The sequence below is a fragment of the Taurulus bubalis genome (assembly GCF_910589615.1).
Source record: "Taurulus bubalis genome assembly, chromosome: 9".
Taxonomy (NCBI): Eukaryota; Metazoa; Chordata; class Actinopteri; order Perciformes; family Cottidae; genus Taurulus; species Taurulus bubalis.
This window is the reverse complement of record NC_136597.1, coordinates 18,777,469-18,921,647: the sequence shown is the minus strand read 5'-3', so window position 1 is coordinate 18,921,647 and position 144,179 is coordinate 18,777,469. Positions and strand designations below refer to the sequence as shown.

The window sequence follows — 144,179 nt, the reverse complement described above, 5'->3', positions numbered from 1 at the left end:
GAACATTCTTGTCCTGTTTGTTTGAGTTAAAATGTTGTATGTTTTTACATTTTTTGGCTCCTTTCCTCTTTAAATGCGGTGCCTTTAAACGTGAGCATGTGATGAGAACCCCATTTCTCCCATACCTTCAGGATTAGGCCAAGAGTCCCTGGAAGTGGCCCCACTGACACCTTGACAAATGAAACTGTCCTGTTGAGACCAAGTGGAGTATCATCCTTTGAAAAACAGTAGGATCAACATTCCCCACATACTGTGGTCCTCTTCTCTCACATAAACCACTGACCACCAGACCCAAACCTGTTGTTTGGACAAGGCGATAAAAACTGTCTGAGTGTTAAGTTGATGGGTTGCAAGGTGTCGAAGTGAAATTGTGTCTTCTGCTAAACTTGGCAGACAGATTTAGATAATGATTCACAGTGTAGTATATGTGTCTGAGAATTTAGTCAAACAGAATGAATCTAGACGAGTGAGTCGGTTGTGTTTACCTTTCAGTTTGAGGCTACTGCCGACCACCTTTGGAAAGCTGAAGGTCTTATCTACATGTAAACTGTAAAAAAGTGAAGCCTCTTAAAGATAACCAAAATAGTTACGTTGTTTCATTCTTCAATCTCGAGACAATGTTGTCCATCGAAAGATTAATATATTTTGAAGTTGAAAGGAAGGCATTTATCAGGATATGCAAACTACTTTGTGTTGTTTGAAGAATTGTGTCTGTAGTTTTCTGTTCTGCGCTTCCCCCAAAACTAATGAAGGTCTTCTATAAATATTCCTAAAACTGGTCATGAGTACTATTTTGCTATTACTAGGAGGAAAACTGAAGAATTTACTTGAGTTGTTGTCTTTGCAATTGGCCTGTAGGTGAGTTATACCCTTGAGCTAGCTGTTTGGCGTGGATCATTAATTTTTGCTTTGTTGAGGAAACCCACAGGTATTGTTTTGAAGTAGAGGAAAAAGGTGATAGTGATACATTTGTGGTCTAGACAGGGGGGGGGGTTGTGAGTTGCCTTCATTCAATCAAACATTACAGTAGTGGTTGTTGCATTGCAGACACACCTGATGGAGATCTACAGTTAGATGCACCTTTCCAGTTCCTTATGTGTTATGCCATGATAAGTGTAAGGTAAAGAATTGGGACAGTGCTACAGTATGTTATGAATGTGTAGTACCCAACTAAGAATAGTTCATATTCAAACATCCCTCCCCTGCTGTCTTTTTTCCAGCATTCACTGCGAGGGCCCCAGTTCCACTGAACACACACAGAAATAAGTACAGGTCAAACCAGTACAGGTGCACATTGTTGTCCTGATGGGCTGACCCTAAATTACAAATGGGATTCAAACAGACATCATTGTCTGCAGTGGCTACAGCAGACGTGCGTCTGTATACAGTATTTCTGTGTTGAAATGGTGGAGGCACTTCACGGCCTGGAACAATTTAAGTGTAATGCATTTTTCAATAGCTGTGAGTCATAGTTCTTTCTTAGTTCAGACCTTACCAAAGTGTGTTGCTCAGAGCTGCCTGCGTCCACAGACTGCTGGCCTCATACTTCTTGCATTCAACATTAAATCTGTTCTCCAAACTCCACGTTTTCAGTTCGGCTCCCAGTTCACTGTTATGACAGCAACTCCCCTCCCATCCTGCAGTCATGGTAACGGAGATGTGAAAGAACAAGCTTAGGAATATGAGACATGGGCGATGACAGACACATGGCCACATTGTGACAGAGACAGACGGAGTGAACGCTGAGGGGTTTGACACCACAGACAGCCATTTCCCCATTCTAACATCCAGCATGCAGGCAATTAGAAAAGGACAGGAGGCCGAAGTTATGTGGGACGCAGCAGAGTCAAGACAAACAGGAACGGTAGTGTCTGAGTGGCATTCAGGAGCAGAGTGAGTGGAAGACATTTTATTGTTAAGAGGCACATACATGTATTTTTGGTCTCACGGTTTCATTTCCTCAGCTGATCTCAGTTTCCTGCACAAAATGAATCATGGACTGACCTTCTGACGTGAAATTTTTAGTATTCTTGCTCCAAATCCCCCATGTTACTCTTTCTGCATTCAAGAGAATATAAGCTATCAGCATGGCTGAAAATCAATGAGATAAATGATAGAGAAATGTCCGAACATTTGAAATCCTACACGCACACTCACAAAAAAAAAGATATTCTGCGTTCACGGAAAACTCTTATAGCCTAATAGATACAATATTGATTTTCGTGTGGTTGGTGCAAATGTCCATGAACTTGTAAAAAAAAACACAAAAAAACAAAGACAAGAAGCTCTTGTTCTCACTCTGCTGTGTCCTGCATAATCTGAGCTGTTTTCAGGCATTGTGCTCAGCAACAGCCCGGGAGAGGTTGCTTTTCTTGTGTGTGCAATAGATGCCCAGCATGTCTGGCACACACATAATAAAACAAATCTATCCCAAAAGATACCATTCATCCCTAGACACCAGCTCAGGCTCTCACTTCATACAAGATAGAGGGTGCTTAAACACACATGCAGTGATAAAATGCTCATACGCGCTCATAGACACTTACACACACTTGGAAAAAACACCGACAGTAGCAGTAAAGGTGTAAATGTGCATGCACACACACAAATATTTGCACTTGCAGATAGACAGAGGGAGGAGGGGGAAGGGGGCACTGAGGCCGTGGAACATACAACAAAAAGCAAGCAGACAGCCTTGAGCTATGAGCTCAGCTAAATAAATAAATAAATAAGTGAAAATCTCATTTTAAACCAGTAGCTTCACACCCGTCTTGGAGCCTACTCCTCCTCCCTGCTCTCCTCCTTTTCCTCCCTCCTCTTCATATCCCTGATCACGGTTTCATTTTGGAGAAGCACAAAGACTGGCTACCCAGCATTCATCTCCTCAACTCCATCCATCCCACCTATCTCGGGGCCTCCAGAGACGTGTACCAGCAGCTCTACACCGACGGTGTTTTCTGCTTCCTTTTATTCCCAACATGAATTCGGGCAGTACCAGACAGGAGCAGGGTCTGACATCTGACAGTCAAACTGCAGTGGGAGAGAGGTCCACATTGTATGCATTTGTGTAAATCTACTGTCACAAATTCAATTGGCTCCATTTCATATTGCACAGTTTATTATGTTGCACTTTGGGGTCGGTAGGACGGTGCCAATTAAAGGGGAGACATGGATGTCATGGGAGCTTATGAATTCTACACCGGAGGCCGCAGTCAGCACACAACCTTCTTATTTATCATCTAGGTTTAGCCTGCTGTAACTCCACAGGCTAAACGCTGCAACCCACCACCTCATTTAAGCCGAGTTGTAGCCGAATCCATATTGTACTACACTGTGTAAACAAGCAGAAATAAGTAGTGGCTGTGGGCATGCGGATTCTGTGGGTGTGGATGCTGGAGAGACACAACGGATCACGGCTGTTTTGGCATGTAAACCCCACACAGATGGATGAACATCCTGCCCTGGGCCGGGTAAACCATATGGATTTGGTCAGACATTACACAACATCTTTTAAACACAAGATCGTACTCTCGAAAACCACCAATAGAGGAAGAAAAGGTACGGCCGAGGAGAGGGCTTTTAGTGAAGACCAAGTGAGACAGATGATACAGATGATAATGTGCCCTTCATCTTTGTGGCTACGAACAGAAGGAGGGAGGCCTTTGCCCTTAATCACATGGGTCAGTGGACCAGGAGCTGGTGGTCCCCACATGGTGGGGTATCAACAAGTCAAACAAAAGCACAGACACACACAGATATCTAGTTGATTTAAAAAGGGAGTCAATTAAAGATGAGGCAGTGCTTAATAAAGTGGCATCTACCAAAATGCAAATAAAGTTGTATTCAGTGATATTTGTTGGCATTTTTCAGTCAAGAGAAAACCAAACGCGAAAAGGTAATGTGATAAGAGTAAAAGAGTAGAATTTGTTCCCTAACTTTAAATTCAGTCAGTCAGTGAATTAAAAGGAAGCTGTGCATTTGCATGTTCAATCATAAAAGCCAAGGACAATAGCTGTTCCACTACAGTGTGTTAATGACAAAGAGAACGGAGCCCTATGCACACCTGCTCCGCCATCATCATGATTAGAGACTGTAATTAACAGCTAGGTGCAGACGCACATTACCAGAAACACTTGCATGCAAACACACAGCCACACCTTGACACTTAATAAAATGGCCTGCTGAAACCTTCACTGTAGGTCCTTCAGCACAGTGAACACACTCATTTATTCAATTACGGGTCAAAGGTCACAAGACAGTCCTATTCCACCACAATATACAATAGGACCTCCCCCACTCACTTCTCCCCATCCTCCCAGCATTTCCCTCATTCATTTATCCTCCTCTCTTCACACCCTTCTGCTCAGCTGTCATCTCTCACTTCGTCTCCTCTAAATGGCTATTGACTGTGCTCACAGAGCTTTCCGTCTTTGTCTGTCTCCATCACAAATGTGTCTGCCAATCACAGGCTTATGTGCTTTGTATATTCACTTCCCTGCTCCGACCCATCATATATCTTCGAGAAACAGCAAAGTAGTGCGTTATCTTTCAAAAATATCTAAAACCTCTTTCCATTAATTTCCTCTCCTCTTCTGGTATTCCATACCGTTCCAAGTGTTGCTGCAGTTGCTCGACTAATCTATTTTCTCTGTGGTTGCCCTTTTCTCAATCATTGCCCTCTCTCCAAGCTTTCTCTCCTACGCTTATCCACCGTTACTCACTCAGTCTCTCCTACTCTCTCCTTTATTCTTTCCTTATTCCCTCTGCCCTTCACACCGACGTCTCTAGCTCTCGCCCTGAGGGAAGCTCTCCCTTTCAACTCGCTGGACCTGGAGAGAAGACAAATCTATTCCTCTCCCTCTGTGTCACTGCACTGTTTGTCTCTGGTTACTAGCCAGGGAAGTGGATCCTGCGTGTGGCAGTCACTGTGTAACTGTGTCACTGTGTCAACATATGGCTGGTGATGCAGGGGGCAGGAAAATTACTCATCTTCACTCAAGTATGTGTTGGTCATTCTTTAGTGCTGTTTGTAAAGGTGGTGAGCAAAGTGTACACAAAATATGTCACACTAAATGCAAACTGTAAAACCTAAAATTATCAGGAAAGTTTTTATGAACGATACATACATATACAGTATATGTGTATATGTGTGTGTGTGTGTGTGTGTGTGTGCATGTATTCATGTGTGTGTGTATTTATGTGTGTGTATATGTATATGCACACACACATATATATATATATATATATATATATATATATATATATACATACACATATATATATATATATATATATATATATATATATATATATATATATATACACATATACATATATATATATATATATATATATATATATATATATATATATATATATATATATATATATATATATATATATGCACATACACACACACACACATACCACACACCCCACACAGACAAGGCCATGGCTCATTAATCTATCACTCCAACAAGCACCTCCTTATACCCTTCTCCTCTCCCCCACTATACATTTGGAGCTTGTCCTGCAGTCAGATTTACTACCTCTCTGTTCACCGGCAGAGGTTAGATTGATATACAGTGAGCAGTTAAAGATTAAAAAAGGGAAGAAAGAGGAAAAGATGGGAACTGAGATTTTAGCACTCCATGCCCTCAGCACCTCTGCTGATGAGTTTTGTTCTGCCGGCATTAGTCTTGTAAGAGAACGGGAGCTCATCACCTCTCTGGGCAACAGCAAAGGTAATTATGACTAATGAAGTGTAGACTTTTACGGCCAAACATGGGCCTCGCTGCATTTTGTGCTCATAATAGCAAACAAAGAGACACACTCTGCTGCACTGCATAAACATTACCCAGACGCAGAATCAAGGTCACCTCAGCAGATTAGCACAGCCAGTAAATGAGTTCAATTAAACAAGTTGCTAATGACTGTCAGCTAATGACTAAATCCTACACTAGCAGTTTACACAAAGCAAAGCCTCTGTATAACCTACACTATGTGACAATCAGCCCATTTACAGGTACGGATAATTAGTGTTGCTAAAAATATATTATATATGCCTATCTGCTCGGAGATTTTATCCATTAAAATATTTCGAATGAACCATTTATTTGGCATGCTTTGTAGTGCTCAAATAATCCTCTGGGATTAATGAGAAGAGATTTTGTAAAAGGAAATCATATTCAGCTAAAATGAAATCAATCATATAAGTGGTAAATCACACAATGGAGTAATTTCACTCTCCACAGTGAAGAGAAGAGGACACGTTTTGATCAGCTAAAAATCTAGTTGCAATAATTAAACATGCGTAATGAGCTCCCGCATAATTAACCTGCTCCCCAAGCTATGTTCTTCTCTATTAGGGAGAAGATCAAGAGAGCACCAGAGACAGAGAGATAAGAGTGAGATAGGAAATGTTCACACAACAGTGACTGAGATCAAACCCATTTGCTTGGACCAGGGTGGAAACTTTCCGTGCAATTAAATGGCAATTCCAATCATGAATTGGGAGAGGGGATCTCATCAGTAGCAGAAGCTAATGGATTATGGTTATGAGGGCCAGGCCATGCTCACTCACCCCCAGCACCCCTCATGCTCGTGTTTTGTTTTAGGAGGGATAAGAAAGAGAAATGTCTTCAGATATTGATCAGCAAGGCCCTTCACAACAAGAAGTAAAACCTCACATGCACAACCATATAATGCGAAGTTAAAGGTCGATCCAGACCTGAGAAAAAAGGAGGGAATTGTGGCTCTTTAATCTAGTCCTGTGCCAGGATTATTTAAATGTTATATTTTCTCATCTTCTATTTCCCTTATTGGGCCACATTAGAGAGAAAAAAAGAATTGCCGTGTTTTGGTTGCCTTAGATTTACCGGTTTACATGTACAGACAGAGCAGATCCATTTCACGTAGTCCGCCATTTTGCACTGACAGGTTTCTACAGTAGCCCAGAACAGATAAACCAAGCACTGGTTCGAGATAGGGCCATTCGTGTTATCAAGTTTTAGCATCAGCCACTGAAAACCTTGGTCTGGAGGAGAAGTTCATGTTGGCTGCAATCTGCAACCTCATCACTAAATGCCGCCAAATCCAATAAATTGAACAGTCAGAGACGTGGAGTGGAGCTATAATGAGAAGAATTTAAACACTAAACAAACATTTCTATAACCCTAGATATTACATTTCTAAAAATATTTTCAAAGCATCAATAGAAATGAAATGATTCAAAACATACAAGCCTGCTTCTTGACTATACCTGTGTTTACACAATGAACGGTGGTTAAAAAAAACAGGCTGATGAACCTTGTCCTAGAAATCCATGACATGTTTGGCATCTCTTCCTCCTAATCAATTACTTGTATAGCAGGCAATCTTATCCAGACAGTTTCAGTTTCATGGCTGTGGTGGTGCCAGGTTTCAATAATAATGTCCTTCAGGGAGATAAAAAGTAGTCCAGTGGCTCAGAGAGGAGGCTCTTTATGTGGAGCTTTGGTTCTCAGCCAACACCATACCCCTACCAGAGGTCTAACTCTATAAACAGCTGGCCTCCTTCCCTCAACCGACAAATCGCCATGGTCTCAAAGTCCCTCGCAGGGGGGAAATGTTTAGTGTGACTATGAATGAAAACCACAATCCTAACTCATTGTATCTGCACAAGACGTGTAAATACTGTATAAGTTACTGGGCACATAAAATAGACAATTATAAAGTTGCATGATAGAGATTTTTCAGTGAACTTTCAATGACTGAAGCAAAGATGCATCGTATTTAGAGGAGCAGGGAGAGTCACCCTGTGCTCTTGTCCTCTACGATTTCTTTCTTGGTTGCTGATTGAGGCCAAGGCCGGGTTTCTGTACACTGGCTAAGCAGCGAGCCTCTCTGAAGGAGCAGTAAAACTAACCACCAGTGGGAGGTTAAGCTACTCCAGTGTCACTCTGACAACCCACAGTGATGCCGACACACTTCCTCTGCCAAGTTCTGCGGCAGGATCCTGACAAGGACAAAAATGTTTCCCCAACTCGTCCATTGGGGTCCGAGTCTCACGCCATGGATGAACAAGCTGAATAAATCATACAAGTATGACGGAGAATGTAGAGCGAGAAAGCCTGAAGGAACAACAGAGTGGATTCTGAGCTTCTTTCATATTAGCAGACTGCCGGCCGCATGGCTGGGGGAGCTGAGCCCTTCGAAGCGCAGGCTGTTGTGAGAGAAACACTGAATTATGCATCTGAGAAGGGAGGGGAGATTGGCTGCTGGCTCCAATACCACCCCCTCCTTCTTTACCTCCTTTCCCATTCACTGACAGATAGATGAGGGCATCTAGATGAAGTTTCACAGGAGGTCAGCGCTGCAGACTCAGGATTGATAGACACTGTGGGGTGTGTCCCTCTTTCTCCTGTTTTCTGCACCATTTCACAGAATTGGGGGAAATGCCACTCTCCGCCCTCTCATCCGGCAAGGGGGGAGCGGGTGGGGAAGGTCCTGTCGCCTCTGGCGAAGACGTATGCTCGATGACACTTTGATGACACATTTGGGCCCCTGAAATCGTCAGAGGAGGGCTACGAGGCCCGCTGCATTGATTCTCAGGGATGAAGACCATTCCTTGCCACACCGACAATGAGCAATGGGGGTCAGAAGGTCACAATTTTAACTGCCTTCCCTCTCCCTAAAAAAAAATCAATTTCTTATTAGAACTTCATCACCATCAGAGAGGGAATGGAACAGGGTTAAAATGAAGACAGAATACATTCACCTTTGTCACATATGATTATAGATGCTCTCCGGTTTCCCTCCTGTTGTTAGAGGATTTTCTGTGGTACAGTCCTTCTTTCATTAGCTGGGCCTGTACTGTTCCTCCTCCTCATTTGAACCTTTTTGCTCCTTGTCTCTTGACAGTTTATTGCCAGGCTGTTGGTTCTATTTCTGTCCATGGCCGTAGGCTATACATTCTGCATATTGTGCATGTACAGATGAAACCCGCATATGAAACACCTGCTTTTAACGCACACTATAAAATATTGCATTCAGCATCAGGGTTTTTTTCACAGCAGTTTACTATGTGGTTTCTTGGCAATGGAGAGAAGAAATCCATTCTAAAGCCTGGTGAATTATTGAGAAGCTAAAGTTACCTGCTGGTCTAGCTCAAAGACACCTGTGATTGCTTTCCTGTCTTAATTGATCTCTGTTTGTCCAACCAGCAGATGCCTTGTAAAAACGGTGTAAATCACATTCCTGATGTCCTTCAATGCTGCTGCTTGTGAAAAAAGTACCTCTGGCTAAATGGGGTTCACAGAGATGCTGTGTTATAGATGAGGGCAGGTACCTTAATGTATCCTCCAGACAGTCATAACCACCCAAGGCCTGTGGCAGAAACATCCTCCTGCTGTCAATTTGACTCCTGAAACTGGAGCAGTGGGCCCCTCCTTGTCCCTGTCCTCCAGACTACCTCGCTCCCCCTGACAAATGGCTGTCAGTCAGTGATAAACTGGCCAAGGCTACTAGAGACAGCAGACACGCAATAAAAGCAACCAACATGAGAGAGCCAAATAAGAGTACGATACCCTCCATTGCAGCCAACGCACAGCTCAATATACGACGATACAAACTTTTCGAGACAATCTTACACGATTAACAAGACAATTCCCGAAAAGGCCTCCCATTGCATTAATAAGCCACATATAATTATGGAAATGATGACTCATTACACATTAATTCATCCCTATTTTGATCCATCATCTCATTCAATTGTATATGTGTATGTAGGCATAAACCTCTCATTTGAGATTATGCAAGGTCATAAAGGAGGGGCATAGGGGTACGATATATTACATCAATTTTGCAGATTATTTATGAGCTACAACAAGCTGTGGCCAATCTGCAGACACAAACAACTAAATGAGTGCATAAATATAGATGACATGCTCCAGGCTTATGGCAGGAATATACGACCCCCTCAGGCTATAGGTCCGTTTCTGTTTCTTCCCCCACCTTGAGCTCTGAGATGCATTTATGTATGGAACAGGGATGGAGGGGGAAGACAGTGAAGCTTTTTTCAGAGTTAGATTTATGATCTGGATAACTAGACGAGGGCAGATCAGCCTGTCGCATCCACAGTGGTATATTTCTTAGAAAGCTTCCAGAACCATAGATGTCAAATCCATTACCTGAATTATACTTTCATTGCTTCATGTAGCTCTCTTGTCTGAAATACAAAAGCGTCAGCTATTTACTTGCTAGGGCATAAATCACCTTCTATAGTTTGTGGTATGAAAAATGTAAGAAAAGGTGCAAAATAAAGAGAAAGAATAATGTAATGTGTATTCATATAACATGCGTACACAGACTACACAGAAAACATATTTTTTTGTACAACTCATGCCTCCCATTTCTCCCGTCACAATATGTCTTGATGGTTGCTGGAGCCCTGATAAATCCCATCAGATGCAGGGATATGTGGTCCAGACTTGATTTGTGGCAGTAAGTCTTTTTTTTGACAAAGGATGTTACCATTTCACAACACTGACCTTGACCTGGCTGCTGTTTGAAGAGCTGTGGAGCATGCTCTGTGGCTCGGGAGAGGGGAGACTTGCTGGTGGGTTGTTAGATGACTGGAGGGGGTTCTAACAAAGACTACAAAGTACCGTCCACCTTTGGGATTCAAATCATTCCAGGTATTCACTGAATATGATTATCTCCTTGTTCTTGAGATGAGACTTCTCCACTTAACATTTGTATCCACCTGACTTAATCATTCTGACCACCTTCTTCTTCTGTGCTCCTTTTATTCCTTTTTTGGGGGGGTTGTCCAATGTCTGAATGTGTGTATTCTTGAGATGGTTGTGATCGACGATGCGTTGAATGGGCACCTCAGCTTGTCACTTTCCTATCACATTTCACTCCATATTTATCCGACTCATTTGGTCCTCCACCCATGCCCTTCCCTCCATCTCCATATCAGAGGCCAAGGGGCTTTTCTCCCCTATTCTTTCCTTCTGTAGCATCATCTCGTGACTTGGTGTGTTGTGTCCTGCTAAAAGTTTACCAGTTCATTTCGTTGAGAAATGACTGATGCTACATTTTTCATGTGGGGCATTAAAAATTCAAAAGATCCGTTCCCGTTCTTCATTCTGAGACTCAAGGAAAAAAAACAAGTCTCAATAATGTATGAGAGAAAGGTTTGCTAAGAAAAGGGAGCCGGTGTGGTGCGATTGAGCTGAGGGGAGAGAAAGTGAGCGAGAGGAGGTGGATGGAGGCGGGGATGATGTACGGATGGACACAGCGAGAAAGATGGAGACAGACTGAGGGAGAAATAAGTTTTTGACCAGTGTTCTTGATAGACCGGGAGAGGAAGAAGGCGTGTTTAAGTTTGGTGATCTGACCTGGTGTGGTGAAATATTTCTCTCCCTCGTGCAGCCTTTGTCCATGGGTGTACACAGCTGGCTGCTCCTGGTGCTCTTCTCTTAGTCAGTCACGCACAGCAAACGCAGCCTGTTCCGTCTCACAATGCCAAACCTTCAATATACACACTTATGTACAAACACACAAACACAGAAACACACAAGAGCTCTCATCAATTCATTGCCACAGGGCATACATTTGTTACTATAAAAGAACATTTATTGCTCAAGAGTCTGTTTGTCACAGAAAAATGTTAAACTAGCTGAAATTCCTCATTTTTAACATTCCTGAAGGCTCAACGCAGCTATTGTGAGAGCCTTGGATACACTAAACTACACACAATGTAGAGGACTGACACACATTATAAGTTGTTTGACAGGAATTTGTGTACGTGGAAGCACAAATTATCACTGGTAAAGAAATATCACTAATCTCAAAACTAAAAAAACATTAAAATGAAGGTTTGAAGTGCTATCGCCAATTCCTTTTACTGTCAAAAAGGAAATGCACATGTAGGATTAATGAGCAGGCATTCAATGCAAAAGACTTCCCTCCACATTATCATGGTTGCAACAATAGCAAAAGAACAACTCCCGATCATGTTGCGCATTAAAGGACAAAAGAATAAATGGTGCACAGGCGCAGAAACAGAGAATTAATAGGCGCAGAATCAATATTAGACTCCATACATTAAACTGTTACAAAAACAGCTTAAAGTGCATCAAATACATTAGGACTGTTTAAGGCACATTGGCACACATAAAATGAATGCCAATGGAGATAAGCATTATTTTATAATGTTCCTCTTGTATTCCGTCAACCAAAAGGAGCCGCTGGGGTGACAAGGCCTCGCTCAGGATGCCATCTAGTGGTGCGTCATAAGACATACAGGGCACAGAGGTGGATGTGTGCACACTCGGTCCCCCCAGCATAAGACATAGGCCGAAACACATTGTACATAGTTATAAAAGGGAGAAATGGGGAGCTATCAAACAAGTTTCACTGAGAGGATATTTCATAGATTTAGGCAAAACAGTAAAATATTTCAATTCTGGCGACAATATGCCCTCATAGAGGTTGAACACTGTCACATTAGCGTCATGATGCTGATTATCTGTGCCACTTGAAAGCTCTCAGCCTGTGTGTGATGAATCACATCAAACTCCTCGGGGTCGGTCAATTAAAAACCAGGTCAATGTGAATATTTTTGTGCAATATAAAGGCATGTATTTGTACAAGAGTGGATTTATAATCATCAGGACCAGTAAAGAATCAATTACCTCACCAATGTACCCTTATCTTTTTTCAAGACGCATACAAATACATGCTTCATATTCAAAGCTGCAAATATATTAACGCGCTCACACGTTATAACTGAACGACACAGTCAGAGACGTGCACATAGTCACAAAGCTCATTAGTGTGGTGCAAGGCGTTATCAGTCTAATTAGTGCAGTGTAAACATTTAGTTCAGGGGGAGACAGATCTGGGAAGGCAGAGACTGAGCAGACTTCCCATCCTGCCAAAAAAAATCCCAGAAGCGAGTATAGAAGATTGCAGACCCATCAACACATTGTACACGAGTACATGTCCTGTTTGGAACAAAGTCAGTCTTTCAAAGGACAAGGCTGACAATATTCCAGAGGTTTCTTTTTGTCAACACATCCGAAGTGAAGAACAAAAGCAACAATGTTTTAGTCTCTCGATACTTTCCGACCTCCTTTTTCTGTCTGTTTTAACAGAAAATCCTTAAAAGATCCTTAAAAATGGGTGAAAAAAAATATATTTGTTATGTATAAGGCTATAACATTTCCCAAAACAGATTGGCACTGCACTTTAGTTAATCAGGAGTAAATTGTGCATTTGTTGGATCAACTACAAATAAGCTACAGCGCCTCTGTTCATCGTAATGAAGGCCAAGTCAATTGTGTTTTCTAGATAATAATGGAGCTCTATAGCTCAAACACGCAAGTTACAGAAGGTTTTGAGTTTGTTTTGGTCTTTTCATGGAATGTCTTGGCAATACAAAAAATATAGAATAACACCAGACTTATAGTGGTAAAACGATAATAAGTCAAATTCACTGAGTTTCTATTTTTACCAATAAATGCCCGGACTTTTCCAGGAACATTTTCTTCTAAAATAGATGCTAACTAGACTATTTGTTTAAGCTCTCAAAACATTGCAGATAATTCTACTAAATAGTAGACCCAAAAACACATTGAGAGATACTGGCGCGCGCACACACACACATAGACACACACACACACTTTCCAATATGTAATCAACAAATTCCGACACCAGCCAACACACACACACACACACACACACACTCCCGCCACTATTCAACAACCCCTCTCATTGTGTGGATTTTGCTTCCTCTCCAGCTTTCATTTGGGTGTTTTATCTTTTGTTTACTGGTGGATTTTATTCTCAGCGGCTCGGGAAGCAAAGTGTTGGCAGAAGCTCAGTTTGATCTGCGGTCGTGGTTGAAAAGCGCCACTGGGGAAAAACGAGGGCATTTTGGAAATATAAAAACACTGCCATGTAATTACAATGAAAATACATAAATATGAGTCCTCCTGACAGCGAGGGAAAGTGCCAGTGTCAGCATTGTGATGGTAAACAGTCTGCGAGGGAGTGTTTGTGTGACTCAGTGGGGGTCACCTCTACAATAGACAAGCCTGAGTTTCAACTGGGAAATCAGAAGTCCGGAAACTTCCTGACAATCCAACCAGCCCTTTCAGGCTGTGAGTCTGCACACAGCAGGCTGGTTTTGATTTAGCATTAACAACAACACCAGACAGTTTTGATGTTTAGGGGAAAATAAATACAAAGTACAGACAACAAGAATTTGCCAAAAAATATATAAATTAACGGTTGTTAATTAACTTGTAGAGCCAATAAAATCTGATTTGATTTCTCTGAAATAACAGAGAAGATGACCATGGGCACTTTGTATATTTGCCAGATTTCACCATTTATTTTTTTGGAAGTCAGAAAACACAACACAAATGAATAACGCATTTAAATTAGGACTGGGATGAAAATGCTACACAATGATGAATATTCTCAAGTATCTCAATAATAATAAATCTAGAGATAATCTAGATGAATACATAATGACATTGTTAAATATTCCGAACTGGAAGAAAGGACTGTGGGCTGAATGGTTGGATGAAAGCTGTAACAAGTAGTCGAATACGTGATTAGTTGACAGAAACTCATTTTTGATTATCTATTGTTTCAGTAATTTAATCAAGCAAAAATGTTAGATATTTGGTGGTCATTGCCTCTCAAAGATGGGGGTATTTGCAGCTTTTCCTAATTAACTACACAGAAAAACTATATGTATTTATAATGAAAATAATGTGTAGTAGAGCCCTAGTTGGATCAGAAATATGTATATTCAACGATAAAGCAACAATATATGCAGTACAAAAACATGTTTTCCTTCATATTCCTTTTTTTTATACATCTGTTGAATGAACTTCTGGTTAAATGTCACTGGTTGTTTTGGTTGTTCTCATTTAATTATATGGGATTTCAACCATTCACTCAACATTGTGGAACTTTACTTTTCCAATTCAAAAGATTTAATTTACTGTCCAGATTGTAAATTTGAGTTCAGCATAGTAAAATAGATGTTATGTCCTCATCGTGAATGAAATACAAATCAACAGATGGTCAAACCCACATAGTTCTGCCATCCACCATCACAGAAAAACACATTGAGTCTTAGCACAGGGTGTATGTGGTGGAGTGAGTTGTGACTGCATAGCAGCAAGACATCAGAAACAGGCGCCATTCCCAGCATGAAGAAGAAGATAAGAGCCACTTTAGCCCACATTAAAAAAGTAAAAAGTCCACAACAGTGGAGAAACTTTGAAACACATAATCTCTCCATTCTGATGGAGGAAACGACAAGCGGTTAAAAAGAGAAAGAGCAGCAAACCGAGGGAGAGAAAGAGAGAGGAAGGGAGACGCTTATCGAGAGTGGCATCATTTAGGGTCGACATTTCTAAAAAATAAAACTGTGTGCAGTCCCAAATATCTACTCAACTACTAGTCATAACCGTTATGTGCACAGATAAAAACAATAATTTACACAAGCGCGCACACACACACACACACACACACACACACACACACACACACACACACACACACACACACACACACACACACACACACACACACACACACACACACACACACACACACAGTGTGCCCGGAAAACAACAACCCATCTTATCTCAACACACCCAGGCTTTCTCTCTTTGGCATTCACTCAGTCTTTCGTTCTCAAACATATACACACTGACACACACTACGCACACAAGCCAATCTTTCATCCCAAAATGTATGAAGAACGATCTCTCTCATCCACTACCAACCATTATTTCTCGACAACTCTCGCGAGCACTGTTCCCTCGTCTGTCCCAGCATTGCCTCTAAAATCTCCCTGTTTTTCTAGAAGGCATCGACCAATTCACTGCCACAGCACAGACTGGGACTGCATCCTTTTTTTCCTCTGGCCTCGTCTCAGTCCAGTGGCTTATTTCTCCTGGAATAATCTAGTTCAACTGAGGAAGCCCCAAGCAAGTGTGTCAATACTTGTCTCATGAGCCAAAACCAGGCAAAGCTAACTTAAACATATGTCTTGAATGATGTTAAATTGTGGTACATAGTGACTTAGTAATAACTTCAATTGGTTATACCATCTCCATCCACTCTGGGTCACTGGTCATCACCATGCAATAAAACAGAAAAACTAAAGCTGATTCCCAAATACTTTCTTTTCTTCTTTATTCTGATATCATACGGCACAGCAGCAGGCTTATTGAGGCTGCGGTCCAGAGGGCACAGAGCATGAGAGGCATGGCCTTTAAAACTGGGCCTCAACTCTCACAGGGATCAGACAATAGATTACAAGAGATTAGTGACATCATAAATTATCTTTCAGAGCATCTTGCCGACTCTTTTGTACAACAGCAAGCTAAAGTTAAAAACATTGTAACACAATATGACACAACTGGGCATTTCTGGTACATTATATTTATAGCGCAAGAAATATCATATAATAGCTTTGGTGCAGCACTTAGTCATCTTTAGATCCTATCCTCTGGCCAGCCTGTACTACAGTCTGCCGCTAGGCTACACTGACCCGTGGTGGTCAGATGAAGTACTACAATCACTGTGAATCAAGCAGGGATTTTGAGTTTATGTAGTGTTCTAAGAAACGCTTGTTGAAACATTAAACATATGTGTAATCAATTCTAAAATCTTAAATTAAAAAATTAAAAAATTCTAAAAATTAAAAGCTGCCATATGCACGCTATTATATCTCTTCTGAAATGTGGATATGTGATGTAAGTTTATCAAAAAATAATGAGATAGCACCATCTCAAAGTAAATCATTTCTACAAAAAATAATTCTTTAACTCATTTTGCAGTGACATACATATTAAATCAGCATTTCATGCAAGTACAACTAAGCCTATGACCCAGACAGGCCTGCAGTCAAAGACTAGACATCTAACTATTTGTTAGAATGATGTAAAAAGCACAGATGAGAAGGAGAAAATGATGAGGACGTAAAAGATTGGGGTCATGAAATAGAGATAGCAAGAACGAGTTTTAAAACAATTTAACAACACATGTGATACTGGGGAGTGCAGCTTCCAACAGGAGCCGTCAGGAGAGATTCTTAAAGGAGGAGAGCTGCGGGAAACTGAGCTGGTCGAGAATAAATGAGCTGGAGGAGAGGTGGCTTGAAACCCAGTATTAATGGGAGAGTAAGGCAAATAACAGAAACCCTGAAATGGTCAAAGCATTCAAGCTTCAGATGAGTTCCTTCAGTGGATCATGTTTCTTTGGAGGAATGGTTCACTGGACTGTTTCTGAATTAGCCTTTTAAAGTAATGTTCTTTCCTTTTAAGACAGGTAAAGAACATGTATTTACAGGAACACTTATACAATTCAGAATAACTCTCTAAAACCTGCTAATACTTTGTATTCAATTCTGTTTGTTTGAGGCTCTGGTGTGTGAAGAAGGTACGAGTCATTTGCATTGTAGCTGTTACTCCAAAACGAAGTACAAAATAATAGACACACCTGTTTTCGTTTTGTGTTGATGATAATAACGTTACATAACTCAAATTATCTTAATCTGGAACAATATTAACTTTACATCAGATTACACATAGCCTAACTTTCATTTGACATGTTAGGTACATGTTACTTAAAAAAAATGTTACCTCTGTATACCAAAGTTACACCTGTTTTTTTTCTATAAAAAAATGTAGGTTAGCCAAGGTCAACTGTTAGCCCTCATTCAGGACTATCTGCTTTAAAAAATACAAATAAAAAAACATGTATAACGCTATATCATTTTAAATACAAATGAAAAGGTGGCTATTAAAATTGAAATGTCAAGGTTTATTTATTTCGATACCTGACATTATCATATAAATATATATATATATATATATATATACATATATATATATATATATATATATATATATATATATATATATATATATATATATATATATATATATGCTAGTTACTATTCACTTAACAAGCTAACCTCTTAGCTAACATTAGCTAACTAGTGCATTTGAGGTAAAACGTTGTAGGTTAAACATATCAACACAGACCAAAGGCCAACTGCTAGCTTAAGCTCTCTTTTTCTAAGACTTACTTTTCGCTCCAAGCCAAACTTTACAACGTGAAAGTTCAACACTTACCTCTATTTTGAAGCCAGTTTTGGATTCCTAAAGACTCCTGTGTTAATTATAAATTAAATTAGTTTCACGTTGTTAATGCTACAAACAACTCTACAGAAGTTTTCTTCCCAAGATGCTACAAAGTTGTATCCAGAGCTGTGTAAAGAGAGAGTCGCGTCAACGCAATTAAAAAACTCGATTTCCACGTGAGTCACGTAGATTTTCTGATATTTTCAGGAAGTACTTGGCAGGCAATGTGCATGCGTAGATAATAGTAATGGGTACAAACCTAAGACTGTATATGTTCCTCCTGGAACGAATGAGCCAGTGCCAGCTATATATGTATATATCTTATTTAAATGTTATTACGATTATTTTATTTTTTATTTTTACAATTTAAAACCAAATCATTACTTACCTGCTTACACAACAAAGACAATTGTTGTGACATGTCATACTACCTATTGCAAAGGAACATTGTGACAATGACAAAATAAAAAGTATATCAATATTATATTTCACCTTTTGGTTGGTATGAATAGGAAATTGACTTGGGACTGCATCATAGGGACAATTTGGGGATTTTTCATTTTAAATGTTTTGATCATTTGGGCCGTGCTAATGCTTATAACTTACATTTCAGTATACATTCTGGACAATAATATAGCATCAACAAAGTAGTTGCTAAGTAAAGACATGGCATATTGTCTACCTTAGCAATGAATAAAGTCGCTCTCCTTCTGTGTGTGTTGTTATTCAAGCTTCTTCTTGCTTTGATGATATAGCCGGGCTGGCCGTGTATGCTTTCAGTGAATGTTAGTGTAAGCGTGCCCCGCTGACTGCTGACCCCACTGCTCTCTCATACGGCCGTTACATCTGATAACTTTGTCTCGACTGACGTCGCAATGAAAGCATTACACCCACCCTCCCTCAGGTAAACACCGTACCGTTAGCTATGGGCCACCGGCTCGCCGTCGACATGTTGAGAACTGTTGAGAGACAATCGAAATGCTCCCAATCTCGGATCCTGCACCTTTAAGGACAAACATGTCCCCATTGAAACTATTACACCACATTCCTCAGCCATTACAGCTTAAAATATTGCATTATATTACATCAGGCTTTGAATCTAGAGCCCTGGCTTCAAATGTTACTATTTTCCACCAAACGGACCCATTTTCTCATGCTTTCCCTGTAGACCATGCTATTTCCTGGTGTCCACGATGGGTTATTGCTGCTGTGTTATGGGAAATGCGTACTGTGAAAAAGAACATTAAGAAAATCATTGTTTTTTCTTTATAAAAACAACAGAGGCATTATGTATGAATTAATTAATATTTGGTAATGATGATCAGGACTAAAACATTCAACTAAATATTATTACTGACTTTGTGGCAGTCTTTGTATTCAGATATATTTTTCCTATAAGAATATCAGAGCAGCTTTCTTAAAGGGCTCATCCATAATAACACATAATAATGTATTAGTTGGTTTATATTTCGTAATAATCTGAATCTGCAAAGTAATTAATGTTGTTGAATAATTGTAATGAATAAAAATAACGACATTGGTTTCTACAATATAGTTGAGAAGTATAGAGTGTACAATGACCCACACCATCATATGGCCTTCAAGTAACGGAGTGGAATCAACACCTCTGACCAAAAAAGATTGTAAAAAAAAAAAAAAGTTTCACAAATAACAATTACAAAGCAGTTGTATTGGATTGTATGAGATAGTAATAATTTAAACACTCATAGTGTCAGCATTTCATATTTATCTCTTCAAATATGGGAATATTGACATTTCGTTATTGACAGCATCATCATGATGTCTGTTATCTCAAACACTGATATAGGTGTAGGCTAATATTTACTTTACCTTTTAAATCAGATATTTACCAAAACATCCATCTAATTAATTAAAATTATTAAATTGTTATCAAATGTATCTTGCATCCATTCAAATATCTGGATTACGCTCATAAATCTGTGTGGTATGATATATAGAGCACTGCCTCTTCTCATGATGAATAGACTCCAATCTGCTTTCCAAAAATCTGTGTTGAACTCTCACAGTAAATCCTCCAAACAAATTCATGAGCAACTGGATCATGCAGCGAATAGCGAGCTGATGGATGGAGCAATGACACAGACATTAATTTGAAGTTCTACAGAGCAGTATCATAGCTGGGAATATCATGATTCCTGCAATGTGGTGAGAAATAATGAGGACGTAACACACATTTAATCCATGAAAAGTCATCAAAGCCATAACCAGTTGACACTTACAAAAGTGGGAAACGTCATTTAATTTGTTTTACAAGCAACCAAAAGTAAAACGTTATGTGCACAGTTCCATTTGTTATATAAATTGGTTTAATGGACTTTACGTTTTGCTTTGTTTCTAATGGGATTGATTTAGACAGACAGAACATTATAATGTGTATTGTTTATATGATGAGTTCAGGGTGATAGTTTAACTAAAATACCTCTGTTGACCTCTTCTGTTTGCATGATGTGTTTTGTGGCAGAATGTAGTGTTGAGTTTGGGTAAGGAGACAAAGAGTGTGCATATAATGTTTTCTTCAAGATGCTATATATTCTTTATTGTCCACTATTACAACAATAATGGGTGTTTTATGTCCAGGCTGAGCCCGCATGACAACAATAAAAGACAACAACTATTATTAGAACTGGAAATGGTGGCAGAATGATGACTGGTTTCCACCTCCTTCTCTTGAGAAAAGAAGAGTAAGACTTTGAGACCAAAGCCTTTGCACAGCACAGACAGCACTCATTTATTTACGTCAAAAGAAAAAAGAAAAAGTACCCACTACCCAGTGAATTCAGCCTGTGTTTTTCAGGTCAGCATGAGCAGTTTCATTAAGTGTTACATAACCTCGTGGCAGTAAAGCATGCTCGCTATAACACGGCAGGTGCACTGACAGATAGCCTGCTGCACGCCCCATGATTTGACAGAATCTCACCTCTTTGGTTTCTCTTCAGCATATTTAAGATGTGTTGTCAGTTCGTTGTTGTTGACGCAGCGTTACCCAGAGGGTGTGCGCCTCTGTTTGCACGGATTGACAGGCGCGCGTCTGCGTCTGTGCCGTCAGTGCCCCTCCCTCTCCGACATGCCAGCATCACAATAAGCAGCCCGGAGGTGCTGTCATAATAAACCCGAGAATGAATTCTCGTATTTTGTGTTAATGGTTATTATTGTTGGGCTGCAGTAAGTGCATACATATTGTGTCCTTTGAGGCGACCCCATTCAGAGAAGTAGCACAAAACGCTCGTCAGTCTGTTGTGCTTGTCTTACATTCGAGGGGTGAAAAATACATCTCTGTTTTCGATCTTTTTCTTCTTCTTCTTCGTTTTCCAAGGGCATCCGTGAGCGAATCAGTGCGGCAGCGATGCGCACGTCTGACGGCTAGACGGAGCCAGAGGGAAGGAGCTCGTTTTTGTTTCCGTCAGTCGTTGAGTTTTCAGACTTATCGGTCGCCTCGAGGGTTCAAGCGCTCTGCTTTAGCTCCATCTCGGTTCACCGCCTGGCTCTAGGATGCGACGTCACGAGCTGCTCGCGCCTGACAGATGTTGCTGTGCTGCAGTTGCATGGGCATAGGTTTCTTCGCTTGCTCTCGCTGTGTGTGTGTGTTTTTTCTAGGTGGGGGGGAGATGATTCTGCAAAACGGTTCGTGCGATAGATGCTAAGCCCTCGCTCTGTGCTCGGACAGATCGCAACTCTCATTTAGTCTTCGGGATTACATAAAATGATACCTGGATCTGCCGCATCAATGCTACCGTCTGCAGAAGCTGCGAAATTGTACCAGACCAATTACGTCCGCAACTCCCGCGTCATCGGACTTCTATGGGCCATCTTCACTATCCTGTTCGGTATTGTTAACGTGACCATCTTCTCTCAGCCTTACTGGATAGGGGATGGCGTGGATACGCCGCAGGCCGGCTACTTCGGCCTTTTCCACTATTGCGTCGGAGACGGCATCGCCAGAGAACTGGCCTGCCAGGGAACCTTCACTGAGTTCGCCGCTATCCCCTCCACCGCGTTCAAGGCCGCCTCCTTCCTCATCGGAATGTCCATGATGCTGGTTTGCTCCTGCATCGGCTGCTTCAGTCTCTTCTTCCTCCTCAGCACCTCCACCGTGTACAAGATCTGCGGCTGGATGCAAGCGGCGTCAGGTATAGTGCCGCTCAGTAGCACCGATAGTGGGATGCAGGGGGCTGGAAGGGAACCGTGGAAAGAAGATTTATATATTGTCACTGTATTCACAACATGTAGGGAAGGCATAGGTATGACAGCATTGCACCGTTATCTTCCCAGCAACAGCAAACAGTTACAAGCTAATATTATCTCAAATTAAATGTTGGGCCCAAGAGACAATATTTGAAGTGACTAGGGCATCATTTCTTTCTGATAAGGTCCCTGACATGATACGTTTTGGGAAGCCTTAAACTGGTTGATTGATCAGTTGATTAGATACATGAACTGTCAGTGGGTGCAGCCAAAGAGAGAAGATAAGCAGACAGTGTCCAGGATCTCTTCTGGAGCTGTCAGCCAACACTGCTGAACAGACAGTGCTGTCCATGGTGCTGAAGTGCTGCTGAGGACATTGCTTGTGTATTTACAGCTACATGTGAAGTGTATCACCTTATTTGATAACATCCTGTTATACTAGCATTTACAAATATTGCTGATATAAATCATCCATCTGCAACTGGAAACATTGATAATTTTTCATTTTTAGTCCTGACTGATTTTTCACTTTTTTGATAGCCATTTAGGCCAATTAGACCGGATACTGACTATAATAACCAGACCAGGTATCGGCCATGAAGTGACCAATCCACATTAACTACAGTGTATTTGTCAATGTCACGAGTGTTTTGCAGTTTTCACTGACCTCATAATCCTTTTGTTACTATATTAGATATACTTCACTAACCAACCACACAGATATTGGATTGATACTCGGTAATGGTAGATACACTGAGTTAAGGACTCGGTATCAGGAGAAAAAAAGTTGGATGGGTGCGTTTCTTGTTCCGGTCCTGTTTTGAATTTTGGTGGGCAGTGGTCCATTTGTTTCACATTAGGAAGCTGTATTGTGCCTTTAACCAGTCTGTGCTTTATATACTGTATCAATACAGAAACATTGTTATCTTGACATTTATTTATCCATCATAATGCTTTCTCCTAATACAGCACCACAACATAAGTGCACAGATAATACCTCGGAAAAATGCATATCTCTTTTCATTCTTGGTCAAAATGTATGCTCCAGGATATCTGGATAATATAATGCAGAATTTAGAAATGTAACGTTTTTTATGAGATTGCGTGACCACATCAGATATGCACTTAATGCATGATTAGGGTGGTTGTATAGCACCTAAGATGAATAGCTGCAGCCAAATATAAACTATGAACTGTTTTTTTTTGTATGACCTGCAGTCTATCTGCTGCCAGCAGGTGTGTGTGGGTGTGTTTGTGTGGTAGAGTTAGGGGTGTTAAGGGTGTTGAAATGCTGTCGAGGTCAGGGGTTCAGCTGCCAGTGTAACTGTGAGCTGATGTCATCCAGTGTGAGTGGAGACCTGCAACATCTGAAAGAAGTCCAAACGTTGCCAAACATCGTGTCTGCTCAGCTGAACCCAGTGGGCTTCCTGTTTGCAACGAACACAAATGAGGGGGGATAAGTTGGACCAGCTCCAGCTCAGTGTGTTATGTTGGGCTGAATTAATGCAATAAGCCTGTTTAATGAGGAGACCGCCAGGCTTTGTGCTTCTGTAGCTAAGAGATGAAAGAGAAAGCCAAGAGAAGAGACCCTGTCCACAGCAGACTGGCGCAGGGATGCCTAATGAGGGAGCCTGGGTGCTTAGCACTGTCAAACTTCATCCCGCTTATCTGAAGGTTAAACTCACGCTGCCTTCACTGTTGAGGACAGGTGGCCCACTGGCATTTGTAATGGATCCCTTACTGTCACCTGATGTTTTGATAGAGAGGTACAAATCATCAATATTATAGTGATAAATGACAGGCCCAAATTGTTCGTAATTGTAAGTAAGTAAGTAAGTAAAATTTATTTGTACAGCGCCTTTCGCAGACCAGGGTCACAAGGCGCTTCATAATTACAATAAAACAATACACAGATTAAGAAGTACAAACACATATAACTTAAAAAAAGGCCAAGACAACTCAATGACGATCATAACAGCCCCAAGGCAATTAAACAAAAGCCTTGACAAATAAAAGGGTCTTGAGTTTCTTTTTGAAGGAGTCAACAGACTCCATTGAACGCAGGGAGAGCGGACGATCGTTCCAAAGCCTGGGAGCAACAGCCTGGAAAGATCGGTCTCCTCTAGTCCGGAAACGGGTGCGTGGAGCCATCAGCAGATTCTGACCCACAGACCTCAGAGCCCGAGCTGGGGTGTAAGGCTGGATCAGATCATTGATGTACGGTGGAGCCTGACCATGTAAAGCTCTAAAAGTTGAAACCAGAATTTTAAAATTGATCCTAAAGGAAACTGGCAGCCAATGAAGTGCTTTGAGAATAGGGGAGATGTGTGTCCTCCTATTAGAGTGGGTCAGGATTCTCGCTGCAGAGTTTTGCACTAACTGCAGACGAGACAGCTCCTTCTTGTTTAGACATGAAAATAAACTATTACAGTAGTCTAAACGTGAAGACACAAATGCATGAATGATCAGCTCCAAATCATTTTGTGACACCATTTTCCTAAGTTTGGAGATGTTCCTCAGCTGGAAAAAAACAATTTTTGATCAGCTGTTTGCAGTGTTGCACTAATGACATGTCTTTGTCCAATACAACACCCAGGTTTCTTAGGCTCGGTTTAACAGACTGGCCCAAGTCACCTAGGTACTGGAATTAAGTCATCAGGGGCAATAACCAGTGTTTCTGTTTTGTCCACATTTAGCTGCAAGGTATTATCACTTAGCCATTGTTTTATCTCCATCAAGCAATGAACTAAGGAATTTAGCCTCTGAAGCTCAGTCGGCTTGAAAGAGCAGTAAAGCTGAATATCATCAGCAAACATGTGGTAAGAAACATCAGAAAATCTCTGGATGATTTTCCCAAGGGGATCAAATATAACAAGAATAATACAGGCCCCAAAACAGAACCTTGAGGGACTCTACACAACAGATCTGCTGACTCAGACCTTATTTGATTAGCTGTGACACTAAAGCTACGCCCAGATAGGTATGACGAGAACCAATGTAAAACTGACCCTGACAGCCCTACTTCATCCCTCAGTCTACTCAGCAGGATCTGGTGGTCAATGGTGTCAAAAGCTGAGGACAGATCTAAGAGAACTAGAACAGTGCACTTTCCCGAATCAGCAGACATCATAATGTCACTGGACACTTTCAGTAAGGCTGTCTCTGTAGAGTGATGTTTGCGGAAACCAGACTGAAACGTCTCATGGATGTTACTTTGATCCAGGAATAATGACAGCTGTTCAGCGACCACCTTCTCTAGGATCTTGGACAAGAGTGGAAGCTTTGAAATAGGCCTGAAATTACTGAGGTCAGTCGGGTCTAATCCTGTCTTTTTAAGTATCGGCTCCACTATGGCATGCTTAAATGTATTGGGAAACACACCTGTAGAAAGAGAGAGGTTAACCATTTTGGTAACCCAGGGGCCAATTACATCAAACACTTTCACAAAGAGCCTACACGGAAGGACGTCGGATGAGCAAGAGGAGGGTTTCATCTTGGACACCAGTGCCGAGATATCAGCATGAGTCACAGACTTAAATGAGGACCACAAGCTGGAGACAGGCTCAATGACAGCAGGGGTTCCACACAAAAGAGGAGGGATTTTCTCCTTGATCATCCTAATTTTGTCAGTGAAAAATCTCAACAATGCATTGCTGTCAGCTTCACAAAACACAGGGGTAATTGGAGCAGCAGGACATACAAGCAAATTGATCGTGTCAAACAACACTTTAGGGTTTTTCTTATTTACTGCTACCAGCTGACGAATATAATCAGATCTGGCATTTTCCACCATCTCATAGTATGAGGACACAAGATCCCTGAGATAAAGTCTGTGCACCTCAAGGTTAGTGGATTTCCACAGACGTTCAGTCTTTCGGCATTCTCTTCAGACTCAGGGTATCTTCATTTGCCCAAGAGCACCCTTTTTTCTGTATTGACAAGTTCGATTTAACAGGTGCCACCTGATCCAGAATATTAACACAGTGATTGGTGAAACAGTGAATGAAATTGTCCACTTTGAGGCAATCCATGAACAGAAGAGGGATTGTGTGTGTGTGTGTGTGTGTGTGTGTGTGTGTGTGTGTGTGTGTGTGTGTGTGTGTGTGTGTGTGTGTGTGTGTGTGTGTTTGCAAGAGAAACAGAGAATGAGAAACCCTTGTCTATATTTCTGTATTGCTCCTTTTACATAGCAATGGGGATACGCCACATCTCATCTCGTGCCAATAAACACCAATGTTGTTTTTTCATAGAAAGGCTAGATTTATTTCCATATATGGTTATTTCCTTGTCTTCATTGCAACCTGATATTGTATGAAAAAGCAGAAGCAACACCATGCCTCACTGTAAAGTGCTTTTCAGATACACTAGCTCAATATCAAGGTCATATCTGTTGGCCACATATAAGGATACACCGATCGGACGTTTTCAGTATCAGCCGATACCGAGTACCGATTTGATACTGGTGTTTAATTAATAAGATGTATCTCACACGATGTGAGACTGAGATGATTCTTTTATGTGTAAGGCAAACAGGCTTGACTTTAATATAGCTTTACAAACATTGTAAAACATTTTTTAACAAATACATACATAGATATAAATTAACTAAATTATTATGATTGATTTTCGTTATTAAATAATAAATCGTACACAAGCAACTTGGTAAAGAATATAAAGTGTAAACCGTTTTAATGTTGCAACAAAATAGTAAAAACTTAAGCAGGAAATGCAAATTCCAATATGTATTATATAAACATAGAATTTTATTGAATAGATCCCCCCTTTGTCTCTGATACCCAATCTAGCTATTTAAAGTATCGTATTTACCCAATATCCGATATTGGTATTTGTGCATGCCTTGCCAAATATACGTCATTTAAGTGATGCCACACTTGAAGCATCTGTCACAAATCTCCGTGGGCTGAGGGCAGAAGGCTGTGCATAAACACTTAACAACATATAACAAATTCAGCCATCTCCAGGAAAACGTTTTCTATGAAGCTCAGGTAAAAAGAAATGCTGAATGTTTAATGACAAAGCTAACCACCAGAAAACATTTGAACTCTTGAAATGTCTACCTCAGCCAAAGAAAGCTGAGTGCAAAAATGCTCCATCCTGCCCGGGATGTACTTGTAGCCTTCTGTTACCTTACAAGAGCTATTTCCATCTGTGCATCTGCTCAAGTCCATGGCATGCAGATGTAAGCATGTTTTTTTCCCCGCTAAGCCGAGCTCACGAGATGCATGACGCACAAGCTCCTTTACTTATCCCTTTCTGGTACTTCAACACAATTTCACCCTTCTGTGCATCTCATCTGCTCATTTTGACCTCGCCGTATTTCCAATTCCACTCTCTTTTCATACCTTTTCTTTCCCTCAACTCTCATCCTTCTTTTCTTTTATGATGTTCCAGTGAGAGTATGTGCTGTTCATTTGTCTCTCCATCCTTTCAGTCATGTAACTGCAGTTTTTCAGGGGTCTGCCAGCCAATTAACTAATAAGACTGTGAGGTTAATGATAATTACTTTTCAGTTGTATATTCTGTTTCTTCTAAGAAGATTCTGTTTCTTCTCAAAATTATGAGTCATACCTGTGAATAAGCTATGTAGGCTTGTAAAGTCAGCAGAACAACTGTGCAGACTGAGGGAAAGATATAAGCTGATTTTTAACTGCCTGGATTTACTTTCGTGTCAGGTGCCTTTTTTCAATCTTTTTGTTGTGGTCCGTTCTGTCAGTGTAGGCTTTGGATGTTTTCTCTTCTTTCTCTCTGAGTTTCGTTATCTGGGTTTCTGTAGCTATCACTCCCATGGTCCATTCGCTCTATTGAGAGGCTTGTTCTGAGAGGAGCATTAAAGCCTAGTTGAATGCAGAGGTGGAAAGTGGTGGCGTTTAGCACGAGAGCCGCTGTCATAGAGCTGCACTCTTCACTGCAGCAGGTTAAACAGAAAAGTGTGTTCCAGCTCTCCAGAGTTAATGCTGCAAGTGATCACTTTTGTCTTGAAACATATCTGGCCTTTCAAGGCCGATTAGTGCTTAACTGAGGAAAAGGGCGATTCTGTTACTTCTGCGTGTTGCTTTGCTTCCTGTGTATGTGTGCAAGCTTCACAACGTTCTGTTTTTTCAGGAGACTAGGAGATGCACATCCTTTGTCTGCATGCTAATACATGACCATCAATGCACATGGGCTTTATTCACTTTTTCTTGCAACATGCATCTTTGTTGAATTACAACTTCCTCAATTTGCCTATCACAAACAACATTATGCTACAGCAGGAAAAAAGCAGATAAATGAAACACATTTCTAATAAAAATGGTCTATAATTGCTCCAATCCCAAAATTGTAAACAAAGAAAATGTTTTTCCAAAGATATATATTAACTTGGAGCACAATAGGGCATTTACTGTGGCCTTTTAAATGAACATCTTAAGTGTTCCCTGTACAGTCTGTGTAGTGTGAATTTGCCCAATTGTATCAATGGACGATATCCTCCTATTAATGTGAGTGACACAGCAAACAAGACCTGAGAAGGGATTGCGGTCTTAAAATGAAGGGGTGTCGGGTAAGCGACGAGGGGATGAGGGTTGAGGGATGTGAATGGAAGGATGTGGTGGAAGGGGGAGGGATGTGGAAACTGAGGCAACAAGGAAGCGAGCAGGTCAGTTGTGCTGTATTAGGGGAGCGGTCTTTGTCACCGAACTTAGTTATAAAACTTAAGTAGGCTTCAGAAATCTTTGGCTGAAATCCACACTGGTCGTCTGGTGTACACGGAAGTGGAAGTCAGGTGGTAAAGAGAAGTGAAGACAACTTGTTCGGGTAGATTGCAGAGCCAATCTATATTCTCACTGGCTCTTTTCAGAGCAGCCCTGCAACTAAATGTGCTGACCCACAACCTTTTTTCAATCAAATCAACTGGATGCACAACACTGCCTTGTGCACTAATCCACACACACGTGGCACCTTCGCCGCAGGTGAGATAGTGATGATCCATCGAGTACGTGTGAATCTCCGTTGCTCTTTTTCTGTCTGAGCGGTTGTCTGTCTTTTATCCCGTCTCACCTATTTAATTTACATGCATGTACTGTCCATATGCCTTTCCAGTAATTACATGGCTTTTCAACACAGCAAGAGATTCTGCTGGATGCAATGTGCTGCTGTTTTAACGCAGAACAAGCCTGAGATCGTGTTTTTGGACATCAAACCGTACAAATCAATGATGTTTAACGAGCCCGCACTTTGTGAGTTTGGGTGTAGCGCTGTGGAATACAGACTCCAGCCCACCCATCACCATGACTCCCCTGTGTTTTGTGTCCCGTAGCCCTGCAGGGTGTGCACTATAGATTTGAGTTAATCCCTGAGATCAGAAGTGGCCTGGCTCGGGCCAGAGCTCTGGCTGGGGAGACTGTTGATTTATTCCACAGGGAGGAAAGGCAAGGACACCGTGACCTACGGAAAGAAACGTTTGTCGGGGGTATTACTAATTTTGCTTGAATAATGTGAATACTTCTTCTACCACTGCATATGCAAAACATATAAAAGTAATACATTATTTCTGTCAGCGACAGTAGTTCGTAGTCAATCCAGCCTTTTGCATTGTTTGCATTCCTCCTGATGCAATTCAAAAAAATTAAAAATCTGTCGCAAATTAGTCACAACTGCATTTCGTGAAGCAACCATGTGTTGCATAATGACAACAAATGATGTCATGTCGTTCAAACGTGGTGTCTGGAGGGAGGATTTATGAAATCTCTTATTTTAATATTTTTTTCTCTCGTATTTTTATACATTTTCCCTGAAAATGTCGCTACATCATTGGTGCTCTGCCGCAGCCTTGCAGTCTGTCCTGAGAGCAGCCCAAGCCGCGGCTGTTTGCCCATAAACCGGTGGCCAAGCCAGTATTTTCATAGATCATTTAAAGGTCTCTTTTGATCGCCATTGCCCTTGCCAATCTTTATCCTCTGTGAAGGTACAGGCTGCATCTGGACCTGTTACATAAGCCCTCCACCCCAGCCTGCTCACTGCGGTTTACGCTCCACTCCTCCCTCAAATCCTCTCTCTCCCCCTTCCTCCACTACCGCTACCTTCGCATCCCCACCTCTGCTTGAAACCTGAAGTGCTACATTTATTGAAGAGGCACATGTCTCACTCTTATGTCAGCCTTATATCACTTGGGTGTAGTCACTCGATAATTTCAGAGTGCACCATGTCTCTCCTACTCCATGTCCTGCTTCTCTTGGAGGCGATTGCAGATTTTTCTCCTCTCTAACGGCAACTTCAATCAATGTGTAACAGTGAGGCGCCGTCTCACCGGATGGTCTGTGTGGACATTAAGAGTCAGAGCACGCACGCTGTCTGAACATACACCATTTGGCCAAAGTAGGCATGATTTAAAAAAGAAAGAAACTAAACTTCTACTGTAAAGATGACAAGTCACAAAAGATGAGACCGATAGATGAGACGGACAGATGGCGTTAGAGATATCCTAGCAACCACTTTTCACATTACTAGCTGAGACTTGTTTTAAACCTGCATGTTTTCATGAATCACCCTCTCCTGTTGGGTATTCTCTTTTTTTGGATAAAGCCAATTGTTCTATGAAAATTGTATTTCTAAAGATGTCCTTCTTGCTGTGTTTCATTCCTTATTGTGAAAGTCAGAGTGCTTGACGCAGCCTGTAGGTACGCTAAGATATGCTAAATGTGCATGCAGGAATATTATCTGCAGCATTGCAAGATGGTTGCAAAGTTTTTCCAAGACTTGTCATGGTAAAGGATACTGATGATTTGATGAAATACGCCTTGTACTGCTCCTCCTAATCCTTTAAACTGAATTGATAGGTTAGCTGTGGGCATTATGTGCTCGTTGTGCAGAACATTGATGAAGCTGTTGACAGCGAGGGATGCAGAAGATGCCTGGAAGCTTCTTGCTTCCCTCCAGCTAACACTGAGTTTTGCCAGCAACTGAAGCATAAATAGAAATAGATTTGGAATGTGGACAGCTCATCTCAAGAAGCATGATCCTCATCTTCCAGGAGAGATAGTTGGAGCCAGTTTTAAAAGTTTATCTCGCTCCACTTTCCACCATATCGCTGACACTTATAGAAAATAGAACCGTCTTAAGTTTGTCTTCTGCCAGCTGTCTAAACAAATGTGTATCTCCTGTCAATGCTGTGTGAAACTATGAAACTAACTTCTATATATTTCTCATTATTTTCATTTTCACATAAATTGACATATGTTACATCACTAACAAAGTAACACAGGAGACAGTTTCTATTGCACTATTCTCACATTTATAACCCTCTTTCTTTTGTTCTCTTACAACCCCATCAATTTGGGAGAAGCTGACCTCAGTGGTGACACATTTTCACAATCCATTTAGTTCCACTATACAGATCATACACTCTTAATTGCCCCATTTATCAGGATGCAATTATGGCATATCACTGTCATTGTCTTTGGCCGTCTTCCTTTGGTACTCATCGACTCGACTTTGGAGCCTGTGTGAAGAAAGGAGGTTAATACCGCCCACACATCATTAGAGTCCGGACTGGCCATGGGAAAGATTTGATGAATCAGTCTCATTCCATTCTCTTTTGACTACCTCACTTAAGTAGCTCTATGAGGTGAAGCAGGAACCTTATTTTCTGTATTGAGTTATGGTAATTATATGATGAAGGGAAATCACAGACATGATTATGGAAGCCTATAGCCTGCCAAATGCAAACAGAAGAATAGCAGAAACACTAAATTGAGGCTCCCTTGGTAAAAAAAGAATGCAGTCGAAAAGTGTGTTTTTTTTATAAAAACCTATAAATTTGATATGAAAAGGTGATACAATTTCCAACTAGCTCAGGTCCTTTGGTTGTGTGGGACTAATATGTGTTAAAGCTGTTCAAGACTTCAAAAAAATAAAACTGGTGATTTTCAATTAAGATAATTCAGGAACAACAACAATAAGCAAGATTTTACTTCTATGTAGACAGTTTTATGCCTGAACATGGTGAAAAAAAAACAAGAATAGAGAGAATACAGTTTCAAATATTAACACACATCCTGCAGCTCTGTAGGAGATCATCTCCAACAGACGCTGTTTACAGATAAATAAAAGGATGCACTGTTCTTCTTCCTCGATATACATGCTTGTCTCCTCCAGCGACAAAACTGTTTCTTCAACTTGAAAAAAACCCATACTTTTTGGTGCAATCAAGTGCTTGCAGGAAACTCAAACATCCTTTGAAAAAAAAGAGAGACCAGTATTGTAAAATACATGCGGAACCAACCTATTGGTCATTAAAACTTGAAGCTTCTTCTCCCCCTCCCACCTCCAGTGTGGTGTTCGGGCTGCTTGTCTCCAGTCTCAGCAACGTGAGTCATCCAAACACCCAGACAGGCTGTCACACTGTGCCTCAGCACTGGCAGGAGTCTCTCTCTGCCTGGAGCTCAATGCTGGTATGAGCAACGCAGACAACAGGCATCGGGGATGAACCATGTCCTTAGGGGTCGCAGATTACATTACTAACCAATGAAGAACTATCACAGGCTGATATTTTGTTCAGTTTGAATATGAGTTACAATAATGTATTTTTTTTGAGTCTCATAAAGGATACATAAAAGACTGCACAAAGAACCCTTTGAACTGTACTAAGACTTTGGCCACATTCAGGTCACTATTTCACCTGTGGGAGTGTAACATTAGCTATTTCCTGAAAGCAAACATATGCATATTCATGGATAACCCCCAATGGGATAAACACACGAAAATGTGTCCTGTGTCGATTTTATTTTCTGAGCCCACTTCCCAGTTCAGTCAACAGTCTTTTGTTCACCAGCACTGATATTTGTCACTATGCGAGGTGACAAATGATGCTTGAGCCACTGTGTGTATTTCACTCAGAGGGGTGTATTTACCAGTATATCTGCGCATGTGTGCGCATGTAAGACCTTAATCTTTATGCATTGTGAGATAGAGCAGTTTGGGATGTGTGTATGCATAATTCAGTTTGCCACAGCAAGAGAGGAGAAAATGCAATCCACAAAGGACTGTGGGAGTTAAAAAACGTAAATCCCCTTTCATGGTTGCTTAGATGCACTGCAGATGTGTAAGTGATGGAAAGAACTGTGTATTTCCATCTACCACTCAGTGCAATCAATGCCATGCTGAAACGTTGACAACACACTCAGCAGAATTGCAACTGTATTGACAGTGTTTTTGTAAAACATGAGCCAGATGCTATGGAGTAGATTAAACCCTTGTCTTTCAAATGCAGTGTAGAGTATATGTGATTCATTTCTCTTTGTCTGCAAAGAAGATATGCAAATCCAATCAAGCTGCTGCTCTGGAGGTGACATTAGACCTCCAGTCACCTACACTCGCAAATGCCACACAGAGATTATAGGAGGCAATGGGATTCAGTTGGCATCTATGGGATTTAGTTGCCTCTTTGGGGAAAAAGAGCAAACAAGGCTTCTGACGGAACTGCTGCCATCGTCCCGTCCTGTTCCATCTGCCGGTCTGCCCTCGGACTCTCCTGTAGAGCTGTTCGCGCCTAATCTGCCCTACAGTCTCCTGCAAAAGAGACTGTTAGCCAACAAGCTTTTCTCAGTCCAGGTTTCCTCTGACGTGGTGCCAGTGTTCCCAACAAGAGAAAGAGACGAACGCAGAGAGGTGTGTGGCAAAGAGAAACGCTCACTAAATGCTGAGAATAGCTCGGCTGAGGGGCTCCAGCATATGGTAGCCAGTGCCCATGACGTTAGCTTGGTGCTTGCTGGCGGCCACACACGGGACTGGAGCATGGCACCCTACATGGGCTGTGTCTTTCACCACCTCTCTCTCTCTCTCTCTCTCTCTCTCTACCTGTATCTCTGCCTCTCCTTGGCTCGTCATAATCTGTCTCCCCTCTCTCGCCCGTCTGCTGCTCTCCAGAAAGAGCAGGAAAGAGACGGAGAGAAGGGCAAAGCTGAAAGGGTAGTATGATGCCGTCAATTAACATCTCGTCTCGTCGCCGACTGACAGCTGTATTGTGTCAGGTGTGCTGCTATTTCTGTTGGCAGGATTTGGAGCACACCCTTTATTACTGCAGCATGAAGTTCTGCTGCTCTGCAGTATAAGTGGGCAAAGCCACTCAGATGCCAACAGATAATGAGAAAATGTTTTCTTGGGAATAGTTAACTTTCCAAAATCTAATATTTGTTTTTAGCACAAGCTGTGTGTAGCTGTAAGCACCTATATGGCCATTTTAAGTGTTTATTAATGTAGTATTTGTTAGCCATTATAACGTATTATGCTGCTTATAATATATACACAATGGTATGTATAATTTGCTGGATTTGTTCTCTAATTTATTTATTTTGTATTTATTGACATTTTGCATCTCTGTTGATTTGTCTACTTTCACTCTACAGTAGTATATCCCTACTGGTATTTGAATTAATGCACCAGAGGAAATTTAATTTAATATCTCCATGCTATGCATGTATTCAGAATTCCCATATGCAGAAGAGAATTTTAAATATTTAGCAACGCCATGCTGCTTTGCCTACGATATGATGTTACATTAAAGGTTGTTTGATTCCATCTATAAGTGTGAAAACGTCATGTCAACATTTCTTCCTTCCTTTGGTATTATTAACATGCGTGTACGCTGTAAGATGCTCTAGTTTTGAATTTCGATTATCTTCCTCATTATGTAAGTGGATACTGCTGGGATCCTGCTTGTGGATTAGTTGACTCCGGGCTTACTGTAACAATGTTTACAGGGGACATGTGCTCTTCCTATACCCACAAGCTGTTTCTGGGAACAGAAGCGGCATATGTGGCATAATCCTGGCCTGTGCATCCCTCAGAGATGTTTGTCTGCAGAAACAGGCGTCGATGATTTACAGCATTCATGACTGTGACAGATTTGTTTTCGACTCTTGTATCTCTTGCTCTCCTTTGGTCTTCGTCCCCTGATGCTATCAGCATTTGTCAGTGCACAACTCTCTTTCTCTTTCACCTGCCCCAGAGCACTGTGCGCTCTCTCCTCCTGAGTTTCAATGTAATATTCATGATGGCGTTGAGCCGAGCCAAATGCGTGCAGGAGATACCCAGAAGGATCTGGAAAAGCTCGTGTTACCTTTGTTGTAAATGCAGCATGAAGGAGAGAGAAAATAAATGTGTATTCACTCACAAAATATTAAATGGCATTTGGTCTGCCATGGCACTCTCTCTGTTAAGTGAAATATGTTACATAACACCCCATGATGTGCTTAGCATTTATGCTGTTGGGAGAAGCACTGTTGGGAGGATCTCATTTGTCCAAGTTGAAATAGTTATTATCTATATCAACGCACCATTATTCATGATTGTCCATTTCTCAAATCGCCTCTGGAGGACAGCTGCCCCCTTAGGTAACCTGATGACATGACAGCTGACTAATGAGTTCAGCTTTTCAGAACCATATCAGGATGGACAGCTCCCTCTCAAAGCACTATACTTGTTATCTTTGTTAAAAACGTTGTATTGTTTTACTTTATTTCCTATTCATTGTAGTGTTTTTTGCTTTCTCCAGCCGAGGAATGAAGCCCTTTCCACCCAGCCAAGACTCAACATGTTACGGTCCTCACTGCTGTGAATGCAAGTCTTTGCTCTTGATTAGATGTATGATTGACATATGGATCTACAAAAATCCCACCAATCCAATGGAGAACATGTTAAAATGAGAACACATATTTTCAACATGGCAAGATATTTAAAATGACTGCAATCAAGTATTATAACAGCAATGCATCAAATGAAGATTTGAAAACAGTGTGAAAACAATGTGAAAAACATTTCTCAAAAGGATGTAAAAAAAAAGTAAAAAAAAAAACACTGTACACAGTATGTGCTAAATTAGCGAGTAACTGGTGCAAAAGAGACACATATTTCCCTCAGCAGCTGGTTGAGAACAAAAACAGTTGAAACAGAGTTAATACTTAGATTCAGCAAGAGGACAAAAACACGACTCCAAATAATTGTTGCTCAGCAACTGCTGAATGTATAAATAAGTAGGCGTAGTTTGAAGCCTCATTCATACTTTGAAATTCTAAATTAACCTTAAAATTCTGTGCCGATTTATATTTTTGCAGCTCTATCAATTTTGTTTAAACCTGGCATTTCGGCACAGTTGCAGATAAAGATTAGGTTACATCAGTGTTTCCCTTATATTCATTCTGCGCACCGCTGCTGCAGAATTATGAGCGCTGCTGTTAAAGTTTAACATGATCATTGATATTCTCTGCCCTCGTGTTTCACCAAGTGCAGGACTTAGCCACTCCACACACAAAACAAAGCAAATGAGAGACAGGTGAAGTGAAGATAAAGTGATCAGTACTTGTTACAAACAGGCTTGGTAGTGAATAGTATTATACTATTTGTAGATTTAGATTCCAGCAGTGGCTGCGTAGCGTTGTTTCTGACTCATGTGATCCAAACATTTACAATAATTATATATTAACTAAGCGTTTTATTCGCGCAAAAGTCAAAATTTGAAAATAGATAGATTTAATCATTTTGATCTTTTGCGTGCTGCACATAACAGGAGGAACGCACAATACATCAACGTTGTATTCACAACTATTTTCTGCCGCCTCCAAGTGGCCAAAACAAAAGAAAGACCACATTTAACATGACATTAAACAATATAATCCTAAAACCAAAACTTGAGCATGTAGTAGAATATTTCACTGCAGTACTCTTCCATCTGTCCATCTGAGCCTGAATAAGTCCTTGTTTCTGAAACTGTGTGCATATGAATTTGTTATCACAGTACGAGCCATGGGGAGAAGGTAGAGGAGGAGTCGAGGGGATACCCGGTCTGTTAGGTATGCAGTTTGTCTGCAGCGTGTACTGCGCTGTAATTTCCCTCTTACTTACTTTCTCTCACTGAAATGTCTCTCAACACCCCCGGATGTCTTTTGGCACTATTAAAGACTGCAGTTTTACTGTATTGTAACAAACCGCAGTGTGTGGGCTGTGAAGAGAGTATATTGTTCTGTTCCTTTGGGTGTAAGACTGTGCAGAACGAATATACAAACGAGGTCAATAACAAGCAAGTTAAATACACACACAAAGTACGCCAATGTGAGCAACATGCATGCCCTTAAAAATGCAGATTACATGATTAGCAGACTAGAATAAAGTGCAAAAGCCAACATCCAGTATACAAACAAGCAGCATTAAGGGAGGAAACATTGCAAGCAAGTGTTTGGGGGGGGATAAAGAAGTGGGTTTTGCTCTATTAATAATGTGCAATGCACTGGGGATAATTGTGCAGTCAGCTTATTTTTCCAGGTCATCTGCTGTTCTGCTGCAACATCACCTCAAAGGAGAACCTAATCCAAATTGAAGATGAGAGAGATTTTACCCCTTGGGCAAAAACTGAGAATGATGAAGGCTTAGTTGAAAATCTAAAGAGTAAGAGAAAAGGCTGCAAGAGCTTTCGTGGGCTTTCATTTTTTCTTTTTCTTGCGCTATTCTGCCGCAGCATCACCTCATAGAAGAACCTCTTTTAAACTAAAGATGAAAGAGATTCAAATTGCAGATGAGAGGGATTTTGCCCTTTGGGAAAATACTGAGAATAAGGAGCAGCGAGTTAAATCTAATATTGCACCTATTTATTATCCAAGAAGTGAAGAGACATCCGTGAGATTTTGTAACAAAACAAGTAAACTATGTGAATGTAAGTAAATCCCAGGCAGTTTTACAGGACATTTCATATGATCAGAACAGCTATACGCTCTAATACTCTCTTGTTGCTTTTGTGTCCGGTTTTGACTGGTGCTGTGGCTGTTTACTGCAATTTTTACGGCTCTTCCACTTGCACTCATTGTGTCTAGACACTTCCCACCTTAGGGAGGGAATGAAAATCAATGTGATAAATGCAATAGAGACACAGCAAAATCACCAGAGAGGAGAATACTCAGGCATATTCTTCTTCTTTATTTCTCATTCCCCCACAAAATCTCTTTATCCTTGATTATCCATTTATCACACTGCACTTTCCTGCCCAAACTCATTTTCATTCTGCTCATACCTTTTGTTCCTCCTCCCTCTCTTTCATCCACTCTTCCTCCTAATGTTGCCAGCTCTCTTTAACCCTTTCTTCCCCTCTCTGCCTCACACTAGGTGTCTTTCTGGTGCTGGGTTGCATGATCTATCCTGATGGCTGGGACAGTGACGAGGTACGGCGGATGTGCGGAGAGCAGACAGACAAGTACAGCCTGGGGGCCTGCTCTGTGCGTTGGGCCTACATCTTGGCTATTATGGGCATCCTGGACGCTCTCATCCTCTCCTTCCTGGCCTTTGTTCTGGGGAACCGGCAGGACGGACTCATGACAGAAGAGCTGCTGGCTGAGAGCAAGGGTGAGAATGTCCTGTCTAATCTGATCAAATGTGATATTTTATTGATCTCCTTTGGGAAATTCACTCTTTGCATATGCACTGTGCTGGAAGTCAGAGCTAAGTTTAGAGTAGCACTCCAGGAGCATGTTGGGATTCACTTGAAATTATTTATTTTGGGTGTCAGACAGCTTCTTCAATCAATACGCTACCTTTCTCATCAAATCTATATTTCTATTCTTGGAGTGAAATCATAAATATTTCTCCACAATTATCACACACAGTAAATGTATCTAGAACTGGAAACAGATTCTCCTGCATTTTCAATTGATTTACTCTTAGATACGAGAGTCACTGATTTTTTTTTTGTCTTTGTGGTTCCAGACAAATCCCTCTAAATGTTCAGTCTCATGGTAATTTGTGCAATAATGAGCTGGTAAAGTCATACACTTGAAATAAATGAGAATACTTTAAAGCTTGATTTAAGAATAGACTGCATTTATCACAAAATGCAACTTTCCACCAGACTGAAAATAGAAAGTGTTCACTCATAGATAGTGAAACAACATATACTCATCTGGCAAACTCTGCGCTCTTTTGTTTACAAGATCTGAAAGTAAAGTTTGGATGTAATGAACTTCAGATAGAGCCTATAAAGAAACAAACTAAATTCAGGAGGCTATAAATGAATTTCAACATAACCAAGAGGACTGCATGAGCCATCTTTTGAATAATGGGTTTATTTTATTTTTTTAAAGAAGAGATCAGATCAGCAGACATTAATAAGAAACCATGTGCACTCCTAAGCCCCTAACAAGCAGCTATATTTTGTCCACAGACCTACGAATGGCATAAATAAAATAAAATAACCCATTTGGCTACAGACATGAGCATGCACTGAAAAAGAAGAGCGTTGCAACGTTTTCAACTTATTTTACTATTCCATTTTGGAACGGTCTGCAAAATGTGCAAGTGTTGTTGCGGAAAAATTGGTCTATGAAATGGTTTATTCAGATAAGAGATCAGTGTCACGGGGCATTTTTGCTTTCAAGCGATGTATATTAAGTCAAGGTTGAGTGAGGATTCAACCAGATGCCATCACAAATAAGGTAATAAGCTGCTTTTTACCTGTGAAGGGGTTTAACACCCTTAAAATTACATTTTGAATATTTTCACTAACCATAACTATCTTTCAAGTCACATATTTTCTCCCTACTGTCATGACTGCACAATGACCCAAAGACTGTGTCAGACTCCAGTGAACCATCACGCCTCACTTTCCCACCAAAGGTCTCCCATACACTCAGGGGATGTGATGATTTAATCATGGTAATGGCCTGACCTATACGCTGGTGACCATGCATGTGTAATGAAATCTGCATTACTATCACATGCATGAAGTACTGGGAAGAGGTCCAGGTATGTCTCCCAGTGGGAAATGGGAGTAGTTTGTCTGTGCACTAGATAGTAAAGGAACCAGACAGGCATGGCCAACCTATTAAACAAAAGTATGGAGAAAGAATGAAAAGGAAGGAGGGAAAAGGAAGAAAAAAACTTTGAATGCCACCCTCTTATTATGATAGAAGTAAATGTTACATCATCATGGTGTCATGGTTGATCATCTGTGCATACAGCTGGCAAATTCAGTCACAGAGTCATATAAGCAGCAGATGCGATATGTGCAATTTCTATTTTCTCATCTCAAATTACCTTTAAATGCCAAATATGAGACAAGATGAACGATCGAAAGACCAATGAATGGGATTATCAATAAACAGCTTCACTTTGTACTGATGTACCATTCCTTATTTGATGGCTCTGGATAATCTACTATTTATGAATTTTTCATTTCATTTAGCTGACACTTTTATCCAAAGCGACTTACATTGTTTTGCTCTATACACCATAGACACAGCAACAGGGAGCAATTAGGGGTTAAGTGTCTTGCTCAAGGACACATCGACATGGGCTAGCGGAGCCGGAGCTCGAACCACCGATCCTCTGATTGAAAGACGGGCATGCTAACCACCGACCACAGCTAACCACTGAGCCAGAGTCGCTGTTGTGAATAATTCACAACAGCTCAATAGTCTTATACCAATCAGCTCATCCCTGATGCCATCTACTGGTGTTTGTGTGTAACATAACCAGTCATAGTGAGGGATGCATGCCTTTGACAATGTGTGAACATGGGAGTCTAATAATAGCATGACCTTGAGAACCTGTTGTGGTAGTTTAATATTTTACCCAGTGTTTTTGTTTTTGCAGGGGGAGGCAACGCCTAACCAAATATTTAGGTAAGTAGGGACGAAGCATAATCAACATCTTGAAATATGTACATGTCAATTATGTAAGCCATCATGCACACTGTGATTTCTTCTTAATATTTAATAGTCAGTGTAATGTAAATCAATTTTACAATCTACACTAGTCCTCATTCTTTGCCTCCTGTAGCCCCCATTAGCCAGCAGTGGTGGAAGTGCTCAGATACTTTATTTAAGAAAAAGCAGCAATAAAACAATGTAAAACAACTCTGTTACAAATAAAGGTCCTGAATTCCAAATCGTAGTGAAGTAAAAGTATAGTATGAGATAAGTGCAATGTCTTTTGGTACTTAAAGTACCAAAAGTAAAAGCAGAATGGCCCCTGTCTGTGTCATATTTTTCGATTACATTTAGTATATGATATCATAATTTATGAGTATAACTGTCAAGTAAATGTAATATCATGTAAAATTGAAATACTTAAGTATGGTATAACTACCGCAATATAAGTACTCATATCCTTTACTTAAGTAAAAGTACCAACACAAGGATGTAAAAGTGCATTTAAGTAGAAGTGCTCAAATGTACTATATCTGCAGAAAAATTAGCCTTTGTGGCGGCTATATGATTACATTATTAGATTGTTAATAGTAGAAGTTTAAAGTAGCATGACACGAAGTACAAGGACCTCAAAATGCTGTATACTTGCATACAGTTACTTCCCACCACTGCCTTCAGGACTTACAAACACACTTTCTCTCTCTCTCTCTCTGTCTCTCTCTCTCTCTCTCTCTCTCTCTCTCTCTCTCTCTCTCTCTCTCTCTCTCTCTCTCTCTCTCTCTTTATCTTTAAGGTTCCTGCATTTCTGTTTTCATGAAGTACCAGTCAACCCTCAACATCAGCTTGGAGGAGGGAGGCCATCTAGGTCCGTGAAGGAGAGGAATACTATGGAAACAGCCAGCCTGCCTTTCACATCTTCCTGCCAAAACCCCAGTGTAGCCTACCATCAAAGCCCATCCATTTTGCTTGCAGTCCCCAAATCATCCATCCCAGCATTTAGATGGAGCCCAATACACTTTTATCCCAATGTGTCGACCGACCTAACCCTTGCACAACATTGAATAGACCAAGGCAGGGGCAGAGACTGTTATTCTGTTGCGAAATGTATGGACTACCCACTACCTACCAGAGAAGGCACAGGGTTGACATCGTACACCTACAGTACAGTATACGAGCACAGACACAAACACACACACACACACACACACACGCGCCAACTCACTCATATGCACAAACACGACTCAACACACATACAGTACATTCAAACAACACATTTACAAACTCTGTAATTACAAGTATTAAACTATGTTAACACTTAGCTGTGTGTACCACCGTCAGAATGTGTGTCATGTTTTATTTGTGAAAAGAAGAAACTTCTCACTTTTAGATAATATCGGGTTGACGTAAATCTGTTGTGTTTCATATGTAAAGTTTGACAATGAAATGGAAGTTTTAGTTTATTTATTTGCTCACCCCCCACTCCCACCCCTTTTCCTCTTCATTTACTAGAAGAAAAAAGATATTTAAGATATTTTATAAGAATATTATCAACCAAAAGAGAAACAACTTCTATTCAAAAGTATGTACAGTGAATATTAAAGATGTTTTAGGAATTTGAACTACTTCCATTTAATGCCCTGCTAGCTAACTTTGCACAGCGCTTTAGTTTGAGAAGAAATCTAATATTTTATAGTCTGTGGTATCTACACTGTGATGGAGGCTATTTGGACTGTGTGCTGCAGGACTCGTAGCTGCTGTGTGCGTGTGCTTCTGTATGTGTGTGTATGTGTGTGTGTGTGTGTGTTTGTTTGTGTGTGTGTAGGGATGTATGTGGGCATGTCTGAGTGAGTGCATGCACATCTGTGAGTGTTGTGAATGTGTTGTGTGTAATAGTTGGCCTAAAGAACCAATACGCCAGCCTGACACGCAACGGTCCTGCTGTTTAGCTAAATCTGTCTGTCTCTGTCATTGTCTCCGGCTCTCTCTTTCTGTTTTTCTCTCTTTAACTCCTTTTTCTCGCTTTGTTTTGTTGGGACATACAGGGTAACATGATGGAGATGGAGTAAGATGTATAGTGACGGGTGTGCCTGGGGAGTGAACAAGTGGTAATGGATTAGTAAAGCCTGTCCCAGCGTCACCTGTGGATATGTTCCTGTGTAAATAGATATTCTATAGATACCAAACAATTATCAAATATTGAGGAGGTTTACTCGTTAGCAATTAACGAGATTCCTTTAAGAATATATTAACACTTAATAAAGGTTTTCACTGTAAAACGTTGTTGTGTTTTTTTGTTCGTTTTGACAAAAGTAAATTTTTGTTAAAAGGGGCACTAGAAGATTAGATTACTGGTTATGGTTAGCACCACTCAGTCAAAACTGTTGTATAATGTCTTATCCACTATCTACTTCTATTGAGTTGCATTATGGGATATGTGGGTTTTTGGAGTTTGACCTATCTCAGCCTCTGCCTCTTGCAAGTCCCCCATCTTTATCTGATGCGTTGTAAAATTGCTGGTGAACCCCTTTAAAAGTTATTTTTAATAAAATTATAACTTTGTTCTGTTGTAATATTGTAAAGAAGGCAGTTGCAAAGGGACACAATTGATAACCACGTGTTTATCAATTGATTTCAATGTTACATGTTTCTTTTTAAATGTACTGCTTTTTTAATTTTAATTTCCTTGATGACATTCATAAGTGAGAGCACACAATTTAGCTGTCAGGCGATAGGCCCAAACTCTCACCTAAACACTATTAAGAAAACACAGTCTCTTTGTGAGATAAAACGTATTTGAGATTATGAAAGATTAACCTCTCACTCACAAGACACAATAGCCTTTTTTATCCAAGTCACATGTGTAGACCACCATAAAGACAAGAATGTTACGATGTTACGGGTGGGGGGACATGAGGAAAATAAGAAAATACCACATTTGGCCGTTATTAATTGCAGCTGATGCTTTAAGGCGTAACAGCAACACCCCACTTCTTGCAGCTTATAAGGCTTTTCTCATTGTGAATAGAAAATAATTGTGAGAGGCTTAATACTCTGATTCTTAGCACTAAATAGGTTTCTGTCGAGACTGCTTTATATGGCTGACTGGTTGTGCGTGGTTCATCGTCCTCATGGGAGTGGTTTGGGATATCCAGGGGGTGAGATGAGGAATAACTTACATTTTATGTTATTGCATTTCTTGGCAGTACAATGAGTGAGTGCAGTAAATGTTTTGACTTAAGATTCCATTGGCTGAATGTTTGCTATCAGACATTTTTATGGTAAAACAATTATGCAATTCTGTTTTAAACCTCAATTACTGAATGTAAAATAGAGTTTATCAGGGCAAACTCAAAGCTCTGGTAAAGTATTGTGAAGACACCAATGGAGTTCATCACAGTGTCCTCATGCAACGCTGAAAGTAAAACCTTTGATGGAGAAAAAAAGTGACTGCCGGGATGTGTATTGAAGTGATATCAGATATAGTTATCTCTGTACTGAACTGTAATTAAGGACAATTTGAAGTACTTTACTTGAGTTACTTCCACTTTGTGTGACTTTTCACTGCTTTTTAAAAAGGTACACATTGTACATTTTATTCAGCGACATTTAACAACTATACTTATAATATGAAGGAACATATGAAGCATTATTATGGAAAAAGGCTTAGTACATTCACTCAGGACAGGTGTGTTCAGCTATCGCTGCTGATTAGACACTAAAGAGGTCAACGCCTGGCAAAGCTATGCCTGGATTTATTCAAGGTCACCAACATCTCTGCACTCATTGATAAGGCATGACTTGTCCAGCTCTAACACATGCAATAAATAGATATAAATAGATAATACATATACAAATACAACAGAGTGAGTCTGTAATTATCGCAAAATTGATTTGTGGATTCGCAAAAAGTGTGAGTGTTTTTAAATTGTGGTTGTGCTACTTTTACTTCATTATGTGTTAATATTACAAACAGAAACCAATAGGCTACGTATAACCAAGTATTGTACTTTTAATATACTATGTACAGCTGGCAAATGTATTTCCATTTTAATGCTACTTCAACTTGATTACATTTCAAATGAATGTGCTCCTACCTTACAGTATAAGGCTCCTCCATTATCCTCTATTACAATGAAATGCATGTAGAATACTATGAATGTGAGATCCGTGACTCAATGACCCTCCCTTCTTTTATCTATTCCTTGTCTATAAGTCCACGTACTGTACCTTTAAAACATCCACTAACGGGGGGAGGGGCGGAGCGGGATTCAAACATGTAGCCCCGCCCCTGCTGTTTGACACCGCGGAAAACAGCAGCTAAACATCAGCCAAAACAAAATGGGAGCGACGTTGGACACCCCGGCGAGGTGTCCTCTGTGCAACGAGCTGACCCGGGAACCCGTCACCCTGAAATGTAACCACCGGTTCTGCCAACGGTGTCTCGGGGACTTGTGGAGCGTTTCCCCGACCGGCCCGTACCACTGTCCAGAGTGGAAGTGTACAACAGTGTACCAGACGCTGCCGTTTGATAATACACGTCGCTGGGCTCAGCCTCGCGGCACTGCAGGTAACGTGACAGTTGACGCTACAACCACGTTGGGGGCGGGGGAGTGGAGGGTGAAGTGAAGGTGTTACACTTTAGTTAACTTAGCTAACGTGACAGTAGTGGTCTCTCGCCTCCAGCTATGTTACTTTAACTTGAGCCATCGTTAGATATTGAAACTTGCCAGGAACCGGAAATTGTTCATGCTAAATATATCGTTTTTTAATTTAAGTTAGTTACTAATACTGACGTTTCCTAAAGTTATCACCTAGTCTTAGCTAGTGTTAGCTAGCTAACTACTGCCATATTTATATACGTCTTGACTTCCTCACCGGAAAATGCCATTCGAGCCACATCCGTGACGTTTTACGCAATAAGAGGAAGTTAAACCCACATCTTTACAATACGCACGCTCTTGTGTGATTTAGTTATGGTTGTAATGTTCTGATTAATTAGCAACTGATTCAGAGGTCAAAGGCTCAATCTAATCTCTCAAAATGTGAATTTTCTCAAGCAAATTTCTGACGAAATTAACTTTTCTTTTTTTTGCATACATTGTCATGGTTCTTTCTGCAATGTGTTCTTCACAATCACAAATGTACTGACAGTAAATTTAAATTGAATACCAATTGTAAGGTAGCACAAATTCAATATCCAGTTTTCACTTCAGTGTTGATGCTGATCTTATAAAGTGTATCAGCCATGACATGAACAAACCACAGTAACCATATATTCTTAGACACATATCACATATCATAGTAATGGCAGGCTGCAGTCTCAGTGACAGCTTTCCTAAGTGAGCTTACAAGGCAACATAATAGCTCACAGACAAACACACTAGATCACGGCTTGAATTGATCAAAGTGGAACTAAGTGGAAGCCAGTTGCAACTTTCAGGTGTTTTTTTATTTATTTTTAAGTATTGCTTTAAAAGTGCTAAGTCAACCCTCCATCAAACCAGGTTTGCTTTGTTTGTATTCTATTTTAAAGGCACATCGGGTAATGATGAACAAAATACATCTGATTCCATGTTGCGGAGGCCCTCCCTCAGCCGACTTCTCGGGAAGAGAAAAGCCAGCGCACCTGTATCAGAGCAATCTGCCACAAAACGATCAACTGGTGAGTCTCCCCGTGAGCAGCCCAATGATACCGAGACTCCTACCACTTCTTCCTCGAATGAATCCTGGCAGTCTACGAGTGTTGAGACATCCAAGAAAACAGGGCCAACAGGATCCTCAATGTCTGAGCGTGGTGGTGGCGGCCTGTCCTCCAGGGACAACTCTGACAGCAAGGCAGTGCCTGCAAGTGATGTGCCACCAGACATCTCCATCCAGCAGAACCAGCCTAAATCAGTAGAAATGATCTCAATAGATGACTCTGACACCTCTAATGAAGTAGATATCTGCGATGCACCTGCTCTTGCAACTCCAAAGAAAGACACACAAGTGTCAGGAATTCATGCATCACCGATGAAATCTGCCAACTCTGATTCCTTTCCTGGAGTTTCAACTCCAGGTAAAGGTCAGTCTCCTGTACAGCATGGCAGGAAGACTCCCCTGATCTCCACCAAACATCCTGCCGATGCCCCAGGATTCCAAAGTCGTGCTGGCATCTTCCTGGGCTCAGAGAAGAAAAATGCCAGCCCAGTGCCCTGCCATTATTGCCCTAAAACTAGGTATCAGTCCGCTGTCAAGACCTGTCTGGTGTGCGGCGCTTCCATGTGTACAGAGCACCTGCGTCCCCACCTGGAATCCCCTGTCTTCCAGAATCATACCTTGGTTCCTCCCATGGAGGATTTCTCTCCATGGAGGTGTCAGGAGCACCAGGAGATAAACCGTATCTACTGTCGGCAGTGTGGAGAGTGTGTGTGCACAGTGTGTACTGTCATTGGCTCACACCGCGACCACATCTGCATCAGCATCAGGGAGGCAGAGAGAGAGCTCAGGGTAAGTGGTGACCTTACAGCACCTCATATACTGTAAATACACAGTTATTGTGGTCAAAGTTGAGATTAATGTAAATATATAACAATAATAAGTGATCCCCCTCCTCAGGTGACCTTAAAAGAAGAAATCAAGCAACTGCAGGAGACTGAACAGGAAGTGAAGAGCAGGGTGACTGAATTCACACAGAAGAAACAGACCTTCAGTGTAAGATATTTGGCTCTATAGTTCTCACTAAATCATGCAGGTGCTTAGAATGACAGATGTTAGATTCTGAGACTTATCTGCATGCTTTGAAGGGGTTGAATTTACAATATTCAAGCATTGTATTGAGATTATAGTTTTGTGGGTAAACATATTATTAACATACTCAAATGAAGCAATTTTAAATTGGTAGTCTTGTCCCTGTCATATAATGAATCTTTATTTATAAGTTTACACATGGTGATATCCATAGTACATCTTAAATTGTGTTATGAGTTGAGGAAAGGGTTATACATGTAGTTAACTACACATTCCAGATTCATACAATTCATTAGCGATGTTTAAATGTTTGACTATTTCAAGTTTGTTTGATGCTCATACTGCTTGAGAAAACATCTTGAAAATTCAGTTTTTCATATTTCTTTTCCATGGGTTGAGTCAAGAGTTCTCTAAGTGCAATGAGAAGAGCCTTAGTGGAATTGAGAGTATTGCATTACATGACGTTGATTCACATTGTGTCTGTCCAGGTGTCTTTAAGCGAGGCGCGAGCAGGAGTGCAGCAGCAGTACAGAGCCATCAGAGAGGCCCTGGAGCAGGAGGAGCAATCAGCTCTTCAGTGTGTGACGAAGGAGGAAAACAGAGTTCTGGGGGGACTAGAGGAGAAACTCGGCCACCTCCAGAGCTCCCTGCTATCCATCCAGCAGGGTCTCCACACCCTGGAGGGGTTGGCTGATGCCAAAGGGGACAAACGCATTCAGGACCAGCTCTTCATTATGGTGCGTTGGATAATAGAGACATATAAGTCAAATATACAATCCACTTTGCTTTAATAACGCATGAACACTAACACAAGGTGTCTTCTTTTTCTTCTTCTTTCTGACCTGACAGGAATACAACAAGGTAGCCCAACTGTAAGTGATTTCCTCTCAACTTTTACCTGGCTGCATGTAAAGAGTTTATTTGTTGAACATGCCAATAGCTAAGTGTTCTACCAACAAAGTATAGTGCCACAGTCTGTATTAAAGAAAATAATCATTAATGTCCTGAAAAATCGGTTCCACCATATTCTCTCATTTTCCCTTAGCCATGCAGAAGTAAGTGTTAAGGTTTTAAGATCGGTCTCAGCCTCCAATCTCAATATTTGTTGGATTTTGAATTTAATTTGTTTATTTGGTGCTGACAGCATTGAAGAACCAATTCTTACATTTAATATATCAACAGCAGTGTACCTACAAAAAAATCAGTGCGCCTGTAAAGCTGGATATCCACAGACCTTGCTGTAAACAGTTTTACAGGGTTCACATGCCTCCTGGAAAACCTGGAATACAGTTGACTCATTTTTAAGTAATTGATATCACACAAATGTCCTGGAAAATATTTCAACATTATCCTATTTCCTTCAGCTGAGAATGAACTACGAGTCTATCTATCAGAGCTCCCTAAAAACAGATAACATTGCTATAGCGATGGATATCTTAAAACATGGGCAAAATAAACCAAACTTTCTGCATAGCTGGGTACAACAAGAGGATAGTGAGGAAAAACCTTTTGTTTTTATTTTGTTGAACCGTATCATGGTTTCAACTCTGTATGAAACTACTCAAATACAAGTATGAGAATAAGTTAATACATTTTTTATTAACAAGCTATATTTTCTGCTCCACTTATATTATAAACAAAATAAATAAAGGGAAAGGTGATGTTGCCAGTCATATTACAAATAACAACTGCAGTCTGTTGGGGTCGATGTACAATGTTTTACTGTGCTTCTTTCACAGAAGCTTTAACCAATCAATCTTGCTAGGATTGCTAACATGTTAATGGTAATGCTTTTTTTAAATGTTTTATGTGCAACTGTTCTTGTGCCTCCTTTAGAGGTCATTGAGGAATAATTAAGTTTTATAGTCTTAAATCTTTATGCTCGCCTCTGCTTTACTTCACCAGGACTAGTAATATGGGGAGCTGTGTGGATCACTTCAAGGCTCCAGAGGAAGTGGATCGAGCCCGGCTGAAATATCTGCAAAGTTGGACTGAGAAACGTCTGGACACAGTTGTCATCACTGTGCCAGGCAAACACAGGGACCTCTACAGACTGCTCTGTGAGACATGTTTTTGTTTAGTTTTTTTGATACCAACACCTGTTTACTTGCCCTTTACGGATGAATCACAGCTAATTCAACCAATGGATTAATTTATTCAGTAGGCCCAATTGTGGTATATTTAATTAGTCTTAATCTCATCATCAGAATTGTTCTTTAACATCCTTTCCTGTGTACAGATGGTACAGCCCCCTGCTTGGATGAAGACACTGCCCATCCCAAGCTGCAGCTGTCTGATAACAACAGGAGGGTGACCTACAGCGAAGCTCAGCAGGCTTACACGGATCACGACGCTCGATTCAGCTCCTTTCCACAGGTCCTGGCCTCCCGTTCCCTGGAGGAGGGTCGCTGGTACTGGGAGGTGAATGTGCCTGTGGATGAGGGCCGTTGGAAGGTGGGGCTGTGTGAGGGTCAGATAGAGAGGAAAGGCCAAAAGGACAACTCTCGTCTGGGCTTCAACTCGTATTCCTGGTGCCTGGCCTGTGACAAAAAGAAGGTGGAAGCTCTGCATAACAAGATGGCGGTTCCTCTGGATGGCGATGGGGTGCAGAGGGTAGGAGTGTTCCTCGACTTTGAGGAGGGCATTTTATCATTCTATAATGTGACACCAGGGGGCAGTCTAGCTTTAATGCATTCCTACAAGCACAGATTTACTGACCCTCTGTACCCAGCCTTGTCTGTGTCTAAAACACACCTGGCCATCTGTGATCTGTTTGAGTAGTAAACCATGCAATGCTCGCATGTCAGTTGTGATGGAAATGTATAGAATACATGAAAGAGCTGTGCCTTTTTTAAATGTGAAACCCATTTAATCATTCAAAAATGTGCTCATCTGTAAATTTCTCGGGGATGATAGTTATAAACTGCATATAATGCTCTACTTTTTTACAAAAATCCTCAAATGTGATTATATTTACACTTATATCATAATAGTACCATACAAGAAATTCATTACGCATTCACCTCCCAGTACCAATACATTCCTTTGCATTACACACTATACATTAGCAGCATTCCAAACAGTGGCAGCATTTGATTTTAAATTTCATTTAAGATTGTCAAAGAACAAATGAGTAGGTTTTAACATGAGATACAAGTTATCAGTGCAGAACAATAAAAACATAATTGGATAATATTTTCATTTTGAACATGTATTGAAAATGCTCCAAGTGTTATTTGTCTGTCTTTTTACAGTAATAAAGGTCAGTGACGAAAGCATAGTAAAACCTGCATTGTGTAGTGCCTTTATACCTCCTCTTAGCGTTTAAATGGAAACAAATAGAAACACCTGTATGTCAGGTGGCAGTTGGTCTGCTAACTTTGAACTCTCACTGCCCCTGCAGAATGTGAGCTTTACTGACAACAAACACTGCCTTTGGCACAAACTACTTTCAGCCTCACACATTGCTACAGTTTGCAAACTAAGGCTCATTTATTCTGACTAGGGGTCTGTGTGGTTGACGTCATTGAGGGGGATCAAAGTGGTGTTTACATAAACCCCTTCTGGATGATTGGTAGAGCCCCAGCATGCCAGTGGTTCAAGGACAGCTGGCCAATGATCAACGTGGATCCAAACTTGTTGGCTAATTCAGTAGCTTACGTTCCTCAGGATCGACAGTGGCAAATGTACTCTGACTGAATAACAGAAAGCTCAGGGGGTAGAGCTTTGTAATGAGCAAGGTCTAATCAACGCCTGCATTTATGTTTTCACAATTTAAAAACTACCTTTCACCCAAATGTTTGTTTTTTCTTCTGAGAGACTTTTGTAGCGTGTCTGAGATTTGAATCCACCCAGGTGCACCAGTTAACCATGACAACAAATTCACACCAGCAGCCACACGATCCAAAGGTAGTCAGAATTTGTTGCTTTCTTTTTCTTTTCCCCAGCTGGCACATGAAGGCAGACTACGAGACATGTCTGAGAGGCGAGGGGGAGGGAGGCTTTAACGTCAGGATAATTATATTCTCCTCTCCCTGTCCATCCAGTGGTCTCTCAAACTCCGTCTGTCTCTTACAAGTGTCTCCAGACTACCATTACATTTAATGAGCTATAAAGGGCTTATTATGTTGGCAGAGAATAATGTGTCAGATCATTATTATATAATCAAATGTATGTGATGAAGTATTGACGCCTACATTGGCTAATAATGGAGCATCACTAGATCAAGCGACAGGGTCTTCTCTTAATTATGGATCCAATGAGTCTCTCACATCCTCAGGTTAACAGCCAAAGTGTCAAAACATCCTCACATAAGAGGATACCTACCTACTTCCAGCTGATGCGGTGAAATGCACTTAGATATTTGTGTCTCTGAGGGATATGGAAAGAAACAAATCCCAAATGACAACCCGGCAGTGTACAGTGATAAATTACTCTGAGGCTGTGGCTTTGCCTTGCAGCTGAAAAGCCGTTGAATTACAACGACAGGAAGCCTCTAATAATTCGTTGATTCACGGTAATATATCGTTCCTTTCCACTGGTGCTTTCAAAGGCATTTAAATGGGCATGAAAGTACAAAAGGAGTAGAAAGTCAGGTTATAGAGGGTTCTATTTTCTCTTGATATCAATATGTAAAGGGAATATAGACTTATCCAACTATTGAGACTAGTCTTACATGAATCGCATTTGTTAATGCAGGAAATGTCTTTCTCCAGTCAATTTATATGGAACGGTTACAGTAAATTGGGTCAATATGGCTGTCATTTGCATCTCCCTCCATAAGATTGCATGCTTTTACCCCTCAGTGTTGTCAGGGTGGAAAATGGAATGGCATGACATTACCAAGATCAGAGATTATAAAACCGTAAGCCTTCCACTTAAACTGCTTTCTTAATGCCACAAAATGTCCCTCTTCTTAAGTGCTATCTTTTTGATTGGCCGTTGACCTTGTATTAGGTTGCTCAGACTTTGCCGCCACTTAATGTAGGCCACTGCACATTAAAGCCTCTCCTTCTTTTCTTGTGGAAGTAATAGTGGCTGTGCAGCACAGACTGCTGTTGCTCCTGGGCTGGGAACTGTAGCCAATTCAATTTGCATTCTTCCATGGAAAACCCGCCCTGAGACGACCATTACCTTCTGGGTTAAGGTCAGTTAAAGCCACTGATTTAAGTCACTTAGCATGTCAAATGTTACATTTATATTCAACCAGCAAGACAACCAGTTGTCTTCATAGCCCCAATGTGTGTGTCTCACGTATTTATTGCCTTTGCATTTGAGTCACAGTGTCTGATATTCTGGAAACTATTCATCCTGAAATCTTATCTTAATTAACTGTTCTAAAGGTACTGTTTTTTTTCCAACATATTCTGTATAACTTGTTAACCAAATTGCAACTATATTTCCCAATCCAAGTAGCAGCAAATTGTCTCTTTTTTTGTTAAACAAAAGTAAAATATTCACACATTTATAAATAATAATGGAAAGAAACATCAATATAATACAATTTAGAATTTTGGTTCACATATGTCACTTAAAGTTGGAAAATAGGTGAACAATCTTTTTTATCCTGCAGTGGGCTCGACTTATTTATTTAGTTTTTAATCCAGATGGTTAGAAGAATATACAAGGATTTTGTAAATGCCTTCAGAACAGTGTTTATTGTTGTTTAATTACATTTTGGGTTTTTCAAAGATTGCAGAGTCAATATATTTTTGAGAATATCCGATGATTAGCTCTGTCACTTGAATATAACGACTATCCAGAAACAGGAGCTACTATCTTTGTGTTTGAGATGACGGCCAACGGTGCTAACAGCGCCAACAGCGCCAGAGCTAACAGTGTTCACCTTGTAGGGACCAGAAGTTTGGATGGCACTGCAACAACGGTGTCGGTTGAGACGGCATTATCAACTGTAACCACAGAATGGCGCCTGTGTGTGAGCCTGGGCCTTCTCACATGTACGAACATGCACTAAAAGGCATGCGCGGCCCGTCGGCTCTGTCAACTCAGCACAGAGAAGTTCGGATTGAGTGGTGCAGGTACGATGTGTTTTTGTAGATCAATCCGGAAGTTAGCATTGTGCTAGTTCCGTCTACAAAATGCCAATGGGATATTTCCATTGATGGGGTTCTTGTCGACAAACGTTACTGGGTGTGCACACGCTGAGGGGGCATAACCGTTCTGTCAGCCTTTTGTGGGGTTTCCCAATAAATTTGGCCCAGTCCCAGTTGACAGTGAGTCAATGGAGGCGTCTCCGGACTGATTGCCACTGTGGTACTCTCAGCCCGTCAGCTTCCCAACTAGTGGCGCTCAGCTTGCCAGCGCGATGCGACTCGCTTGCCACTGTCAGTAATTGCACTCGCTGGGCTCCAAAGCTGAGATGACACAGAGTTGTTGTGCAGTGAACTGCACTAACCAGAAGAAAGATGGATGGAAAATGGTTAATATTCAAGGGGATCAATGACCTTTCACTCATTTCCGGGATTAAGGACTCGTTCCTACATTACTATGTCTTTAATAGTTGTTTAATGCTTTAATAATGCTCTGAATCCCAAATAGACAACCTTTAAATTGACGCAAAGTATTAATCTACAAACCCCTGTGAAATTAGTTGGATTTCTAGCAGCAGAGCAAAAGAAGTTCTGTCTGCTCCATCTTTTTGTATCCATCCAAAAGTAATACGCTGTCAAAGAATTAGGCTAACATCACTTATTCTTTTGTATTATCAGCAATTTCGATTAGAAAAACGAAACTCTGATCGAACCAACAATTACTGCCTGTGCAGCCAAACTTGATATTACTCATGCCTATGATCTTCATTGTTGTCTCAAAATGATCAATCACTCCTGAAAGAGTCATAATCTTTTATTTGCGTGACATTTTTCTTTGAAGAGAGACAATAGGCCACAGTCAAAGAGGCAGTTTTTGTTTTGGTGGAAGACCACTTTAATTCCATTGTAGAGTCATTCATAAGCCGCCAAACATTTGAAACAATTTCCTGTCCATTTCAATGATAAAAAAAGCTCTTTTGAATCTGAGAATTGAATGATTTCTAATCTAATGTGTGTCTCATCTTTGAACAACCAAAGATTGCCAAAACAGATCTGGTTGGAATACAAAAAGAAAATAACAATAATAGTAAACACTCTGAATACTTGAATCCAATAATCTCTTCAGAGGGGACAAAGCCAAAATAAACCACATATTGGCAATACTTGGATGTTGTTCTGTTCAGCCTATGACTGACATTAAACTACAGTATTCATGTGTGTCTTTTTAAGGATGCCGCACAGTATGTATGATTTGAAACCCTATCAGAATGACACTACTCTGGATCCAAGTATTGCCAGGGGTCGGCACAAATCTATACACACACCCGTTATGCCTTGAGGCCACGTCTTCTGTTGGCATGGCAACAGTCGGTGAGCTCAGGTGAGCGGGGAGTCTCACATGTCTCACCCAGTCGTCACCTGCCAGGCTTGGCAAGGTCCATGGAAATCTGAGACGGAAGTAGTGATTGGCCTATTGTTGAGTGACATGCCCATATTTTTCCCCTCTTCTTTCCCCAGGCAAATCCATTTTCTCTCCACTGTTCCCCATAAAAAAAAGGCCTCATGACTTTCATGAGCGACTCTATCTCTGTATCTGTCCGTCAGCCAGCACTGATTAAAAAAACGATGTGATAAAAAACAAATCTCACATCTGTGTGTGTGTGGATGCTCAGTCTCATTGGATTAAAGTGCATCATGTCTAAATGCATACTTAAAGCTAACTGTCTGTTATTTAATAGTGTTGCCCTTCAACTATTGACAAGTCAGCACATTAAGATCAGGAGGAAATAGCAGCAGCATCTGTTTCACACGATTGTCAGCTGTATGGTACCTGCCTGTCTCCTCCTCCTCCTCCTCCTCCTCCTCCTCCTCCTCCTCCTTCATCCCATATATATCCCCACTACCAACCTCCCTCCGTCTCTTAGAATATCTGCAGTATCTTTCCCATTATTTATTTATTTCTCTGCTCTTTTTATTAGGCCCCTCTGCAGGAGGGTCAGAGTACAGGGTCAGACAGGAAATTGGTTATCTAGTTCACAGACTTTGAGAGATGCAAAGCAATGTGAACTAAAACTAAAACATACAATATTAAAACCAACTTTTCAGAATATCAGCGAAGAGAATTTTTATCTCAACACCATCACCGGATAAAAGGTTGACTCCCAATTTTCTGTAGCAATGCAGCAAATTATGAACACATTCAACCTCATTTTTAGAGTTTTTTGTTTTAAAGCACAGTCTGAAATATCCTTATATATCCTAGTATTTTAACGTATGGATAACCATTTCATACTAATTTCAAATGCACTCACTGTTGACCTTAAATCCATTCTTTAACTTAAATATATATATTGTTCTCAAAAGATTTTTGGATGCCAAGATGGATTCAAGATGTCTTCATAGCCTCATTTAACCATCTCATGCTCAACTATATTTTCAAATACAAAATGCAACATCCCTTAATCTCCCCCTCTCGTTGTGAAAAATACCTTCTTAATCCCTATATAATTATTTCAAGGAAGGGGCAGGATTTGTAAATCACATGACTGATCAATGAACTGTATATAAAGAACCCCAAAACAACCTCTGACACTTCCATGATGAAGGAAAGCAATGGAGCTGAAAAGTGTTGTTGAGCCTCTGACATAATGTAGTGTGGAAAAATACCAGCTTCCAAACTAAACATTTTTCATTTGAAATCAGGCAAAACCATTTAATGTAGCACATAGTAGCAAAAGTGACAAGCCCCTAAATTACTAAAGCTTAAAAAGTTCCCCCTCCACTGCTGGGGGATGTTTTATTTGTTGATCACGTCTTGTAATTGCATCTTTGTGTGGCTTTAGTTTTAAAAACACATTCTCTAAATGATGCTTAGATGATCTACAGTGACTACTTGCAAAAGATCAATGTCTTTGTTGGAGTGCCAAATGTGTTGGAGTTATTCCATGGGGGATATTTAGATACACTTAATTAAATTGTCAAGTCTCAATAAAGACACTTTTCATTTGTGCTCATTTATTTCTTTACTTTTAGCTCCTTCTAGCTGTCATTTGGGACTCCCTTATGGCCTCAGTGGGCGTAGATGAACTGAAACAGTTCTTGGCGCTAATCATCCTGCACTTCCCTTTCCACACAGACTCAGATGGAGTTTCTGATCTCTCCCACCTCTGACGTCGTGTCTCTTTCAGGTTGCTCACTGCTCCCCAGAGGAAAAGAGCTCTCTTGTTTTTTTAATCTTTTAACGTCACTACATTTTCTCACTGGGTTTATTAAATGCAGAGCACGGTATCATAGTCCAATACTTGTGGATGGACAAACCAACATATCTCAGGTGGAGAATTATTGATAAGCCAAAAACGTGATGGCGGAGGACACGATGTTTCTGCATGTGCGTATATCATAAGAGCTTAATCATGTCTGTGAGGGTTAGTTGTGTTACTAGTTTTGTTCTGTGTGAGAGTGAGAATGATTGAGTTCATTATTTTTGTCAAAGCCGTGACTCCTGTGACATTCATCATCCGTAATCTTCTCCTAAATATGGACAGTATTCAGAATCAGATCACCGAGGGATAGTTATAACAGGCACAGACAGTCTCTCCTGGAAGGCATTCATAGTGTTCTCAGTCAATTAGGACAAATAGCTGTATAACAAATGAAAAAAAGTGAGCTTGAAAGAGTACAAACCCAGCTAACTTTCTCGCCTCTGCACTGCTGGCTTCTTGCTGCGTGAGGTGGGTGAGAATGTCGGACTGTCACAGGAATTGTTGGACACAGCCCTCCACATCAGACAGGGGTAAATTGTGATTGTGAGGGGTGTTCGACATGTCATTCTGACGGATATACTGGCACCTTCGTTGCATGTCATACCTTGATTTCCACCAATCAGTCACAGTTTATTTTGCATTTGGATCAACAAGACTGCCAAAGGGAAAATCATGCAGTCATTATATCGACTTGGAAAAGGATCAGTGCAACAACCCGCCTCACTGTGTAGATTTCATTACTGCTGGTGACAAATGAAACACAGTAAATGAAATAATCAAAGCAATTAACATTTGTTTGTAATACGACTACGTAAATGTTAATGGTGAAACCGGGAGATGAGGTGTCATTATATTTATCTTCCACCTACATCACCAAAATGTCAGCCAGGAGATTTCTTGACCCCGAGAGGATACACAGGCGCTGAGCTATTGTGAACGAGAAAACGTTTGGCGTTTCCACTCGCAGCAGTTTTGTGACCTGGAGATGATGCGGCCAGGTCAGAGACCATGAATTCTGTCGAGTAATCAGACCCTTTTGGAAGTGTATTGCAACGCGTCCTCAGTGTATTCCTCCAACATTTTAATTTCCCATGTCTTCCGCCTGGGTCTACTTTCAGCTATCTGGAATGTTTCTCTATCACTAATGGAGACCGTGGCATTATGGTCTTCAAGGTAATTGGTATGTGGCGGTTTGAGTCCGTGGATGGAAATATACGGAATGGATCATGTTATTGCTGTTTTTATGAACACTTATCTCACTGCGAGTCTTACAGTCGGGGAGGGCATCTTCGGTCCATGTGTCTCAAATGCAGCAAATCATTATTGCATTGGGTGTTTTCATTGTCTTTGTAACAAGCAGGTTGTTATTTATTGCAGACGTTATTTCTATATGAAATATGATCTTGGCTATTTTCTGATGAGTCTCCAAATCCCACAAATAAAGCATGCTCATTAAAAATAAATCTTCACCGCTCTTGCTTTTTCTTTTCTTTTTATTTGAACTGCCTTTTGGTCCATTATGATTTCCCACAGTTCACTCTCTTTATTTTGTTGACTTGAGGGATTTATTCACAGCTCAGATTCAGTCTTATGGCAAAATGTCCCTGAGGCAGCAGACTGGTCACACCTGAATACACTTCCCTCCATCTCTGCCTACCATTTACATACTCATTTCACATGAGCATGGCTAAAGATTACCTCACTGGATGATCTACAAACAATAAGAAGGGCTTGACTGATGTTCCAGGATTTCACTTGTTTTACTTTTGCAGACATAAGTGTTGTGTGGTCCATTGAAACAGGGTATTTCAAGTAAAAAAATGAATATACTTAGGATAGCACTTATCAAACACAACACTGTAATAGAGGGCTTTACAGGGAGTCACAGAGATAAGTGTTCTATTTTCCATTGTAATGTGCTACATACTATGTACTCAAATTAAGTAGTGGTGTCAAATATGGATTCTGCTGTGCAGAAATAAGAAAAGAAAAGAAAGCAGCTATTTTGTAAAGATACATTTTGACTCACCAATTTGTCTTTTTGGTTGATTTAGGTATAAAACAAGACTGTATGGTCATGTAGGCTGTACTAAGCTAAACATCAGCATGCTAACATTCGCTCAACGACAACACCAACATGCTGGTATTTAGTCTGTCTTTCTGTTTGTGTGTCATATCTCTCAGACTGTTCATCCAATCTACTTCACACTCTTGCTTGAGATCCAAGTTCAGTGTGTAAATTGGGGAAATGTGGACACGCGACCACACACAAAACGTTCAATACGAACTCACTTTGAATAACCAAGCCAACAACACTTTGTGCAGCAGCGGGAGCGGAGCTTCAGGGCTCTGTGGACTGAGTCGAGCTGAGGGCAAATCAATCAAGCACAAATGAGTGCACACATGTGCGCACTTACTTTTGCGAGCGCTTTCACGTCACTCCGCGCAGAATAAAATAATATAAAAATGTTAGCCTTTAAGGAGAAAACCATGCTGTGAGTGTGAGAAGCGTCCCTTGGTGCGCGCTATCACTGCTCTTCTGCCTGTACAGTCTGAGAAGAGAAAGAGAAATGTAGTAGAGTGAAAAGTACAATATTTATCTCTTTATTATTTAAGACATGAATGCCCTTACCAAATGACTTGGCAAAGGTCTGTACAATATCTCAGCGGTAGTTGAGATATTTCAGTCTGGATGAAAGCAGCGGCCCGATCGACCCACCAACCGACCCACCATCAACATTGCCATCCCAAGAGCCGATGAGTATGTTGTGTGCTTTTTACTGCACGCCACATTGCTCCCCGATGCAGAGGTATGAGTTTTCTAGCAGTTACTGTCTGTCTCTCCGAGTGTTACATCTAGACAGTAAAAAAGAAAAAGGACTTGAAAATGTATATAGCATACAATTACTGAAGAACCTAGGGAATATTCCTCTGATGGTATATTTAAAGACATGGCTGGTATGAAATAACTGCAGTAACATTTTGAAGGAGCTGATCACATTGATTTTGCCTTTCATTTTTAATGAACGCGAAATGAAAAGCGCCGGAGTGAAGTGTATGAGAAGTCGGCTGTCCTTCTTTATCCCCGATGAGCAAGGGAAAAATCTTCTGCCAGAGACCAGAATAGGCCGGTCGGCTTGGCTCCTTATATAGGCAGACTGATGCAATCTTGGCGTAGCTGACTGTCTCAAGTCTGGCGCTGCTTGTATTCAAAATAGGTCCACACCTGGAAAAAGTATGCATAGTTATTTTGAAAAAACTCTGTATTTCTGTTTAAGTTAAACATAGAACAAAGTATATGGACCCAGCATCAGTGTACAGATACACAAAAATAACCTCTCTCCTGTTGGAGAGGAAGATACAATACTCTCTGTCCTCTCTCTCCTCCTCATTGCAACAGCGGGCCTGTCGGCAGGATACAGAACAAATCAATGTGTGCCTTTACATGAGAACATCTCTGAAACCTGGAGCTGGATATCGAGGCACCAGTCTGATGCAGACTTAAGGTGACTTCTAATTCACCTGCTCAGACATAAGCAAGTGTCTGGCATTCATTAAGAGCAAGCACTTACAAGCAAACTCACTGAATGCAAAAAGGAAACAGAATGGGATTTATTTTGTTGGTGACGCTGAAGTCAGGCAGCAAGCAATTTTGAACAGGCAAGATTACAAGGTGCATTTATTGTCACTGTACAAGAGGGTTGCGCAACGAAATGCAATTTGTAGTCCCATTTTGCTACATTTAAAAACCCATATTAGCCCCAAAAGGGGAAATTTATTCTTTGCATTTTAACCCATCCTTAGTAATTAAGCAGCAACTGGGGGTTCAGTGTCTTGCTAAAGGACACTTTGACATGCAAACTATGGGGAGACCAGGGAACGAACCGGAACCGACTACCTTGTGGTTACAGGACGACCACTCTCCCCATGAGCTACAACCGCCTCTGTCACAGAAAAATTAACAAAAAAAGTTGGGTGGAGAATGAATCGAGGAGTCTCACAGCCAGAGGAAAGAAGCTGCTCAGAAGTCTTGTGATATGGCAGCTGATACTCCGGTACCTCGTGCTACACTACATTGAGCTCTCTTGCCCACATTTCCAGTTTGGTGTTAGCTAGTTAGCCTTTTTTTGGCTCAGCTGTGCAGCACATTTAAGCTAACCTTCAACTCGGTCACGTTAGCCCTCTGCTATTCAGTATTTCAAGACAAAAAACAACTGCAGTGTATGTTTAACAACAATATAAAGGCAGGGCTCTCAAGTTTTTAAGACAGGTAAGAGTGACATCTCTCTCTCTCTCTCTCTCTCCGGGGGGGATTACATTTCACCCAGATACAACAGATACGTTTTTCTGATTGGCTATTCGTGTAGCCCATTTCTTTTTATTGATTGGCAGGGGGTTTGGGGGAGACGTGCTTGATTCCTCCATGGTGAGGGCAGCGCGACCACGTCATGTTTGCGCGCTGTGGCACATTAAATAGCCTAGAGGTTTTTTTCAGCGTGAGAAATACGATGTGTGGCGGGAGGGCGTGACTTAAGACCGAAATGCGTGACAGTCACGCTCAATGCGTGACACTTGAGAGCCCTGTTAAGGTATTCTAATTATTTTCTTCTGCTTAAATGACACAATTTTATTTTATAAGTGATTTAGATCAACTTGCCACAGTCTTTCGAGAATAAATTGGTAGTAGTTACTCATGCTGGCCCTTTTTTTTCTGACTCTTTTGGCCCTTTTGGCTCTTTGCAGGCACCTCTTGTCACCAACACATTGATGCTAGAGAGATGGGTAGCAAAGAGCCCTCCTGCACTTCCGTGCACTTCCATCACCAGTTTGTAATGTTTCTAGTCAGGATGCTTTCTATTGTTGCAATATAAAAGTTAACAAGAACTTGGCACTGGATTTTGCCTCTCTTACGTTGCCGTAAAAAATACAGCCGCTTATGAGCTTTTTCACCAGGAGGGAGATGTGTGATGACCAACTGTTCACTTGCTCCATTGCATGTGTCTTTGCCTCCTTTTTTTTAATTTAACAATCATCTCTTGTGTTTTACTGACGTTGAGCACTATAGGTTGTTCTCTGAGCACTGCTTTGCAATATTGTTGATTTGATGAACACTGTGATGCAGGGCAGCAAAAGGCAGGAAGAGACTGGAAACAAATTAAACAGAAAACAGCTTATAGCCCCTCGGGCATAGCTAGCACTGATCTAAGACCAGATCCTGGGTTGTGGTCAGAAGCGCAGCACGTTGTTATTTTTTGGAGCTGACAGTACCGCTGTAGAAGGCAGTAGAGAGGATTTATCAAAGAAATATTTGATAAATTTGCTTATACAGAATTGGCAGCAAAGACAGATGAGGGTGGACATCCAGCCAGTGGCAACATGCTAAACATCTTCTCCAATATTGTGTTCACTTGTTTTATTAAACTTAAGTTGAAAATGTGTATTCTAATTTATTTCTATTTAATTTCTTACTTATTTTATTATGTTTAATTTGTACAAACCGGTTCCAAAAACCAGGTAACGAGAGGAGTGGTTATGAAAAGCTGGAACACACTATTGAGCCTTCTCCATAATGTGGCCCTGACTTAAGGAAACACCAGTTATTGAGAGGGTGCCCACCTGTAGACCCTCTAGACCTGTCTACACTCTTAAGGCCTTCACTACACGAAAATGTGAAACACTTGCCTGCAAATATTATATGTTGTTGGCTTCATAGTGAAAGGTAAGAATGGAAAGAGTGGATCCGATTCGGTCGACAGGAATTATTAAGTTTGCTGTCTTGGCTCAGACAACAGAGCCTTGCGAGTTAAGAGTGAATCGTTGAAAACAAACAACTCTTCTGAGTTTGACTTGTGTCGAACTTGTGACTTGTCACAAGCCCTCATCTCCAATGACTCGTTCACTGACGACTCGCCCCTCCGACCTCCTACTGCTGTGAGAAGAGCCATCACTTTGGCGCCTGTTTTCAATTCAATACTCAGGCTGCACAAATCACTAATTACCCATCTATGAATTCAAATGTGTCCCTTTAAAGTAGTTTATCCAGATCAATCATGATATAAAACAGTCTTGTTGGTTTGCCATGTGTGTTGATCAGCCGGTATCTATTGTTACTGCTTGGGTTTGCAAGGCTTCCATAGCTCAGCTCACTCAATTTTTGGTGCAAATCAGCGTATATTGAAAACCAAATGATACTTGTGCGATAGTAATAGCACCAGCTTTGTAATAATTTCTGTTCCATTATTGAACCAGAGGTACAGCATTTCCTTCCTTTCCTGCTCACATTTTCTTTTTAAGCTTGTTTGCTTGTTGACAGCTCAACCTTTTAATTAGTTTGCTCTTGAAATGATGTATTGATGGAGATGGTTTCACCTAGACTAACAGTCTGCAGCTATAAAGGCCGGGCAAAGCCGCAGAGTATCTGCTCTTTGCCAGGTGAGTGTAGAAGTTCAAGGCAGCTTGAAGGTCAGTGGTGCTTTGAACTAAATGCTAATATCTGATTGCTAACGTGCTCACAATATGCTGCCAGCGTGGCTAAAAAGGGACACACTGTTTTGTTTCTGCCGTTGGCGAAACTGAACTTACTTTGTGCTGTGAACACGTACAGTATAGGTTAATATACTTACTAATAACTTAGACATTTATAATTAAGGCCTTTTTTATTGTGAGGTACCACTACAGTGGTAGAATTGCCACTGTAGTGATACTATCGTCAACTCAAGACAATTACTGTGGTGATATCATGATCTACCCTATGATTCTCTTATATAACATTGTCAGTACATGCAGTGCTATAAAAGGTTCCTGCTACTTTACATAATGCATATCTCATTAGATGCTCCAAGTCTGTGTTGAACCAGCAAAACAAAAGTCTCCCTATAAAATATTTAAATAGTTTCGGTGCTCTCTGCAGTGCTCATGGGTAGAAGCTCTCCCAAATCAGCGATGAAATGATTTACGTCTTACACTGAACAGTTTTATTCCTTAAAGATTAAATATCATGTACATTGTGCAACCGTGTGCAATGTGTATGTATGTTTTGATCCCAAGGGAAACATTGTATATATATATCTGTCGTATGTAACACAAAGATGTTGGCGTAATATAAAAAGGCTTTGATCAACTATACTTGCATTTATTGATTACACTTTTTTTTTAAAGGAGGATTGGTGTTTTCCAAGCGCAGAGTCTTATTTGTGTGTCAAGTCAGCAAAAGCTTCCACACCTCCTTTTAATTTCAAACCTGAATTTATTAAAATTCTTGTTTTTTTTCAAGCTCCGACCTGTTGGCACCTTATATTAAGGTTCCATTTTCCTATATGTTTTTATTTATTCTATAATACCCCTGGGACATCATTCAAGTTGTGAAAGATTTCCATTTCGTACATCATACTAAATCTGATTTGGCTACTTTTGAGTCAACAACTCAGCCTCTGTAAATTGCACCCAAATCTGATTTAAGACTATGTTTGGGTTAATGATTTTCTCCTGCATGGAACAAATAAGGGCCATGTTCCCAAAATAGCTCTTGGCTGAGGCAGAGAGGAAATTTAATTATACTAGAAAGAGGGGGCACACCATTGTTTCCATTAGAAGAACAGCTTAGGTGCTAAATAATTACATGGATGCAACGTAAAAGCACAATGTGCCACAAAGCCTTAAGAGCTCCTTAATATCAAAAGACTTTTCCCATTTGCTTAATTCTTTTTAATTTACTCATTTATGCAATCTGTATGCAGTGTTTAGGATGCAGATGTCCAGTTCTTTTCTTACAGACAACACCTTATTGTGGACCACAAAGACTTTGCTCTGCTCCTGTTTTCTTGTCTCTCATCATTCACTTTTTGTACAAGTTCTTCAGCGGAAAGGTAATTTCGTTTGTGTCGTGATTATTATTGGATTAATGGATTTCCTAATTCACTCCAGGATTGGTCAGAGAAAATAAAGATTAATCTCAAAGTAAAGGAAGGGCCAAGGAAATGATTAACTGGCTTGGCATTTGTCTGGTCTGGTGGAGGACAGGTTAATAAAACCTGCATGCATACAGAGTTGAGGGCAGAGAGAGACTGCATTTAGCTAATTCTTGACCTTTGCCTCATGTTGAGCAACTGTTGGGCTAAAGCTGAGCATCGTGGGAGATTCTCTGATAAATAAACAGCCAAACCACAGCTGGATGCAGCTCATCGTGTATCTTCCACCTTGCTCACCTCTCCAACCCCCATCTTCGGGATTTCACCAGGACAGTTGTACTTTATGCATAACCGCCATTTTGGACAATGTTTGCTGTATAGAGGATGGAAAGCTTTAACCCCCTATCCATTTGCTTAAAAAACTCACCCCTCTCCAGAAAACACCCCTCTTCTTCCTGCTGTACAGTGTCCACTTTGACACACCCTTTCACCTGGAATTATTGGCTGTGCTCAGTATTGGCTGATTCTTGAGCATTTCCAGGAAGCCACTGTCCTCTTTGATTTCCCACAGCCTTCCTGTTGTGATGACTGGTTCCAGTTTTCTCAGCCTGCTGGCAACAAGCTTAACTAATTCTTTCCTTCAAATTAAACAAATATTACAATCTTACTCATAAATAGCATATCCTGCGTTCATAAAGGGAGGAGTAAGAGGATATGATTTCCTAACACATTTTTAAGCCATATAATTACCATATGCCAGAGATAACTCACGCTTTAGAAGCATCCTGGAATCTGAGGATGTGAAGTGAGATGATGCACAGCAGGAGAATTTAAGACTAATGCCTGAAGGACTGTCTAACATGATTAGCTGAAGTGGTGGGATGACTGAAAGAAAGCTGATAACAAGACCTTGGTGTCAGCACTGTCCAATGAGATGTTTAGTATGAGGAATTGATCTGAGGCTTCTCTTAACTGATATGAAAGAACGCTTTGTATTCTTTCGTAAAAAGGGCAACCAGACATAATTAATTTGGATCTTAGTCAGCCTGTTGAAATGTGTTGCCAAGAAATCTTTATTCCCCTGCATTACGCAGATTTTTTTTATTTGTATGCATCACATGGAGTAAACATATTTGTTGCACTTTCATTTTGCTTTGTTGACATGACACCTTACATAACAATCCCATGAGAGTACACAAGATGTTCTAATACTTCCCTCTCTTCATCCACAATAATCAAACACTCGGTGGGTTGCTGCAGTGTTGTGGGTGTAAGAAGAGTGTTGTTTGTTTGACAGGTTTGAGTGTGAGCGAAGACAATATGCCTCCCACATACCAGCCCCCTTTCTTAGAACCCATATTTTCTTGTTCATTGCTCAAATCAAATACAGTACATGTGAACGTCTCTGTGTCTGCAGGCTGAAACTGGTACAAACTGAAAAATTGTACAATAAACAAAATGAAAATATGACTTCCTCAAAGCAGTCTACAATCTTGTCAGTACTGGATGTTGGCGATTTGTTTTACATGCACGCTCCACCATACACTTCACATGTTTTGCATCGCAGTGCTCTGAGATTCAGATCAGGAGAAGAACTCATCACTGGGACTTGTACAGGAATGAAGGTCTGTCAGTCAGAAGAGTCCTGTACTCCTCAGAAGTACTGCCAACAAAACAGGCCATTTCTCTTCTACAGCAGGAGTGTTTCATTCTGGACGCTCACACATAGGGCTCCCATGTGCACAGTGGGCTTCTCTCATTTGACCGCCCTGTGTGAATAAATGTTGAAGGAATGGAGGTATTCTCCCTAATAATGTGCCCACACATCTCTTTTGACACCAGATGACCAAATCTCCTACCTGACCCCTGACCTGATTTTAAATGTTCTCCAATATCCCCAATATTCCCATGAATGGTATTATTAACAAGACCCATTTGATATCAATAAATTGATATTATATCGATATCTTGATATGATACTAGAGCTCAAATTAGATTTTAGATACCGTTACATAGCATAAGTGATGTATTTTCGGGGGGTTTTAAAGGCTGCATTCCAGTAAAGGGATTTCATTTTCTGAAAAAAAAGCACTAGTCAACACAACAATATCATTCTAATTTCAATATTGAGGTATTTGGTTGAAACATTTTTATATTTGATTTTCTCCATATTTTCCCAGTTGTACATTGAAAAGGTAAAACATAAAACTACATTTTACTGGGAGTGGACTTCTTTGGTAATGATTAGTTTTGACAGTATCATTCATACTTATTACTTATTAGATATTACTGTAACACCACACTTATTATCTACTCACTTGTGTTTTGCATCAGTGAATCTGTTCTTTCAAAGTTTATAGTGGGAAACACGGAATATTGATTTACACTAAAGCTACGTTCTGATTTACTGCTCAGATACTTTTTTTTATTGAGTGTAACTGGACGTTGTGTGAAACATATTGTCTAAGTCAATATGAAATACACATTTCTTCCAGCCACTTAGTTCTTTCAAGTCTTGATATATTTTACTGTTGCAGCAGCCACATTCACCACCCATTTGATTTTGCAGGCTGACAATCTTGTTTGTTTTTCCTGCAGTGAAGCAATATTCCTAATATACAACATCTAAGTGTCCCTCCACTGATAATCTTCATTACAGTTGCCCTCTCAGCAAAGAGTCATATCAAAATTCTGACATGCAAATTAGAAATGTGATGCTATCGCTGCTGACAGTCTCAACGTATAGGACCATAGGAAAAGAAGCCTACACCAGAACACAAAATTACGATTTGGTCATGGTGTCAAAATAGATCAGAGTCACATAGTAGAGGAAAACAGTTGGTTTGACCCTTCAGTTTGAATATCCAGTCCTGAATGGGGCTTTTCAGAGAACTGTGAGTTACAGTAAAGCTGTGTGCTGCTCCATGCTGCTAACCTCCGTGCACCTTTACTCTCCAACACCTTTCATTTTGCTTCTGCCAGCAAACCCCCGGAGGTCCTATTCTCCAACACCAACTCATCCCCTCTGTTCAAAGCTGGGGAGCTTGTTTTATTAGCACCTACATGAACATCCTTGATGCTGTTACAAAAGCAATTAAAGACAAATAACCCTGCCGTATCCACTTGCACTCTAAATACAAAGTGTGAAAATAAATTAGAAGGCTGTTAAATTGTAACTGTTCTGCAATAGTAAGGCTTCATGTTGAATTACCAGGCAGACATAAGGAATACGGAATAAGGAAAAAACTGTTCATTTCTTTTCAAAAAAGACAGATAAATGGAAAATGAATGAACAAGGACGATACTCTTACATACCTAATAATAGTACTGATGTGAATCCTACAGTTTTTCTCAGTTGCTTTGTCACAATCGAACAAAGATTAGGATTCTGAAACCACTGATTTAAATTCTTCTTTAATACACAGCTAATTTTCTCACAAGAGTATATGTTTTCATCACGTTCATTGAGTTAATCCTCATAATGTTTTTCCCAGTAAGATAGTATTTCCTGAAAAAGTATTGATAACGGATGGATCTAAAATTATGTTGGTGACATAAATCTTCACATTTTACTGTAATCTGGTGTCAGTTTTAGTTTAGGTGCAACTCATCAAGTGTGAGTTTTCTGCAGAAATATGGACCCTTTTTGTTATTCTATATTATAATATTCGTTTGTTATTGGAGCCTCCAAAAAGTTATGTAAAATGGGACCATCTGGAAGGTTCAGAAGGGATATCACTCATTGAACTTCCCAGACCTCATTCACCTGGTCACCTGTGCATCATGGGTGTGTTTGATTTAGGTCACTTAGCATGCTGGACAGGCTGTGCTTTCAGACAGTGATTATTGAAGGTAGATGTAACCTTTTTTTTTACCTTCACCATTTCCCATATGGATCCTTAATTGTATTTCATTGGAGTGTATTTAAGTAGTTATGTATTTTACCCGACTGATACTGAAAGATTTTTACTGTGAATATAGGTATACGACATTGACAGTGAGGAACCTTTAAATGTTGGTGACGGAATGTAGCTCAGTACATTTATTTACATATTCTACTATACTTAAGTACAAACTTGAGATACATGTAGGCTACTTTACTTCAGTGTTTCCACTGTATGCTACTTTATACTTCCAGTCCACTGGCACATATTTAACTTTTTACTCTACTACATTTATTTGACATCATTAGTTATTATGTAACATATGAATCCACTCATCATCTATGCTGCATTATTATTGGATTATTAAGATACCCGGCTGAATAGTATATAGAACACTTTACACATTTAGCAACTTTAGTGTGATGTAGCCTATTAATGCATCAATGATCACAATCCACTGGTATTATATACATTAGTCTACAATGTATTATACTGAATATGCTGGTGCTAATTCTATCCTAGCTATTTTTTACTTAAGTAGGACTTTGAGTGCAGGATTTGACTTGTACCAAGTTATTTCTGCAGTGTGGTACTGCTACCTTTGCACAAGTAACATATTTGAGTACTTCTTCCATCGCTGCCAGTGAATCTAGACTTTTTGGTCATTTAAAAATCGGCGTTTTTTTCGTGCCAGTTCATGTATTACGGTATATAAAAGTCCACGTGCGCTTCGGTGAGAGCGCCGGTCATTACGGTAAAGCCCAGCTCCTTAAATTATTTGCTGCTCTGCTCTGCGAAAGCACGGAGCGCTGAGACGAGACGCCACCCTGTCCACGCGGCTCAATCACGGTACACTTTGACGCAAACTCTGGAGACTCCTCCACGTCCACCTGTAAGTTACACACGTAATGCGTGCTTTACAAATATATCTACCGTTGTCTTGAACTAGAACTACAATTTCACTTTCACTCGCTTAAAGCTGTGTTTTGTCTCTGTCAACGACTTGGGAGAGTGGGCTTGAAAAGAAGTCATGTCGCGCCTCGTTCTTGAAGATTTATCTAAAAATCAAATCCGGCGGTTCAGTTTCTTTGTTGTAGTTAGTTGTCGGTCACGTTTACAAAAGCTGGAGAAGCGAAGTTGAGGGCGGTTGACAGCTCTTTCAAATAAGCAAAGAAAAGAACATTAAATTATGTATTCTCGTGGTATTTAATGTTAAAAACGTTTCTATCTTCAATAGAAGCCCCTTCATTTATAAAAAATTGAAAAGTATTAACGGCTGAGCTGGTCCACCCCACCCTGTAACTGAAGTTATTTAGCAGTAAAAGGTTAACATCAACTACCAACGTTACCATGAGTGAGTATTCAAAATGACTGATTTTTATTTTATTAACACGTTTGGAGTTTATATGCTTAAAAAAGTAAACACGTTGAATGAATGTTAAATTTCCCTGAAGGAGGTGGCAGAGAGGACTGGTTTATAGGTGAAAGTGGATTAACCAGCGTGGCAGGGCACTGAGAGCCAGGATGTCCGTGTATTTCAGCCCATTAGCACTTGATGATGATTTCTTTGGAAAGCGGTGTTTGTCACAAGAAAGAGAGGAGACCTGCACAGTAGTGTGCTGTAATATTTTTATAAATGACAGGAGATTGTGTTGGTATATACACAGTTCAAATTTCTTCAAAATATCTTTCCTTTTTGAAATTGTAATGGAGATGATGTGCAATGGTCAAAGGAGACTGACTGCAAAGGTAAAAGATCTGCTGGTCTTTCCCGGGAGAGATGGGTCACATTCGCGGGTCGCGTTGTCTCATACCTCACGGTTCATGTTAGTATTTGGTGTGTTAAGACTTGTCCCAAGAGCCGTTCAGCAATGCTGCTCTGTTGTTGTCAATGTTGTGAACGACCTATATCTCACTGTGGAGCAGTCTGCAGGGAAAGTCTCAATCCGATGTCCTATGACTCACTGTATTATTGAAATGTAAACTTCATTTTTTTGCCCTCTTACTGAATTTGTTGAATGATGGAAGGACAGACAGACAATGAACAGTTGTATTTTTCCTTCAAAATGACACGGCTGCGCAGCGCGTGCCCATGTTTGTAAAGCTTAAAACATTTCAACATGAAACAAAAGCCAATCCAGAGATGCTGGCTTGGGTCAAACAGAAGACCACAACATGAGGGCTGATGTATTGTGGCTATTACATTCCTTGTCGTTCAAAATGAAGGGAGGAAAAAAAAAACAGCAGGAAACCGATTAGCACTATTATTAAACCCCCCAACCCCCCATGAAGCCTTCTGAATATCTTATTCGGTCTTTTTCATGAATCAAGCCATATTCCCATGCCAGCACTAGCACCTTTTTTTTTTTTTTTTTTTTTTTTTTTTTTTTTTTTTTTTTTTTTTTTTTTTTTTTCTTCTTCTTCTTCTAATCGCCTTGCAATCAGGAATCGACATGTCATCCAGGCTCTACGGGGGATTTTAATTGGCCGAGGAAAACAGGACCGATGAAACGGGGCTTCCTTCTCTTTGTGCCCACGCTGACAAAGTTTTCAGCTTTGTGGCGAATTAATAAAATGAATGGGGTTTGGGCTGCAGGCCAAATCTGTTGAAGATTGCTGTGCTGAGGTAGCCATCATCTTTTGCATTCAAATACCAAAGCAATTAAATCATTTGTTTTTCATTGTTAACATGCGTAGTAGAACTCTACTTTCTGACTGCAGAAGTGGCTCTGGTAAATGAGTCAGCTCTGGTCTGATGATGACCTTTGAGGCTGCTTCCTTGCTTGTACTGCAGGATATTGTCACCTCAGCCGCCTCTAAAGCTGCATGTTTTTCTCACTACGTAGAACAATAGCAAGGTTCTGTGTTGCCTAGAGGTGGAACAAATTGTCTTACAACTGTCTGACCAATGGAAACATTACATAATGACCTTTTCTATTCAAGGGCACAGATTCACTACAGGGCCAGTGTTGGTGGAAATAGTATTACTATATTTACCACATAAACTGTTGACATGAATCATTTCTCTTTTGCATGTATCCCCGCGCACACAACCAGACTGGATGGAGAGTTAACCTGGTCTCAATGGCGCTGGGCTGTGAAGCTGAAATGATCCTTGGAGAGTTTAGCAGCAGCATAATGTAGATGGTTGTGTGTCTCACTGTATTTTTCCTGAAGTCACTGAGGCAGGCAGCATCACAGCGTACAGCCCCGAGCAGTCCGACAGGTCCTTCACACACTCTTGGCATGCTGTGTAGCCTAAGCAGATGGTGACCCCCCCTTTTTTTTCTTTTTTTTAAAAAAAAACAAAACAAAAAAACCCTCAGTGATTAATTAACGCTTCCATTCACAATGCAGTCCACCAATTATACAACAAACTGTAAGTTTTGTACATGTGCGAGGGTAGTATTTATACCACTTGAGGCACTTTTCCCTGATGGATCAGATACAGTAGCACAGAGTGATTTATCTCTGAACAGTGGCTGTAAAGGAAGACTGTATTATTATTTTTAGAATTACAGCTTACAATGCGGATCTCTTCTAGTGTTGTCTTGGTAGCTGTCACTTAGATGTATTCTTAAAATAGCAACACATATGAATATGCTTTACCTCAGCAAAATGGTGGGAGCTATATTTAATATTTTATTATTTCACCGACTTCTGGTCCACCTCCAGGGACCGCAGCGAACCAGCAATACTCTTCTGACTGACGGTGGCTTTCTTCCTGGCAGCTTTGCTTTTCATTTCCTACTGCCTTGTGTGACAGTGGCTGTGGCGTTGCCATAGGCTTAAATAATGAGACCCCAGCAGATGCGCCTCTGTTTCTTTGCTCAGAAGACCATATGTTGCTTTTCAGACCTCAGTGATGGGCTGCGCAAGTCATTGATTCCATCTGTGGAAGACAGAAAAGCAATTCACTTGTTGAGTGGTGTCAAAACACTGGACAATTTCGGTGTATATTTGGCTACTCATTTCCCTCTGGTGCTTCCAGCTGTCTGCATAAACTGAGCAAAATCTCATTTTGGATTCATTATCTTCCATAATGTCTCTCCTTCATATTGTAATGTACGACATGTGCTATCTTTTGTTTGACTTGCTTGCATTGTCTATTGTCTGCTCAAATATTTCTGTGGCTTTTATGGGACTTCTTTGGTCTAATTTGCTGTCGTTATTTTCAAGAAGAGACACCTTTTTTCTTTTTAAAACATGTGCTACTATTTTCAATTGACAGGTACATTTTAGGGAACCCCGCAGGATATTTGGAAGAGAACAGCAGGATCATCATATTCACCATTTGGGGTTAGGAGCAAGGTTTGAACTGCCCATCGACTAGGATCTGTTTTCAGTAAGTAATTTTGTTTCTAATTGGTATGCTTGTTGCAAAAGGTTTGCAGTAACTGGAAATGAGGACTATACCAGTCTGTGCTGGTCAGCTGTCCAGAGTGCTATGCTGTGTAGACTGGTTGTTTGGTCTTTTTTGTGCGCACGTGCACTTTGAGTTTTACTTTTTTTAATTTTTTTATTTGATTTCACATTTCCCCCTTGACATTTGGACAAAGTCACCTTTCAGCTCTCCTCAGCAGTGCTCGTACATCACGGCCAACATGTTCAACCCTTGCATGGTATGTCTGCGTCGCTGACCTCCCGGCAACCTTTTACTGCGAGGACTCAACTCTTGCAGTATGATGAATGAAATGGAAATATATTTCAGTGGGTAAATGTTGAGGCGGCAGCATTACCTTTCCATAGCTTCACATAATTGCCTCAGAGCCGTCCTTATGCAGGTTGATTAATCCCCATCTAGTAGAAGAACTAAGCACAAAGCACAGCCATATTTTCTAAAATATGTCAAGATTTTTTGAAATGGATAGTTGTAAAAATCCAAACATCAACCAAATAAACACTTTTTGCTGTCAAATATTTTTAAACAACCATGCATTACAAAAACTAGTCATATTAAAGTTATGAGGAAAAAAAGGATGTTCCTCTTGTAATCCTACAGGCGTTCTATCTTTTTTTTTTTTTTCACTCACTGATTCCAAAAAACAGCAGCAGTTCGTCACTGAACCTTTGGTTCACTGACGACCGTTAGTGTGCTGCTAGTGCACTGCAACATTAATCATTTAAGGTTCATCTAGAGGTTGCTTCACTAAAGTATTTTCTCTGTGACTGTAATGGAAAACTACAGATTTTGGTCATGTATTATCTTAAATATTAAAAGAAGATTATTTGAGTAATATAGAGCGACAACAAATTTACGATTTATGTTGATTATTTCCGCCAGAGCCTAATTAGACATATTCAAATTGCTTCTTTTGGCCGCCCAACACTGAAACGTAATCAATTTACGGTCATAGAAGACGAAGAAAACGGGCAGACAAGTTGAAGCCTGAGGATGTTGCCATTATTGCTGTAAAAAAAATATTATAATGATAAACGGATTATCAAAATTGCTGCCAATTGATTTTCTGTCAAATAAATGGATTACGGTTTTCAGACGGTCTAAGACATGCAGACAAAAACAGAAGTTGGTGTATAATGCCAAATATTGTTGAATAATACATTCAGTAGCAGCTGTGTTTGTTCAACAATCTGCAGCAATATTTTTACATGGTTTCCCAAAACGATATATACTGGAGGAGCCACAAAGGTCTGTGTGTGTGTCCTTCCTGCAGTGAAGATGAGACACCAGGCTGAAGTTTGCTCACCATTTCTGCAAATCAATTTCCTGTGGGAAACTCTGCTGTCAGACATTTGGGGATTACAGGGTCCATCACATACTTTTTGTTGTCATTCTTACCTATAGAGGGTGCTTGCTGCTCTGACGAGTGTTATTCTGCATGACTACTTTTTGGCAATGTAATGGCAGGCCAAGGGATACAGTTTGGACATTTTACTTCTTTAGGCCTGGGCAATAAGTCAATATTATATGTTATCACGTTATGATGCTGTTTTACAAAATTATGTTGTCCAAATTAACAATGCTTAGCTAATTGCGATTTAAAAGCTTGGTCTTGATTTATAAGCGTTAGATTATCAAATAATTATTTGTGTATGTATATATGTGTATATATATATATATATATATATATATATATATATATATATATATATATATATATATATATATATATATATATATATATATATATATATATATATATATATATATATAATATAGTTGTGAAAAATATTTACTCATATATGGCAAATGTTAGCAAATATACTGCATGTTCAGTAGTTGTTATCTCCACTGTATCAAGTATTATGTTTTACTTTGTGTGTATATATATATATATATATATATATATATATATATATATATATATATATATATATATATATATATATATATATATATATATATATATATATATATACACACACACAAAGTAAAACATAATACTTGATACAGTGGAGATAACAACTACTGAACATGCAGTATATTTGCTAACATTTGCCATATATGAGTAAATATTTTTCACAACTATATTGCCAAGGCTCAATAGTGGTTTATGTCTGTGGATGTTTTATTTGGATGATTGTGGTTCTGACAGGATGTCTGACATTAATGAGGCAGAAGTTAAATTAAAGAAAGTTTAATTTTCTTGTAAATGGATAAAGAAAATGATGCAGACACAATCGGGCTCTTGCTGAGTGAATAAACTGCCTCTAATAGAGCCATAAAGACAAATGCAACCTCTTCCCCCCCGATTAGATATTTACCTCATCATGCTTGATCATCAGCCATCCTTTGCAGGCATTGGTTTTCCACTGGCGAAGGTTGATTCCCTCATTTGTTTCTGTGTAAACTCGGCTGAGCCCTCATGGCATTTGTGGTGCTTGGTTAAAAACCTGATTAGCAAGCTGCGTGGGTCTTTTCACATTTACCAAGCGAGGGGGCTTTGGCATATGTGATGATTACTTAAAAATATAGTGTGACAAAAAATTTGCAGTAATGTGGAAGAAAACCCTTTTCTTGACGCAAGTTAGAAATGTCAGAGTTACCTGTGAAAATATCAGCGTAAAGATCAAGTACATGAACTGATTATTCAGCAACTCTTTTGCTTGCCATGGCCTTTCTTTTTTTATCTATTTTTGTCCCTCTGTGAAAATGATCAATTAGCTTCAGGACTTCACAGATCGCTGCTTTTGCGCAAACTCGGCACACACTTTTAGTGACAAGCTGTCTGACCTTTTTTCTTTCTGGTATTCTAATATGGCTTGAATGCGTTTGGGGGTAAAAATGTCCCGCTATGAAACGCCTTGACAAACAAAGACGTTACTTCCGCCTGTCTGGCTCGTTGACAAGTGGCGTGTGTTTACTACTCCTGTGAGCTGCATGTCACATTCCACCTCCTGAACCAGGACATAACGTTTCTATTTATTTATTTATTTTTAGCACAATAGGTTGCAGTCTAACAACAAACTATAGACTACTACTGCTGTGCAACTTGCACAATGGCATGCTGTTTAGATGTACTTTGCAATTTAAAGAATGAATGCTTTGTATTTTCTGAAGACAAAAGTTAAACTTTTCGTGAGCCTCTACCATGCAATGCTCCACTTATTGATCTCCTGTCACAGAGAACCTTTATTATTTGCACTCTGTCTGCGGTTTAGTAGAATGACGGACAAACCAATCAGTCAGAATAGTAACAAGATTGCTACGTGCCTCTGTTGTATGGGCAGCTGTGTGTATTGCACTGTTTGTGGAAGATGCTCTGCTTACTGATGGGGCGGATTGACTCAAATGTTTCTGTCAGAGCTGAGCTCACAGAAACAATGACAGTCTGTCTAAATCAGTGAATCCAATTTCATCAGAGCTTGAAGACGAGGGTTGTTTCTGATGGAATAGAACTTGTGAGAGAAAGGGATGGGAGAAATCAGCAAAAGTATGCTTGGCTTTTAAAATGATCCAACCGAAAACCCAGCCCAGTGCTGCCAACGCTTTTCCAATGAAAGCAGCACTCGCTCCAAAAGTCACATAAGTCCTCAAATGTACAACACTGACAGCCCGTTCCTTCGAAGCCCCTGCCCGAAAGATTGTCATTCTGAACATGAACATAATGACCGTAAACAACAAATGGCTGTTATTAGTACTCACAGTTGTCAACCGAGCAGCTTGTGGAAGACTGGTGACTGGCCCAAATAAAATGACTAGACGGGCAAAAAAAAGGTGTCTAAAATACATAATCTACCTACTTTCCACAATGTGAATGTATTCAATAGAGTAGCTACCTAATTTAGTGTGTGTGTGTGTGTGTGTGTGTGTGTGTGTGTGTGTGTGTGTGTGTGTGTGTGTGTGTGTGTGTGTGTCTAAAGACGATATTATATTTCGGCATTGGTTCTATATTTAAAAATGCATTGAGCACGTTGTCATATTTTGATCAACAAAGGCATGGAAAATGATTTGTTCAGTATCGCCACTTTTCAAGCGATACCAAGCTACAGGTCATGATTAGGTGTCTGGAGTGTGCGGCGTCTGCCACACACACGAGTCAGCAGATATCAAGCATTGAACAAACCACTGTGATGTTCAAAGTAGAAGATCACAAAAGTATCAGCACAACAGCTGAGGCATAACACCTGCAGAAGGGAAGCAGGTGCGGCGTTGCTGCACTATCGTCAGCAAAATTATGGCCAAAAAGCTTTTCTTTTTGCTCTGTATTCTACACTCTTCTGTCTCTTAAACTATTAACGTTGAGAACAAAATGTATAACATGGCAGATAATTTAGTTGACCCAGCCAAAATTCATTACTAACTTTGCTGCTTGGAAAGTGTGATGGAGGTAACTCATCATGCTAATTATTGTCCCGTTTGCTTTATTTGAGCTTTTATTTATTGCTCTTGTAGTGTGAGCTGTAGAACAAAGTGATTTGTCACACTGGCCAACCAGCAAATGAAATGTCAACATCATCAATCCGTGTAGCTCTTGTAACAAACAACTTTTAAATTAATTCAGGTGGAAAAAGGGTTCGGTGGCTCAAGAATGCTAGCCCTGTGAAAACGCCTCTCTTTCTGTGATTACAATATAAATGACAGTTTATTTTTTTCTTCCCCCCGAGTGACGATCCTTTGTCATTTATCATGAAGAACGGGCAACAATGTGAGCTCACTCTCTGCAAGTGTGCGACAACAAGATGGACGTTGTTCTATGTGTGGTGTACTTCTGGTCTAATACCTTTTTTAAAGCACGGGCGCACACTAATGATGTTTTCTGCCGTTATCTTGGAACCCTCTTGTTGGCTCATTTGCACTTTTTATAGCCAGTAGAAGTGTGTTTATTGCTCTGTGATCCCGCATACGTCTGTGTGCATCATTACCACTACGTGCCTGGAATAAGGAGTGTATGATTAGCGGTATACAACAAGCTCTCTTACACATGTTCAGGGGTGGACATGAGATGATGGTTAATTAAAATGCAAATATGAAATGAACTACATTTCGCTAGATGGCTTTAGTAATGACATCATGTAGGCTTTTGAAGGGTCTCTTTTTGACCTTTTCTCTAGGATTTCTTCAGGTGAAAGTAATTGCTAAAGTGACGCAGATTGAGTCCTCAAATGAGTACTCTTCGTCATCCTGCGGGGCTGCCTAGCAACCAGGTGGCGCTTCAACAAGAAAGATGAGCTGTGCAAGCAGGGAACGAGTGGAAGGCTTGAAATAGTCTCGTTGTGACACCTCTGTGATCCATGATCTGTGCAATTTAACATTGATTTGTTCATTGTGAAAAAGACGGGAAACATTTTTCTTTGGTTGCACATATTGAAGTATTTATTATCTTAAGTATTGCATTACTTTCTAAAGTCATTAAGAGAAGGTATTTCTCCTCTGTTGCTGTTCGGTCGGGGGGCTCCAGGAGGTGGGCAGCCAGAAAGCTGTTTGTCTGATTTAACGCTCACTCATTGACGGGAGGGAGAAAGTAATTGTCTCCAGCCCTGTGTAAGCCCTCTCTAAGAACACAGAAAAACATGTCTGCTCCACTTCTACAAATTGTAGAGGTTCCTTTTTAGTTCTTCAGCGCAATGGTTGACAAGATCAAAGAAGCAGAAGAATACAAACCGGAAAGTGAAGATGGCATACAGTTAAAAAAGATAATGAGCTTGATGGTTTTAACATGGTTTCTAACAAGGTTTTGCTTAAATTGACTGCTCTAAAAAAATGTGTGTAGTGGTTTGAGTCGGATAGTGCTGGAGCATCAACATGCATCAGACCCTGAGGTCCAGGTTTTCAGATCAGAAACTCTGACCAAGTGTGCAGCTCTTCCCTTTTATCTTTCAAACTAAACCTAGTTTACCCATCTGCAGCCCCAATATGTATGCAGGGCTTTCTTTATTCAGTTCACTCAGTCATTCTTGAAAAAAGGAGGCTTTCAAACTGAAATCGATAGAGTACGATCTCCGAATGATTTAGTTTTGAATTAGCCAATTAAGCAGTTTCCCAGCGACCTACACAATAGTCTTTTTTTTTTTGTATGAAACTGAAAAGTGCCTTTCTGATTTCACCATTTATAGACTCCAATTTACCACCTGCTTTGCAGTGTTTCCACTAGGATTTTCTCCTAGCAGTTGTGCACTTTTTTTATTCTATCTCTGTGAGATATTTAGCACGTTCTCTGACGTGAGAAAGGCTTTCGACCCATTTGTACAGTTGTAGATGTTATGTTTACTTAAATGAGACGTCTTGCCTCATCTGTCCTTCTACTCTGCATCTCTTTCCTGTCACTCCTGTTTACCGTGTCCTGTCTAATGATGGAATACATGAAGTAAAATACTTGACTAAGAAACCAAAAAATGAAATAAAATAACTCCTGCTTGGCATTTTTACATACAGCTGACAAAATACCAGCCTCCTCTAATCCAACTAATCTCAGATTCCTCATGACATCCTCTGCCATCTGCAGATTTACCAAACTCATCCGAAGATTCCAAAATATATAAATTGACTGACTAGCTCAGTGTTCAAAGATTTACAGTGATTGCATTGTTGAAAAAAATGTGTGCTATGTAGGGCTGCAACTAACGATTATTTTAATAATCGGTTGATTATTTTTTCGATGAATCGGATAAAAAAAAAAATCAAAAGTGTTCATTTCCAACCCTTTATTCAAAAACAGAAGTGACAGTGCAAAACATCTTCAGAAAGTGCACAAACAGGTTGCTCCTTGAACATCCCTGAGCTGTTAATTAAAACAATACAATTGACTAACACTAAAAACATACACATGTATACTTTACATCTGCCAAATGTGAGCCCTTTTTACTGTAATTGATCCCTCCAGAAGCTGCATTTAGCATACCCTGCTTTATCAATATGTATGAAATACTGGGACAGAGGGAATCTGTACTGCTCCATATAGAGCGCCCTCTTCCTTAAACTCTTTCATTCTGGGTCTCTTATGACCACGACATCACGTTGTTGGCTAAGCCCAACTACGGGATTTGCTTGATTCTACTTTGAGTAAAAAAATAAATAAAAAAATAAAAACCTGCAGCCAGATCCGCCGGTGTGCCGGTTTAACGTTAACGAGTGACAGCGTGAACTGATCCAGACCGGGGGGTGACGGCATGTTTCATCACGTTACGTTTTTTTACAAGCAAGACTGAACTGTAGCGGAACATAACGTAACTTTAACGACAACACACAACCCAAACATGTTAGCTAACGTGATAGCAAGCTGACTAGTAGCTTCCATTAAAAACAAGTTTGAGGAACATGAAGACGCTGATTGGCCAAGACTCGACTCGTCAAAGATCTTCTATTTTTGAGAAGATCACAACCTCAGTTTTTCTCGTGTCTCACTCCAATCTCAGAAACGCTGGCCGGCCAGTTGCGCTGCTCTTTTTTTTTCGCCGCGACTTATTGCCTGGTGTAGTAATCGCGCGACACAACGAATCGATAATGAAATTCGTTGCAACACGTTTGATAATCGCTTTTATCGATTCGTTGTTGCAGCCCTAGTGCTATGTAGGTCCCTAAACATTGGCCAAAAATGACACGGGTACCGGGTTAATAAACCATGAATTTGATCCGATCCGCTAACTGTGATTTCCTATCGACCTATAACGCGCTGCTGGATGGTGTCTGGGGTTTTCTATCTATATCCTGCCTTGTCAACTCTGGCTGCTTAAAGTGGAGATGGCAAGTTTATTATTTTTGGCGATATTTTCATTTAGCATCTGTGCTCTTTAATGCATGTAGAGGAAACACTCTGCTGACTTGAAAATGTCATCATTACTGATCATTACCCTTTGCAAATTAAGCAGCTACTCAGATTGTAGATCCAAAACAACCCCATAACTATGATAATAATTCTGTTGTTCACCAAAGCAAAATGTATTTCTCGGCACTTTAAAAGGCTCCACTGTCTTTTACGCATTTTAGGCAAGTAATAATGCTTATTGTTCCCCACAAGCCTATTGTTGCAATATACAATGGTTTTTGTAGTAAAATATAATGAGCCTTATTCTGCAAAGTGCAGTAGAACAGCCTGGTTGTGTGGTGAAGAGTCCCTGCTTATCCTGGAATAGTGCTTAAAAGTGTTATGCAGGCAGTCTTGGTGGGGAAAATAATTGGGTGCACAATAACCATTTATTCTGCGTCATTAAAGCCTGCCTCAATGATTATTGAACTAGTCTTGGCCCAAAATGACCTGGCACAACAAGTGCTTGACATCTGGTATTTCCAGCCACCTGTGACTCTGCTTTGCTTATCTTCTAACTGAGTCGATTCTTCTCTACGGTCATTTAGGAGGTTGCCATTTGTGACGCTGTTGAATTTATGTGCGTTATACTGACTAGTGTTTCTATTTTGTCCATCAAATTTATATCTATTGTATATCATCTCTTTATAAAGCAATGGTGCTCAGTACAGCCACTAGAATGAGCATGACATTTATGAATTTTCACAGCTTTGGCACAACTTGAAATATTTATTTGGTGTTTCATAACCATGACAGCAATGCCTCTGCTTTCTAAGACGTATTGACTGCAATAATGTGCAGTTGCAGAGGTCTCCACAGCAACTTAAATTGTTAGTCACTGCAAAGCCATAATAATAATGATATATACGTAGTCATAATTACTGTTTGGCTGTTGTCTTACAGTGCATAGAGACGGCGCTTTAAACCTTTGTGTCACTTGTTGGTCTGTACGTGTGCAAGCGAGACCTCATGCTCGTCCTTTCTTCATGTGTGATGGAGACCCGCTGAGCTCTGGTGGTTTTGCTCTTTCGAGGAGCTCGTTCACCTCCCAGCTGCTCGTGAGCACCAAGTGTCAGCTCTGCTTTACCTCACCACCTCTTTGTTGCTTCTGCGTTGGCTTCCCAGTGCGCCTGCCGCATCAAGATGGCTCCATAGATAGAAAAACCAAACGATCACTGGCAGGCCTCGGTGGTGTCGTACTACTAGAGCCCCCTGCACCCTCAATGCCTTGCCCAACATGAGACCAATGTAACAGATGGTAAAAATAAGGCACCCGTCATTGATGCACGCCAGTAAGTTATAAATTGTCTTCTTGGGTTTGAGGAAAAAGTTGTCAAACTCCAGTGCCTTGCTGTGTTTTGTTATTGTGGTATTGGCACAAATGTATGACACATATTATTTCCTGGAAATTACATTTGAATAGGTGGAGGTTGTACTATATTTGATGGCTGGACATTTCCATATTCACAACAATTGGAGTAAGTATGTTCTCCTACTGACGCTACTGAGTGAGCCTGTGACTGCAGAGTGTTGCATTATGGATTTTTTTTTTTTTTTTATATTCTTAAGAGGATACATTGCAGGTAAAAACATGATTGTTCATGTACTGGACAATTTTTTGAATTGAGCTTCGATAACATGTCATCTTTTGAAAAAACATTTGTGTGATTTTTAACTACACTTGGTCTATTTGCTTCTTTAGATTTTCCTAAATTCAACAAATTAATGTAAGATAATGCCTCAATAATTGTCTTAATGTACACCAAACTTTCCAGTTTCATTCAGATCTATATTCTGAAGGTTTTTATGGAGGGGTTTGTTCATATCTCATTCATAGTCTTGATTTATAGAACTTCTCATTTCTCAAAATGGACAGTATTTTCTGATTTATGGATGCAAAATTCCATCTGAAAAAACCTTTGACTCTAATATGTTAATGAAATGAGGATTTTAAACCTGACTTCATGCTACGATTTCTGTTCAGGAAATGTATTTGTGATACAATAATGCAGAGCCGACTGCTGTAATTTGAACTCTGTCAGTATCCACAATCCCTCCAGCTAAATTCATAGGACAATGCTTGAAATTGTTCAGTAATGCACATTCTTGAGCGGTATCTCACTTTATAAAGACTGTAGCTCTGATTTTGTATATTTAGAAACTGTTCAGTTTTGCGTTAAATCTTAGCCTAACAGATGTAGTATTACCGTCTTATTACGTGACGATGACTACTGGGATACTTGCCTCTGTATGTAATTGTGACTCCAAGAAGATCTTCAATAAACACACTAGGATAACTCTTACATAATCACATTGGAGTAAGTCAGTCAACGAGAGGGTAGTTTTGCTTGCTGCAGTGTGATAAAATATTAGGCAGGGAAACTCCAAATCCCAGGGATTCATTTGGACGAGTTCATTCCACGGTGACTGTCCCCAGATGATTCAAAGAGCATTAATCTTGTGGATTTAGCACAATAATCCATTGATGGTAGCTGACTGAGTTCTCCCTCAGACTGACTGCGTACAGATCTTCTGAGTTGTATAGAGTACAGTTTCCAGGGTATGCATTGGAGGCCTGTTCTGACTCAAGATAGGAATTCACTGCCTTCTGTATTGTCCTTTGTTTATCACCAGCTGTCATGAGCGCCGCTTTCTGTTTTCTCGTCCCTTTCGCCACAACTGAACCTCTCTTGTAACTTCCATCGCATCAGAGCAGCATCTGCTCGGCAGGGAAACCATTACTTTAGGTATTTTGAAGAAAATGATATGGGGTTCAACACCCCTGGATGGCTGGGTACTTCTACAGGATCAATCTCTCCGCTTAACCAATATAATGTGCAAATCGGTGCCGATGTGACAGTCGACTAAATGTGTGAATGCGCAGGCCACACGGAGAGAAAAGGTACAATCTAAGACTTGTCATGTGACACTAGTTTTTTTTGTTTGTTTTTGTTACCCTGCATAATTTCCTGAGTTCCTGATCTGACAATTCATATCTCAGACTGTGGCTGTCACAATATTGTGAACACCCGCACAATCTAATGTTCATTACAGTATAATTGATGACAGTACATTGTAATACTTGCAGTGTTCATTTTCATTCTGATTGTGTCAGCAGGGTGTTGATTGATGATCAAATTTGAGGTTGCATTTCCAGATGTATTGTAAATCATGTTATCTCATCCACTCTGGCAGGTAGAGGAGTTGTAAAGTACATTTTTCAATTAAATGTTAACTAATACAATCTACTCGTACAGACTATTATACACCAGCATGAGGGTTGTCAGGATACAACAGCCCAGATGTCAACACCTTGTATTTGCCTTGCGGTGTTTTAATCTACTCCCCGTAGCAGTGTTTGTTTGGCGCTGTAATGACTCTGTTGTAATGAGGTCGCAATCTAAATTGACTGTTTATTCACACCAGCACACAATACAAGCCTTCCATTATCGCTTGTGTAGTGTGTGTGTGTGTGTGTGTGTGTGTGTGTGTGTGTGTGTGTGTGTGTGTGTATATCAATCTACTGATTGAGGCAATGATGAACTTGGAACCAAACTTCACAAGTGTGAGGTTCGGCCCGCACACTTCGCCGAACGCCAACAGCAACATATGCTGAGGTTAGTGCAGCGAGCGAGTTGCCGTGCGAGTCATTCACACTTTGCCGGGTGCAAATGAGCCGCCGGAGCTTGAAGATCTGGCTGCAGGGTCCCGGTCAGCTATAAAAGCACTGGAGAGAAAGTTGTGTCAAGGTGATGTTGGCGTTGCGCCTCTGCTGCAGGAAAGATGAATGGAAACGCATCCAACATGCTAATGCTCATTTGACGGCATCACCCTGATGTGCAGATCACCCAAACTTTAATCTTGTGGTAATCTGCACGTTTTAAATGTAGCCAAGGCAGAACTAATTAAAAGGCACCCCTTATTTTGTATTTTCTGTTTCATATCGTAACCGGGGTAAGAACCCAACCGTGACACTTTTTTTTTTCTTTTTTTTTTTGTACTGTTGCGCTCCTATTGTCCTGCTCAAATAGTTGAAAATATTGAAAAAAGAAAATGAAGTAAAGATTTTATGCAAGTGGAGACTCATAGTTTGGAACAATCCTTTAATTCTCAACACATACCAAAATAAAACACTCCAATTTCTCACGCTGTTCTAGCTAAACACCGTTGACACTTTCGGTTCTGATCACACTTGCTAATGGTGCTACACAGCGCAGATATCTATCCAAAAAAAGGTCTTTCCTGGAGGCGATGGGAGTGAATCCATTTGCCACGGACTACTGTAGGTATCCGAGGTTGTTGTGGAAATGCTGAGCACTCAGACTTCAAAGGGAAGTCCTGCACTACCTCACCTACTTTCCCTCGGCATGAGACGGTCATGTTGGCCTACGTCACGGAAAACACGAGCCCAAGTCTTCCCCAGTGATTGGATGAGGTCACACATAATCAGAGATACACCAATAGTTCTCCAGTTACAAATACAATAAACAAACACAAGTGAAAGTACAGATGCCTTTTAGTCACTGCATAGTAATTCTACATGCTGAAGCACTAGTATTCCTCGGGGCAATAAGAGATCCATACCATTAGCACTAACCGTGGGAGGTAATACATTTACGAAGGTCAGTTTTGTTACGCGTGGGCTCGAGGGACACACTTGTTTCTACATTCTGGTAGAAGTGTTGTTTTGTGCGTTATACATGACATTTTATGATTCTGCTAGATAGCCCAAAAAGGGGGTGGGGGGGGGGTTGAGGGAATTTAGAGACTACCGTGCAAATGTGTCTCGTTAATTATAGAAAAGAGGATTTGAGTCAGCTGTAGTGTCTGCTTTCTTCTTTTGAGTAACACATTTGTTGACGGTTGCTCCTCCACACCCACACACGGCTTTGTTGATGTGATACAACTGGTCGTATTTATTTAATTTTTTTACAAAATGTCTTTCTTACCAAAGATCTCTCGCGTTTGCACCTTTCCCACAATAGCTTCCAACTATATTTAGTAGGGGTGGGAATCACCAGAGGTCCCACGTTATGACATTATCCCGATACTGAGACATTATCCCGATACTGCTATATATATATTGAGTATCGTGATATATTGCGATTTATTACTTTTTTCAACCGAAAATTCAGTGGCGCTACGAGTGACAGGAAGTCCAGACATTTGATTTACGCGCGGACGGGACATTTCTCATTTCTTTCTCCGTGTTTTCCATAATTGATTACATAAAAGGTCGATACTTGGCTTCCGTGTAGCGATACTATATCGCCACGCAAACTATCGCGATACTACGCTGTATCAATATTTTCCCCCACCCCTAATATTTAGAAGCTTAAGTTCCACAGCACACAAAAACCTGACAAAGGATCAACAATAATATTGTTTGTTACTCATTTTATTGCCTGTGCTCTCAGACTACGATTCCTTCTTCCCTCCAGGGCCCTATTTCTCGTACCTGGCTTACTGAGTTAGCGGGCTAATTGTCAGGATAAGATGACAGGTCAGGCTTTCTCGGTATCTCGAAGCAAGCTTAGATAAATCACCATAGCAACACATCCAAAAATTTAAACCTGCTCCCGGGCAGGTTTACTGAAATTCACTGGATAAGCTGGCCACTCCCACGGACAAAAAAGGCAGCTCTCTTCCTCATTGATGAAGGAGCGATATTAGTTATATTAGTTTTGTAGGGAGAGAGTTCTTTCATATCGCCAGAATCCATCCTTTACATTATCATGACTTCCTATACGCGGCGCTATAGATTTTGCCGGCAAGAAATAATTTATTTACGAGAGCTAATCGAGCCGCGGACATTGATCACCACAGGCGCAGCTGATCGCCCGTCTCAGACAGACTATCAGCCGCTGCATGCCGCTGTTCTTAAGTTTATTTAGCTCTTAAGAAACTTATGGATGTGTTGAAAGCACTCATAATTATATGACAGTGCTATTAGTACACCATACATATCATTATTGTAGAACATGATTAAGGTGATCGTGATGAGAATACAGAGAATCACACACAATTTCCGCCCATACACATATTCAAACTCGTATGTATGTATGTATGTATGTATGTATGTATGTATGTATATATATATCCTCATAAGTATGTATTTATTCGTAAATATAATCTGATTGATTTGGGTGATGAAGCACTTCAAATTAGCCGATACATTTTCTCAACACTGACGCATTTAACTTGTCTGATATATTTGCGACGCTTATGTCTCGCAGCGGGCGCTGTTCAAGCTGCGTTCACGGCAAAAATGTTGCAAAAACGTTGGAATATTCGCAACGCGTTTGCTGTGAATGACTACGGTATTGACTTCCTCATATGCCTTCATGATCATCTCCTGCTTCTCATTAGAGAAATAAAAAGAGGTTCCTCTGAGTTTATTTGCCATTGTTAGAACACCGTGGTGTCAGTGCTCCATTATTATCCCTTCTGAAAAGGAGCGGGCGCGCGCATTTATCCAGATGACTGACGCCTGGCTAGAATTAACGAGATGTTTCAGCGCGGATCAGCCGTGAAGAAACCCAGATAGCCTGATGTCAATCATCTCGCTAATTTAAGATGGAGATTAGGACATTTGCTTGACTTTGTTTAGCCAGGTACGAGAAATAGGGCCCAGGTGGACTGACCTGTTCCCCACACACTAATTCCTTATTTTATATTTTCTTCTATGATACGACTATTTTCCCTCTGAGTCTCCAGCTGGGAAGTGAATGCATTGATATTCTTCAAAGACAATCACAGAAAGTAGGGACAATAAGCCCCATCTCTTCAGACTGCATCAATAGCAGGCTTTCTAGCGTACGTCACCTTCCTTGAGGGCATTATATGCATGTAATTGTCCCATGTCATTATCCTGCATTCAATGCTTTCGAGGATTCTGCAGCTATAGCTTATGTTATTGATTGTCTTCTTACCATCCTCATATTCGGTTGTTTCATTGTGTGTTCATTTTTAGTGTGGGTATTTTTAGTTTATTCTCTTTTTTTTTTTTTTTTTTTTTAATAGATTCAACTAATATAGCAGATCTTCATTAAACAATTACTCCAGACCCATGTCTACTGGAACATTATCTTTATAACATAGTCCTGATGCTGAGAAGTCTTCTGGCAGTATTTTTATATATATTTTTAAATGCTAGGTACTTTTCATATTATTGCATCTTAAATTAAGATTTCACCTGCCTTTCGTCTCATCAGTAATGACAAAATGTTTCATATATACACTAATGTAATTTAATTTGTCTTCATTAAATGAATGATTCCACAGAGGCACTGGAACGCAGACTTTGTTTCAAATAGACACCCACCCACATAACCAATAAGTAGAGAGACCACACGGATGAACAGACATCTATGCTCTATAATGTATAGCAACAACCTTACTGAGCTCCCTGGGGGGGGAGAAACACCTTTTCGGGTTTCAGTGGAGAGAGACGGCTCCTAGTCCTTTGCAAATCTGTACGTATCTATGTATGTTGCCATTCTTAGAGTGAGATTACAGGCATTATGAACTAGTCACGCTTTTATACTGACAAGAAGCCACTCGTTAGGAAAGCATGTCTTATCTCCAGTTGACTGAACACAGATCAGACTCTCAGCAGACACCTCATCATCAAAGGTGCTGTCAATTGCAAAGGTGCTTTCAATAATTAAGAAGTGATTGGTCCATCTGTTGCTAAGCAACTGCATCCCCATTATCTGGCAAGTCAAAGAGCTCTGCTAAGGAGATTCAAATAGAGACATGCTATGTGATTTTTTTTTTTTTTTTGTGTGGCGAAATGTGTGATCTACCATAGTGTGCTGTGTCTTATTTATGGCTTTATCACCGATTTTGGAGGTAAATGCAGATCAGAAAGACAAAATGCCATTACTGTTAGTTTTTACATCATTTACAGTAATATTATTTGTTTGCGTCCACGGTGGTGACAAAATCAGGGAGGATAATTAGCAGGTTTACGTCTCGGAATGGAGAGGTTGTAGAAGTGGTGTTTTTTTTTTTTTTTTAATGCATGAAATGAGGAAAGACATGAAGGTGGACGGTAGGGCTGAAGAAACTATCGCTTCAGTCTTTATATAGAAATGCATGCATAGGCAATGAATAATTGCATGATAAGATTGGCACTAATGTAGCCAAATGCAGCAAGGTTGTGTTTTAGTGACTCTTCTAATATAGCGTCTTATTTTATTTGGTAGTGAAGACAAGAGCAGACTTAAGTTATTTTTATTCTGTAAGGTTGTTCCACAAGCCTATCAACATATGCACTCTCACAGGTGTGAGACATATGTCTGTCTGCATGAGTGCCTAAGATCCCCTTCTACTTTCTTTCTTCTTCCTGATGGCTAGATAAAAAGGAAAGTCTAGTGTCTTTAATGCATTGTGTGGGAGTCCAAGTGGAAAGTTTGAAATTACATGCTGTGTAACCTCCACGGACCGCTCAAACATATGTATGCCAAGACTGGGGATGTTGTTGAGCCTTGCTATATGTACAATAGACATACATGTGCTCAGATTAGCACACTTTCTAGTTCCATCTTTCTGTTTCAGCAATGTAATACTGTTCAAGTATCACTGCAGCATGTGTTTATTTACGTTATCAATTAAGCCAATTTTCACTTAATGATTTAGCTAAGTGATGTCTTCATTATTGCCCAAAGAGAAGCAGCAAATGATTACAGTTGAGACACTTGAAGCAGCAAGTGCTTTTGTATTTGTTTTTACTTGGTAATTTACTGCATTGAATACTCGGTTGGAAAATTATGATAAATCAAACTATGACTAATAATGAATCGACAAATTTACTCTACTGAAGTTCCAATAGAGCATTCAATAAAACTGTGCAGCTTCAGAAATTATAGTATATTTTAATCAAAACCTCTCTGAGCATCACTAAAATGGAATGCATCTCTCATAATTTGTATTGGAGAGCTTTAGCATGTTAGGTGTTTGTGATTTTTGTCCAGCTTGGTGTCTGTAAGCAAAACTGTGTGTGTGTGTGTGTGTGTGTGTGTGTGTGTGTGTGTGCCTCCCTTTCATGGAGACAATGCTCTCTGTTCAGTGGTGCCTGCTTCCTTTAAAGACTAGTTCAATTATTATTACCGTGTATATATGTTTTTACTTCTTTAGAGAATTGCACTGTAGCCATGAAGTGGCCATGAATTTTTAGAAAAGCCGTGTGTGCTGTTGAACCATGGAGGTTACACTATTTTTGTCGATGATGCTCTCTTGATTTGACTTGTCCCCATTGACTCCACAGGCACTATTCATTAACGCAGATCAATAGGACCACATGCAGCAGCAGATCCTGCCGTCACTGTTGGCAGCCAACAAAGGCAGAACAATAAATGGCATGTTAATGGTCATCATTTACAGTTCTGTGCATTGAAGAATGGGTTAGCTGACTGTATAGATCAGAAATTTGAATTGTTGAATGATGATAATCATATCACTGTATTCATTAAAAAGCCCCAGTGTCTTGTGTTAATGCCATTTATACTAAAACAGATTCAGAAGAATGCAGGAGTCACAGTTTAAGTAATATATATGTGTGTGTATGTATGTATGTATGTATATGAGCATATATGTATGTATGAGATTTACTGGAAAAAGAAAAAACGTGCACAGATTTCAGTTTAAATAATTTGAGTCTCTTTTGTCCTTCAGTGAAAAGGTCATGTTGTTTTATTTATATATATATATATATATATATATATATATATATATATATGTATGTATGTATGTATGTATGTATGTATGTATGTATGTATGTATGTATGTATGTATATATATATATATATATATATATATATATATATATATATATATATATATATATATATATATATATATATATATATATATATATATATATATATATATATATATATATATATATATATATATATATATAAGCTGTGTAGCTTTCGTCTGCTTTAATCACAGCAGCATGTGGGCATAATAAGTCATGCTGTGGGCTTAAAGCACAAAACTGCCGAAGAAAATTAATTAAATTCTCAGAATAAAGGCCATTGAGTATTAAGTTAAAATGAAACTTAAATGTATTTAGCAAAGGTTAGTGCATTTAGCTATGTCGACAACACAGGCCAATATGGAAACGGGGGCACTCGGGCCAAAAAGTCCAGCGCCGTGTGTGTGTAGCCTGTGTCACTAACTGATCCATTGGCTCTTTGAGTGGGCGCTTACGTCTGTTGGCCTCCTGTCGGATCGAGGATGTCTGGTTCCTGCCTCCAGTCTGACTTAAGAGGAAGGCTTTATGGGTTGCCTGTATTTGCTTGACTCATGTTATGTAATTGTGTTGCATAAATCTTGTCCTCAAAGGGATTATTGGTATATTGGTAGATTCCTCTTCTTGCCTGTGCTGTAGAGAGATAACAGAGGATAGGCTCAACAGATTTTTCTTTTTTATATAAAAATATATATTTTCATATTCTCTCATCTATTCATTCATATCATCCAACAATACTACCATGCTTTCCTCCTGAACAACTGTGTACCTCTCCTTCCACGTCTCAGGTGTGTGTGTGTGTGCACAATGTCGTCTAAGCCTCACCCTCCTCTGATGAAGAAGCACAGCCAGACGGACCTGATAAGCCGCCTGAAGAGCCGGAAGATTCTTGGAGTCGGCGGCGAGGATGATGATGGCGAAGTGCATCGCTCAAAGGTCAGAGCAAGTCACATGATTTTTATACTCGTGTCATTTTTCTTCAATATGGGCAGTGATTTGTCGACAAGAAAGGCAAATAGCCAGTGCATTAGCGTGACAATCAACTCGCTCATAAATGTAGCACATGTGTCAAACCATCAGTCAAATGGATAATATTGCACAAACAAAAATGACTTTTTTTCTTTTAAAGCCACTATGTGCTGCTAATTGTCTCATCACTCCCTTGTGCATTTGCTGCTTATGCTTCATTGAATCTAGATCACGTAATCTCATGAGCTCCCACAGCTCCACTGAGATGTGACTGGCTCCCCTGAGAGATTCATATTGTGTATTATATCCCTGCCTCGCATGTATTTACACATTCATATAGACAGTCCACAATGATGTGTAAACCAAAACACAACGGCACACATGCCGGATCATGCCAGGAGACGCAAAAGCACTTATCGCTTGATATTCATGCATGTTGAGCTGCACAGTTGCAGACTGACGGTAATGTCTGGTTTCGTTTCAGAGGACTCGTATCAAGATTTCAATGATGTTTTTTTTCTTTTTTTATCAGATTGCGTTTTGAATGAGCACAGGCAGAGCTGACTGTTCCTTACTGAAATATTAATCAGGCAAGTGGGAGAAGGGAACCAAACAGTAGGGAGCAGGCATACGGTGGTGGCTCATAACTTGTGATGAGATGTTGCCCCCCCCACCCCCACCCCCTCCTTTTCTCAGTCTTTATGAGTGTTTGTTTTCTCTCTCAATGTTTTAGCAAGGAGCCTAACCCAGACATCTGCCGCTCGGATCCCTTTCACAAAGCGTACTGATGAACAACATCCATGCCAATAAAACTTATCTTATTTGAGCAGGATTATCTCGGTTAGATACAGGTAATAATGATTGCAAGGTGATCCAGCAATAGTAGGTGATCCTATTTAACTGTGGCATTGACTCTAATTTAGAACCTTTTACAACGTGCCACATTGAGTTGATCTATTTATTCTTGCCACAAGTGTTTGTGGCCAGACCCATGAGATCCAACATGTAACTGTATAGCAGGAGTTGGTTTGGAAGGGAAACGGTTGACTTCATCCCTGTGGTCCCGGTAAACAAAGGAGGGAAGTGCTCCTTTCGTCCACAGACTGTCTCTTCCTGTCACTTTTAGACTACTGTTCCTATTACTTATACTTCAGTGAGTGAGGTGAGTGCAACTGTGCCAAGAAATATTGCCCGTTCTGCCGTGTTAATCCACTGTAGTCCACTATCTGAGCGCTAGAGCCATGAATCAACAACCGAGCGTGAGCCCAGGCCTTCGTGGACAAGACTAACAACAATGTTTTGTCACAATTGTGTGTTACATTTTGTTATATCTCAGAGGATTACCACAGACATATTAATTGGTGATCACTATCTAATGTGACTGCACAAACTGACATGTTTAGTTCTGTGTATATGCGATTCTTCTTCCACTACTAGATTTTTCACGCTCTCTAGCTGATGAGTTGCCTTTTTTTTTTTTTTTTTTTTTTACTGATTGTAGCTGCTTGAATGACTGACTGATGACAAGGCCAGACCATAGCAGCTGTGGCGAGAGACGTTTAATCACAACTGCATTGTGTATTTCTTCCTTTTCCTGTTTCTCCCTCTCTCCCCAACTCCCTTCCGCTCCCTTCCACCCCAAGCCAACTCTTTGGCATCAGTTGATGCTCATTTCCCTTTGAGTATTTCTCATGCCAGTCATGAATATTTATGTGTTCCTGTCAAAAACAGCCCCTGAAACCGTGGCACAGGAAGGCTGATTCACCTGGTCACGTGATCACAGCTGGCAGAGACTGATTCATGTACCGGCATCTTGATTCAATGCAAGAGGAGATTTAATGTGTAGTCTGTAACTCTTGAGCTCCTATTTTAACTTCCATGGTGTGGCTCTGCTCTATCAAAGCAGCATCCATGAGAGACCATGTTTAAGAAAAATAAGGAACAGAGATTCCTTTATTTCCCCCATTCCATGTTTGACACAATAATCCTTTTCATATTTTCCTCACTTCTATTTTTGACACCATAAATTGCTAGACATACAAATATACCTAAGAGGCTATTGGTATCATTTAATTTGTGGTTGTAATGTGGATAACAGAAATGTGCATAAACTATAGCATTGCAAGTAACTTATGCAAGTTTTAAGTCTCATTGATATCTATCATATTTGAGACATTTAAAAGGTCTTGAAATCATGAGGATATTTCTCCTATGATTTGATGGAACACAGTGCTAAGTAATACTTGCATTGTCTTGCGTAAGTATGTACACCCTTTGGCGTTTTTCCTATTTTGTGGTACAACCTCAAATTTAAAATCGAGTTTTGATTTTATGTAATGCACCTGATAAAATGACTTTAAAACAATTAATTTTGACATGTGTCGGCCCATTTAATAAAAAGCCATTTAAATTCCGGCTGGTTTAAAAACGTCACCTTTTTTAATATAAAAAAAAAGAAAGACCTTTTGCGAGGCACTGTACAGTTGATGATGGGGAACAGCAGAAGGTAAAGCCCTTAAGCCTGTGACTGGATCTTTCTAGTTTGTGACATGAATCCTGTAGTTTCATTCACTCTAACGTTTCACGGTAGCATCAATCAGAAAAATGATTCCCAATAGATAGTGAGTTGCCCCTAAACACCGCTGGCCAGAAAATAATTCATCTTCTCCGCTTTAGTGGTTTTGGAGGTTCAGTGGCTCACTAAAACACAAGAGCAGGTTTTGAGCGATAAGATGTTTAATGATTAAGGGAACTCATTGATATTATGGGGCTGATAAGACCTGAAGGCTTTGGATGAAGGAATACAACTTCAGTCAACCAACAATTGTAATTTCTCTGTGGGTTACAGTCTGTTATTGCCCTCTGTGTGGTTTATCTGGGACAGTTTGTTTAGCTCCAGGTCCTTGTGTATTTTAAGAAAAAACAATCAGAATTTGTCAACAACATTTCTGAGCTGATAACCACCTTGCATGCAAAAAGTATCAGTGCTCCTGCTCTCCAAACAACCAATTTGTTTTTCCATAAATGTACAGATGTATACACATAGACTGTCTCTTTTTGAATTGTTGATCATTTGCAGTTATGTGTAGCTGTAATCGACTGATATTCACTGTCTAGAGCTCTTGCTCACTTGCGTACAGAACAAATTGAATCTATTACTTCACAATATCCGAAAATTGTGTAACTGGCCATAATTTCCCGGAGCCTCAAGCTGTGTTTATAAATGGCTTGTTCTGTTTAACTGAAGTTGACAAAAGCAAGCAGGCACAAAATGTACAATTCTACAGGCAGGAACCAGCAAATGTTTATCTTGTGACAAAATTACTTTAATCAGAATCAGCTTTATATAAAAAAGACATTAACGACAACGGTACCAAAAAAAGGTGCAAATAGTGCAGATGGAAGGGTCTAATTAACTGTTCATCAGAGTGACGGCCAGTGGAAAGAAGCTGTTCCATTATCAAAGTGTCGGTGATTTTATATATTATTTTGGTGTATCCACTGATTATGAAATGAGAAAATGTCATCACAAAATCATTATTACTCATAGTAAATGACTATCAGGATGCTGGTAGTATCAGACTAAACGGAAATGGATTATGCCTGCATGCTTCATGTTTGTTTTTTCACATTCATTTATTAGTGACTTTATGGAGTAAAGTTCGAAAAACAAGTTTCCAGTGCCGAGCATCTTCTAGCATCTGTGATGAGACGTGTCTGCTCACGCAGCAACAGGGAAACATTCGGGTGTGTCTCCTCGAATATTGCTGCAAGATGAGATTTATTCTAAATGGCAGTTATACACAATATTATTTGTTTTTCTATTCATAAGTATACGCTTGCTTTCAGTTTGTCAAAAATATTCTTGTTCTAAATGCTTCACGCTTTTTAGGAATTTTTTTTTTTTTTTTTAATTCAGTATTGCGTGGTACCTGTGTTGCATAGATTATGTTAATTATAGCGCATCACGTTTTGCTCTGGCATAGACTTGGTAGTTGGTTATTCATCCAGAATCCACAGCAAGATGCTGTGATGACTTGGGCTATGTTTTACTTACGAGGTTCACGCGCCAGCAAACGTCAGCCTGCATGCTTTGTAATGCTCTCTGCATCAATGCTCAAGGATTGTCAGAGGTGCGTGACACAAATGGTTCACTGTTAAGAGCACTATTAATTATTATCTGAGGAGTTTACAAAAGCTGGCTAATTCGTTTTCAAATGAGAAACGGGGTCCTTTTAAAATCTTGTTTGAGTATATATTTTGCCAGTCAAATTTGAATTGTTCACAGGATATTCATCCTTTGTTTCATTGTAAATGTTTGATACTCAAATTTCTTGGATGAAGTATGTACATATGAGTTTACACGTAATTACAATTCTGCATCCTGATTATGGTGTTTTTGGTCCAGTAACAACTGTTGACTTCTTTCTTCCTCGCAGTATATTTTGTGTGTACGCCCTCGTCCGTTTCAGAGAATACTACAACGAACTGCACACGCCTCTTAATTTTCATGCGGTAGTAAAGGAAGTGAAGAAATGTACAGTCTAATTTAGTCTTAATGGGTTTTTATTAACACTCAGCCTCTATTCCTTTCTCTCCACTTTATTTAATCTGCTTCTTTCCAATGGCTTGCTACAGATGTGTTGGCAACATAAATTGCACCCGAATGGAGAGCATTTTATTCTTGGTTTTGTGGTGCTGCTGTCACAATATGTATCTGTTAAGATGACATGATTGCGTTTTTATATTTCCCTTCTCATGACTCATTTCCTCTTTCTCTTGTTTTGCCTCGTTCGCTCACAGATCAGTCAGATGCTCGGAAATGAGATGAAGTTTACACTGCGAGAGCCTATCGGGCTGAGGTGAGATTTCAACTGCTCAGACCAACTCACAGTTAACACGGCCGGCTGCGTCAAGTCATCTGTGTGTCACTTCCAGTAACGTTCAACATCTTGTAAAAACAAATGCACAATCCAAATTGCTTCCATAAAGGATACAGTAATAGTAGCCATGTAATGTCTTTCTCCTTAGGGTGTGGCTACTCATCTCTGCAGTGGGGTTCACAGCTGTGGCCTTGATGGTAAGTGTCAATAGGATGGATGGATGAATGGATGGAGGCATGTACAAATATAGTGAATTTGGGCATACTGGAGGAGTACAGTGAAGTTGTCAATACAAAGCAGGAGGCATCTCAACCAACCCAAGAATATGAACTCTGGTTACATGATTACCAGACATCTGTTCACTAGTCTATTTAGTGATTTGCTGTGCACTTTGGAAATGAAGGATGAGCAAATGTGATGAAGTAGAGTATGGCTATTTTAAACTTATTAATAGAATTTACAGAACAATTACTGTAATTTATTATATACTGTTAATATTGTGTAAAAATTACATATTCCATGATAGATGATTTTAGCCATAGAGCCCACCCTATCTCTATCAATAAAGAGACGCCTGTACAAGTATTGAAGGAGAAAAAGGCTCTCCAGTCGAAGTAGGAGAAATATCTTGTGAACCCAGCAGTGGTTCTTTCCCAACTTATCATTGAGACATCCGGAGAAACGGCTCCATCTTTGTCAGCTACAGCACCTAAATGCTCAATGTCCTCAGTGTTGAGGTCATTCACAGTGCTTCTAACTCGCAGACAGGGAGACTTTGTCAATGCTGCTGCATTTTGGGGGTTTCGGGGAGGACGGAATGCTGTGGATATGACAGAGTTGTATTGTGCTTGTACTTTTCCTACACAGGCCCTAGTGTTCCCCAACCAGCTATATGAGGTTGTTTTTGAGGAGGAGCTCTCCACGACTAGCATCTCTGTTCGCCTTTATGGAGGAGCACTGCTTAGTAAGTCTTCATTCCTATTCATGCTTCCTCGTGCATAACTGCCGCACAGTGAATATATTGCAGCTATGCACGTGGGAGTTCATTCATTGTGCTGCAACGATGCTGACATCATCTTAAGATTTATTTATACCCGCTCACAAAAATGTACACTGCTCCAACTGCATATGATCTTTTGTGATAATGCAACGCACAAAGTACAACAAGCTCTCTTCTTACTGCAATATCATCCCTGTAGGCTACAAACAGAGGCTGTATATTTTGATTCAGTTAGTCTATGAGGACTTGACAGGAGTACAGAGACCAATTCTCCAGACTGCTCACAGCAAAGCCTCCAGTGGTCTCGTCAGATGTAAATACAGTGGTAGTTCAGTTTGGCTGTGGTTCAACAAGGCTGAAAGTATTGTGCAACAGCACAAAGACTATTATCCTGCAGGCTTAGTCATATGAAAAGCATCCCAAAATGAACCAATTTCCACAGACGCACACATGGGAGTTCGCCATGAAAAGATATATATATATTTTTTTTTCAACATTCAACTTTGGCCCAGACTGACTCGCCATACTTTAACTTTTAAGTTTAAAGCTAAACAAAACCCTTGGACTGTATTGAGCCAAATGGGCATTTTGATAGCTTGCACAGTTTTCATGAAATCAGTTTAGGGGAAATGTTGGGACTTACTACTGGTAATATTGACGTATTGCAACGTCTTCCTGCAACCACACTGTCAAAATGTCTTGCTGAATTTTTTTTGCCGTCTTTTTTTTTTTTTTGCTCTTCTGCGCCACGCTATCCACGGGATGAAAACCGATGCTAGATATACCAGTGAATTATGGCATTTGCAATTATTTTAATCTCCTTCTGAAACAAGGATTTCAGGAAAATCAGAGTCAGTCCCTTAGTTGGTGAAAGCGAGTTTGTGATCGCTGTGACGAGCCACAATGTGACGGTGGTAGAGAGGATGGTAACTTGATGGGAAAGTAAGCAGGGACGTTATGAAAGGTGCGAGCAAATTCTTAACAAGTGACAACCTGGCTAAACTTACTGAATGCAAGTCAGGCGATAACATGTCAGAACATCAACACTGGGACTTGTTTATAGGATTAGAAGATGGATCTTCTAATGTGTTCCCTCCTGCTCTTTCACAAGATTATATGACTACTAGGAAGAAACCTTCAACACATTGTACTCACATCTTGATCAATCTGATCAAAGACAAATCTGAACAAATCAAAAAATAGCTCTGGATGATTACTACACTGCCGGAGAGATGCAACCTTAAACACAAGTCACTGTGGAGGAAGATATTAATGAACCAGCTCTCAATCTCATAAAGTCAACAAAAGGAGGGAGCAGTGGGGATTAGCAAAGAAAGAGGGTGACGTCTTCCAAGACGAGGAGCGGTGAAGACCGATGGGGGTCTCATCTGCCACACAGATGGAACCTGGCAGGGAGAGGACACAGTCCATCAGCCCTCGCACTTCTCTGCCCACACCTGTTGCTTCCATTGCCTCACTAGTGTGTCTGGGTGGGTGGGAGAGAAATACAGGAAAATGAACTGGAAGAATGGCAAAGAATGACTTGATTGCGCACTGAATCCATGAGTCGGAGCATCCAATGGTCCATCAATAGGCCAATTATCACAGTGTGCACACTGCCTCACAGATTACACTTGCAATACAGTTACAAGTCAACTGTTGTGCGTTGTAGTTTTACTTGAATCATTCTTGGAAGTTTAGGAGTTTAGTTTTTCCACCATTCACCTTAACCTATAAATTCCTTTTTCTCACATCCTTTTCCAGGCCTGTCCCTCATCATGTGGAATGGTGTCTACACCGCAGAGAAGATCATCATCCAGTGGACTCTGCTCAGTGAAGCGTGCTACTTTGCTGTCCAGTTTCTTGGTAATTTGATTCCTCCAATACATTATTTTATAGTTTGGTTTATGTCGTTTTATCTCTAGCGGTTATATTCATGATCTCGCTGACTTGAAACACAATATGCATGTGTTGATACTGCCCTCTTGTGGTTGGAGTGTGTGGTTACAGCCTTGCATTATATTGAAGCATAGGTTCCTACATTTTCAAGTCTTAACACTCGCATATATGTACATTTGATTCTCTATAGCCATTGCTCCTGCCTATACTGGGTCCTAAGAGATCCCTTAAGAAAACAATTTAAATGCAAGTAATGGGGGACAAATTCCTTTTTGTGTAGTTAAAAATACTTTTACAGGTCAGCCGACGCGAATGTGACGCTCCAGCAGTGGGTTACACAAATCAAGTTTGTTTATTTAATTGTTACAGCACTAAATCCTCTTTGTGTGACTATCCCGCCAACCTAGCTGTGCATGGAAGCACTGCCTAGGGAAACACAACAAGGCAAACTTTGTATTGTAAGGATTCATTTGAAACGATATCCACTTGATTTGGCTTAACACAGACTGACAATTACAGCAACAGATAACTATTTCAATTTACATAAGGGCATGTGATTATTGTTTGAGACAAACTTGAAACTAAATAGGAACCTACCCTCCTTTTTAAAAATCCACGTTCCACGCTCGTTTTTTGCTATATATATTTCAAGTACTAAATGTGGCGCTGTGGTTTCAGTGACATCCATCACCTTAATGGAGATTGGCATCCTGCCCAACGCTGCCATCCTCCTGCTCCTCAGCCGGGTGCTCTTCCTGGTGGTCACCATGGGGTTCTACTACTACCTGGGCCGAAAGACGAAGAAGATCTGAGCTGACTGGTTGATACTTCCAGGGAGGGGGACAGCTGAGCACGGCGCACAAACAAGGGGTCAGAAGGTTGGGAATATTATTTGATTGGGGCTTGGAGCATTACTTTGCCAGTGGATGCCCCCTGCCCCCTTCCATGGGACCTAGCCTATTGTAACCCCCAGTATTCAACAGATGAGCACAATCTCACATTCCAGACTCTGCAACAAGGAGATATCTCATAGTGAATTCCTCTTTCACTGGGCTGTGAGGTCGAGCCCCTTATGACACTCATCCCTCCTTGGTGCAGTTTTGAGAGCGCTTATAAAGAAGGAGCTAGCAGTTTGTAGTGCATTGCTTTCTTAAGTCACCTGGTTATATGATTTTTAATTTGTACAGTGTGTCTAAGTTGTTTGTGTACAGCCACATGATTTCCTGATTCAGTATTTCGTGTAAATGCTGTAAATTTGCATATTCTAATCGCACTCGAGGACCAAAATGTGTGCTCTAATTTGTTTCCTGGTTGACGCTGTTGATGTTAACTCATGCTGTATGTTTGCTTAAGTAAAGCTTGAATATCTGTGCTTTGCATGCTTCTCTGACAACTCTTCATTGAACACATTGAATGAGAAAAGCATCAACTGCTTAGTGTAAATTCAGGTGTAGTGAGATGAGCTAAATGCTGGATGAGTGATAATGAACCTTTTCTGATACTGCTGACGGCTTTCTTGGTCGGCACCTAAAGGTCAGTTTTTACTCTCAATCAACCAACCAATCAACCATTGGACTACCTAAAACAAAATGCTGAATCTAAAAAAAATTCAGGGAAAAGTTTTTGTTGTTGTATTCCTTGAAGTTCTACCAAAGTGAATAGGAACTGTATTGGATGCATTATTTACACGTCTGAGGTTAACGGTAAATGGTTTGTGATGTTGAGAAATGGTCATGTGAACTGACTGGTAGAAGAGAAATTGTGTAGTTCGCTCCTTGTGTGTGCGCTCGTAGGCAGGACTTTAGCCTGAGTGGTCTTACAGAAAGTACTTTAACATGCTGACCTGTAATGTCACAAGCCAAGCATGTCTGTGTGCAGAGCAAACAAACCCACGCTAGTTCCCCTTCGGTAATGTAGCACAGGTTTTTTTTACATACACCTTATTCTTGGCCTTAAAACTAGAACAGTCGTCAACACTGCATCCTACTTGTATATATGTAAATTAAGATATTGGCTTATGTGGTGTTCTTGTGAACAGGGAACTTGTTAAGTATTAGTTAAATGACTTTCAAAAATTGCGCTTTCTCTTGGCGGGTCTTTTCTACCTATTTTTGTGACTTTTCAGTTTTTTTTACATCATGCATGAAATGTAATCCAACAAAAGAAATAGCTCAAACTGTGTAGCAAGCGGCCACCAACTAGAACGCAAAGCTAGCTGATAAATGAAGACGTTAATGGCGGTGCATTAGCTAAATATGGCCACAAAGCTTAAAAAGGAATATTCATGCATTAAAGCGGATATAACCCAACACTTGACCGTTACCACTGGATCAATATGTTCAATGTGTTTTACCTCCTACTAGTTAACTCGCCGTCAGGTACGCAACCTCCCAGCTCCGTGTTTTAGAGCCGTGCCAGCAGTGCTAATTTGTCAACTCAAAAAGGTCAGTCAAAAAGACTCACTCGCTTGGACTCATTTTGAAATGTATTTCGAGTCGAACAAGAAACCTTCTGTCGGCCTCCTCCCAAAGGTGGTCCATATTGTTGCAAATGACCACATTGAGTCCTGCCCTAGAAGGGAGTGGTCCTGAGGTCGGGCTGATTGTGGGTTTGCAGCTGCGAGTCCAGCGCTGAAGGCAGATGTGCTTGTTCCTTGGGTGAGCTTTCAGTTCAGATGGGGCAAACATGGGTGAGGTCTCCCGTACTCCTGAAAAGTTGTAATTATACCTTTTCCCAGTGTTTAATTAGATGCCGCTCTCCCGAGTGACATTGTGTGCCCCAACCTACTGCTCTGTCCTGACTAGCATTGTAATTATGGAGTTTGAGAAGAAAAATGTCATTCCATTTCCGTCAATACTACAGGCCTCAAATCATCAGGCCCTGTGAAACGTTCAAAGGCCTGAGAAGCAGTTTATTTTAGGAAAGATGGGCAGATTCGGAGGGACGGGCAGAAAACGGCTCTTTCATCCTCCTGGTTCTCTGACGTAAATTAGTCCAAATATTGCAATGGCTAGTTGTGTTCTAGAGGAATGGTAAATTAAACTATTCATTCCCTCTGATGTAGATCCAACAAACGGTATATTGTACTTTTTGTGAATAGCATACCAGGTCAAACTGTTTCAAGTTTTAGCATTGTGTTTTTATGTGTATATATGTGCTATATTGTACCAAAAAAATTGTTTTGGATTTCCACGATTTAGTTTCAAATAAAGGACACTAGTGTTTATTTCATGAAATCCTCTTTGTTCCTTATTTATCTATCTATCTATCTATCTATCTATCTATCTATCTATCTATCTATCTTTGTCTAATGGTCAGATTTTGTGCAATTTCTGACACTTATGTCTGTCTAAAGTGTTTTTTCTTTTTCTTACCAACAGTCTTTAGAAATGATTCAGTTTACTGTCACATATGATAAAGGATATAATTGTTTTAGAAGATTGAGTGAGAAATTGTCTACCATTTTTGTTTGAAATGTACTAATAGTATCAATTATCAAAATAGTTGCGGAGTAATCTTCTGTCAATTCACTCACTCTTATTTAAAAGGTTTACACTTCAAATGTGCCAAAATCCCTTATTTACACATTGGAAATCTTGAGGTTCAGTAAACTCATCCCATGTAACTCATGTTCTGACATAAGTCTGAGTATGATTCCTTTTAACTTGTTGTATCCTGATGCCCAGCAGCAAGGATGAGACATTCATTTAAAGGGACTCGGGTACTACACATAATGTACAATCACTAATTTCATAACCGGCAGCCTCGAGCCGTCTCAAACTGGATACCTTCCAAATTATCTTAAGTAGAGAGCCTTTAACAAAAAGCATCCAAAACACAGCCAGCAACTGTGTTCTAACATGTCTCAACAAAGAACTCGAGAGCTGTTGTTTTTTTTTTTTTTTTTTACTTGGAAGGTCAAACCTGTCATAACACGATCAACGTCAGGTCTGCATAAAGATCTTCTCTGTGAATGAATGAATCCAACTGTGGCCGTCCACATACTCCTGCTTAACCTCCTCCACAGGGCTCCCTTCTCCTTTACCTTGGGCAAAAGGTGAAAAGGGGTATTGTGTCCCACAGGAAGTGTGTGCGTGTGTGTGGGGGGTTTGGGTTGTTTATAGGCAAAAAGCTCCCATGTGTCTCTGCGTATGCATTCTCCCATACCTTGCACTTAAAATAGTGAGTCCTGGTTTATTTCTTAGGACATGGTAGTAAACGTTAATTGAGAGTGGCTCGCAATGGATCATTTAAAAGGCTATTTAAAAAAAAAAAAAAAAATTGTTGGGTTTTCCAGCAACAGCTTATTAACGGCATATATGTAAAACTGGTTTATCATCTTCTGGTATGATTTGCATTTTGTTGCAGTGGATGGGACAGCCATTGGAGGCTTTTTACAAAACACTTTGGATACGTCAACATAATCCAAACAGGTTTTTTTTATGGTCATCACATTAAATATATTTATATGCCAATTATTTTGTGCTCTTTTTAAAGGATTTATGGTAAAAGTAGTTATTGTGCAGAATGGCCCATTTCTTAATGTGCATTATTGGATTCTAAATATTGATGCATTAATGTGTACACTTTATTATTAATGCTGGTTATATGGAGGGCTCATTTATACTTTATCTGCTGGTTAGCTTGTGAATTTACTCTTATGGCAGTACAGTTTTATCTTAATCTGTAATGTGAGAGTTTGCTTTACAAATCTGATAATTCAAAAATAACTAAAGTACAACATTATTACTAATAAAGAACCAGCAAATGTAAATAGTCAAATGTTCCACTTCAGAATTAAACTTTCCACGAACGAGTTAATGCTTGTTTATTGTTTATAATAGTTTTGTAAAAGTTACAAATTAGTCATTAATTGTCATTAGAAAACGCACGTGCGTGTTTCTGACTCCGCAGGGCAGCACAGGGTTAATGAACCCGCACGGGAGGGGTGTGAACACTTTCTCACGCACGCACGCGCACGCACACGCACACGGATAGACACACACACAAGTCTTGTTTCTCACAGGAGACTGTTTAGTCACCCAGCAAGTCAGACAGAAGACGGTCGCCCCGACGTGTGCCACCCTTTGGAGAAGAAGTCAAAAGTAAGTTTTCGCGTTGACGTTTTTACACGTTACGTGTAATTTATGCAGTCATAATACAACTACGAGTAACTCGGTCTACTTTGCCTTTTAGAAAACTTCCGTCTCGCGCCTGCAAAGCCCTTACTGACACATTGTCGCCTGAACGAACAACAAACCGTGTTCATGTTTAACATGTTACGGCTGTTAGCTCCGCTAGCTGTGAAGAGACGTTTACGGACATGAACGGTTTCAGTTTACCGTCAGAGACCCGCGGACAACGTGCGTGAGACTCATGCACGGAATGGCTCTCCGTGTACAACTTGTAGAAGTTGTTGCATTGTCAGTGACAAAAAAGCGACCAACAGCATAATAAACATCTCAATATAATTCACATTAATGCCACAAAACGTAGCGACCTGCCTGCCACGGTCGCTACGTTTTGTGGCATTAATGTGAATTATATTGAGATGTTTATTATGCTGTTGGTCGCTTTAAGGAATCTCAGGTAAACTACTGACGTCACAGCAGGTGTCGCGTAGTCCCGACCTTGGAGGACCTCCAGGACGCGCTTTAAACGTCAGTGTTTTAACTACTTAATGCAAGTATTAACCCACGTAGAGACCACAGTTCGTCAGGATAACAGTCCTCTCCACGGGGACAGTTGTCTCAACTCTGGCGTGTATTTAAGACTCCCTACGTTTTACCTTTACTTGATGGAGGCGTCAACTTTGTTAAAGTGTACTATCCAAATAGTGTCTGCTTAAACTGCTGATAATGTCCTGGTTATGTACAAGGATCTATGAATCTTCAGTGACTGTATAGTTATATTTGTATTAATATTGTTTACATTAAAGCTGTCGTAAAGGAATACGAGATATGAAGTTACTTTTGTTTATTATTTATTTTGTGTCTGTATATATTAGAGGGCTTGACAAGAAAAAGGTTGTCAGCTGTAGGGAGGCATTCCTGGAGCTGAAGAGAAGCAAGCGGCAAGCGGCCAATATTGTGGCTCAAGAGCAGAAATCTGAGAGTCACACCTACTGTAGTTGAGCTAAATTAATTCCCAACTTTGTTACTGTCTACTCTATCCAACTTGTAGGTTGATTTACTTTTTCCTGCAGAAATTTCCATTCTTTAGTTGCCAGGTTTTAAATAGTTATTAGTTTGCTTTTGGCGGCTGTGTCAGGTTTATAAACTGCAGTATACACTGAATTACAAAGTCTTTAACAGCTCATATACCCACATGATGCATCTTTAAAAACCACAGTAGAGCAGAGGTTGTTTGATGCTGTGTAGGACACCACAGCCCGAGGCCAGTGGTTAATGAATCCTCATACTGCTGGTTCCACTGCAGCCTCTGGTTCCCCAATTTGGCTTTAAGAGGTTGATAAGGTGGCATTTCCATCACATTTGAAGCTGGCTATGAAATCAGACAAAAGATTCCCCCTGTTGATAGTCATTAAGCCACATCATCATTCTTCTTCTCTTTTATATGTTAAAATGAATGTGTCTGTGCTTGGTTTGAGCTGGTCATACCAAAAAAGCAATTTTCAATAGTTTTGCCTGTGGTAACTTGTAGAAGGTGTCATTATTTTTTGTACATACACAAAGTGATTAAAAAGATGACCAGTAATTAGTAGCAGATAAGCAGTTGTGCTCTTTTTGGTCTTATTGCCACAGCTTCATTGTTTCCACTGGATAGTGGGACGTTACCTGGCGCTGAAACCCTTTTATGTTACGACAGTGACCCCGATCAATTCAAAATGGGAGATCCGCTCCTTCCCACATAATTTGTTGAGGCTCGTCAACTGTTGAAGCGACCCAAGTAATTAAACATAATTTAGATTACAGATTTTGAATGACCCAGAGGAATAAAATCCTTCACAAAAACAATATGTTGATCATGAAAAATATCGTTGCCAGCCGTCCTCCCTTCGTAAGCTGCAATATTACGCACTGAACTTCTGCAGAAGCGGTTTCCTCTTACTCGTTCCTCTTACTCAAATGCAAATGTTTCAGTCACCAAAATGCAGGCGAGATAATGAGCGACATCCTGTCTGTACCGCGGGACAAACAACATTGTTGCAGATGTTGAAGCAGGATTTTGGTGTGGTATTAAAAGCTTAATACCAGGCAAGTTCGTGCTAGCGTGATGGCCTCAGAGATGTGTTAATGGGTCATACATGAATATTGTAAGAGGAGGTGGTAGATGGAGGTTGGCCCATTGGCTTGTTTTTGGGCTGTGGTTGACCCGTGCTGGGTCCATTACTGACAGTCGATGCCATCTGTCCCTAATGCTGCCTTCATAATCTTCTCTGGATCCCATAATTATGTATTTGCTTTCAGTTTTTTTAAATTTTTTATTAACTCTATTTAAATTTAGTACACCAAACACTGTTCGATGATCACACCTTATGCCAAACCAGTGGTAGAGAAATGGCTGTATGAGGTCACAGAGTTTGGAAAGGTTCGGTGTCTCATTTGCAGCTTTCTTTGAGACATTTCTTTTCTGCGTATGGTTTTTGCACCGTAAGCTTGAGCTTTAGGGGGTTTCACAGAATAGTCAACTTTCAAAACCCCTAGTTGACACTTAGCCTTGTTGCAGACGAATGGTGGATCTGTGGCTTTACCACGGCACAGTAATAAAGCAGTGGCAACACATCTACAGTACAGCAGACATGCAGCTGCGGCTAGTCATTGTTGTCATGCTCATGGCCTCTTTAATTGACTAATCGACTACTTTTTGGTAGTAGTTGATGACTACAGACTACACTGTCTTATGATTTCTGCAGCATTATGAATACTAGCCGTTGATAATGTTACTGTTTCTTGGAATTGCCGCTTGGCTGTGCTTTGTATTTCCATTGCACTTTCCAGTCCTTATTTTCACATTGGAACATTTGTCATTCACTTTCAGGGAGTCCAGTGTGATTGGGTTTGTCTCGGCAGGTTCAGCAAAAATAAACCTTTTTTAAAATTGCCCCAAAGTTTATAGTATCTGCTTCTAATGTGTGACCTTGCATGTAAGTTCTGCAAAAGAGTGTATTTATGGTTTGGCTTTGCTGCTAACCTCAATATGCTCAGTCAGCTGCTTCAGCATGAAGGTCTTGTTAGCCTATTTCATTTGTTTGAAAGATATAACAAATAGCATTTAGGCATTGTTGGGAATTGTTTTCAGATGGACGGGGCTCAGTCAATAAACAACAGTTGTCATAACTAAGCCTTTTTAAATCTGCACTGCTGCTCACCATCTAGACATAAAGACCAGCAATCTCCTTTAAGGATTATCTACTTTGCAGGGGTATCTGCTTTGGGCTTTGTGCTGTGTACAGTTTTGTAAACATGAATTGTGTTTGTATTTAGGTTATCAAGTACATTAGTAGCCTAGTATCTGTGGTTAGTAATAGCAATATCAACCCCAGCCATTTTTTGACAGGCCTTCTCTCCAGATTGTGTCTTCCAGCCAAGCGTGCTGGATCAGAGAGATTTCCATTAATTATTTAGTTACCCTAAATAACAAGTGCTTTTGTTATGGTTCCCAGAAGCTCAAACTGTATTGCTTAGTTAAACTCAACTTTCCATGTTTTATTTATCCTACTAAACCCTGAATCTTAAAATTTAGATCGGATAAAGAATTTTGTGAGAAGAAAATTGTCATAATGTGTTCCAATTAATAATTCTTAATAGAACATTGACACTTAAATCAGCAGGCAAAGATATATGGAAGACTGTAGTTCTAGAAATAAATAAGGGCGTTAACAGTTGTATGTGAGTGATAGATGTCAGCAAAGTTGATATGCTCCAATGTAACTCAAAAGTAATTTAACAGGTAAAACAGCATATTAGTCTTTGTAGAAAGTGATTATTTGCTTCATGAGACATTGCAATATCCACTTACGCAGCCAGAGCTGGTTTTGCATTGATTTTCAGTAGAGATGCGCCGATACGATTTAGCATAGGAAACCAATATGTATAATCAAATTCAGTACATTTATATCTATGTATTTATTTGTTACATGTTGTTGTACAAAGTTAGGAAAAACAACGTTTAAGTCAAGTGTTACGTTGCCTTACACATAAAAGAATGGTCCTCGTTTCGTCCGCACAAACCCCAGGCATTTCATTGGGACAGAAAAATGGCGATTTCGTGCCTCCCTAATTTTCAGTGCCTATACTTGTCTTTAGTCGAATCTATAAAGAAGAAATCCACCATTACGAAAGCATTAGGACCAATCAAAAAAATAGTGCAAAACATGGGATATTTTTAAAGGATTGTAAGTATACCATATACATGTACTATATCCGACACAATAAACTTCAGGTCCTGGGTTTTTGGGTCCAAAAGTGGTACACTGTTCAAAATAAAACTAAGTACACACTATTATAGTCCCAGGCATTGGGAAGAACCGACAGTTTTGATGTAAAAGGGGGAAGAGAACAGCTTGTCATCCGATACACGGGGAGTTGTCTCTGTAGGATATTTTCAGACTCCTCAAATAACCACAATGGCCGGTTATATTTTCAGTACTCTCAATGAAGGAGAAGGCCTGGTTGTGGTAAATATATTTTCTTTTAACTCATGTGACCCAGGCTGAATGGTGTTGCTAGAGAGTTTGTGGGGGGCTTGCCTGGCCCACAGGTGTTTCCTCATAGGAAAATGTTACTTGCGGAAAAATCACTGAAAGCAGTCCTATGTGTAGGTTGTGTACATGGGAAGCGCAAATATAGTTGAGTGAGAGGTAAACTGATTGTAACACGTGCTAAAATGACACCAGACCTACTGAATATGGCTGGATAGAGTCTTACAGGCTGCTCTTGTTGGCTCAAAGTGGTTAATAAAATGTACTGTAAATCAATGTTTCTAACCAAGCCTGTTCACTATTGAACACAGTCGTGGATTGGCCTAGTTCCTCTTTGCTTGAAATGATGATAGCATGTCTAACCACGATGCTGTCATGGTCTCCACACAGTCATCATGACTTTGTGGTGGTCTTTCCTCACCAGGGTGCTTCCCTTTGTTTTGACAAATTTGCTATCAAAAGTGTACTACTACACTGTCGTAAATATTTAAAGAAAACGTTTGTCTTATAGAAAATAGCGGAACTGTTTAAGACCGGAGAAACATCACTGTTAAAAATGAATTAGACCCAGTGTTGTTTTGAACATTATAACTCTGTTTAACCAGGAACTCATGAGTCCTTGTTTTGTGGCATGCAAGGCTATATCAAGGCTATCGGTGTCTTCGTTCTTTATTTGTATCTTTTCTTCCATCTTGTGTCTGTCATCTCTTTTTTTTTAATCTTGCACTGGAACGGAACATTTCCTTCTGATGTTTAACTTCACTAATACATCATTTTTATTTCTCTCTCTTAGAAGCCCAGCCATGGGGAAAGGATGCATCGCAGTCACCAAGTACTTTCTATTTCTCTTCAACCTCCTCTTCTTTGTAAGTAATCACATTTCTTCATCACTGCTTGGTGGCATTGCTGCAACAACTGCAAATGCATAGCGTGCACTATCGGACATTTCACATGACTTTGTCAGCAGCTTTATTTACCTAAACAGAAAGGTGTGCTACGCTCCTTCAGCTGAATCAGATACTCGTGACGCTCGTTTGAAGCTGTCTGATGCCTTTGAGCAGGACCTTGTATTTGAATAAGCCTCCTTATTCAAATAGCACCGAAGATTAGTGGAGATACATTGGAAAGTTTTGCTGAAACTCTTCCTGGAGTGAGAGACTTTACGGAGTACCTCGGCACAGCCAGGTCTAAAAAAACAGCAGATGGTTTCTGTTTGTTTCCTCCTCTCGCACACCGGCCACAACATAAAGTCCAGAGGTTGATAAAACTCCAGACTCCTAAAACTGACTCTGCGTGGATGTCCAGGCCTTTCCAATGAAACTGTGCCTGTGAACCTGCCTTTGATGTGAACACTCGGCTGGTGTCTAATAGGAAGCGTGTGTGTGTTTGTCCATGTAGACAGACTAGTGCAGGCGAGGGGAAGCCAGGAAGTGGTGGGCTAATGATGGCTGCCGGGAGCTCAACAGTACCTATTTAAATGAACAGCTCTTTAGCTGGGCTCTAATGACTGTTGTGGGCTTGTGCGTGTGGGGGGTGTACATCTATGGATTTTTCATACACTACAGTGTCCCACAACTTCTAAACAAGGGCCCTCTTACATAGAACATTTCATAGAAGTTAATTTCCTCTTTACAATGATATATATAATATTATTATTATTTTTTGTGTTCGATATTTTAAATATGAGAACAATCATCAGAGTGGGTCTCTTGATGCTCTCCACATCCTCTTTCTCTCTGCAGATTGCAGGAGAGAAAGAGACAAACAGACAGAGTGAAGAGTTAGGTTCTGATGACTTCCAGATGTTACAGACTGAGGAAGCACTCACTTTAAGACACACAAGCACAGATACTGTGTTTTATTCCCAGATAAGATTCGGTGCCTGATTCTTTTCTCTTTCCTCTCCACAGATCTTCGGAGCGTTGATCATGGGCTTTGGCCTGTGGGTCCTCTTTGATAACCAGAGCTTCATTGCTGTTCTACGTAAGTGTTGGAACACTCTAACACACACACACACACACACACACACACACACACACACGCACAGCCCTCTGCTGCCACGTCCTTAAGTGTAGTGATAACCCTCACATAAGCAAACACTCAGCCCATTTGGCCCATGTCAGTTCAGCTGGTGTGAACTCAGTATACTTGGAAATGGAGATTGGAGAGTGTGCTTGTGAAATCCTAAAACCTCTGGCCTACTCTGCAGATCTTATTGTGAATTTATCCCAAAGGACTCCCAAGGAACAACGTTGTTTCCACAAACAAACCAAAAACATGACTCACAAATTAAACTTTATGACTTCCTCTGCGATTCAAGAGCTTCCCTGTAGACTCACACTGATAGACACATCCGTGGGGAGTAGGTTAGTCAGGGGAGGTGACAGGCTCACAATTACCAAAGCATGTCAAGTTGGTTAATCATATGTCAGTAAATAGCAGGTTCATTTTCCCCACAGTTTCCACAGAGTGGTTCTTTGAACTTGCCAGCTCTCTCCGCTCCCCAGATAGCCGAGGAGATAGAATGTCCCACCTTCACAGATCTATTTCTAGACACTGCGTAGTGAAAAAGAAACCAAGCCTTTTGAATGGCATTCTACGAAGAGGCAAAGTTATCTGCTTCGTCATAGACAACAATATGTCTAACTTAGTTAATCTGCTGTGAAGACACTAGAGAAAGCAGAATGAAACCCAGTTCCACCGGAAAAGAACAAGGAACCACGGATGGAAACTCTTAGTTGCCATAAATCTAGTTATAAATGCTTTCAGTGTGTTCATCCTGGATGGAGCATTGCCGAGAGCAGCGTTGAGGTTTTCTCCCAACATCGGTCTATAAAAAAAGAAGTTTTACAATTTATTATCTGGCAACACAAATATTGTGTTTGTGTGATACCCTTTTCGAGATGTGCAAAGCTACAGTGAATCTGATAATGCGTGTTAGCCCATTCAGATCAACCTCAGATGTGGCTTGTGCACTGGGCCAATCTAACAGAACTATGAGATCGGTTAGACAGGACAACATTACTAGCTAGACGATAGATATTAGACTCGATATTATGGTACGATTTTCTAACATTTCATAAGCATCAATGGCAAAAATAATAAGTTGCAGCCATAACTTTTTTTTAGCTTTTATGCACAGCCCATAACTATGTACAGTTTTATGATGAGAAAGGCCAATTTCTGAGGACCGAGCAGAGCTGGAGAATTCTATATTTAGGCAGGAGGTCTGTGCTGCTTTGACTAATGAGTTGTGAAAAGGCTGAAGTTATGGCGATGACCAGCCAGAACTGACCTTATGTCCTGAACTAGTCAGACAGACTCATCTTCCTCTGGCTCATTTTTCAGCTGTTGAGGTCACTTCTGGAGGTATCACTCTAAGATTATTATTGAGCTGAGTTTGCTTATCTCCAGTGAGACAGCCAGAATATAAAGGCAGTACAGTATCCATCTTCCCTGCCAACCCCAGGCCTATTGTTATGATAATCCAGCTGTTCCTCCTGCGATAGCAGGGATTTTGCTTCACTGATACCCCGAGGATATCCCTTCCTATGTGGGGCTAGATGACCGCCTCTGCTCCATGTATTTTTGTTCCATGTACTCAGAAGGGGTCAACTTCAATTCTTAACTCAAGGATTTCTAACCTCACTGGAAATCTCTTCCCACTCTGTAGAAGAACGAAAACCCAAGCTGCAGGCAACTCTGTTTATTGACTCTGTGTGTTCTTCTCAGAAGTTGTACCATTGCCTGACCATAAACAGGATCTCTGTATTTTCAGTTTCCATTCTTTATGAGTTATATTAATAGAGGCCTCTGCAGATGCCCCAATGGCTTCAGGGAGGGAAACGTTGGGAATGTGTTTGTTTCAGGACCCTCAGTTAAAAGGGCATCTTCAGTGTACACCCCTCTATATCAATACAGTGCTGTTAATGGTTTACCTCAGGTACATGATGCCTTCAGTTTATCTCGCTGGCACTTGCCAAAATACAGCTTGCCTTTATGTTTAAACAAAAGTCAGCCTTGGAAATGAGGTCTGTGAGCCAGAGACTGTGTGCCAAAGCACCGTTTGGAAATATGCTGCAGATTATTCAAAGACTTTCCAGTCATGAACATAAAAAAACTTGGTTGGAAAATTTTCTTTTTTTTGGGCCACTCTAGAAAATTAAGCACAAAGATGATCTGCTTCTGTTTACATTTTAAATCCGTACATAGTCAACCAAGATTTAGTTCACCTATACAAGCTGAATGTGTGGCCCTGGTCATGTTTACAGAGTACAGAGGGACATACAGTACAATACCAAGCAGTCTCCCATCCTCTGCAGCTTTCTCGAAGGGCATCACAGTTCTGCCTCTTTAAATGGAAAGTTCCATGGAAACCGCCCGAGTAACTATTTTAGAATATCTAGCAGAGTCCTACATGGAAACGTGCCATAGCACACGACAGAACAGCGAGGCCAACACATGCCGACTGCAGAAAAGTATTTGTGAAGTTAACACAGAACACAGACGCTAGCTTCACAGCAGGAAGGTATACGAAGTACTTTGACACACTTTGAGACACCTGACAGAAGGTCTGACTGCAAAAACTGTTTTAAACACCAAGTTTTAAAAGACTTTGAAATAACAACTGAAGTATAATGGGCAGCCTGAATATGTTTTCATTGTTTGCTACTGATTCTACATGATGTTGGAGGAGAAAGTCAATCCAAAGATTAGATGTATTGCCATAACGTGCCAAAAATATGACAAAACGGCTTCAATTACAACTTTAGATGTGGTCATGGGGAGAGTCATTTTGAGGTTGCATTAGTGTTGCATGACGTTTCCTCTAACTCCAGGGTGTATGTTTTTACTGGAACAAGTGTCCGTTTAATCACTGGGCTGCAGGGAAACTACACAGCATCTTTCTTTTCATCTTTCAATTATAGTTCCCACTTTTAATAACCATAGAAAACTGGATCTACAAGAAGAAATATTTTGAGCATCCACTGACTAAATCTCTATTATGTAAATGTAATGTGCTATTGAGGCTAATAACTATCAAATAAATCATAGTGTCTGGCAGAACAACCCATGACCATGTATTATGCAGCACCAGTTCACTCATGTTCAGTGTATCTCGATGGTTTTCTCTCGACATTCATTGAGGCCTACACTTAAACCTTTTCGTGTCTGTGTTTGGTGTGTGTCTGTGTTTGGTGTGTGTCTGTGTTTGGTGTGCGTCTGTGTTTGGTGTGCGTCTGTGTTCTTGAGAGAGATTGAAATAACATGCTTCAACATAGGGCTGGATTTAGAACATGCAGCATGCTGGTCTCCCTCCCTTTTTAAATGCTACACTGTAGCCACATAAACAGTCTGCATATGTTGACTGATGTACTTTTAGCTTTCAATTATTCTCAAACCACCACGACATGTGTTGCTCTGGTAACCCATGTAACGTCAGCGATGTACGTTGTAATAATGTCTTTGTGCCACTGTCTGTATTGTAATCTGGTAAAAAAATAATAACTTGATGTCTCAGTACTCTGCACCATCTATGTACAATATGTATGTTTGCACATTGGACCTGCAACTAGCAATTGTTGATTGATCTGTTGATTATGTTCCTGATTATTGATTCATCTTTGGGTTGACAAATTGTAAAAAAAAAAAAGAAAAAAAAAGAGTAAGAAAAGTAACTTTCCCAAAGTCCAAGATGACATGTCTTGTTTTTACAGTACAAAACCCCAAGACAGTAAAAAAACAGGACAAAACCCACAGATATTCAGTAGAGCTACAACAGAAAAACACTATTCACTAAAGGCAACAATGTACATAATGTAAGTAATACCTTAAAAAACACGTATCGACTAACATGTAAAATATATTACTGTTTTTGGGAATGAGCGGTTAAAAACAAAAAGTTACTACATTCATTGGAAAGCCTGTATGACACATTAATAGGTTTACAATCTTGATTTGATGTTTACGCCTTGGGTCTAATGTCGTGGTTTATATCCAAGAATTGGAGCATGGTAGGAAAAAGCACTGCCGTCCTACTGATTGCTTATTTATCTTTGGTTCTTCCAAACACAGCTTGCATCCTGTGATAATGAGTGTACATGATGGAATATAAAGACTGAGCAAGTCTGCAAAGTAAGGTGGTGCTACTATCGTGAAGCAGCTCAACTCTGACCTGGATGCTTGTGAGGACAAATATTGGCTCAGTGTATTACGTTTTATATCGTGAAGTTGTACTTGGAAAGACAATTTGTTTTTACAATCTGTTGGATAATTCATATTCATTATGCACGAGTGCATAGTGTATATGGTGATTGCGGCATGAAGCATCAGCAGCTAATGTGCTCAGGAAAGCCAAGAAGAAACATTGCATTATATGCATTGAACAGTGGAGGAGGAGGAGCTGCTACATCTGTCAGCCTCTTCACCAAATGGATGGGAGTGATTTATCTGATAACTCTTTCTAGTTTGCTTGGCCCAGGAATCTATTGGAGTTGGAGCCATTTCACCGAGCTCAGATTCTGGCTTCATCTGCAGACCGATCTCTGACTCTCTGGAGCTCCTCCAGCCCAGATAACACACAGCCACATGGCTCCAGTTTATCTCCTCTCCAACCGTCCAATCTTCCATTTTAGTCCCTCATTCCTCCTGGAGCTCTCCCGCTCTACATACCAAAGAGGGAAATCAATTAATCTCGCTACATATTGGTCAGACCCTCTCTGGTGGCCTATTAAAATCATCTGTGGGAGAAAAGCACCAGAATGCTCTGAATTCAGAGAAGTAGAGGTTTGCATTGTGAATAATTTTTGGCTTGTGAACGAGGCCTTCCTCTGAGCTCCATTTGTATGCAGACACACTGTGGTTAAAGTAGAAAAACAAGAGCGGAGATCTGGGCCCTATTGCTGTTATTCACTCGAGGAAAAAAAAACATGTGAGTGTGCTAACTGATCCAGTTTTTTAGTCAACACAGCTCTTTGTTTGTTTGTGTGCTAGCAACACAGTTTGTGTGCTAGCAACTAAAAACTGAATTAAACTGCACTGTTGCTATACAAATATTGTAGCAGGTGTTTAGTTTGTAGCACCCATATAGGTTTCAGTGGTTCTGTGTAAGTTTAACTCTTCCTGTGGTTTCTGTCTGTTTGCATCCGTTTCTCCAGAGGAATCATCAGACACAGTGAAAGTGGCTTCCTACATTCTCATCGGGGTGGGTTCCTTGTCAATGGCCATGGGCTTCTTCGGCTGCATTGGAGCGATCTACGAAGTCCGCTGTCTGCTGGGTCTGGTGAGGAAAGATATTCCCTTTTAGCACCAATGCTAACGTGATGCAGCTTGGTCTTGTTTTCTCAGAGGCAGTCCCTCTCACCATGGCAGTTTAAAATGAAATGTGCATGTGAAACTTATGTAGGAACTTGCACCTGACCACAGTCATTACCACACACTAATGTTACTGTATACATGAAATATTCACCTAAATGCACCTGCTTGAGATCTCAGGCTTGGCTAAGAACCAATGATAGATTCCTGCTGACAGTAAAGCCCTTTCGCATTTGTGCTTATTTGTGGGCCGGGGCCTCGCAGCATGTGTGGATTTACAGAGGGGAGAAGAGTGACGGGGATAAAGCCTGTGAGATGTAGGGGGTACAACCGACGTGGGGATGGGTGCATAACCTCTACAGCGTTAAACCTACGAGGGGTTAACTGAAGAACTGCTGTGACCTACTTCTCCCAGAGACCAGCTGGCAAAGGACCCCGCCATCACACACACACACACACCTCCTTTTCACCACTCAGGATCTTTAATGGCTTACATTATTCTTGCAGAAAGCTTTGTAGATTAGAGACTCTAAACACAGATTAACAGTTTAAATGAAAGCTAAAAAAATAGTTTTTCTGCTTGTTTTGTTATATAATGTTTGTTTTTTTAACTGCAATGAAAAGAAATCTGGGCCAGAAACAATTTATGAACTTTATGAATTGTTTTAGATGTGCAATATTCAGCAGTTGCGTTTCAACACTATCATTTATTTGGAATTTCAGGCCACCTGATGAATGCTAGTCCAATATTCAGTCTCCTTTTTTAGTTCTCTTTTAGTTCTCTACCGACTCCTAAGGAAAATGTCTCTTTAGCTTATATTATAGCCACTTAAGATGTGTTTTTTTTATTACATTTTCCATAATTTGTAAAAGGAGATTATTGATTTCCTGCAGTATTGACAGTGTTTTAAAAGTTTTGATCATAAATGTTATACTGATATTTCCCTTTATCCCCCACAGTACTTCACCTGCCTCCTACTCATCCTCATCGCCCAGGTCACTGCTGGAGTTCTCATCTACTTCCAAAGAGATCGGGTAAGACACACGCTCCCTAATGTACTTTATCTATCAACTTTTTCCCCTTACTTTCATTTCTCAATCACACTTCAATGTTCCCTCCTGTGTTTACAGTATTTGTTGTTGTTCTCGTCTTTTTTTTCATCTTAATTTGATCTTCTTTTGCCCTTTTAACAACCCCCAATCTTCCTCCCACTGATAACACTGGGTATTAGCTGTGACTGGTGGCATTTTGGTGTTGGCTAAAGCTGTTAGGGGGACCCCCCTGCATCCTGTGATGAAACACAGTTTTGTACGTCAAAGTGACGTGGCATCGGTTTGACTCATGTGACGTAGAAAGTGAGATGAAGTGGAGGAGGTGTGTGGCAACTGTGGAGGAAGTAGCCAGCAGGCTCTCAAACTAAATGTTTCCATTGTTATCGTTCTTGGTTTTTTTCTCTGGGTATTTTAGTTTGTTGTGTTCAAGGGAGAAGGCAAACAAGTTCATGGTGTGTATTGTGGCTAAAGCTACTGTCATATGTTGACGCTTTAATTGGTATGTCTAACACTACCTCATCTAAAACGGTAAGTATCACCCCAGAGACGGAAACCACTTACTACTGAAGTATTTGATGAAACAATGCCCCCTACAGGCAGGATCACCAAATCAACAAAGGTTGATTGAATATGTTCCGGTCAATTCTCTGAGTTGGACATTTTTTTACAGCCTTTGATAGACAGATAGATCAAAAAGACCAGGGAGAAAACTTTTGTTAATAATACTCGGGAAAAGGAACATTTTAGTTTATAGTTACTGTGAGGAACTTTTAACTGGTTTTGAAACTATCAATTTATTACGAATGCCAATAAGACCTACAGAAATAAACAAGACTATCATCAAGAAGATTATCATTCTATTTCTATACAGTTGTTGAAATTGGGAGGGAAGGTAGGCACCGGAGAACCAGCTCTGAGAGGGGACAGACACGATAGCCGCTATATATGAAACCAACATTTCAGCCGGACGTACAAGCCTTAATAATAGAGCCTAAACCAGCGTGTTTGTATTGTGCACATGAAGGGAGTGTTTTGTTTGAACAAACCGACCGGTTTCATGCTCTGAACTTGGCCATTCCTCTGATAAGTCTCACACCTGCAGGACTCCCCATAGGCGGAGGCTGTTGTCGCCCTTTCAGCTGTTCGTCCTCCAGCATGTTTGTGTGTGCGCGCACATGTGTGTTTGTGTGTATCTCCGAGAGCACGTGTGTGTCTGCAGCCTTCAGATGCGCTCCCTGTGTTTAAGGCTTACCACAAGGCAGGGTGGTGCCATTTCCCAGAATTGGGAGAGGCCTTTACTCGTCTCCTGGAGAGCTCTGTAGATGCATCGCTGGCCACGCTCTGTGGTCCTACACACAGACTTGTGCTCCTACCATTTGCACAATGTTTCAGCCCAGCATGGGACTTGAGGTGTTGCCCAAAGAAACACTAAGTTCAGATGTATTTTAGAAAGACTTAGCGTGGGTGTGTTTGTTTTCTTTTCTTTAACACTGGCTCTCTACTCTGTACCAAAGATAATTGTTTTTAATGTAGTTTTAATGTGAAGCATACATCTTGTTGATCATGTTTTCTTATCTCATCTCCAGTTAAAGTACGAAATGTCCAACATCATAAAGGGCATGATAGTCAACTACAACGGCCAGAATAGGACCACAGAGCACACCTGGGACTACATTCAGAAGACGGTGAGTTAACTCTTGAACAAGACACACCCGAAAGTCTTATGTAACAATAAACTAGATGCACCAAACAAGTCTGTTGTAATAAAGCGTCAGTTTAAATTTCTGGTACCACTGAGGCTCCTTTAGTTTGAAAAACAGCCATGGCGGGATGCGTGTATTGTCATAAGAATATAAAATGCTACATAGATCCTTGAACAGCAGCAGGTCGGATTAACAGATGTTCACGTGTCTCTTACAGTACGAGTGTATATATTTAGAGAAGCGGTGTTTCCTGTGTGAATTGAACTCTTAACCCTTCAGTACTAGTCTCCTGTTCTTCTCATTGTAATGCTGTGTCCACACTTTGTAGTCAAACTGGGAAGACAGGAAAACTATGCGCACGTTGCACCGCTGGCCCATAGTCACATAATTTAAATAGCTTTTTTTTGTGACGTTTTTTCCACAGTTGGGTTACAAATGAAACCAAACAAACGTTGTATAGCTCCTTTTTAAATAAATCAAATTGAATTTTTTTTTCTGCCCTCAACATATCGACGGTGGACCAGGTGAACATTACTCCAATATCTTTACATAACAAATAGCTGTTTGCTGCTTTATTAATGCTCTGAATGTTAAATGCAGCTCTTTAAGGTCTGCTCAAAACATTTGAAAATAACATTTGTATGTCACTTACTTTGGAGAACCTACAGACCTCTCCGTGAACAGTTTTAATTACATTACAACAAATATTTTTTATTACAATCTGATTTGTGGGTTTCAAAGCAAATTCCATCCACTTGTATTGTTTTGGGCCGGCAGTCAAAGTTTCAAAGGATATCTCAAAATCTGGGCATATAAAACTGATAAATGAAACACTTCATGAGGAAATTAGTAATGTTGTTTTGTTTTCTTTGGAGGAAATGAATCATAACTAATCTGCACATTTCAAATGAAAAACAGGTTTGAATGAAGCTGAAGTCAGAGGGTTTTGCATGCTCTGATCAAGTTTATGTATTTTCTTCACTATCTCCCTCCCGCTCTCTCTTTCCTGCCAAGCCTCTTTTCCTCTGATCGTTCTGAAAACAGCAGCCAAGAACAGATTGGTCTCAAACACCACAATAGAAATGCTCATTCACTGAACCAATGCATTCGCTAGTTTTTCCCTTCATCTTATTTATTCGAACATTAATTCCCTTCTCTCATTTTATTTCATATGATTTCAATCCTTCTGCTTTATCTTCTCATCATTTCACTTGTATCTTCCCCTTTCCTTTTATGACACCAGATGAAGTGCTGTGGATGGACTGGTCCAGGCAACTGGTCTGAGAACCTTTTGATCAAGAACAGCTCCCAGAATCTTTACTCGTGTTCCTGTCGCAATGGATCCATGCCTGGCACGGACATCAGGGACGTAGGCCTGTGTGAGCAACTGTCCTCCGAAACACCCATCTATGAAACGGTACATAACGCTCACATCTGCAACAGTGTTAATGCACATAAGGTTGGAAATTATTTCGAAATTGTGGATTTACTAAAGAAAACCAACAGTTGTATGTCCGATTTTCGATGTGTCAACGCTGGTCTGGAAAACATGACTAATCAGCAGAAGCAAATAGTTTTTGTTATCGAGGAGCACAACTCTGTGATTAATTGTAAAATCTTTCCAACTGTGCCTCCTTGTTCATTGTTTTTGTAGTCCCTGACTCACTCACTCGGGCACCGTGTGAAACTTCTGTTTCGAGCAGCTGCGACACCGGCCGGCAGTCTGCTGGACTTTTTTAACTTCTTTATTTGAGATGGGACTACTTCCAATAATGCAATTGTTTTACTTCGACATGATTCACTACACATACATGTTGGATTTCACTTAGTTCAGCTGTTTTTGCTTTGATTCACAATTCACAAATTCAGTGATGCTTCAATGGTGAATTTAACATTCATTTGAATGTATTGTAATGTTTTCCCATTGAATCGGCATGATTACGTCTTAATGCTGGGGTTTGCATCTTGTGTTTGCTCCTCAGTGTGACTGAGATATACATAAATGGTCACGTTTGTGAATGCTAACAGTAGTCTAAACTCTGAGTGTTATTTCAGCTGGGTGACTATAGTGCTACAGCATGCCGCCCAGCATTGTTCTGACAGACCTTACGCCTTCACTCATTACTGAAGTCGGGTTCACTGGTGTTGTGTAACTCACCGTGGTCACACTTAATCAGCAGAGTTAGCACCAACAGCCGAGGCGTGTTGTTTGTGCTGTGATTTGATCAAACACCGGGAAACCTCTACTGTTCCGTTGTTTGGTCTGCGTGTTCTCAGAAACTTTTCTCTTTCTCCCACTGCTAAGCCGTGTTGTTCTTCCCCTCACTGACTCAGTCCAAAGACAACAGTTGTGCTTTGTAAAGGCTCTGTTCATGTCCGGCTCAGATCACGTAGCCATTCATCTCTCCTCCACACTTTGGCCTGCAACCCCCCTCTTTCCATGTCTTTTTTAACCTCTCCTCTGTCTGTCTGTCTGTCTGTCTGTCTGTCTGTCTGTCTGTCTGTCTCTCTGTCTGTCTCTCTTGTTCTCTCCTGTAGGGCTGTGGTGTCAGTGTGGAGAAATGGCTCCTGGACAACTGTGGAGTTATTCTGGGAATCTGTGTCAGTGTGGCAGTCATAGAGGTATCTATCTCTCCCCCAGACTAACCTTAAAGAATGAGTTCTGATCTTAATACTAATAATAATGTGGTCTTGGGTTCCTTGCCAAGAGGTTTTAACTCATCAAGAAATGTAATAAGTGGATTTCCCAATGTCTATTTATTCTTCAACAAAACCAAAAGGGTGGTTTCCAGAGTGTAATGTAATGAAGCTTCCTCTTCATTGAAGATAAAACGACGAAAGCATCAGATCTGTGTGGAGCGATAAGGAGACTGTATCCTTCCTCAAATTTATACACAAAACAAGCATAAATTCCACATTTACATTATATTTTCTACATGGTTTTCCATCCTTTAATTTTCAACTGATGCTAATCTGCATAATCTTGTTGCGCCCTCCTGCTCGTTAATAGCATTAATAGCACTTGTCTGGAGATCCACCTACTGTTTATGGCCTAATACTCGTATAACGATAGTGGATGAAAACCCACATTAATTAAAATTTTCGTAGCTGATTTTCTTAGTTTGCTTCAAATTTGCCCTCGATTTGGATGAAAACCTTGCTGCTCTGTGTTTTAATTCTTTGGCTTTATGTTTGAGTGCTCCACTGGTCAACTTGAACTGATAACTCCGTTTCCTCCAGCTCCTCGGGATGATCCTCTCCATGTGTCTTTGCAAGAGTGTCGTCCAGGAGGATTATACCAAAGTACCAAAGTACTGAGCTGAAGACAGAGCCAGCTTCACACACACACACACACACACACACACACACACACACACACACACACACACACACACACACACACACACACAGATGGATGGACTCATTCCCCTTCTTGCCCGCTCTCACTCTCGCTTTCTCTTTCTCGCTTTCTCTCTCTCTCTCTCTCTTTCTCTCCTTCCTAGTCTCGCATTCTCATGAACACACACATAAATTAAGACAGCTGTCTCCAACATTTCAGCTTCTCCTGCCTTGACAGCTGTGCAAAATTCTCATACCTCATATATCACACACACACACACACACACACACACACACCTCTCCATCGAGTTTTGACACACTTGTAGGACATGCGTCCACAAGTTACCGTGCTTGTCTTATCATTTTGTGTTTTTAAGGAGACATTTATGATGTGATGTTGGTAATATATGTTTTAATGAAAACCTGAGAATGAAAGTTTGATACGATGCAAATGTTCAATTATGAGTTGTTTTTGTTTTCCTTGACTGACCTCAATGAATTGCTTAACATAGTTAGTAGAGAGAGCACTTTAGTGACACATGGAAATGAGAGGGTGTGGGTGGGTGCGTGGTGGACGTTCTCAAAGGATTAATGCCACTGTGTGATTGTGCAGCTGGTATTTTTGGTGCAGAGGGTGGAGAAGAGGCCCAGTGCCGGGGCAGGGCTGCTGTGGTGGAGGTTTTGGCCTCTGTCATGAGCTCCTTGTACCCAGAAGCCCTGATATTAACCTCCATTTACACCCACCACCACTACCACCGCCTCCTTCCTTCCTCCCTCCCTCCATCCATCATCTGTTAGTCTCTCTGTCCTCCTCTCGGGTGTGTCTGACTGGTAACCAGTAGCTTTCCAAAATGATTAGTTTTGCATGAAGTAAGTGTGTGTACGTGTTGAGTGAGTATTTTCTATTTCAAATGTTAGTCTCATGTCGTCATGTTTTTAGTTTTTTTTTTTTTCTACATCTGTGTATATATGACCGGTAAGGTATTATGGCATTTCAGTGCTTTGTCAGCATTTCATATGAGAACGCCGTCACCCACATGCTCTTGTTTTAAGAGTTCTATTGTTCTTCGTTTCCTCACTGTTGTTTATGATGTACAGAATGTGGCTGCCACAGCGGCTCGTCAGCACTATTTTGGTCTGAATCTGAGAAATTGGATCCTTTGGAGTGAATCTGTCATCACTCTTGAAGCTGTATTTTCATTCCTGTAACATTGCATGAGTTTGTGAACAGACAACGTAGTTTACCGTGTTGTCTATCAACTCATGCTCTTTGAAAAAAAAAAAAAAGAATTGTTTTCACCAATGTTGCTTTGAGTTTCCCCACCCCATTTCTCATCATCTCAGTTCCTCCACACGCTATTATTGCTGAATTTATGGTTAATTTAGTAGATAGATTGCACTTTTACGTGGTTTATATCTGACATGAGATATTTCAAATCTTATTCATGATGCTGCAATGACACGAAGGCAGAAAGTGTTACAAAAAGATCGGTCAGAATTACAGTCAGAACTATTTTATGACCTGCCAAATTGAAACGTTAATTTATCTTAATGATGGATGAAGGCTTTTTATTGTGTGTTTAAGATATTTTTACACTTTTACAAAAAAATATTGTTTAGTAGAATAAATATAGATGACATGTTTAAAATTAAATGTTTTTTATTATTGAGGATTATTAATAAACCTGAACCCACTAGAATCCATTGCACATTTCTTTCATTTTGTGTTTTTTATAAACCAAGTTATTCATTGCCAACAGAACTGATATTTTCTCAGGCACGTTCTCGTTAGATCTTTCTCTTGGTAGATGTTGTGCCTAAACCAACCACAAGATGACAGTATATATTAATCAGTGCCACAAGCTCAGACAGAAATGCATTTGGAAGAGCTGAGAAACATTAGCATGTTGTAGTGTTTTAAGTGTAATGGGATTTTCTTGGTCAGTGGAATAATTATGTTTATAAAAGCTTGATTTGTAGAAGCTGTAGGTTTAATCATGGGATTCATTCTAAAGAAACTACTTATTTCACTACCTTCCTATTTTTACAAAATCAGCCTATTCATTTGTGGATTATTTCCCAGTGTAGTCTTGTCTTGATTGTTTTTTCTTGTAAATTTAGTTTAACTACCCTGCGGCTGAACAGAACAAAGAGCTCCTCATCCGTTCATTTCACTCCTTTTTTTTTTTTTACAAAGGAGCTCCTCCCGCGAGATTTGAGTTCAATGACTCTTATCAAGGAAAAGGAAGCCTCATGATGTCATATCATGCCAGAAGCTATACCTCACCACTGTCCCAGCAGTACTGCTTTTAAGCAAAATAACACAATCACGGCACCGACCTTGCTGCTCTGACCCACTATTGTCTCAGACACTTAACCTCAGTGTAATAAATACAGCTTAGTGTTCTCTCAGGAGACGGTTTTCAAATAACTCAACAGAGCCACATCTCATCAGGGAGCTTTGGCCATGCGGAGGGCTCTAAGCGCCAAATATCAACTTCTCATTTAAACAATATTGGACTTTAGAACAACAACTGTGGGCTCCAAGAAGAGAGTATCCACAGTCTGGATTACAGAAAGGATCTTCATCTGGCAAATGGACAATTTGACAAAGAACAAGGTTCATTTAGGCGCACCATTGATTACATCCTGTTGACATTACAGTCAAGTCATGGTTAAGTGTAGTCATAGTCAACAACAATTACAATAGGACCAACAAAACATGTTGTAAAACAATCTAAACAGCTGCAAAATCACAAACGTCAGTAATTGAGGGGGAGAACATGGTGAGGAATGTGATGGATCATTTTTTATATAGCTTCCTGTTTTTTGGTTTCTGAATGAGTCAACTCGACATGCTTCATTGTTTCACCACCGGATATTCACTTAATCGCTTACCAAGCAATAGTCGCGTGTTCCAGCCCCTAGAAATTGAGGATTTGTTGCTTTTCTTTGTTTCTTTGTTTCATATTGTAGTAAAATGAACCAATCTGAGAAATTGGTAAATTGGGATGGGTATTAACGCTTCTTTTTTTCCGTTTAGTAAAGACCACAGCACTGCAACAATAACGCCAAAAAAATGTACTGGAAACTATATTGCTAATCGAATAACCATTTTATTCTTACCATTTAGCTCTTTCCTGTTTCTCAAATGTGATACTTTGATGATGCTTCCTTTGTCTATACATGATAGTAAGTAACAATTTCACTCGGACTCGAAGATATTGTGATGGTAGTTTGTTTTGACTATTTTCTGACACTCTACAGACAAAAGTATGAATCAAAATAATAATCTGCAGCTGATTCAGTGAGGGGAAAAAAAAATTGCTGACCCAGTGCATGTGATATATTTGAATGCAGGCTGTGGAAAACTAAGTGGGACCACAGGCAGGCAGGATGGTGTGCTGCTGGACTCAACACACAGACACACACAGACACACACACAGACACACACATCATCCAGTCCAAACGCAAAGAGGAACGAAAGCTTCCTCTGTTTTTTCCACCCAACTGTCAGTTAGTGAGTCCAGGCCAGAGGAAGTGGGACAGATGATGATCCCTCTGAGACTAAATGAAATAAAAGGATGAATAATAAAGATGTCAGGTTCGCGTGTTCGGTAAAAGTAACCCACAGTGAAAAGAATATGCTGATTTGGAAAGCATGTCTCTTTTGTAGACTTTCTTTCTTGCTGTGGAGCATACATGCATTTTATATCACTGCACAGAGCTCATGCATACAGATGAGATGCATGTTTACCAGGATGTCCTCTCTGTAACTATTTGTCTCTCTACCAGTGTGTTTTTTCTTTTCTTCCGTTAGCTTTCTGCTCCATTGGTGCTCATCCAACACAGATGATGGTGGGGGTCTCTCTGTGGCTGCTCGCTGGGCTCTTCCTCTCCGCATCCTGTTCACATTGTGTCATGAACGTGTTCAGGCAGCACCCCAACATTCCCCTCAGTCGCCCCACAATGGACACCATCTCCACCTGCTGACTGACCCGTCTGCCTGGTTCCTTTCCTCCCTCTCTGGCTTTCCTGTTTTTAATCTCTCTCAGGGATCATACATAAACAAACTGCGTGCACTGCACTCTCACACAAATCCGCCTGATAGATATGTATAATAACATAACTTTTAGGGTCTATCCCTTGTCTGCTGCAGATTACTTCAAGCCTGAGGGGCTCTAATCAGAAATGAGCAGTATGAGTCACAGTGCCCCTGAATGAGATGGAAAGACAATCAGCCTAGTTCCATTAGCTGTTTTAAATTGTTTCTGAGATAGGCTGAGAGGCGGCAAGTGGCTGCAGGTCAGTGGGTGTCCTCCGTCTCATTTCCTGCCCAGCGGCTTGTGGGCTCCAGCACCAGAAAAGAATTATACCCTGACTCACACTCAGACCCACCATTCTTTCTCTCGCTCTTCCTCTTTATACATCTCTCTTTCCTCCTGTGGGCTACTCCAGTATGATAAGCACAAGCTCTTCTCTCCATGTGGCCTCTTTGGCCCGCAGAGAGTAAAGACCTCTGAAATCACTCTGCTGCTGCTGCACTGCCCTGTCAAACGTCGGTGAACATCAGCAATATGAGTTTGTGAAAACACACTGTTTCCACTCTAGCCCGGAGAAATGGAGGGCAGAGAGAGACGAAAAGAGAAGAGCCTCTTGGTGCCAAGTGTGGACTGAAACAGAAAACTATGGGTGCCAGTTTCCTACAAATTCCACAAAACACCACACAAGCTGCAGCTTGCGAAGATAAGCCTATTTACATTGGTAGAAATATCATAAGTACTCTACTTGAGTGAAATATTAGAGAACGTTAGCTTGACATGAATACTTGTAATGAGCTTATTTTGCTATTTGTACACAGTATTGCATTACTACCTCTATTACAGATATCTGAAAACCTAGTTTTGAAATAAATAAATATTCCTCAACAAAAATATTCATGATTAAATGAGCGACACTCAAAGATGAAGTTACTAAAGCTGAAATGATTAGCTGACTAATGAAAAGAAAATGATTCAGCCCCCTACTTAATGCCTGTCAAACGTCAATAAGTGTGGATTTTCTTCATATCCTATGATAGTAAATTAAATTATGGACTGTTGGTCTTACAAAACAAGACATTTAAAGTAATCACTATAAGTTCTGCGAAACTATGAAGGACGTTTTTCACTACTTTGACATATTACTGAAATATAAATGAGAAATAATTGGCAGATTAAGTGATAATGAAAGTAATTATTAGTTGCAGCCCTAGAAAAAAAATACTAAGTTAATTAAAACCTCGGCTATCAACTCATCAGGACTGTGTGGATGTGCCTTGATCAGATGTGATTGACAGTTGTCCGTCTATTTCTTAGCGTGATCACAGTCTCTGTAACATCCTTTGCTGATCACACCTGAGGGCTGTGCTTTAGGTGCTAATTATCTATCATTGTGCCCATAATACCGCATAATCGCTGTAATCCTTTGTACCAAATTGAGACCATGATTTTGTAACAGTGTACCCCATAAGCTATGATGAGCTATCTCTGCATTGAATGCTCCTGTGTGTGTGTGTGTGTGTGTGTGTGTGTGTGTGTGTGTGTGTGTGTGTGTGTGTGTGTGTGTGTGTGTGTGTGTGTGTGTGTTGGTTCAGTCTACTGTACCTTAGTGCGCTTGGTGCTTGTGTGTGAGTTCATGTCTGATCTGATTGATGGGGGTGGTAGTGGAGGCAGGGCTGCCCTGATTGGAGCTGCAGGCAGCACTAGGCTTCTCATTTACCTATGATAATGCACCTGTCACCTTGATACGAATGCCTCGCAGCACATTTGTTGCGGATGGCAGTTTTGGCCTCTTCTTCACTTTTCTTCTTCTTCCTTCTCCTCCCTGCTCCATCATGTCCTTCGGGTTCTATCTTCTCTCTCAAGGTCTTCTGCACTCTTGTACACGAGCACGTAAAGTAAGCTCTATCGTTTGGAGAGTCTTGCTGACACCGTGCCAAAGCTGCCCATGGCAGATGGAGGTTTGTGCTTGTGTGTTTCTCCCTCTACCTCTCTTGAACGCAGCAGCTACAGTATTTAATAGGATCTGTGTTCACTAATGTACCGGGATTGTGTGTGGACTTCAAATGCAACTGCCTCTCCAACAAGGCTAGCAGTCTGCGCGTTTCAATACCCATACTACCTCACAAATAGTATAGCATAAAACGTTTCTGTATATCTGAATACATAGTATGTCAATACCAGGATCTCCAGACTCACGGACTTTGAGGTGCGCTGCTACAAAGTCTGTGAGGGTTTACGACTGTGTCACTGCCAAATCATCGAGTGTTTGAGGGTTCTTTCTCAGACATTTTGAGCCCTTCATGAACCTTTTTTGTCCGTCCACATTTTAGAAGGTTTTGCTCTCGGGAATTACCCACAATTCATAGCAAAGGGACGATAAACACAGGGTTACAAAAAAGTGTAAACAAAGAGGACGGCATATGGGTGTTCAGCCTGGCAAATTACATTTACTCATAAACATTACGTATTAAAGATGGAATATTAAAACAGATTTATTCATCAAACATTACATTTTGTCATTGAAGCCCTTTTGACAAAAACAAGTAATAGATTATTTGAAATGACCTTTCATCTTGTGAGGAAAGCGCCTGGAAGACGTTTATATCAGGGAGTTAATATAAATACCCACAATGGTTTATAATATTTTTTGCTGTTGCCATAGTAACGTGATATGTTGCAGCAAAGTGCTGTCCCATTCGAATGTACACCACTTGAAGCCCTTACAGCCTCTCACAGTCCATACACCATTTAACAGGTGACGTCAGAGGTCCCTGAGGGTTTAGGGGGGACATTGGGATCGGGTTCATGAAAACCAGCATGCCTTTCTGGCTGTTCTGACCAACAATCCTTTGCACAGCAGATATATCAGCAAGAGGGTCAAAGTTCAGGGTGTCCCCTTGTCCCAAATGAATGCATGCAACAGTACGTATTGTAAGGGCAGCTGCAGTAAGTATGTAGAAAATGTATGCGATTACAACGCAGCTATACAACATACACATACGCCCTCCGAGTCAACTCATTTGCTGGCTGACAGATATGTGATGTCTCCGTGTTGAAGAATAAGCGTTATGTGACCTTATGGAATGTGTGCACAGCCAGTACAATAATAAATTATTAAGAACAGAACATGGGAACTTTCATTAGAAACGATGTTCTATTACATCTCACAACGAGAAGACTCAAACCTGATTGCAGCAGCTACATTATCATTGTGTAAAGTCCTTGCTCAGTTATTTGTTGTTTGTCTTAGCTCATAGAGACTATAGTCATGTCTAAATTGATTGCTAGCATACATTTGTAGCTCAGCGTTGTCTAATCAGAAGCTATCAACTGTGTAAACATGAAGTCACAGTTTTACCATGATATATTACATCTTCACTATTAATACTTATAGTATACTGTAAGTATACTTTTGTTTTAATTAAACCATTTTAATATTTCATGCAAACATGGAAAAATGTGTCAAAAGTCAGTTGTGTTCAAGCAGTTTAGGATAAGTGTGAGATATCTGATCACGCTAACTCAGCTGATGTTCGTGAGTGAGGCAATAAGCAAAAAGAGTTTCCATCATCATTTAACACCATTCTAGTTAGATATTATATATTTTACTCCTGTACCAAACCTAATCCCAACGTTAGCTATATCTGGGATCAGTTTTGCTAACAAAAGTTAGCCCACATCTGGCCATTACTGTAATTTACCCAAATAAAAGTAGCACTACCACAATGTGAAATTAAGATTATGATTGGGTACGTATTATTACGATAAGGTACTTGTGTATATAAAAAATAGTACTCATAATGCAGAAAGATCACGCATGTTGTTGTATCATGCAATACATATTATACTACTACTATTAACTTTACATTTTTGGAGTGTTGTTCTGCTGATGCATTGATGTATAAGTAGCGTTTTACTGCTGCGGCTGGTAAAGGTTGTGCTAAATATAACTATTTTATATACTGCTGGGTTCAATTTCCCTTATGTGCAGTACTTGAGTGAATGTATTTTCACCCCTGGCAGAATTGATGTAAATATTTAGTAACAGCTAATCTTAGCAAACACATTTGAAAGGTTGAACTTTTGAAGAGCTGGTGTTATTGGCTCCAGTAGTCTGTGTCCTTTCATAATATCTTTCTATAAGTAATTTTCTCCTCACTAGAAAGGCTCCAGTTCCTCCACCAGATGTCTTCTTTATTCCCCGTAGCTCGTTCCAGTCGGTTTCTTTGCTCTCCAGAGGGCCTGTGTGTGATTTATTTATCCTATCTGCACATTCAGTGCCAGGAACACACCCCGAGAGCACACAGGACTATGGGAACGCTGCCTTGAGCCGCTGGAGAGTGTCGAGAAAGGGAGAGGACTTGGAGGACAGATAGATAGTAAATCAGTCTGGATCCAAAGATGTGTGTCAGAACTGTAGCATGTTAGGTCGAGACTGCTTTAGAGGACGTAAAGGGAGAGGCTGAAAGTCTATGAGGGTGTTTAGTTTTGTTTTTTTTGGGGGGAGTGAAGCTCCAGTAGCTCCCATTAGTCACTCTGTCAGACGTTAGAGAGAAAGACGAGACTACAATCGTCCCATTTGGTGCCGAACAGCCTTTGAAATTCACATTTCCCAATATTGGCAGGACTTGATCATGATTAAAGAATGAGCCTGTGTGGTGTTGGGAATGTCTCCTGGCATAACGCTTCGCCTCCAACCTCTACTCTAATCTTATGCCATGCAGAATTCTCCAAGGATAATCAACGGTTACTGTTTTGATGTCTCTGGACAATAGCTGGAGCTTGTTTGCTTTGGATACCAACTGCTCTCATTAAGGAAAAGCACAGGACAAATAAAAGAGAGGAACACCCCTTCATGGGGTCAGACCTTCCTGTTTAACAACCAGCTTCCTGTTGGGGCCCCATGATGTGACACATGCGACCGACACACCATTGACACCTCTTTGTCTCTGGACGTTCATCCTCAACCTTCACGGGGAAAATGCACTACATATTGGAAATGCAAACATCCTGCCACCTTTTTCCTGCTCATCCACACATATACAGATCACATGTGAACAAATTCACAATTATACTAAGTGACGTCAACAAATCTAAAAAGATAAAAGCAAGAGGACTCTTGTCAGCGTTTTTGAAGTTACTGTCACCATCTTCAAGCTACCTTCAGTTATTTACTTTCACCACGACCAGCGATTGGAAGTAATTCGGCTGCATTTAATGAGCTGTCAGTTGGAAAGGACTGGCTTTCAGCATGAGTGCCCATTTATTTCCACTGCTTATTGAGCAGGACTGAAATGGTGGAAATCAAGCCTCTCCTGATGTGACGAGCACAGAATGGATATCCCTAACATGGCAGCCTGCTGTGTTTCGCGTGTAAGGACAGACCAATGGACGTAATAGGAGCACAGAACAGCAGACGCCTCCATGTCGGGGAGTTGGAAATGGACTCCTTTAATAAAAAGTTAAATAAATGTATGCATCAGTGTAATCAAAACAAGAGGATGGATGTGGGGAGCAGAGCGGATGGCCTTCAGTGGAATATTCTCGAATGCTGATTAGAGAAGCCCTGTTAATGAGATTCACTGACAGTCTAATTCGGAGAACAGCATGCCCCCTGCTGTGCCTGTCTGTGCCGTCCCTTTCTCTCGGGCGCCTTCCTCGTCTCATATTCTGCTCTTTTTCGCACTTTCCCCTTCCAGTCCCTTCTCCGCAGAGGGATCCATGTTCACGCAGCAGGGGATCTCGCCCTTTCCACCAAACTCTGTAGCGATCACCGGTGTGGAGTCGTGCCTCTAACACCACGCGCTTTGCACAGCCGTGCTGTTGCTTCTTCTTGAGGGCATTTAAGCAGGAGGAGAGGCCAGTCAACACACTCACACACACACACAAAGCACCTTGGGATGCAGGGACGGGTGGCGCCACGTGACAGGCAGGCAGCTGGCTCACATTAACAGGGGTAATGACAAACGGGCCACTGCTGTTGTTTTTCTCGCCTATAAGTAGTGCATCATATCCTGTCAGGTGCTGTCACTCAACAGAGTGCTTCGGTATGTGTGTGTGTGGACACTGTGTGTGTGTTGCCCACTAGCCAAGTCCTGGAGGATCCATCTCTGGGCTCAGTGGAGAGCTGTGTATGGAAAGTAGGGGGCCCAGATGTTTTAGCTCAATAAGCTTAAGGATGAGTTCATGGGGAGAACATTTGAGGCTTTCAGCTCTGTTGACCTTAGAGAGAAACTCTTAATCCAGCCAGTTTGAGGACATATGTGTACATATCCTTTTCTCAAGAGAGAAAGCTGGAGATGCAACTATTGTGCAAGTTCTTTTGTTCAAATAAACTGTGACCTAATTACTTTTTTGGAATAAGAGCACTTAAGAACCAAGATGGGAAGAGTAAAACATTGGCCAGATGCAGAAACAGAAACAAATGTGTTGCAATGCCTGTTTGTGTGTGTGCACAAGATTATGAGAAAGAGGAGGAGATAAAGAAGAAGAATCAGGGCGAGAGGTTTTAAAGGAAATAGTTTAGACTGTGATTGTGCACAGCAGGAAGGGGGGCGAGAGGTGTTTGCAGCCAGACTAAAGTGGCCCCTATTAAGTAGAAGTGTGTCTGTGTGTGTAGGTGATCCTGTTTCAGAACAACTGCAGAAAAGTCCCTCAGGCCACACACTTCTTCTGCCCTGTTAGATGAGCGGCTGCAGCCTCAGCGCTGTGACAAAAAGGGAGAGGTCAGCGGGGGTCAGATGGAGGGATGGATCCCACGGTGCTGCGTCTGCACTCTGGTCACGACACACAACTTCCCCCAGCAGAGGAGAAACAAAGCCAAACCACAGACATCCAGGGAAGTGTTCCCCATATGTTGCTTCTGTCCAGACTGTACTGCTGCAGACTCAGTGGTCACACGTTGATTATTCCATAAACATTGATATACACCATGATTTAGCCCTTTGTAATTGTGTTAACGTTTCTATAACAAACCATCAGGGAATAAGACGGTTTATGTGATGTTTTGCATTTGTTATTACTTATTCATTTGTTTTAACTTTTTGTTGTTTTGTAAATGTTATTCTGTCCACATGTGTGATGTCTTTTTAGATGCACCTGTTTTTGAAATGCTGCATGCCAAATTCCCCACTTGGGACGAACAAGAACTGAACTTGACTGAACTGAAATGCTCTCAATTCTAGCTCAGCTCAAATACAGTCAGTCATTTTTTGTTGTTCCCAGATGGGTGACTAAGTGTTTGCCTATAAGTAAACTTAGTTGTGACACTACTGCATAAGACCAAGGTCATTAAAAATGTTTTTGCAGCAGTAGAGTCCTCATCCCTATGTACCCTGCCCGTCTCCTCACTCAGATTACAGTGTCAGGTATTGGCAACATAGTGGAGAGAAGGAAAGGGACTGTACTAGTCTTTTAACATCTCACTGGGAAGTACTCCTGCATATGTGGAAAAAAAGGATAAAACGTTTTGTTCCTCAAGGCAGCGGCAGTTGGCTCTGAAGAGAAAATGTAAAATGTAAAATAAATCTGGAGGAGTGGAAAGAAAGAAGTGATCTTACAGACCCCTGTGGCCTGCTCCTCATCTACATTAGCTATTACATCTTCAACAGAACCATCAGCAGTCGAGTTGCATTATGGGTAATATAAGCACCAGGTTTTGACAATGAAGGAGAATGCATGCATGATGTGAAAAGATGATATCTCTGGTTCTGCGGGATCTGTTCTGATTATTTTGTTTAGCAGTTCATTGTGAGACCAACATTTATTTTATTATAGGAGTAAAATACTCAATTTGGGCAGTAATCATTTTAATATTTTTGAGACTGTATTTTAAACATTTCTTTATAATATTTCACCCTCCCATGGCTCAGGCCCAGTTAATGTTTGCCGTCATGGAGGGTTTCCTCTTCAGACGGACCAGACAGCAGCAGGACAGGATGAGCTCGGCAGTGGTCCACCTTGTCCTTTCCAGTCCAAATCCGTCCAATCACAAGGCAATGCTTCTGAGGATGCAGCCAATCCCTGCACCAGGGGACAGAGGGGTCATGTGAGACCAGTTAAGTATTTTATGAGGCCATGCCAGACAGACGGGGGAGTGGGGCAGAGGAACACTGTCTTTTATGGGCTACTGGGGATAGTGTGCTTCCATCTCAGGGCTAATAAAGGTCTCCCCAGCATGGAGACTCTCACAGCCTAGGGGCGTAACAAGGTGCACCTGGGCTCTGGATGGAGACCGCAGCTTAACCCCTTCTCTCCTCAACCCTGCTTTTCACATATACGTTTCCATCTCACCACTTATCGCAGTAAGCTTTCACAGTGCCCAGAGACCCCAGTATTCTTTGGACCAAAGGTTTTCAAACTGTGAGGCTGGAGGGGTGAACGGAGGGGCTTTGCCTTGTCAGTCAGAAGTAATACACTTAGTTTTAGATTAAGAGAGGCTTAGATTTTGAATATGTGCAGCGTGATTAGACTTTCCTAAACCTGCAAAAAAATACCAGAAAAAAGACTCTCCTAGTCTGAATTTTGCTTGAGAATTATTACGTTTTTAAGTTCATCTTTGGGTTAATAGTATTCAGACCCTGTCTAAAAAACAGGCTTGGTTGTAGCCCACAGCTAACTAACCGACTCCATGGCATCGTTATAATTTCTGTTTACATCCCCCAAAGCCTCCAAGTTGTCTTTATTGTGTCTGCCTTAATGCTTGTGATAGTTCATCCAGAGGCAGCGGAACTCAACAGTGAAGGCGAGCAGTATATATAGAGTATACTGTACCGTCTTGGGGTTAGCTTGTGGCTCTGGTTAGTTTTATATTCAACAGCCAGCTGCAGGGAAAAGTGAACTCACTCGACTTTTACTGACCTTTCCTTCTGTGCTGACAGGCCTTCATGATACACATGTGCACCCACAAGAAGTGAACGCCTGTATCACTGGGGAGAATACCAGTCCCATAATCCAGGATGTGATTAACTCCACCGCCAGGAAAGAGAGGTGGGGTTGTCGAAGCTGCACAACTAAATTAATTTTATTTCTTAAATTGAACCCACAATTTTCCCCACTTGCACTCCTGTATCCACCCATCCAGGGAGTCGAGCAGTTTACTGCCAGCGAGAAAAAATGTTTCGCTAGATTGGCTTTGTCAGTTTGATTCATGTGGGGCTCGCTAGCGAGTGCGTTATTGTGCGATCCTGCGCCTGTCCTCCTGCCGCAGCATGCTCTCCTCCCGGTGTTATTAACTTAGCATCTTCTGTGCCCTGTAAGAGATGAGTAGTCACAAGGGCGTAACTTGGAAAATGATCAATTGTTAGAGGAAAGTTTCTTTTTGCTGATTGAAATCTCACCATCTTCTCTTATTGTACTCTCTGCTGTGAAATGGTGGGTGGGTGAAGGGGGCAACAGAAGGGAGGGGGAAGAAGAAAGAGTGCGAGGGAGAAAGTAGAAGGGAGGATATCGAAAAGGCTTGATTTGGTATGCAGTGCAAGACAGCCGTGAGCAGCCTCTTCTCTAAAGTTCGATCATCGGATGCCACATTGGTCCCTCTCACTCAACACAGAGTTCACACAAAACCAGCTGAGAAATCTGGTTTCTGATTCATCAGCAACATTGTTTTCTCACATGGCAGATGTGCAACTGTTTATATCGCTAAAGCATGTTGTACGATAACATTAAAAGTGGCTGATTAGTTTAGCTGAGCATCAAGACTGGAGGCGAGGGGAAACAGAGAGACAATAACCACCGTAAAACTGTTTTTTATACACTTCAGTTATTGTACAGATTAAACAAGCATCATATAACGTGCTATGATCTGTGTAGAAACCCGAAAATGAAATATATTAATTTAACTCGAGCGCTGTAATAATTCGTTGATTAAGACGACTTGTCAACCAACTAAACATGTATACATATTTGAGAGAGTTAACTGGTTTGGTCATTTATCCAGCAGAATTACCAAACATCCACTAAGTTCATCCTCTCAAATGTGAGGTTTTATATAAATATATATATCTTTGGGTTTGGGGATTTCAGGTTTGAAAAAACATGCGATTGAAGACAGCATGTGAAGATTTAAGAACAGTTGTGTTTGACCAGACAATATTGAAAAAAATAACTGACAATTAATTGTCTCATAGATATCATCATTAGTTGAAACAAACTTAAAATGTTTGCTATGGTTATATTTGACAAAGAAAGCATTTTCAAACAACAATCCAGCATATTTAATAAAAGGAACAGTACATGAAATATGAAGATACAGCAAGCAGGCGGTTAACTTAGCATAAAACCCTAGCCTTTACTCTCCCGAATATAGCAAATAAATCAGATAAATGTTGAGTCAAAAAATCTCAGCTATCTCCAGCCTTCTACCAAGTGTCTAGCTTATCTTTTTTCCCCTCACTGCAGTCTGCACTTGTATGCCATGAGCTTTTGTGGCCTGTGGATCAGAGAGTAAAAGTGACAGGGCGGGACGGTAACTGTCCCCCGAGGGACGTGATGTCCTTCTGCCTCAGCAGTGAGCGAGAGCCAGCCAGTCCTAAATGAAAGCCTCGGCCCAAATTCACCATGACAGAGAAGATGGAGCCTCAGTCCCGATGGCGACTGGACACTCAGTCCGGTCTGATCGGGAGCCACGTTTACACACTGCAGCCATATGTTTAGAAAAAGTACCGTTCGGATCCTGAATAAATGAAATCCATCCATAAAAAGAGTCAAACTGCTTTGATATTGCCGTGTGCACAACAGGTGCCACAAGTCTGGCTTTGAGCCACTGCCCAATAGTCTGTGGTGAGGAGTATCACTGTAAATCACTCATAAAGGAGTTTTGCTGGCTCGTCTGCTGTAGTGCATATGCAGACGTGCTGGTAAACCTCAGAAGTCTGCTCTGTGATTGGAGAGAGAAATGATGGGCCTCTTGGTTAATGGGGAAAGCAACCGGCTGAGGAAGCCTGTGTTTTTCTAGCTCATCTGGCTTAGATTAGAGCACGCCTGCACTCCACTGTCACAGTGAGAGTCGAGAGGAGATAGAGGCATTATGAGACGACGCGAGCAGAGAGATAGAGAGAGAGAGAGAGAGAGAGAGAGAGAGAGAGAGATAAAAAAAAACAATAATAAAGACAAAAAGCAGCCAGGGAGGAGAAAATGCATTTGCAGAGGGTTTTAGGATTTGTGATGAGCTCTGACTCTGTCACCCCAAGTGCTTAGCACAAGTCAGAGGCATAAACCCTTTAGATAGGCTTTGTGGAACAATGCAGGAGGAAAAAAGCTCTTAAGATGAGAGCATGAATGAAAGCAGAGGGTCCGGGCTCAGGGAACAGAGCCAGCACGCGACTGCTTGCCCCTGGCACGTCCTTGCTCGCGAACTGAGAGCCTGGCACACGGAGGACAACTTTCACCCTCTTCACGCTCAGAACAGCCCGCTTCCTCAACGGGCGCCACCTCCTCCTCCTCTGCTAATGCACTCAGACGTGACCCCGAAGACTCAGTTCCTCCCTGCACTTTAAATGAAGTTAAGAAAAACACTGTGACTAAAAGGTGCAGGGTATCCATATCGCTCTCTGCAGGTCAGTGTTGTTTACGTGGTTTGCCAGCTTCCTCGCAGCATGCAGCACCTGCAGAGACACAGAAACAAGTTACAGACATGCTGGAACTAATTGCCCCTTGCTGCTGACAGCTGCACAGAAATAATTTTCAGAGGCGTTACATTAGTTGGCTAATTGTTGCATCTCCTCTGTGTCTGTTCTTTTTTTTGTCCTGCAACATGCAGTCTATATGTGCCTCTCTGCAAGTTACTGTTTCTGTAAATCAGTCTATGAGGTTGAAGAGGGTGTTTCTTTTTTAAAGTGGCATTTTCTGTTTGGGTGTGTGTGTTTATGTGTGTGTGAGTTAATCCAGGCTTTTAGACAGTGAGCTGAGTGGAGGGATTTGGAGTGTTCTGATTCTGTTTCAGCTTGTTGTGTAGCCTTCGTGCAGACAGGCTTTCTGGGTTAGGCCTAATTGACGACTTGTATTAATAACAGTGAGAGGCGTGTGTGTGTGTGTGTGTGTGTGTGTGTGTGTGTGTGCGCGTGCGTGCGTGTGTTCCTGTCCTGGATTTTGCTGTCTCACTGTCCTTAGGCACAGCTGAGACTTCGCAGACCCCACCCCTCCCAAAAAAGAAAACACCCTCCTTTCACACTCTCTGGGGCTCCTGCCGCTTTTGGGTGTGTGTGTGTGTGTGTGTGTGTGTGTGTGTGTGTGTGTGTGTGTGTGTGTGTGTGTGTGTGTGTGTGTGTGTGTGTGTGTGTGTGTGTGTGTGTGTGTGTGTGTGTGTGTGTGTGTGTGTGTGTGTGTGTGTGTGTATATGTGAACGCCCTGCTGTCACTGCAGGCAGGCCAGTCTTCGTACCTCTACATGGGGTCTCTCTCTCTGTCTCCCAGTGGGGGATGTTGGGGGTCGCAGTCTGAACAAATAACATCACCTCAAACAGTAAATAGCATGTTTTGCAGTGTACACTGGTTATGAATATGATAGATGAGAAAATGGAGCTTCTAATAATAACAGGAATTTGCTTTGTTTGGCCTTCATCTCCAGTAGGGTGGACAACTGCAACTGCAATGGAGTTTGCAGTGGAAAAAAGAACATTAGACAATTTAATCACATTCAGAACAGTGCTACTGCAGATTTAACAAGAACCAGCAGAATTGAGTGCATCTTTCCGGACCGTAGTAATAATTTTTTTCTCACCAGAGATCTAAAAAAATCTGATTAACTGTCAGGTTTTAAACAATCCGTGTGGTTGGCCACATTTATTTAGAAGACAAAACAAAGTCGAACTGTTACATTATCAACCCAAGCTGCCTGTAATGAACAGTTCCTGCTTCAGCTAAGACCTCCTATAATTGTGTGTGCACACACTGTTAAAGACATTACAAGTGAGATGCCCTTTGAGTTCACTTCTCAAATAAAGTGGTTTAGATCATCTGTCCGTTTGTTTATAGCCTGAGTGATTGTCTGACTGCTGGTGTTACTTCCCCCGGTGGACCGTATGTATCCCTGATCTCAGCAATTACAATCTTCATTTAACATGAGAAAAGATGGCCAAAACTGTGAAAATAAAGCCCAATTAGTGTTCTTGTAACCTTTGGTTGCTGCCTTCTGAATGTGCTGTAGCTGTCTGATGGTCATTTTAGTGAAGACCATTTTGGGGAAGCTTTACGCTGGCTTCCAGGTCGTTTATAGAACAAATTTGAACAAACTGCTGCTCATTTATAAACCCTCTTGATGGCAGAATATACACCTAGTATAGTCACTTTAAATGTTTAGGAAGCAGTCAAGTAGAAGAGCTTTAAGTTTAAACCAAAAACACAACGAAGCTGCATTTAGTTACACCACCACACATAAATAGAATACACACAATACAAACGTTTCCTGTATGTTTGATTGATTGGCTTATCCATCCTTTTTGTTGTGTTTTTCAATTTGTTTCTTCGCTGCAAATGCAGTTTCCTCTGTGTATGAAAGGTGCAACACAAATCAACTTGCTTTGAATCCCTCACAAGGTCATGTCTGTGCTGGAAAGTGAAAGCCTTCGAGGACAGCATGAGGGACAGACCCGTGTCATTACAAAGGAACTCTCTCATCGTGGGGGATATGACTAACCGTATGATGCAAGCCTTCAACCTCACCAGCTTTTCTTTTTTTATCAAACTAAATTTGTCCAGCTCCGTCTTCTGGTGGAAGATATTATGTCTTTTCTCCACACAATGACCAAACGTCTTTATTATCAGGAACTTTGAGCCTGCGTGTGCGTGCATGCTGATTCTGGAAAGGGAAAGCCGTTTCACCTTAAAAGCTGAGAGTCAGTAAGTTGTACTCTCTGGAGCTGTTGCTCGTCCTCCTAATCCCTCATGGAGCCGCTGTGTTCAACACACACTCTAATAACCCTCCGCTTCTGTTTTCTGACACACGCCTCGGCTTTATGTGCTTCCTGTCTGTCATTTGTTTCTCATCCACCAGCTGGAGCTGAAAAAGACCCCCTTTCATTCTACATCCATCTTCCATCCCAGAACCGTCGCTGCTCCCAGAAGAGATGTCAGTGCAAAGAGAAAGCATGTCCGTGATCACAAAACCTCAATTCTCTGACAGGCTTCAGAGCCCAGAGCACCACGAACAGCATGTGTGGGACAGAAATAAATGAAGTAAGGGGGAAATTATCTGTTTGTTAGTGTTCACAAGCATAATCATTCTTTCAAAACCCCCCCTTTCATTAGCATCTGACAGCAGGAGGACAATAAATCTTCTGCTCCTTGTTAAGACAATGTTTTGGACTTGGACTCTGGCGCACATTGGTCTGTGGAATGTGAATGTGATAGCTTATAATTCCTCACATCTGCTTTCCTCATAAGCGGCCACATCTTTATATGGTCAAAGTATTCTGTGACTCCTGCTATTCGGTAACAATGTCTTGAAATGGCCTGAGATCATCTAATCATGTCCATATCCACATTTTGACATCTGTGGCGTCAGCCTGTTGGCATTTATAACGTTGAAGCGTGTTGTGCACGCTCGCTCTCGCTAGAAACTCGTGTCCTTGTGATGTTTAAGTAACTACAAGTTAACATTAACATGCATATTGCTGCCGGAGCACTTAACAAGCACGTTGTTTTCCCCCCTCTATGAGAATCATGCTACTTTTGTCTCGGCAGACTGATGGGGGGCCAAGTCCTGCATGGCTCGCTCGCTGAACTCTGTTGTCATGGCGACAGAGACATCGTGGCAGTTGGAGTGCATCTCCATCGAAAAATAAGACCAGTAGAGCATTATGCATCCTCTCGTGCTGCCTCTTTACTATTAATGGGCATAAATATTTATGTGGTTTGGAAGATATTTTCATGGCGGAGGCGAGCCGGTGGCCTGTGGTGAGCGGAGACATGAGCTGATGAAGTGCTCTGTGTCACACATCTGTGACTTGGTGCTCATGTGTGGATGCACGAGTGCGTCTCCCAGCAGCCTTTGATCTCAAAATGGTTATAAAAATAATAGCGGTGGGTTTAAATGTAATACGGAAACTGTGCTTTTTATTGTGTCGTACGTTTAAATCTCACTCCTCTCCAGCAATCCTCTAAATTAGAATCATTAATCTCTTTTACAGAGCCCTGATACTGCAAGATATTTACAGCATTGTGCGCGTCGACGCTGTAGCGCTGCAACAATTTGTTGATTATAATAAATCAACCAAGATTATTATTTTTTTGGGACAATAATTTGTATAATTTTTGAAGAAGTGAGTTGCAGGGTTGGTACACAGGAGAAAAGGGACTGGACCCAAATGCAGACAGTTGTAAGCAGCAGGATGGAGGCAGAGTCCAAATGGTGTTCTTCTAACCTTTGGTTGCTGCCTTCTGAATGTGCTGCAGGTCATTTTTAGTGAAGACTGTTTTGAGTAGTAGTTTATAGATCAAATTTGAACAAATTGCTGCTCATTTGTTGGTCTTTATTGCAGAATATAAACCTATAGTCACTTTAAATGTTTAGCAACGAAGCTGCATTTAGTTACACCACCACACACAAATGGAATAAATCAACCAAGAATATTATTATTATTAGTGCATTTCAGGGTTGATATACAGGGTAAAAAGGGACTGGACCCAAATGCAGACAGTTGTAAGCAGCAGGATGGAGGCAGAGTCCAAACAGCAGGTAGCCCGTACAGGCAGACAGAACAAAGCATTGCAACTATGGTGAGGATAACAACGGAACAAAGAAAGTGGATTGAGATGATGGAATGAGATGCAGGAGAGGCCTGCACAGCTGATATGAGAAGTGGGAACAGGTGTATGGAAAGGTGTGGCAGTCAGGTGATGGGCATCTGGACGGATGGAAAACAATGTTAATGGTTTGATTCGGGCAACTGAAAATATGTCTGGAGAGAAGGGGCAGAAATACAAAGTGTGACAGTTAGGTAACGTGTCCGGACAAGAATAAAAAATAGCCAATGACTCAATCTTCTCAAATGTAATGATTTTCTGTTTTATATTAGTGTAAATGTAATATTTGGGGTTAAAGTCAGACAAATCAAGCATGTGAAAAGGCTATTTTACTTTTAACAAGATAAAGCATGTTAATCAGTGAATTTTAGAGGTTCTTGTTAATTGTTTGTTACCTTTGGACAGAGCCATAGCTGTTTCTCCCTGCTTCCAGTCTTTATGCTAAGCTAAGCTAATCGCCTGCTGGCTCTAGCTGCATATTTATTGCTTACAACTGAGTCTTGGCACAAAAGTGAAGCTTATTTCCCAAAACGTTGATCTATTCCTTTAACAAAACCCTGGATGATACAATTTGGATGTTGCTCAACACTAAAAGCCTACATTCAAAACCAGACAGGAAAGTCATTTTGCTCTAATTGGGACACAGTCGGAAACCAACTTGCAAAATGTGAAAACCAAACAATGTAGAGACAGAGAGAGAGAGCAGGATGAGTTTTACAGGCTGATGTTAAATAAATAGTCCAAACTGACTGTATTTGCTTTTTCTTTTCATAGTTTTACATAAATGGCACTCTCTGGCTACAAGGTTACTCTGCCACTTCAATGTGAAGTTTGAAATCTATATTTTATTGGCTTCTGTGTCCCCTGTTTTTCATGCTCTGCACTCTGCTCCTCCATTTCTCCCTCTCAAGCTTTGTTCTCTAACAATCACATCTTCTTTTGTCTCTGCTCTTTCTCTTAAGATTCTCTTGAATTTGTAACATGTTTCTGGTAAAAGTATAGGATCGGTGCTCCTCCTCGAGGGCTTGCCACAGTGGGCTCAGCTTTATAGCAGATTAAATCTTAAGTAGAGCCCGTGGAATAGAAGGAAAATCATCCTTTTCTGTTTTTCATTTGCATGCTTTCCTCATCTTTCCTCCAGGCCTTTGGGTTAACGTGACCCACCTCCCATGGCTGTCTCACAATCTATTCTCTCCATAATGACTAATTTAAATGGCTTTGATAATCCGTTAGTACTATGAATTAAATAGCCATTAGACGAGGGTTCACAGGGAATGAGGTGAATGGAGGATGTGGCCTGAGTCTCGCCTCTCACTCTGGAGAGAAGTATATTTCTTTTATGTAAAGCATTAGTAGAAAAACAAAAGTAGCTTTGCCAAAAAGCTAAAATATTGTTTTATCATTCAAAGCTGGACTCATCCTGGAGTGTATTTTCTATTTAGTCTTTGAAGACAAAGATAAGACATCAATTAGTGGCGAGTTAACAACACCACAATCATTGTGTAGACTCCTTTCAGTATTTAAGAGTAGTTTCATTCACTTCACAATTAAAAATGTTTCTGTTTTTAACAACCAGTAAGAGTACATTATTTTTTAGCTTCCCTCAAAACTGCACAACCTGTGTAAACAAGATACGAATAGTCCCCTGTCATTCCACACTTCCTCCAACATTCTTCTGCTCTAAAACCCTTATTAAATG

At 40.6% G+C, this 144,179-nt stretch overlaps 4 protein-coding genes across 4 annotated transcripts; all 4 read left to right on the top strand.

Moving 5' to 3' along the window:
• Nucleotides 1-21,909: 21,909 nt before the first annotated feature.
• Nucleotides 21,910-41,049, top strand: LOC306740991 (LHFPL tetraspan subfamily member 3 protein-like; the record flags this gene model as incomplete). Its single annotated transcript, XM_079223242.1, has 3 exons — nt 21,910-22,336; nt 38,538-38,774; nt 41,019-41,049. 3 exons carry the CDS (start codon nt 21,910-21,912, stop codon nt 41,033-41,035), a joined length of 681 nt encoding a protein of 226 aa, XP_079079368.1. The 3' UTR covers nt 41,036-41,049.
• Nucleotides 41,050-45,412: 4,363 nt separating this feature from the next.
• Nucleotides 45,413-51,039, top strand: LOC306741488 (tripartite motif-containing protein 14; the record flags this gene model as incomplete). Its single annotated transcript, XM_079223780.1, has 7 exons — nt 45,413-45,641; nt 46,608-47,563; nt 47,672-47,767; nt 48,292-48,540; nt 48,653-48,675; nt 49,709-49,863; nt 50,043-51,039. 7 exons carry the CDS (start codon nt 45,413-45,415, stop codon nt 50,582-50,584), a joined length of 2,250 nt encoding a protein of 749 aa, XP_079079906.1. The 3' UTR covers nt 50,585-51,039.
• Nucleotides 51,040-69,767: 18,728 nt separating this feature from the next.
• Nucleotides 69,768-100,436, top strand: LOC306740903 (tumor protein p53-inducible protein 11-like; the record flags this gene model as incomplete). Its single annotated transcript, XM_079223146.1, has 8 exons — nt 69,768-69,799; nt 73,139-73,252; nt 91,662-91,809; nt 96,646-96,704; nt 96,874-96,922; nt 97,593-97,689; nt 99,490-99,591; nt 100,303-100,436. Exons 3-8 carry the CDS (start codon nt 91,681-91,683, stop codon nt 100,434-100,436), a joined length of 570 nt encoding a protein of 189 aa, XP_079079272.1. The 5' UTR covers nt 69,768-69,799; nt 73,139-73,252; nt 91,662-91,680.
• A 4,250-nt stretch (nt 100,437-104,686) lies between these two features.
• On the top strand, nt 104,687-124,391 carry cd82b (CD82 molecule b). The gene is made up of 9 exons (XM_079223066.1): nt 104,687-104,729; nt 110,082-110,154; nt 111,199-111,271; nt 116,446-116,570; nt 117,563-117,637; nt 119,242-119,340; nt 120,602-120,775; nt 121,897-121,980; nt 122,599-124,391. The coding sequence occupies exons 2-9, from the start codon at nt 110,092-110,094 to the stop codon at nt 122,674-122,676; spliced, it is 771 nt and encodes a 256-aa protein (XP_079079192.1). The 5' UTR covers nt 104,687-104,729; nt 110,082-110,091; the 3' UTR covers nt 122,677-124,391.
• The last annotated feature ends 19,788 nt before the right edge of the window (nt 124,392-144,179 follow it).

Coding starts and splice junctions, on each gene's coding strand:
- cd82b (XM_079223066.1), top strand. CDS start 110,092: ATGGGGAAAGGATGCATCGCAGTCACCAAGTACTTTCTATTTCTCTTC. Junction 116,571..117,562: donor TCCGCTGTCTGCTGGGTCTG/GTGAGGAAAGAT, acceptor TATCCCCCACAG/TACTTCACCTGCCTCCTACT. Junction 120,776..121,896: donor AAACACCCATCTATGAAACG/GTACATAACGCT, acceptor TCTCTCCTGTAG/GGCTGTGGTGTCAGTGTGGA.